This window comes from Euleptes europaea, chromosome 14 (genome assembly GCF_029931775.1).
Source record: "Euleptes europaea isolate rEulEur1 chromosome 14, rEulEur1.hap1, whole genome shotgun sequence".
In the NCBI taxonomy this organism is placed as follows: Eukaryota; Metazoa; Chordata; class Lepidosauria; order Squamata; family Sphaerodactylidae; genus Euleptes; species Euleptes europaea.
Window position 1 is genome coordinate 47608378 of NC_079325.1, and position 144179 is coordinate 47752556.

The 144179-nt window shown below is 46.6% G+C and overlaps 1 protein-coding gene and 1 non-coding gene across 2 annotated transcripts; one reads left to right on the top strand and one right to left on the bottom strand.

Annotated features, from left to right (window-relative positions):
• Positions 1-8662: 8662 nt before the first annotated feature.
• Positions 8663-103847, bottom strand: BRINP1 (BMP/retinoic acid inducible neural specific 1). Its single transcript, XM_056860488.1, has 7 exons — positions 103585-103847; positions 47595-47785; positions 34866-35035; positions 31463-31568; positions 22290-22526; positions 21951-22173; positions 8663-9886 (listed from the first exon to the last, which is right to left on the bottom strand). The coding sequence occupies exons 1-7, from the start codon at positions 103800-103802 to the stop codon at positions 8746-8748; spliced, it is 2286 nt and encodes a 761-aa protein (XP_056716466.1). The 5' UTR covers positions 103803-103847; the 3' UTR covers positions 8663-8745.
• A 29431-nt stretch (positions 103848-133278) lies between these two features.
• Positions 133279-133347, top strand: TRNAV-GAC (transfer RNA valine (anticodon GAC)). The gene has a single exon. It is a non-coding gene; the product is annotated as a tRNA-Val (tRNA).
• The last annotated feature ends 10832 nt before the right edge of the window (positions 133348-144179 follow it).

The following is a 144179-nucleotide window of genomic DNA, read 5'->3' on the forward strand; positions in this document are numbered from 1 at the left end:
TTGAATCTTACTTCTACCCTGAAAGCCAGCATGGTATCATGGCTAAGAGTGGAAGACTCTAATCTGGAGAACCGGGCTTGATTCCCCACTCCTCCACATCAGCGGCAGACTCTAATCTGATGAACCACATTGGTTTCCCCACGTGAAGCCTGCTGGGTGATCTTGGGCTAGTCACAGTTCTGTCCAAACTCTCTCAGCCCCACCTACTTCACAAGGTGTCTGTTGTGGAGAGTGGAAGGAAAGGTGATTGTTTCCCATAACCTAAATTGGAATGTCCATCAAAAAGCAGTGTCCAACAAAATTAAACCTGAGGCTGGAGCTATTGTCAATTTTTCCATACTAAAGGCGGCAAATATATCCCAGGGGCTATTCAGGTTTTCAACTTAAAAATTATTCCAATTATTATTTTTGGTGTTGCCATTTGGATAACTGCTATCAATGAATCTGTAGATCGACCATTGCTTCAGTTTTTACAAAAACTCTTGAATGCCCCTCAATGCGTTGCGGGCGTTACCCTTTGCTCCGAGTTTGGCCAAATGTCGCTCAAAGCTAGGGGATGGTTGGCCGCCTTTAAATTACAGCTTAAGCTGCACTTTAGTACTGAGGGGCTCCTAGCTTCCCTGAAGCACGACCCTTTTAAATCCTCATGGCAAAAAATCTTAGATGAAAAAACTGTCATTGTTGGGCTTCTCGCAGGATGTGTTATTAGATCTTGGGAAAACTGAAGCTTTCACCAGAATTAAAAAGCACATTAAAGATCTTGATTATAACAGCACTACTTTTCGTGCTCACAGCATTTGTTCATCTCAGTTTTTCGGAATACCACCCCCATGCAGTTTGCCCGCCTTTACTTATTATTTGACAACTCGTCTTTCTAGAGCCTTCTGTTTAGATAGACTGAATGCTAACCCCTCTATGGTTATGCAGGGCAGAATTTTGAATATACCATACCCAGACAGGACCTGTCCTTGCTCTTCTGGCTCTATTGATTCATTAGCCCATGCCCTCTTGGAATGCTGCTTTTATGAGGAACTTCGATCACGTTATACCTCTCCCCTTTTAACATATAAATCTAATGCCACTGTGTCTGATATAATGCCTTTTTACTAAGCAATAGGGACCCCAAGGCTACATTGTCAGTGGCAAGATTTATTTCAGTCCTTATATCCCTCAAACATTAGATTTACGCTGCTCAAGATCAATGGATCAAGGAGCTTCTAAGGGATAAAAGGAAAGAAAAAGTTATTGTAAACCGGTTTGAGTCTCCTTAAAAAACAAAGAGAAAATCGGGTTATAAAAACCAACTCTTGTTCTTTAATTCACAAGGTATCCTTTGACAGAGGGGCTGCCTGTACTAGCTGGGGTAGCGCACATGCACATGCACACACGCACACACTCTTTAAGAAATTCAGGATTTAGAAAACTCCATGCCAGCATTAGCGAGTCCCAGCAATTTTGTATCATTCTGAGTCAGCAAGAGACTTTTCACCGTTCTAGCCAGTTTGCTATTTTCAAATAATGGAAACAGAAGGCATTATATCCACATGGATGAGTGGGAAATAGATGTTGGTACTTCGTTAACACAGAGTTATATTTTGCCCTGGATTTTTCCTGATAGTTTGGGCACTTTCACACATGCCAAATAATGCACTTTCAATCCACTTTCAGTACACATTAACGTTTGTTTGCAAGTGGATTTTGCCAGTTCACACAGTAAAATCCAGCTTCAAAGTGCACTGAAAGTGGACTGAAAGTGCATTATTCGGCATGTGTGAACTCTCTAGCACTTTCCTTGAAATCCCCTTGCTGGAGTCACCAGAGGTTAGCTGTGACTTGATGGAACTTTACACACACACACAACATCCAAAGGTTCCCCAAATGGCATCAGGATTCTTATGGGTATATGTGGAGGTTTGCATTATATGCCCCCCACCTTAAATAAGCCACCAGTGCTAGAGACTGGATGGGAGATACACGTCTGGGTAGCAGTGTGTGTGAACAAGATCTTGAGGTACGGGTGGACCGAAAGTGAACTATAAGCAGCCAGTGTGATGCAGTGACAAAAAAAAAGCTAATGCGATCTTGGGGTGCATCAACAGAGGCATAACATCCAAATCACAAGATGTCATAGTTCCTCTGTACACTGCATTGGTCAGGCCGCACCTGGAGTATTGGGTGCAGTTCTGGAGGCCTCACTTCAAAAAAGATGTGGAGAGAATTGAGAGGGTGCAGAGGAGAGTGACGAGGATGATCAGGGATCTGGAGAGCAAGCCCTACGAGGAAAGGCTGAGGGAGTTGGGAGTGTTTAGTCTGGAGAGGAGGAGGTTGAGGGAGTCATGATGGCTCTCTATAAGCATTTGAAGGGCTGTCACTTAGAGGAGGGCAAGGAGTGGTTCCTGTTGGCAGCAGAGGATAGCACCTGCAATAATGGTTTTAAATTGCGGGAGGAAAGGTACTGGCTGGATATTAGGATTATTATTTTTTTACATTAAGAGTTGTTCGACAGTGGAATCAGCTACCTAGGGAGGAGGTGAGCTTCCCCTCCCTGGCAGTCTTTAAAAAGAGGCTGGACAAGCATCTGTGAGGGATGCTCTAGGCTGATCCTGCATTAAGGAGGGGGTTGGACTAGGTGGCCTGTATGGCCCCTTCTCACTCTATGATTCTATTTTGCCCCTCCCTCTTCTGCTGGTGGCTTCTGTACATGAGCTTTATACTTGACTTGTATTGGTTTGTCCTTAAGTAGCTCTTGGAAGAGCTTGTCATCGTTTATAGCTCTTGCCCTGGAAAACCCTTAAAATAGATTTTATCTCTGTCAAGGATCTGTGGTTCCCACAATTCCTTGTTGAGGCTATTTCAATGGTTCAGGCTTTTGGCCTGCTCAAGTTTGATATTAGACTCTGAACAGTTGGAATGCAAGCATTCCAGCTGACAATTTACAGTGGTGGGAACGGTTTCACTTGTGAAGATTCACTCCTACAGGGAGGTAGATGACACCCAGCTGCGGGCCATCTGCAGCCCTCTCCTGTCCTCCCTAAATTGAAGGCCATTTGTTGCCAGGGCAACAAATCTGTCGGACAAGGTCTTATCTCTTGCTGATGGGTGCCAGGTGGACCAAGTACTGCAGACCCAGGCCCACCTTCAACCCCCCTGATGCAATAGTGAGCCAATGTTTGACACATCATGAATTACTGGTTTATGCATATCTTTGAAATCTCATTGGATCTCATGAGCTCATTCCACTGGGATTGGAATGATAAATGTAGCCAGTTGCAAGCCATAATCTATGAACGCTTGGGGTATGCGGTCAGCATGCCGAGCTTCATCAAAACCCATTTTGATTTACCCTTTTAGGATGGAACTCTGTCGGACTGACTTTTGGAACGATTCTGGATGCTGAATCAAGATGCAATAACTTTTGTGGAACTGGTAAACCTATTTGAAACTTGCCTAATCTTTTGCCAAACTTTGGACCTAGGAATTTTAAATGTGTAGTTAGCTGTTTTAAGCCTTTTGTTGTTTTCTACTTAACCTGCCTCACCAATCTTTTTGCTTTTCTGTAACGAGCACAAATCTTTGAAATAAACATTTAACCTATATTTGGTTGTGTTCTTTGGCTTTGTGGGCTTCAAGCTCTAAATCTAAGTGCCTTATTGTTTTGTAGGTCCACCTACCACACAAAAATATTTTGCCTGTGTAATTCTTCCCCTGCCCGGCCTCCTACTCTGCAGGGTGAGTGTTACACACTAATTTGGCATCAGCAGGCAGAGGCTGCCCTTATCCTCTGCCTGGGGCTAAACTGATTGAATAAGGGCTGGTGGCAGCCTACTGGCTGAGCCCAGGGGACTCCTGTGCTCAGTGTTTGGTTAAAAATAGTTTTTGGGACCACCTTCAAGGAGGAACGCCCAGCGGAGGCTGGCGGCCCTCCTCTACAATCTCATCTCATCTTCCTTAGAAATGAAAATCCAGGAGGGTCTGTCTAAATGACGATGTTTTGAGGCCTTGGTAGGAATTAACAACTGTTTGGCCTTAACTGGGCTCCATAAAGCTGAAGAGAGAACTGGTTGGGTGTGATCCCGTGGCTACGGCCACCACTCCCTCATGGAGGGAAGAGGCACCGAGAGGCCTTGAATCTTCCCAAGGATTTTCATGTGATAGCTAATGAATGTCCTCTTCTCATTTCCATGGCAACCCCAGGTTTCACTTGCAGGCCCTGTCCAAGTGGGCATTCAGAAGCCTACTGCTTGCTCCTGCATTGAGACAGCAAGAGAACAATTGAATTAAAACTGTGTGTGGTGGTGACAGTGGTGGCAGGGAAGTTGGGAGCAGGCTTTGAGCATCTCCTGTTCCTCTCTCAATTTAGCAGTATGTTTGCTTCACCCCTTCCCCACTTTCTTCCATGGTTTAAAACTGGAGATAAACTAGAACTTTCGGATTGCAGGGGTCCCAACCTCCATGTGGGTCCTGGATAAGGTTGACAGCCTCCAGGTACTAGCTGGAGATCTGCTATTGCAACTGATCTCCAGCCGACAGAGATCAATTCACCTGGAGAAAATGGCCGCTTTGGCAACTGTATGGCATTGAAGTCCCTCCACAAACCCCACCCTCCTCAGTCTCCGCCCCCAAAAATCTCCAGGTATTTCCCAACTCATAGCTGGCAACCCAAGTCCTGGAGATATCCTGGAAGGACAACTGATCTCCAGGTGAGAGTCATCAGTTCCCCTGGAGAAAATGGCTGCCTGGGATGGTGGACTTTATGCATTATATGCCACTGAGATGCCTACCTTCCCCAAATCCCACCATCCCCAGGCTGCACCCCCAAATTTCCCAACCTGGATTTGGCAACCCCAGAACGGTGTAATGTCACTACCAGCTTTGGTAGGGAAATGATGTCCTGTGGTCAGCGTAATGGTGATTTTTTTACATTATTCTTGCACGTGCGGGGTTCCGACTTGTGGCAGGGGTTGGGGCTGCTGATGGAAGATTTTGCTGTTATGGAGCTCTCTATAAGCTGTGACTAAAGTTGTCAATCTGCCCAGACATTATTGTTCCACCCCGTGCAAAAATCTGCTAGATCTTACGGTTGTAGAAGCCCTGCTCCCGTTACCTATGCTTCAGTAACAACCAGATGGAACACATTATATATGGGGCTGCCTTGGAAAAGTCTTCAAAGATCTTCAGTGAGTCCAGTAGCTAGACTGTCCACAATGTGCACATTTATCTGATGATCTAAAGCTTTCAGTGATTTCCAGTCTGTTCCAAGGCAGAATTCAATGTAGTGGGATTTACCCTGGGGAGGATACTAAGGATCAATGGTAGAGCATCTGCCCTGGATGCAGAAGGTCACAGTATTTTTCGTTGGTAGCATGTGATATGAAAGTCCTCTGCTTGAGACCATGGACAACCACTGTCAGAGTGCACAATGGTGACCTTGAAAGGTCTGACTCCGTATAAGGCATCTGCATGTATATGGCAGACTCCTGACCAGTATAAGGCAGATTCATAACCAATCTGAGAACAGGGTATTTGAAGATCTGCCTTATCTGTTGATGAACTGCCTTACCTGTTGTTGCTGTAAGGCCTGGCACCTCAAGGCCAAAACTGACCTGGGAAGGACCCTGCCCCCTTCGCCAGCCTTTTACTGTCAGAAACCAAGGCTTGAAACCTGGCAGTACTGTTGTGGTTGCCCAGCAGCAGCCACTGAGGCATTCCTTTCTTAAAGTTTCAGGCACAATTTCTATCATTTTGGGGGGTTTCTAGCCCCCCTTTTTATTTTTTAATTTCAGATTTTTCTGCAAACTTCTGGCTTTTCTCAGGTTTGTAGAAATATGTGTCTTGTCTGTCCATTGTTTGCTTCTGGATTCAAGTATCCATAGGGTTGCCAACCTCCAGGTACTAGATGGAGATCTGCTATTACAACTCATCTCTAGCCGATAGCAATCAGTCCACCTGGATAAAAGGGCTGCTTTGGCAATTGGACTGTATGGCAATAAAGTTCCTCCCCTCCCCAAACCCCACCCTCCTCAAGTTCCACCTCAAACACCTCCTGCTGGTGGCGAAGAGGGATCTGGCAACTCTAAGTATCCTCATGTCACACCATGTTGAGAATAATATCCACATTCATGTAGACCTTTCACCAGTGTCTGCTTGGGTAGTAGAATACTGCAGCAGCCATAAAAGATGATTCCCACATGCCAAATCCTATACCCAACCTGAGACATTGATGCCAGCTAGGAATGCTGTGCTGACACTTCAGTGAGTGACAAATGACCGTCTTGCACAAGTAGCCATCTGCAACATCCTGCCAAATGTCAAGAAGAACATTACCCCACTTCTTCTCTGGATTTCTGATGAGGTGCAGATAGACAGTAACATTCTTCTCACCTCTTGGCAGGAAGGCAACACCCATTGCTTAAGTGGGTTTTGCTGGACTGATCTCCTCACCTCTCAAAGCAACCTTGAAAACCCAATTGCCTTGAGACAAGAAAGTCAGAAGAGAGAGGGACACAGGCAAAGATACCACTGAAGGCCTGCTTCTGGTCCAACTTAGAATTGTCCCTTCTACTTCTCCCCTCCACAAAGGTCTCCATTATGTTTTCTTAAAACTCTTATTGGGCTGTTTCCTACTACTCCGCTCAGCTAAATGAAGAGTCTTCTGCTGGAGGAAGATCCTCTGAACTGAAGACAAGGTTGAATCCTATCAGGTTTCCCACCGGCAAAACAAGGGGAAGGAGATCCTTTTTAGCTACTTTTTAGATCCTTTTATGCTGGAGCTGATGCGGAATAAAAGCCACCAAGGACAGGAGCTGTAGCAAGAAGGAAGAACTGGGTGAAAGCGAATGGAACAGCTGGTAGGATCCAACCCTAAGGACCACTTCTGCAGGAGAAAGGATACTTATGACAATAAAAGTTTCTACATTCACAGTGCAATCCTAAACAGAATTACTCTACTATGAGGCCGTTGATTTCAGTGGGCTTAGACTGGAGTAACACTGCTTAGGATTGCATTGTAAGCAGTGTAGTGTGATCTAATTCAGCCAACCACATATAATTTATGTCAGAGAGGAAGGTATTTTAACATTTTGCAGGTTTGTTTTTTTTAAGTCTGTTTTCTTTGGGGATCTCCCATTGAAAAGGATACAATCCCAGCAAATAAGCAGCTGATGAATAGTGATGATCAGCTTTCCCTTTGGTACTGATTTAAATGCCACTTCCAAAGGGATGCTTACTAATTCCTCCCTGAATGGAATTCTCCCCAGTATTGCTATATTTATGTTAGTTTAATATTGTTGAGTTGTGGAATTGTTCTTTTATTTGGTTGATGTTTTTATATGTGGAGTCTCTTATTTTATAGGTTGGAACTCATGTGTTCACAGGGAGTTTGTGCATGGTGTGAATAATGACATGTTTATTCCCCTCCCCATCATCTCTGTGTGGGTTTTGTGCATGCGTGCACACAGGATGTACGGCTGGAGATGTATTACCATCACAGAAGTACCATGGGCTTCAAACACATAGGTCTTTTATGCATGGCTGTTTCACTCACCGTCACCCCTCTGATGACTTTGGATGTTTGTGTTGATTATGAATGCATTTCTGACTGTCAGAGGTTGCCTCGCTCTCCCCCTGCATTTCCTCACATTTTGCCCACATTTTCAGAGACCTGTTTTATCTCCGACTTCTGATGGTCGGAAACGGCATGCAAAATCAACACAAAGACCTGAAGTCATCGGAGGGGTGACGGCGAGTGAAATAGCCATGCATACAAGACCATACAGTGCATGTATAAAAGACCTAAAAAATATATCCCCTCCAGTGCATCGTGGGCCCAGCCACAAAGATGAGGTTCACAGTGACTCATTGGCATGATGCAGAATGGAACCCTTAATGTAGCAATATGACCAAGGAACAGAACAAGGGACCTTTGTCCAACCCTTTGGCACCTGCCATATTCAGCGCAACACTTCGCACACTGTAACTGAAAATTTAAAACAGAAGCATTTTGAAAATCTTTTCCCTGCCATGGGGGAGGAGAGACCCCAGAGAGATGATGAGATCTATTTGCGGTTGGCCCCACTGAAAATATATAGTTTCTTCTGTCATTTAAACCAAACCTATTTTCATCTGGGGAAAGCTTTAAGGGGGGAAAAGGGCTCTCAGAGGGCTGCTGTCACATTCTTTCGGTGACCGAGTTCGACAAAGGGCGAGCGAATGATTCAGAATAAAGCTGCATAACACTTCACAAAAGAAATACCTTTTATCTTTGGCCATTGTCTCCCACTAGGAGACATGGCAGCTCTTTGTACATGTACACAGAACTCTTTTCTCTTTCTCACTCTCTCTGATCCTTCTTTTTTTGGCACCTGCATAGCTGAAATCGTTACAATTAAATACAGGAAATCTATTTTTTTTTTAAAAGAAACCGTTTCTGCATCCCTCGTATTTTTTGCCATCCCCTATTGGCTGTCACTGAATGCTACCAAGCGACACCCCAGAGGAATCTCTTGTTCTGACCCTGTTTTATGGGTATAGAAATAGCAAACATGCCCGACCGTTTTACACAACTGCTTGAATGGTTTTCTTTTCATTTTTCCATCAAATGAAGACATCTCCTCTCTCCCCACTGTATATTAATTACATTTTACAAATTTTCTTATTTTTTTTAAATCTCTCTTTCTTTTATCTTCTTTTTTTGTTTGTTTGTTTTTACAGCAAAAAGGTGAGTCACCAAGTACATAAAAGTCTGGGTTAGCAGAGTTTGGCTGTCATCTGATCTGACTGTTTGAGGATTTCGGTGTTGTACAGATCCAGGGCATGATTGACGCGGATGATTTCACTGTTGGTCAGTTTCAGGCGATGCTTCAGCATACAGGAGAACAGATCCAGCTGGGGCTTCCCTGGCGCTACAGGAGGCGCCAGTCGATTGATTCGGTCCCGTATATCCAATAGCAAGAGCATGACCGAGGAGGAGGAATAGAACTGCCCGCCTTGCGTGTACGACTGGTTGACCTGCTGCACCGCGCTGCGCAGCAGATCCGCATTGAATCGCAAGCTGTACCCAAACACCTGAATGTCCGAGATCTTGATGTAGAACTGACGCTTGCTGGGGTCGGAAAGGTCCACGGGCCCTTGGCCGGTGTCGTTGCGCATCAGGGAAGGCAGCCGAGTTCGGCTGCGTAGATAGATGTGGACAGTCTCAAAAAAAGTTTTCCACCGGTTTCCCAGCAGAAGGGTCCAGTTATAGCACTGACTGTTCTGCAGGCGGATTTTCTCCCAACGCGGATAGCCGTACTCGCCGAAGGGCATGTTCCAGCCCTCGGAGTGGCTCCCGCTGAAAGGGTTGACGTAGACAAAGAACATGGGATCCAAGCTGCTGTTGCGCATTTGGCAGATGCGCATGGAGATGCCAATCACCATGTGGATGAAGTCCATCCGGTTCTTGTTGCTCTTCAAGGTGAGGGACATGCGCTTGCGCCATCGGGGGTCAAAGAAGGTGTCCAAGCGGATCTCGTTGCTGATGAAAGTGGTATGGACGTACAGGCGAGAGTCCATCTTTTGGAGCAGGTACTTTAGTTCCAGGTCCTGGAAGTCCAAGTCTGTCTCAAAGCTGATGAACTGCTCGCTGCGCTCTGAGTCCACATTCTGCGGTTCGCACCGACCTCGTGAGAGACGATAGCCCTTGTTGCAGGAGCCGCAGAGGGAGATGTTGGCCAGGCTGCACATGGCGCAGCTGTTGTTGCCTCCAATGATGCACGGGATGGGCCGCTGGCACAGGCTGGTGCTTCCATGGCAGACACAGCTCCGCTGGCTCTCCAGGAAGGTGCCCCAGAACCCATTCTCATTGCAGTAGAGCAGGGACTGGACACGAGAGAGCCATTGCTGTATTGTCCTGCAAAGAAGACATGAAGGAAAATCAGGTGTGCATTCCTAAAGGCTAGAGCCCCAGGCTATCATACTAACACAGGAAGCTGCCTTATACTGAAGCAGACCCTTGGTCCATCAAAGTCAGTATTGTCTACTCAGACCAGCTGCAGCTGTCCAGGGTCTCAGGCAGAGGACTTTCACATCACTTACTTGCCTAGTCCCTTTAACTGGAGATGCTGGGGATTGAACCTGGGACCTTCTGCCTGCCAAGCAGATGCTCTACCACTGAGCCACATCCCCTCCCCTAAATGCTAAATTGTAAGGCTTTCAAGGAGCATTACCACAAGAACACAAGAACCTGGAGATCAGTTCCCCTGGAGAAAATGGCCACTTTGGCAATTGGACTCTGTGGCACTGAAGTCCCTCCCCTCCCCAAACCCCGCTCTCCTCAGGCTCCCCCCCCCCCAGAAACATTCTGCAAAGAGGGACCTGGCAACCCTACCTCTACCTGAGACCCTGGAGAGCCGCTGCCGGTCTGAGTGGACAGTTCTGACTTCGATGGCCCGAGGATCTGATTCAGTATAAGCCAGCTTCATGTGTTCATGTGACTTCATCCCCTGGAGAAAATGGCTGCTTTGGAGGATGGACTCTATGGTATCATACCCTGACGATGTCCTTCCTGTCTCCAAACCCCACTCTCCCTAGCCTCCACCTCCAAATTTCCAGGCATTTCCTAAGCCAGTGTTGGCAACCCTATGTAAATCTAGAAATATCAGTTCTGCAGAACAAGCTCAGCATCAAAACTGTATCCAAAGCAACTCATGCTGCATAGAATAATAGAATCACAGAGTTGGAAATGACCACCAAGGACATCTAGTCCAACCTCCTGCACAATACAGAAAATTCACAACTACCTCCCCCCCCACACCCCCAGTTACCCCTACTCCATGCCCAGAAGATGTCCAAGATGTCCTCCCTCTCATGATCTGCCTAAGGTCAGAGAATCCGCATTGCTGACAGATGGCCATCTAGCCTCTGCTTTAAAACCTCCAAAGAAGTTGAGCCCACCACCTCCCAAGGAAGCCTGTTCCACTGAGGAACCACTCTGTTAGAAAATTCTTCCTAATGTCTCAACGGAAACTCTTTTGATTTTATTTCAGCCCGTTGGTTCTGGTCCTACTTTCTGGGGCAGCAGAAAACAGCTCATGCAAAAGGTCTCAGTTTTTACCATGCCGATATCTTTTAAGGAAAACGGTTCTCCCAGACATTCTTGACTGCTTTCTGTTTGTGGATAAGCAGTGGCTAACAGGGTAAAAAAAAAAAGACTATAGGAATCAGATAAGCTTATGTCATCTACCTCTGTTATATTTCTTTCTGAAATATGGGATTCTGCATACACAGAAATATTGACTGGAGAAGAGCTCTCGGTTCTTCCAGAACTGCATTTCCAAAAGGCACGCATAAACAAAGTTTAAAAATACAAATAAAATTAGCCTCTTCAAAATTAACTTTGGTCAGGTTGGTACAAGACATTGAGACAGCAAGGGAAAAAAGTCTGCTGCAGTACAAGACAGCTCTGTGTGTTGAGTCAGTGGGAGAAAAGTCATGGTGAATGATAAAGGGGACTGGATGGAACCACTGGGCTCCTGTGCTCCTGACTCTGTGAAACTACCAGATAAGCACTAAATGTTGACGTATCACGTCTTAGCATGGAACTAGGATAAAAGTTCATTCCCCAGTACAATCGGGGCTCAGTCTTTCTGCTTGTCAATGCGGGCTGAGCCGCAGCTGCAATAAAACTGTTTTCTCGACTAACGGTCTTGGGTCTCTCTCCTCCACGAACCTCCGTTTTTCCGCAACAATATGCAAAGTTGCAATTCTGTGTAGCACATTTTCTGTAGTAATGAAGGGCTTTTTTGCCCCCAACTCACAGCTGACTTTGGGTGACCCCCTGCGGTTTTCTAAGCAAGAGATGTACAGAGGCAGTTTGTCTTTGCCTTAATCTGCATAGTGACCCTGGGCTTTCTTGGTGGTCACCCACCCGAATACTAACTAGCACCGACCCTGCATAGCTTCTGAGATCTGATGAGATTAGGTTAGCTTGAGCTATCCAGTTAAGGGCAGTAATGAACATTAAGGCTGTGCAAAAATATATATTTATTGTATTTTTGGTGCTCATATTTATAAAACCTGGAAATTTTCAAAAAAAAATCTGGAAAACCTGTTTTTTGGGGAAATTTTCGGTTAATAAACCGGAAACAAAAATAAACCAGAACCCAAAAAATGAATTCCACGCTGCCGCTGCCTCAATTCTCTGGATCCCAGAGAATCGAGGCAGCATGGAATTGCTTTAGCTCCATGCTGCAGGCCTTCTCTGGCCCTGGAGAAAACCCACAGCATGGATCTAAAGCAATTCCACACCGCCCTGATTCTGTGGGCTCCCGAGAATCAGGGCAGCATGGAATTCGTTCTGAGGCAGGTAAGTAAGGGAGGAAGGAGGGGAGAGGGGGGAAATGGCGGCGGGGCCAAAATGACTCGAATAATGCCTGCAAAAATTCAGCATTAGTCAGGATCTGATTATTCGGTACCCTTTATTGTCACCTTTCTCATACCAGTTTTAAAAAAACCCCGAAAAATACCAAAAAGGTATATAAATTCAGCGAGTGAATTTTCTTATCACATTCCACCTGTGATATTTTAACTGGAGATACCAGAGCTCAAACATGTACTCTACCAGTGAGATATGCCCCCCTCCCTTAAAAATGCCACTGGCTGAATATAGCAATGTATTAAATAAACACCAAGCTGTCTGTTCCAGGTTGCATGGGACTCCAGCCGCCCAACCCTCAACCTCGGGGCCAGGAGACGTGGTGGGAATGTGGTGGCAGTGAGGCCCGGCATCTCGGTGTGCCAGCAGCAGTCCCAGGGGCTCGTCCGGGTGCCTGGCCTCGCCCCTCCAGCCGCTGCCCATTCAGACAGACGACCACAGCGAGTGGCATACAGAGTTTTCACAGTCCCTTCCACAGCGGCCAGAAAGGCCTAGGAACCCCATCCACGCTTGCCACATGGCCTCATAACGGGCTCTCCAGTAAAAGAGCCCGGAAGGACAGAGGCCTCTTATGGACTAGGGAGGGGAGGGACTACAGCCAGGGGTGGGGTTAAAAGGGGCCCTCCCCATAAAGCCAGCAAACGGAGGCCCATGGGGAGGTCTCCCGGTTGCCTGAGGGGCTATCTCTGCGAGCACCCTGGCAACCTCAGCAGAGGAGAGTTCTGACTCCCCCTCCGACTGGTCTGAGGCCGAAGAGGTTCAGCCGGCCAGAGCATGGATGTGTGTGGGCGGCCACAGGGCCAGGGTTACCCTATGGTCCCACGCTGTCTTATACTGATTTGGCCCATTGGCCCATCTAGCTCTATCGTCCAGTTTACATCCATTAGGGATGCATCACAACAGGCCTTTTACCACTCAAACTCCCAGTTGGAATGGTAAAAGGCCTGTTGCGATGCGGCACGGGTGTAAACCAGAAGGGACGCAATCGCGCCGGTGCAGCCGCGCGCACATGATCCCTGCCTCAGCTTCGCCCCAGAAACCTTCCACCAGAGGAGAGGGGGGACCTGGCAACTCTAGCTGCTACCTATGTACCTAGGTTCTGTCAGGTCACAACTGACTGATGGCGACCCCAGCCAGGGGATTTCAAGGCACATGAGAAGCAGAGGTGGCTGCCTGTTGCCTTCATCTGCAGAGTCTTCCTTGGTAGTCTCCCATCCAAGTACTGACCCTGCTTAACTTCCGTGATGAGGCGGGACTGGGTTCTAATGTACCATTTCACATTGCCTGCAGCTACCTATAATTCTATATGTGGAATCTGAACCTGGGAACTGAAGCACTGAAAGCTTGAGCCCTGCCACAGAGTTAGACCATTGGTCTACCTAGCTCTGTATTACCTACTTTGATTGACCAGATGTTTTTCAGGGTATCAGAGAGGGAAAGGTCTTTCCCAACAGCTGTAACGTGAGATCCTGGAACTGGACATGCCGAGGATTGAAGCTAGGGTCTACTGCAAGCCAAGCAGGTGCTCTCCTCCTAAGCTATGCCCCTCCCCCAGTGACATAGAATGAATAGGGTTGCCAACCAACAGGTACAAGCTGAAGATCTCCTGCTATTACAACTGACCTCCAGCTGATAGAGATCAGTTCCCCTGGAGAAAATGGCCACTTTGGCAATTGGACTCTATGGCATTGAAGTCCCTCCCCTCCCCAAAGAGGGACCTGGCTACCCTAAGGTTGAAGGTAAGTGGTGTTGATAGTGCTAGATGCCCTTTAGGTACAACTCTAGTTGATTTCTGCAAATACTTCAGTCCTACTGTTTTGGACATCTGATCTAACTCTCCTTTTGCTCATGTCTGTCTTACTTCCAACACTTTTCACCAGCTGCCTTTGCATACCTGAGAAGAGGGGGGCACATCCTTTCATTACCCAGCTTTTCAATCTCTCTCTCCCACAATTTAGCAACCTGCCCTGCAGCAAACAGTGCATCACCCCCCATTCTGAAATTCCACAAACAGGATAGTGTCACAAAAACGCATTCTGCGCTGGACTCGATTTTCACTGGAGTCACCTTCTCATTTTGTCTGTTTATTTTTGTTTTAATTAACTTCATTTGCTGCGCTTGTTTTGCAAACAAAAATCGCAGGTGCAAAAAAAGAAGAAAGAGGGAGCTTTATCAATTTGGACTCGCACCTTTTGGAACCATTAAAATTGGCTGAACACAACTTTCCCTTTTGGCATTCAGCTCTATTCTGCTTCATTTCCGGAAGGGCGGCTGAGTGTCAACACGTTCCTTTCGGCTATAATTGAATACAGAACATACTATTTCTATTAGGCCTTTGTGAATGGGACCGAGAGTCTCATGCTGTTAATATAACCACTCCATCTTTTCAAAGCCGGTGGCACGTATTAAATGCTGCTGTCTCCATCCTGGCTTTCACACCGCCAAAATTGGCCCGGTATGGGGCCATCCTGGCTCTAATTTCAGGCTAGGTATATGCGGCAAGCTCTCCCGTCAGACGTGTGACAGTGATGGAGGTCGGGCAGTGGGTGGTGGCAGGATTTTGGTGGGAGAAATGACACTTCTACCCCTCAATCACTCCCCAAGGAGCGTGGTGTAATGGTGAAGAGCAGTGGACTCCAATCTGCCGAACCGGGTTTGATTCCCCACTCCTCCACATGAAGCCAGCTGGGTGACCTTGGGCTAGTCACAGTTCTCTTAGAGCTCTCTCAGGCCCACCTACCTCACAGGGTTTCTGTTGTGGGGAGGGCAAGGAAAGGTGATTGTAAGCTGGTTTGATTCTTCCTTCAGTGGCAGAGAAAGTCAGCATATAAAAACCAACTCTTCTTCTTCTGTGCCATCCATGGCCCATGCCTTCCAGCATCCTTTGCCCATAAAAGCCAGGTGAGGCCGCAAGCAGGTTGGTCCTTTGGGGGATCAATCATGGCTTGAGGAAGCTCAAGGAGGGTTGCCAGGTACCCCCTTGCCACCAGCAGGGGTGGAGGGTGGGAGGATGATTCATGTGAATGCAATAACTTTCCTTCCAGGGTAAACCTGGAAGTGAAAGGGATGCTCTAGCATATTCCTCCAACAAGTCTATGGTTTTCATAGAGGTTTTTTTTTTAATAGATATGCTGGAGTGTTTCTGACACTTCCGGGTTTACCTTGGAAAGGACATTATTGTGCCATGCACCACTGAGCGTGCATGCTAATCGCACACACACACCCCATTAGCTGGCCTGCTTCCACCCACTGGCCAGCTGAGGAGTTGCAGGCAGGCCTTTTAATTGGTGGGCAATTGCCCACCATTAACAGGCATCTGGCAACCCTAAGCTAAAGGGAAGGAACTAAGTCTTAGCTACACCACACATTCTTGGCATGCAGAAAATCCCAAGTTTAATACATGGCAGAATTCAAATAGCAGGTGTGGAGAAATGTTTTTCTCTGCTTTAAACACAGGAGAGCTGCTGCCAGTCAGGTTAGACAATATTGAACTAGGTGGATCAATGATCTGACTCAGTATAAAGCCGCATTGTGTATAATGCTGCTTGACCTGATTTGGGTATCAAATTTTGCTTTATCTGAACATGAATCATCCGCTGCCTAATCCTGCCTAGCATACTCTCTAGGTCCTGCTTCATACAATTGGCCTACCTAGCTCAGTACTGTCTACCCTAACTGGTCTTGTGGCTCAGGCTAGCCCGATCTTGTCAAATCTTGGAAGCTAAGCAGGGTCGGCCCTGGTTAGTAATTGGTTGGGAGACCACCGAGGAATGCCAGGGTCTCCATGCAGAGGAAGGCAATGGCAACCCCCCACTGTATGTTTCTTGCCTTGAAAACCCTACAGGGTCGCCATAGGTGGGCTGTGAATTGACGGCATTTTACACACACACACACACACACACACACACAACTAGTTTGACCTTCCCAGAGTCTCAGGCAGAGAAAGGCCTTTTCTAGTTCCTGCGACCTGAGACTACTAAACCTGGCCCTTTCTATACAGGAAAGTATGATGCAATACTGAATCACAGCCAGAGTGGTGTAGTGGTTAAGAGCAGTGGTTTGTAGCGGTGGACTCTGATCTGGAGAACCAGGTTTGATTCCCCACTCCTCTGCATGAGCAGCGGAGGCTAATCTGGTGGACTGGATTTGTTTCCCCACTCCTACACACGAATCCTGCTGGGTGACCTTGGGCTAGTCTCAGCTCTCTTAGAACTCTCTTAGCCCCACCTACCTCACAGGGTGTTTGTTGTGGGGAGGGAAAGGGAAGGTGATTGTAAGCCGATTTGATTCTTCCTTACATGGTAGAGAAAGTGGGCATATAAAAACCAACTCTTCTTCTTCGTGACAATTCTGTTGGTGGTCTCTCCACAAGAGCAGCACCCTGATAGAGCTAAGTGACAAACTCCACATTGTAAATTTCACCTCTACCGTGACCTCACTAGGTAGCTTCCTGCTTTCTTTAAACTACTTAATCTCTCCCAGCCAGCAATAAAGATGGATCAAAATTACTGACCAACCTTCCAAGTTTGTTGTAAGAACTACCTCATGATAGGTAGGGTTGCCAGCCTCCAGGTACTAGCTAGAGGTACTTTTAACACATACTGATTTTTAAGTCATAAACACCTATTTAGGTCATACACATCTATTTATTATGCTAGTCCTTATTACCTGATCTACGGTCTTCTTTGAATAGCCATCTATATATAATCTACATAATATATTTCATTTATAGGGTTGCCAACTGCCAGGTAGTAGCAGGAGATCTCCTGCTAATTCAACTGATGTCCAACCGATAGAGATCTATTCACCTAGAGAAAAATGGCCACTTTGGCAATTGGACTCTATGACATTGAAGTCCCTCCCCTCCCCAAACCCCACTCTCCTCAGGCTCTGCCCCAAAAACCTCCCACCGGTGACAAAGAGGGACCTGGCAACCCTATTCACTTATCTGCTACACTACAACAAGCTTTTACTAAATAACAACTTTATAATAACCTACTACCAAATAAATTCTAAATTACTGTTTTCTGCTTAAAGTAACAGATCCCTAAGGTCCGCACTTTTTTTGTACCACTTTCGATCCAGTTTCCTGTCTACATGCTGTGCATGTTACATAATTACTAGCAACACCAGGTGGTGAAGCCCATTATACACAAGATCAGTACTTGAGTTCTAATCCCTACTGGCTCACTACTGTGGTGAAAGAAAGTACTCATATATAACGGGATACACAGTAGGTGCAACCTTTGTAATTAAGTTCAGCTGTAATGTGTGGAATCAGTTACCTGCCTAAATTTATTTCCACTTCTTGGATTTTGTAGTTCTGAATTCCCTGGTCTTGTTTCTGCAGTGGAACTGATAATCCATTGTTCCGTTTTTATTTCCAAATTTTTCCAGAACTTTGCTCATGCAGGTCATGTAGCTACTCATTATCTCAGTTCATTTACATCTTTCCTCCATATCTTTTTTCATCAACATACATGTATACATTAATAAATACTGCTACAAGGCATTCACAATGTGACAGTTCTACCAAGATTCTTTTTGTGTAGGGTTTTACAATGTGTTTGTGCAGTAATAAAACACCACAGAAAAAGAATCCTGATGTGATTTGAACATATGAGATTTCGTTTCTGTACAGCGTTATCATTGTGTGTGTGCGCGCATCCATAACAAAGGAGACATGAACGGAAATCAGTGGCACATGCTCCAATTGCAGAATTAAATTTAGAAACAAATTAAGGAGAACAGAAACACAGCGCGGAGTGAAATCCTGGAACAATAAGGGAACAGAACGTTCATCCCTAGTTCAAGCTCATCAGGTGATGGGATCTTAGAAAGGAAGCATTTTCGCAAGTCTATTGAGTACAATCCAACATGGGTTTTATAGGTCAAAGGAGTCTGGACTGCTAGACTTGGCTTTACCCAGCTGGTTTCCACCCCCACAAATGTGTTGCTACAAATGCAGAATGACAAACACACGGGGGGAAAATGCTAATCTGCCTGGTGGTGTTGACTTAAACAAATCAGGCACATCACTCATTAAAAAACTCAGCTGCCATCCTGTATTTTGTCCCATTTCATACAGATTTTGATAGCGCTCGCTGGAGACTTTCTTTCTGCCTGGCTGGTTTTTGTTTTTTTTTCCAAATCGAAGTGAAATGCTAAAGACATATTTATCTAAAAGCTTTAGACGAGTACGCTTGGCTGGAGATATGCTAGGTGCCTCTTCCAAGGCTCTTATTTCTAAGCTGATGAATCAAAAAATAATATATGTATGATTTCCCCCCCACTACCTTCTCTCCCTCCCATTCCTCTTCAGAAGTCAGGTTTGTTTACAGCAACTTAATAAACGGGTAAGATAGGGAACGTTCTTCAGAAAGGGAATGCTGACGATAAAAAATAATTAACCTTGAAAATAAATACCTTGCCCTCCCTCTCACAAACCCTGTAAAATTCCAAATAGTTAGAAGGGGGAGGGGAGTGAGAATGACTGTTAGGAACAGCGTTGGCCTTAGGGTGCAACAACTTGTGAGTTAGTTGTCTGATCATTGTTTATTCTCTCATGCATCTCATTCTCTCATGCAGAATGTTTTTTTTGGGGGGGAAGATAGGGTTGCCAACCTCCAGGTACTAGCTGCAGATCTCCTGGTATTACAGCTGATCTCCAGTCAATCGAGATCAGTTCACCTGAAAATGACCACTTTGGCAATTGGATTCTATGGCATTGAAGTGCCTCCCCTCCCCAAACCCTGCACTCCTCAGGCTCTGCCCCAAAAACCTCCCATTGGTGGTGAAGAGGGACCTGGCAACCTTAGGGAGAGAGGAGTTGTTTAACTCTGAGTGATCTAGTCAGAGTAGTAGGGTTGCAAGCTCCAGGTTGGGAAATACCTGGAGATTTTGGGGGTGGAGTCTGAGAAGGACAGGCCTTGGAGAGGGGAGGGACTTCAATGCCGTAGAGTCCAATTGCCAAAGCTGCCATTTTCTCCAGGGCAACTGATTTATATTGCCTGGAGATCAGTTGTAATAGTGGGGGATCTTCAACCACCACCTGGAGGTTGGCAACCCTACACAGCAGTGTAGTGGTTAGAGCATCAGACTAGGATCCTGGAGACCCAGGTTCAAATCTCCATTCAAGCATGGAAGCTCACTGGGTTTCCTGGAGTTAGTTAAACTCTCTCAGCCAAAATTACCTTGCAGAATTGTTGTGAGGATAACACGGCAAAAGGGGGAATGATGTTGACAGCTGATTTCAGTCCCCCCCCCATACAAAAAAGCACACACAAAAAGCAGGGGTGTACAAATACCTCAATCAATAAATAATTTAAAAAACTTTCCTTCCTCATTATTTTCTCATTGAAAAGATGCCTCCTCCAAGCTATTTTTGTGCCAGCAGGAGAAATTTTACTTTTTTTTGGGGGGGGGACATAACCTGGGGATGTCATTTTTCAGTAGGAATTGGCTGTGGGGTGTCAGTAGGGTTGCCAACCTCCAGGTATGAGCTGGAGATCTGCTATTTCAACTGATCTCCAACTGATAGAGGACAGTTCAGCAGGAGAAAATGGCCACTTTGAAAATTGGACTCTATGGCATTGAAGTCCCTCCCCTCCCCAAACCCCACCCTTCTCAGGTGGGACCCAGAGATCTCCCAGAATTACAACTGAACTCCAGCCGATAGAGATCAGTTCCCCTGGAGAAAATGGCCACTTTGGCATTGAAGTCCCTCCCCTCTCCAAACCCTGCCCTCCTCAGGCTCCACCCCCAAAATCTCCAGGTATTGCCCAACCCAGAGCTGGCAACCCTACTTGACTGCCCTCATGAGAATTCTGGATTGGGGCTCTATTGAATGCTTCTGCTTTGTGGAGGAAGGGAAATATCACCCCCTCCTTCCAGGAGGCACTTCCAAAGCAGACGTTTTATGGAAAGGAACAGCCTGGCTTCCCACCACCACAAGCTTGGAATCCTGCAGTGAGCCATGGAAACACAGAGTGGGGGTTGTGTTTTAATAGATGTAGTTAGTTTCATAGTTGATGTTCAGACGTTTGCCCCATTAGAGAGACCGTAATCTGTTGTGTTAAGGATTCTGCCTTGTGTTGTTTCCTTCCCTGCCTATAAAAGCAGGCTAATATAGGGCAGATCTCAGTGGGTGATTTTTTCCCCTTCCTTTATTTACTTGAAAGTCTTGAAACTCTAGAGGAGGTACTCAAGCCTGATGCATCCCTCTCTCCTCTTCCCCTTCCCCGAGTGGTGTTTCTTTTCCAAAATGTTTTCCTCATATATTTACAGCTGATATCTTCCCCCTTATATTTACAGCCTATATTCAAAGAAAAGGGGAATAACAAAGGAAAGGTAAAATAAATAAAAGCAAAAAAAAAAAGAACAAAAATAAATACACAAAAAAATAAATGAATATTGAGCACACAAGCCCTGCAAAGCAATGGTGAGATGCAGTAAACTAAATAGTGAACACATGAACATATGTAGATGCCTTATACTGAATCAGACCCTTGGTTCATCAAAGTCAGTATTGTCTACTTAGACCGGCAGTGGCTCTCCAGGGTCTCAGGCAGAGGTCTTTCACACCACCTACTTACTTAGTCCCTTTAACTGGAGATGCCGGGGATTGAACCTGGGACCTTCTGCATGCCAAGCAGATGCTGTACCACTGAAACACAGCCTCTCACCTAATAGTGCATGTTCATTATGTCTTATAAGTCTTGGAAGCGGTCCCCCCGCCCCAGCATGCGCGGATCATCCCCTCTTCAGCTGGCCTGCTTCTGCCTGTTGGCCAGCCAAGGGCTAGCGGGCAGGCCCATTAATTGGCAGGCAATTGGCCACCATTATTGGGCATCTGGTAGCCCTACCTATAAGGGTAGGGTTGCCAGCTCTGACCTGGAGATTTTGATGGTGTCCGAGGAGGGTTTGGAAAGGGGAGGGGCTTCAATGGCATAAAATGCCATCCAAAGCAACCATTTTCTCCAGGTGAACTGATCCCCATCGCCTGGAGATCAGTTGTAATCCAATGCGACTCCAGCAACCACCTGGAGGTTGGCAATCCTATACAAAGGTAAGGGTCACTTTACCAGGGACACCAAAGGAAGAAGCTTTGTTCCCTTTCCCTCTCTACCCACAGCATGGCTGGCCATTAATGGAACCAGAGATGTATTATGAAGTCTTCATTTCTCACTCTCTTCTAGGGTTGCTAGGTCCCTCCGCCACCGGTGGGAAGTTTTTGGGGTGGAGCCTGAGAAGGGTGGGCTTTGGGGAGGGACTTCAATGTCATAGAGCCCAATGGCCAAAGCGACCATTTTCTCCAGGCGAACTGATCTCTATTGGCTGGAGATCAGTGGTAATATTAGGAGATCTCCAGCTAGTATCTGGAGGTTGGCCACCCTACTCTCTTCCTTAGAGTCCCTTAATGGCTCAGGCTACTTGACAAGGCCAAGCGGTATACAGGCTACCTATAGAAAACAAACAACCAGTGAAAAAGGGTTTACGCCTTAGTGCTTACTCTCTGACACAACAGCTAAAGGCCCAGTACCTTTCTCTAGGCAGCTGGTGGTTGGGATTGTGCCGACACCGGACGCTGAGGCCGAACAGCTTGCGGGCGGTGCGCTGGATCTTCTGGCGTTGGGCCTCCATGGAGCTCTGCAGGAGTTTGTAGCGGTTCTGGAGGTCCCAGTCATTCCCCCAGTGCTGGTGGATGCTCCCGATGGTCAGGAAATGGTTGTTAGGTAGCCTCTTCATGAAAGATTTGAATTCATCTGTGGAAACCCAGGCACCAAAGCCAAGAAGGAGAGATTTCAACTGGGTGTTCTTTGATTTTTCCACCTTTCTTTTAAAATTTAGAGACATGCAAACCCTAACCCGAGTTGTTTACCTGAGTTCTCCAGGTCTTTGTAGGCCTCTGTCCAAGACTTTGCCATGTTGGCCAATGTGTATTCCATGATCTGAATGTCGGTGATGGGACAGTTGCATTGTGGGAATTCTTCTGCACACTGGCAACCGCATTGGCTATCTCGGCATATGTATTCTCCCTCTCCATTGCACATGATGTAACTCAACGCCGACTGCACAAATTTCTCTTGTAAATACTGCGGGAAGATGACCTGGAGACCTAGCAGCAAGCCACAAAGAGGGAGAAAATAGAAATAAGTATTGCGTTCAGGTTTTTTAAGCCATTTTTTAAAAAAAGAAACTGTTTCATTAGCAACTTGAGAAGGTGACAAGAGGAATTACAATTCTGCCCTGAGATTTCTTCTTTAGGAGTCATAAACAAGGGAGCGAGGGCACAAGCAACTGAGCGCGGCACAGCGTGGATGCTGTCGAGCCGAAAATCTCATCACATCTGCCAGTTCATATAAGGTTATGCCATGAGGCACTATGGTACGAAGCCCCAAAAGGCACACATTAGAATGTCAAATGGGAACAGATAGAAAGAGCAAGCTTCTGGCTCAGATGCTCTCCATTCTCATTCACAGAATCTCTGCCAATTCGGGACATACAAAGGTGTCCTTCAACCTTCCACAAGGGAAGAAGAGCCAAGGCTGACCATCTAAGCCAGTGGACATTTCCACATCTAGTGTCGGCAAATTCTATACGTTAATACAGGTAGATATCTCTTATCCAGACATCCCATATCTGGACTGATCCGTAGGGTTGCCAACCTCCAGGTACGAGCTAGCGATTTCCTGCTATTACAACTGATCTCCAGCTGATAGAGAGCAGTTCACCTGGAGAAAATGGCCGCTTTGGCAATTGGACTCTATGGCATTGAAGTCCCTCCCTCTTTGCATGAATCCTCTTTGCATGAATCCTGAAAATCTCTTTGCATGAATCCTGAAGATTGGTGAAGATTGGGTCAGGGGGTCCAATTTTATGAGGTCCTGAATGGGTTGCCCCCCTCCTCCATAGAGAAGTATGATAAAGTTTACAATGCTTCTCTATGAAGGAGGTGGTTGACCCCTTTAAGGCCTCATAAAATTGGACCCCCTGCCCCAAACTTTACCAAACTTTGGGGTTCATGCAAGGAGAGTCCCTTGCAGCTACACTGTGAATTTGGCAACTCTACCTCAAAAAATGCCATGGGAGAATGTTAAAAGTACTTACTTTTCATAGTCTGTAATGGCTACCCAAGAATAATGGGAAAACTCAGTTTCCCATGAATGCTTGCAATGGGCCCACACTTTACCATGCTTCTCTATGGAGGAGGGGGAGACCCCTTCGGGAACCCATAAAATCGGACCCCCTGACCCAATCTTCACCAAACGGGATTCATGAGAAGAGAGCCCCTTGAAGCTACCCTGAAAATGTGTGAACTCTACCTCCAAAAATGCTTCCCCTAGAGTTCATTTTAAAAATTCCCATAGGGAAAAGCCTGGGGAAAGCTGAAGCCAAAAAAAGCCAAATATCTATTCGGCTGATACTGCGATCACATATTTGGCTTCGGGCAGATTCCCAGGTTTTGGTATTTGGTAAAACCAAAACCTCATATTGCCGAAATGGCTAATTTTGGGGTTATGTTTGGTTCGGGTTTATCTCTATGCACAACCCTAACTTGGATGGGAGGCAGGTAAGGGCAAGCCATTCTGTTCATCTTTTGCCTTGAAAACCCTATGGGGTCACCATACGTTTGTTCCAACTTGACGACCCTTTCCACCACCAAGTCATCCACATCATGTGGTGGCAAATTCTGTGAGTCGATTCTACACTGTGTGATAAAGTCCTTTCTCTTGCCTACCTGGAATCAGCCGCCAACCCATTTCATCGGATGACTACCCGTTCTTGAGCAAAGGGAGAAACATCTCTGCTTTATCCCTGCTGCACCTCATTATACAGCCCTCTACATTTTATCAACCTTTACATTTTAATGAACATATTACTTCTGCGCTGGCCAGTACCGCTCTTTTGCATCTTTCTGCTCACTGTACTCAGAGATTGCATCTTGGTGTGCATTCTTTGGGAAACTGACTGGAACTGAAGTTAACAGGGTATGCCTACCAAAATAGATACACAGATGAAGCTGGAGGGTGAGAGATTCAAAACAGATAAAAGGATTTCTTCACAAAACATATATTTAAATTGTGGAACTCCCTGCTCCAGTATCTGGCGATGGCTGCCAACTCAGAAGGCTTTGAGGGGAATGGACATGTTCATGGAGGAAAGAGGGCTATTCATGGCTACTAGTCAAAATGAGTACTAGTCATGATGCATACCTATTCTCTCCAGGATCAGAGGAGCATGCCTATTATATTAGATGTTGTGAAACACAGGCGGAATAATACTGCTGAACTCCTCCTGTTTGTGGGCTTCCTAGAAGCACCTGGTTGGCTGCTGTGTGAACAGACTGCTGGACTTGATGGGCCTTGGTCTGATCCAGCATGACTTTTCTTATGTTCTTACGAGGATCTTTAATAGGAGGTGTGCCAGACACTGAATCTGTGTCATTCTATGGGCTTTGCACATGATGCGGTTTTCTATACTCATGCACAACATCACTTGCGAGAGATGTGTCTCTTCCACTGCTTTCACCTGTAGTGGATCATTGCAGGTTCTCCAAAGCATGCCCTACACGCTGTGCCTTTATCGTGGGCTAAGTAGTATGAACAAAAGGTGATTTTTTTTTCATAGTCAATGGGAGAAGCCTATATCTGCCTCTTCTGCTATGTCAAAGCATGGCATCTGTGGCTTGCGCGAGCAGCACAGCATACACATGGAGAGCTCGCATCATTCTATAATCGCCTGTGTTATACCCAAGTCCATGGCTTTCGATCAGACAGCCTCAGGCCCCCTAGGAGTCACAGCTGTTCCTCCCCTACCTGATAAGTTCTGCTTGTCAGACTCAGTCAGTTTCCGATGCGCACAAGGACAGCAAGTGAGCATGGATCAAGGGGGGGGGGGAGAGAAGCAACCTCTTCCCAAACACTCCCAGCCCGGTTGTCTTTCCCTTGTCATCACGGCCTGGGATTTCAGGCCGACAGATAAAGGAGTTTAAAGCTCAAATGGAACCGTCGAGCGGCGGCAGAATGAAGGCAGGCAGGTCAGTCGCCCATCTGCTTGCGCTGCGGAGATGCTGGATTGCGGTTCTCAAAGTGCCGACAGCTCAGCAGAGTGGAAGAGAATGGGAGGAAACAACGCACAGAGGAATGCAGTGTGCCGAGCAGAGAGGAGCGTCGTGGTCTCCCCCCATCACCAGTGCAGCTCCTCTAAGGACTAGGTCTGAACTTCGGGGTGGGGGTGGGGAGGTTGCATTGAAGGTTTAGAGGGAGGGTGGAGGCTTCCTTGGGCACCCGGTTACTACATAGGCTAACATACGGTCAGAGATGCAGGGCAGCCATGGGGACTGGAAGAAATGGTCGGCATATTGGCGACGGGAATAAAGCAGGTCGCTCTCTTTCAGGGGGCTGTGTGTCCAGATTAGGACGCCCTGCCCGACAGCTGCGAATCACCCAGTTTTGTCTGACCTAGTTCTCAAGCGAGCAGGGAGCAGCAGCAGCTGTCAGACATGATAAGCACAACTTTGCAGCTGACAGGGGGGGAAATGTTTGGAACGCAGACAGGAAGAAAGAAGGGCGGTGGCTGCAGTTTCAGGGTCATGCTTGTGTGTGTGTGTGTGTTTGGTAAAAGAGAAGTGTCTAAGCCTCCCAGACTACGGAATCATTGGGGAGTTCAAAGTTAGCCACGTGGAGGGGTTCACAACTATGAGCCAGGCTTAGGGTTGCCAGGTCTCTTTTCCCCACCGGCAGGATTATTTTGGGGGCGGAGCCTGAGGAGGGTGGGGTTTGGGGAGGGGATGGACTTTGATGCCATAGAGTCCAATTGCCAAAGCGGCCATTTTCTCCAGGTGAACTGATCTGTATCGGCTGGAGAACAGTCGTAATAGCAGGAGATCTCCAGCTACTTCCTGGAGGTTGACAACCCTAGCTAGGCTGGGATAGTGGCGAGAATGCTGGGCTTGGAGTTGGGATTTGAAGGCACATTAAATGAAGTGAGGGAACTCTAAATATGCTGTCCTGAGTGAAGAAGAAGAAGAGTTGATTTTTATACCCTGTTTTTTCTCTACCTTTAAGGGGTCTCAAAGCGGCTGTACCTGCTGTAGTTCTAATCCAAGGAAAGATATTTTTAAAGTATTCTCAGCATCTGACTGCATTTGGCTGGTCAATCGACCAGCGTGCCAATCCTACTTTATTGTATTTAGGCAGAGTGGAGGACTCATACAAGAAGGACTGCCTTCTCCTATATGAAGAAGAAGAGTTGGGTTTTATAAGCCGGCTTTCTCTATCTTTTAAGAAGAATCAAACCAGCTTACAATCTCCTTCCCTTCCTCTCCCCACAACAGACACCCTGTGAGGTAGGTAGGTAGGGTTGCCAGGTCCCGCTTCGCAACCGGCGGGAGGTTTTTGGGGTGGAGCCTGAAAAGGGCGGGGTTTTGGGATGGGAGGGACTTCAATACCATAGAGTCCAATGGCCAAAGCTGCAGTTTCCTATGGGTGAGCAACCAAAAATAAACACCTCTGCACTATTCCCAAGGGTTAGAAACTTAGTGCAGGAAAGACTAAAGATAGCATGGCTTAACAGTGAAGTATATTGCACACAAAGTGTACAACCAAGCATGTAACAAACTATCTAAGGTAAGAATGTACAAGGCAAGTTAAAAGGTAATACAGCAGCAATCAATCCAAGGTTGACGTCTTCAAATGAAGAATGAGTAGAAAGGGATAAGATCGTTTCAAGTCTTCCTCAGTCCCGTTAATTTCCACGTTAATATGCCAACTTGACTTAAATTACAGCTTTTACAGCTCTCGGGACAATTCTCCCGTCGGGATGAAACAAGCAACCACATGCAACGTTTCCATTTCATAATTTCCTGGATTAGGATGGCAAATTTCCAATATACATGGTCGCACAGACAATTTCAACAAGTTACTAGGTTCCCCGAACGCGGTTTCCTATGGGTGAACTGATCTCTATGGGCTGGAGATCAGTTATAAAAGCAGGAGATCTGCAGCTACTACCAGGTGGTTGGCAACCCTATAGGTGGGGCTGAGAGAGTTCTTAGAGAACTGTGACTAGCCCAAGGTCTCCCGGCTGACTTCATGTGTAGGTAGGGTTGCCAGGTCCCTCTTCGCCCTTGGCGGGAGGTTTTTGGGGTGGAGCCTGAGGAGGGCGGGGTTTGGGGAGGGGAGGGACCTCAATGCCATAGAGTCCAATTGACAAAGTGGCCATTTTCTCCAGATGAACTGATCTCTATTGGCTGGAGATCAGTTGTAACAGCAGGAGATCTCCAGCTAGTACCCTATATATAGGAGTGGGGAAACCCACCTGGTTCGCCCGATTAGACTCCACCGCTCATATGGAGGAGTGAAGAATCAAACCCGGTTCTCCAGATTAGAGTCCACCACTCTCTTAACCACCCCTGAGTTCCCTGTAGGAAACGCCAGTTTAAAATGCAATTGATAAAAGGCCCACAGGTAGGGGAAGAGCACAGCCTTCTTTTAATCCAACTAAGTGACCTTTAAAGCAATGTCTCAGCATTCTCTTTCTCTCTCCCCAATCTAGAAGGCGGCTCTCGGCATAATTAGCAAAGATCTTTGCCTTTCCTCTCCAGCTGCTTTGCAAGGCCTCATTAAGAGTTATTCACAGGGCTGCAGGTAATGGATCGTGACTTCATCTCCTCTGATCTGATTAGCAGCCGCGCGCAAGCCGCTGCCGAGCGTTTGCTACTGGCTGTGGCTCGAAGGCCCGTTTGGGGAAAAAAGAGCAGCTTCTTTGTGACATCAGATGCGCCAGAGCCAGACACCTCGGTCCTCGTTGTCCTCAGCTGGGAAAGGGTGGCGATGCTATGAGCCTGCGCAGAAGTGAACGGGGCTTCGGTGCCACCATTCCCATAACCAGAAGGAGAAACAACAGGAATGAACACTGTGCTGCCAGTAGGGTTGCCAACCTCCAGGTGCTAGCTGGAGATCTCCTGCTATTCCAACTGATCTCCAGCCAACAGAACTGATCTCCATCAGTTCACCTGGAGAAAATGGCTGCTTTAGCAATTGGACTCTATGGCACTGGAGTCCCTCCCCAAACTCCGCCCTCCTCAGGCTCCACCCCAAAAACCTCCCGCTGGTGGTGAAGAGGGACCTGGCAACCCTAGCTGCAAGGTCTACAACAGGGGTCCCCAAACATTTTGAGCCCATGGGCACCTTTGGAATTCTGACACAGCATGGTGGGACCTAGGGTTTCCAGCTTGGAGATTTTGGGGGTGGAGCCTGGGGAGGGCGGGGTTTGGAGAGGGGAGGGAGTTAGAGTCCATAGAGTCCAATTGCCAAAGCAGTCATTTTCTGAAGGGGAACTGACTTCTATGTCCTGGAGATCAGTTGTAATAGCGGGAGATCTCCAGCCTCCACTGGAGGCTGGCAATCCCAGTGCAGCCACTAAATTGACCCCACAAAATGGCCGCTGCAGGAAAGAGAGGCAGCCACAAAACGGCTGCCGCGACTTACCTTCAGTCACACAATGAAGATCCTTGTGCTGTGGTAGCAACTAAAAACCTGCACAACAAATCAAATCTCAGCCAGAAGCTTTGCTGGACAAAAGCCCCACCTGACCCCAACCACTTCCTAAGAACCCTTGACAGCAGGGTTGCCAGCTCCGGGTTGGGAAATACCTGGAGATTTTTGGGGTGGATCCTGAGGAGGGCGGGGGCTGGGGAGGGCGGGGACTTCAATGCCATAGATAGGGTTGCCAGATTCCACCGGCAGGAGGTTTATGGGGCAGAGCCTGAGGAGGGTGGGGTTTGGGGAGGGGAGGGACTTCAATGTCATAGAGTCCAATTGCCATTTTCTCCAGGTGACCTGATCTCTATCAGCTGGATATCAGTTGCAATAGCAGGAGATCTCCAGCTAGTACCTGGAGGTTGGCATCCCTAGCTAAAGAGTCCGCCTTCCAAAGCCGCCATTTTGTCCAGGTGAACTGATCTCTATTGGCTGGAGATCAGTTAGAGTAGCGGGAGATCTCCAGCTACTACCTGGAGGTTGGCAACCGTACTTGACAGGCACCAGAAAAGGTGTTGAAGGGTGCCATGATGCCACATTGGACACCCCGGTCTACATTTGCTTCTTGTTTGTTTCTGAATGAAATTCAACTGGTGGGATTAAGCAGATTTGAACAACTTCTCCCCCCCCCCCGCCTCCGTATGTGACCAAGGAGCTCAAGTGCATTGATAAAACACTGCCAGAAAATAATCTTGATGGCGCTGCCTGTAGGGAGATCCAGTGTGCTGCAGTGGTTAGTGATCTGTGAGATCCTGGTTCAAATCGCCACATTGCCATAAAGCATGCAGTGACCTTGATCCAGTCTCTCTATCTGTCTCTGTCTCTCAGAGTCTAACTTCACAGGACTGTTGTGAGGATAAAAGGGGAAAAGAAGTATTTATGCTTCTCTGAGCTCCCTGGAGGAAGGATGGGATAAAATGTACTAGATAGATAGTATATTTCCCCAGTTCCGTTCCTTTATGGTACCAGAAATATAGTTCTATTCCTCCATAATTCTGGTTGAACTGGAAAAAAAATGTCTAACATTAATTTCAGCATTGGAGCACGTGTGCATTGAGAAAATATGGCAAAACACATTTTATCGATGCAAACAAGCTCAACAATAATGTAAAGGAGGAAAAGATGCAAATAAACTGAAGGAACAAGAAGCTGGGGCCGTGGCTCAGGGGAGGGGCCGTTGCTCAGTGGTAGAGCATCTGCTTGGTATGCAGAAGGTCCCTGGTTCAATCCCCGGCATCTCCAGTTGTGGGACTAGGCAAGTAGGTGATGTGAAAGACCTCTGCCTGAGACCCTGGAGAGCCGCTTCCGGTCTGAGTAGACAATACTGACTTTGATGGACCAAGGGTCTGATTCAGTACAAGGTAGCTTCATGTGTTCAAGAGTGTATTCTCCAGTTCAGTAATTAATGTTAGAAACTGTTGAGGGTAAATGCATGTGCACATTGGTAAAAGACCATAACAAAAGAATCTTGTTAAGATAACATGTGTGTTCTCAACAGAACTTTTTATAGTGTTCTAGGCAACATGCATGCATGTTGTTAAAGCAGAGGCGAAGAACTTTTCACGCATACAAAAATACAATCGAGTAAAAGTCCCTCCCAAAACACTGGGATCTGAGCTTTCATTTCAGCTTCAACATAAAGCGTCTGATATCTTGATCACTGGAGATCCACTATTGCTTTTGATTTTGGAAAAGATTGACAGTTATAACTTCCATGCTTTTACTTTTTTGCATTCTTAAGGACTAGAAACATGTTGTTCTTAAAGTAGAAGCTCACTTTCTCTAGAGTGATAATCTTGTCCACCCAGATCCACCTCTGACCTTTCCCTCTTCGTCACCGGTGGGTTTTTTTGGGGTGGAGCCTGAGGAGGGCGGGGTTTGGGGAGGGGAGGGACTTCAATGCCATAGAGTCCAATTGCCAAAGTGGCCATTTTCTCCAGGGGAACATCTCTATCAGTTGGAGATCAGTTGTAATAGCAGGAGATCTCTTGTTAGTACCAGGAGGTTGTTAACCATAATGGTTTTGGGCAAAGCCTAGAGCATCGCCATGATGTTATGACATCACTTCCACTTCTTCATTGGAAGTGATGTCACATGTTGGCACAACGCCAGTGCAACTATCCCCACCCCCCACCCCCACCCCCAAATATGTCCCGGCAGGTTGCCTGGAGAAGCTCGAAGAGCAGCAGAAGCCTTCATTTTCTTCCCTTCTGAAATAGGCGAAGAGTTGGATTTTATATGCCGACGTTCTCTACCACTTAAGAGAGACTCAAACCAGCTAACAATCACCTCCCCTTCCCCTCCCCACAACAGACACCCCATGAGGTAGTTGGGGCTGAGAAAGCTGTGACTAGCCCAAGGTCACCCAGCTGGCTTCATGTATAGGAGTGGGGAAACAAATCCAGTTCACCAGATTAGCCTCCGCCGCTCATGTGGAGGAGTGGGGAATCAAACCCGGTTCTCCAGATCATAGTCCACCGCTCCAAATAAAACCATTCTCTCTCCTTACCTTGCAAGTGGAGTTTGCTCTCAGTGCTTTGCAGAAGGACGGAACTCACAGAGTCCAGATTGTCGTAACTGTTACAGCCCAACGGGCCTGTCCGAGTTTCTGTCACCTAGGGTGGGTGGGAGACCAAAGTGAAGCAAATTCATTTCATGTGGTCAGCCATTTTTTGGCAGTAAAGGCCTACATCGTCTTGCACCAAAAGGATTGCTTGATACCATACGAACCTGCCTGGCCACTTAGATAATGTTTGGAAGACCTGTTCCCTGTGGCCTCACATGAAGTAAGGAGGCTAGCATCTAGAGACAGAGCCTTTTCTGCAGTGGCACCATGATGGTAGAAGAATGCCCTCTCTATAGATATGTGCCTGGAGCTTTTAGCAGTTTACGACATTCTTGTTCAACCCAAGCTTTTGGATGATTCATTTTTACATCTATTCCCCCACACACTTAGGTGGCGATACTGGGGTGCTTAATTTAGGGAGAAGGCCAAATTTTCACAAACTTTATGGGTCAATTCCAATACCCCCCACCCATTTTAATTTTATTTCTCTCTTGTTAGAAATTAACTTGGGAGCCCTTCATTCCTGCACCCCTTTCTCTTCCTCATGCGGACCTTTTCTGAACGCAGGTTTTAACTTTGTGTTTGCATCAATCCTGCATCAGATAAAACATTAAAGATAATTTTAAAAAAATTGTGGACAGTAATAAATTGGGTTGCCAGGTCCTTCTTCTCCTCCGACGGGAGGCTGTAGCGTGAAAGCGTGCATGTGCTTTAGAGCCGGAAGTGCCGCCTCGGAAGGGGGCTTATACCTCTACGTTTGAGTGGTAAAGCGCCCCTTTACCACTCAAACAAAGAGGTATGAGGCCTCTCGCGAGGCAGAACTTCCGGTTCGAAACCGAAAGTGACGCGCGCGGTATGCACATGCATGTGCACGTTTGCCCGCTGACCCTCAGGTGGTTGGCGGACGGAAGTGCAAATTGCCAGGGGTTTGCCCGCCACCAGCGGGCACCTGGCAACCCTAGTAATAAAAATGAAAGGAACCAAAGCCATTGACAATGACTCTATGAAATGGTGTGGGGGGGATGAAAATAGCACTATGTGCTCATCTCTCTCTGGGTCTCTGCAAATGTTCATTGTCAATTTCACAAATGCTTTTATTGTGTTGGGGTGAATAGTTTTCTCTTAAAGTGTCCTTGTTTTCAGTCCTATACATTCATGTTAGCAGCTATGGAAAGCTTTGGGTGGAAATGCGAGAGATGACTCTTTTAAATAAAGAAATGGCTAAAAAAAACAACCCTAGATCTTAATCTCGGATGAATTCCAAAAGGCATGGAAAGACAAATCACTGGCTCTAGTCACCACCAACGAAGAGCCGAAACAAAATTTCTTACAAATTCAACATTTGGCAAAGGGTCAGAATTGCAATGTGACTTCTCAAACCGCAAACTTTTCTTTTCGAATTCTGCTCTTAAAATCTGACTCAAGAGTTTTGCGTCTGGGTTTGCCCACAAGGTTTAGGGAGAAGCCATGGCTCAGTGGTAGAGCATCTGTTTGGTACTCAGAAGGTCCCAGGTTCAATCCCCAGCATCTCCAGTTGAAAGGATGAGTTAGTAAGTCACATAAAAGACCTCAACCCTGGAGAGCCACAGCCCTTCAGAACAGACAAATCTAGAGAGACCAGTAGCAACTTCATATATATGAAACATGGCTGAAACACATCTGCTTTTCTCTGGCAAACATCACCGGGTTTAGAAGGATCTATCAGGAGACTTCCGAGACTGTCAATCTTTCCAAAGAAAGGATCTCAGCCTATTGAGAACTGAATGTGACCACGGAGTCCAAACCTTTCCTTTGGGGCAGGGGGAAATTACCAGCTGTGATAACTTGATCAGTCAATGGCTGAATGAATGTTCTTTTTTTTTCTTCCCCTCCTTCTCCTTTTTCTTCCTCCCCCCTTCCCTCAGCAGACTGCCTTCAAGAAAATAAGGGTTTTTTGTCTGAGGGTCCTTTTTCAGTTTCTTTGTCCGCTTCCCCCCCCCCCCCCCCCGCGGCTTTCTTGTGTCCCTGGCCACTTCAATCTGGATGCCTTTTGTCTGCGGGACATTATAGTCTCTCGTCGCTCAGGCCCCTGAGAATCCATGAAAAGACTTCCGAGTTAAAGCCCACAGCACAAAAGGTTGGACTGGAACATGTGTGCCACTGAACAAGCACCTCTGCCAGTACAAAAGCGATCCTGTTCACCTCGCCGCAAGTGTGCAATGGCCGCTTGCCATCCCATTCTGCGGCGGCCCCAGGGTACCTGTCACTCTTTCCCATAACGTCTGCTGCGTATCCTTCTGTGACGGTCAGAGGGAAACGGGAACACCTGCTTTCAGTTCCACAATGAGCCATGAACATGTGAAGGCACCTGTCTGGCACCTGTCTGGATGAATGCTGTCTGCATTGATTGGCAGAGACTCTCCAGGATATGCAGGCAAAGACAGCTCTTCCCCAATGAGAGATATAAAATGTTTGGAAATTTTGAAGATGTGTTGGGGGACTCCCTCTACTGGGACAATAAAAGTAAGTTTAAGCTTTTTTGCAATACATATGTTTGGAGTCTGCTTACTGCGTGTGATAACCAGTTCCGATGCAAAAAGAAGAAGAGTTGGTTTGTATATGCTGACTTTCTCGACCACTTAAGGAAGAATCAAACTGACTTACAATCACCTTCCCCTCCCCACAACAGACACCCTGTGAGGTAGGTGAAGCTGAGAGAGCTGTGACTCGCCCAAGGTCACCCAGCTGGCTTCATGTGTAGCAGTGGGGAAACAAATCCAGTTCACCAGATTAGCCTCCGTCGCTCATGTGGAGGAGTGGGGAATCACACTGCTCCAAACCACTGCTCTTAACCACTACACCATGCTGGCCTGTATGCAAGTGAGTAACAACAACAACAACAACTCATCATCATCATCATTATTATTACTCATTATTATCATTATCATATTCCCTCCCAACTCCAGATAGCTGAAATCCATAGATCAAGTAACAATCCTAATTTTGTGGCAGTCATTTTGTGGCTCCGCCCACAATGAACATGAACATATTAAGCTGCCTTATACTGAATCAGACCCTTGGTCCAGCAAAGTCAGTATTGTCTACTCAGATCAGCAGTGGCTCTCCAGAGTCTCAGGCAGAGGTCTTTCACGTCACCTACTTGCCCAGTCCCTTGAACTGGAGATGCCAGGGATTGAACCTGGGATCTTCTGCATGCCAAGCAGATGCTCTACCACTGAGCCACAGGCCCTCCCCTATGCAGTTTCAGAATGTCTGCAGGCTCCAAAAGGTTCCGGACCCTTGCCTAGAGACTGCGTATCGAAGCCCCTCCCAAGCGAGCTATTTAACATGGTGGTTGAAGCCATACCTTGATTGCTCCAGTCGAGATCTGGATCTCATGGAGACGCCTCATGGTTCCATCCCGGTCCACGAAATAGGAGGAGGCAAGCTGGTGAAGGGACTCTACGCTCTGGGTGGCATTGCCTGACTTTCGGTCAAGTCGGTTTTTGTCCATGTACATGGTCAAAGCCTCCTCTCCTGGAATGCAAAGGGGTGGGGGGAAGAAACGTCACCACATTGGAATCATTGCTTACTGTTTAAGTATAGAAATCAGAAGAAGGGAGAAGAGACTGAAAGCCCCCCAAAGTACAACTCACGCTGCACGGCTGGCCTCTTTAATCCTATCAATACAATAAAAAAGAGACAAAAAATAACATAAACTGTAGTTGGGCTTCATGTGGAGGAGTGCAGAATCAAACCCAGTTCTCCAGATTAGAGTCCACTGCTCTTAACCACTACACCATGGACCAGATCCGTGCCTCTAACCTACTTATTTATGTATTTACTTCAGTTATAGGGCGAAAACGCATGGTCGCTTTAGCCTCCTTTATTCCCTGTTTCAGCCAGGAATCAGCCAGGATCAAACACATGCGTTTTGCCGAACGTGCGTTCGATCCTGGCTGGATCCTGGCTGAAACAGGGAATAAAGGAGGCTAAAGCGACCATGCATTTTTGCCCTTGGTGTTTATACCCTGCTATTCTCTACCTTAAGGAGTCTCAAAGTGGCTTACAATCGCAATCACTCTCCCCACAAGAGGCACCTCGTGAGGTAGGTGGGGCTGAGAGAGTCCTGAAAGAACTGTGACTGGCCCAAGGTCACCCAGAAGGCTTCATGCGGAGAAGTGGGGAATCAAACCCAGTTCTCCAGATTTGAGTCCACCTCTCTTAACCATTACACCACACTGTGTTGTGCTATGCGTTTTCGCCCATAGTCTTCCTTTCTCCCCAATGGAGACCCAAAGTGGCTTACACAATCTCCTCTCCTCTATTGTATCCTCATCAAAACCAATAGATAGGTTAGGCTGAGTGTCTGTGGATGGCACAAGGTCATCTAGGAGGCTTCATTGGCAGAGTGGGGACTCAAACTGAGTCTTCCAGATCTAGGGATAGCAAGTCCAGGTTGGGACATTCTTGGAGATTTGGGGGTACAGCCTGGGGAAATCAGGATTTGAAGAGGGAGGGACCTCAGTGGGGTGTAATCCCATAGAGCTAACCCTCCAAAGCATCCATTTCATTCAGGGGAACTGGTCTTTATCGTCTGAAGATCAGCTGTAATTCCAAGAGATCTCAGTTCTGCTATTACAACTGATCTCCAGCGATAGAGATCAGTTCACCTGGGAATAGGGTTGCCAGCTCTGGGTTGAGAAATATGTGGAGATTTTTGGAGCAGAGCCTGAGGAGGGCGGGGTTTGGGGGGAGGGACTTTAATGCCATAGAGTTCAATTGCCAAAGCAGCCATTTTCTCCAGGTGAACTGATCTCTATCAGCTGGATCTCTATCGGCGTTCACTGATGTCTAAACTTTTTCAAGCGTTCAGCAGTGATGTTTTCAAAAAGATGTGAGCAGATGTGGGTTGAGCACTATGTTTTTAAGGGGGGGGAAAGTCCTTTTTAAAATAGTGGTCATTAAAATAATTAGGACATCCAAAAAGCAGCCTGGAAGAATCTGGGGAATAGTGTGGGCTTAGCCCCAATCATTTATTTATTAATTTAGGAAATGTGCATGCTTTCTCGCAGACCTGCTCGAGACAACTCACAACTAACCAGAGGCAGGAAAAGGCAACCCTACACTTTTCCTCTGCAGTTCTGCAGTGTTTTATGTGTGTTACCCCCAAATGTTTATGTGGAGGCAGCCCAGACTCGAAGAAAAAAGAGCAGCTAATTGCCATGGAAAGAGCCCAGCAACAGCAATCAGGAAGGGTTAATAGATTTTTGCTGCATTATTAAGTCCTAATTTCTCATTTATTAAGTGGGCGCAGTGTTCAAAGTTATCTTCCCTTCAGGGTATTCCCTGCAAATTAGCTCTCAGCTCTGCCCACTCTATATTGGAGTGTGTGCATCTCAGAAATCACCCGGCACTGTTTCTGTTGTCAGGAACTCAAAGGAGAGGAAGGCAGGCTGGGCATTGGCTTTGGAGGAGAGGCCAGAGGATGGAGGGAGAGGGAGGGAGAGGCCCGTGTCTGAAACTAGCTGGCCTCCAAAAGGTTTCTTTTCTATAAGGAGTGCAGTTCTAGGGCAGTTCTTCAAGGCCAATTCTCCTTTCGATGAGAAAGCACTGGAGACTTGGAGCATCCTCGTAGAATTCATTTTATTGATAAATATGCCAGCACAGCATATCGGAAGAAAACAGGCACTCCTTTAGCAAGCAGCAAATCTGCTGATGCTGCGTCGGATTCTCGGCAAGCTGGCCGTGGAGCCTCCCAGCCTCCCCACGGCTGCCTCTTAGTTTCACTTAACTCTCAGCTCCAAACGTTTTCTCTGTTGCTGTCTCAGAATGGAACTGCAACTCGTGTGTTAGTTCTGCCATGTTTCTTAAAACAGAATGAAACTGCAGGGGCTGTCGTGTAAAGGCTGGTGGAGAGGGAGGGCTAAACTCTTCCTCTCGTACTCTTTTCCTACTGAAAATCCGCATTGGGAATACATGGACCATTTATGCAGAGGCATTTACTTCGCAGTCCCTGCTGGACTGCTTCGAGGCTTCCTTTGCATTATTCATGATTTCACCGACCTTCAGATGTGACTTCGCTCTGGCCTCATTCTTCCCCCGTTTTTCTAGGATCCTGTTTTAGAATGAATTTAAATACTGCTGCGAGGCAAGAGTGACGCAAATTCCCCCCCTATTTCCATGCATATCTCTTAACTTCGGGTTTCTCTCCCCACTTCTACTTTGGCTTCTCCCTCCCACGTGTCTGTCCCTCCCATCCAACGCCTTCCCTCAAAGCAAAGCACAAAAAAGGGAGTCAAACCTTCACGAAATGTGCAGGAAAGCATTGAAGAGAGGCTGCAAAGGTTGGAAGGCAGCTCCAGGCAGGGAGCTGTTGAAGAAAGGTGGGGAGGAATACCCAGCAAAAGCACACGCCGTCCCTTAAAGAGCTGGCCCACCCCTCCAATAAACCGCAACGAGGCTGTGTTTTCAGGGGGAAGGACTCAGAAGCTCCGTGATTCACTGAGGATGCCTAATTAATCACAAGGTACTCCTGGAATTTGGGGTGGGGTGTGGGCTCTCATGCATATGATGTTTGAGAATTTGGAGTAGAAAACTGTGCAGCAAACCAAACACAAATTTCCTCTGAATAAATGGCCATAGTTTCATGGTGGAGCCATATGCTTAGTGTAAGGGCTTTTTCTCATTTACAGATTGCAACGGCTGGGACATCAGGGAACAGTAAGGCACCCACTCAGCAGTACTACTGCTCTGATCGCAACTGGAGCCCCCCTACAGCTGTTTCAATGTTATTTATATCAAGAGCACTGACTGCAGTTCCTCCGCATTCTGTGTTGTTTATGTAAGAACGCTTTTTGTGTTTCGTATTTTTTTTTTAACAAGAACACCTTCGGTACTTTGTTTTGGTTAGATAGACGTACGTTTATGTGTATGCATATATAAAGAAAAAGCAACCTGAATTGCTCTGAGTTTGAAAGCTAAGCAGGATCAGCCATGGTTAGTAATCTTGGATGGGAGACCACCAAGGAAGTCCAGGGTTGCTGGGCAGAGGAAGGCAATGGCAAGCCACCTCTGCTCATCTCTTGCCTTGAAAACTTCATGGGGGTCACCAAAAGTAAGTTGGGACTTGACCAGATACCATCTATTTTATCCCCAAAAATGGGGAATAGAAAATGATATTGTTGATATGATATTTATAAGTTATGAAAAATCTTCTTGATTGAATAGATGCCAAAAATGGCGGAACTTAATTTTCAAAGTTTGGGAAGTCCTACCCAAAATATAAATTCGGCAGATTCAGGGTTCGCCCACACCCCCCCGCGCACCTTCACGGGGCTTCCATGAAGGCGCACGGGGGGCTCTTTAAACAGATCTGTGCCTTCTGGCCGGGAGGCACAGATCTGTCCCCCCCAGCGCCTTCACAGGGCTTCCATTAAGGCGTGCGGGGGCTCTTTAAACAGATCTGCACCCCCGGCGCACCTTCATGGAAGCCCCGTGAAGGCGCGCGGGGCCGAATTTCCCCCTGAACTCCAGATCTCGCGCCGAATTTCGCGGATCCAAAGCGGGGGAGTTCGGACTTCGGCACGTCCCAAATTAAAAAGGGCTGAATTTTGCCGAAACCAAACTTTACTGATTTTTTTTTTCAACAGCCTTAACGACAACTCATCCCTGCCAACTTGGAAGGCTTTAAGAGGGGAGTGGACATATTCATGGAGGAAAGGGGTATTCATGGCTATTAGTTAAAATAGATACTAGTCATGCTGCATACCTATTCTCTCTAGTATCAGAGGAGCATGCCTTAGGTGCTATAGAACACAGGCAGGATAATGCTGCTGTAGTCATCTTGTTTGGGGGCTTCCTAGAGGCACCTGGTTGGCCACTGTGTGAACAGACTGCTGGACTTGACGGGCCTTGGTCTGATCCAGCAGGGCCTTTCTTATGTTCTTATGTTCAAGTGAAGCAGCTATGCATAAAAGACATGTGTTACCCTTTTCTTTCCTGCCAATTGTCATTCTTTTCCATGGGTGTTTCTTTCCCCCGCAGCAGAAAAGGTCTTTCACAGACTCACAGTCTTTCCCCCTGTGAGTGTCAAGACTTGGGGGCGGTGGGGAAGCGACAGTTTTGAACAGAAAAATGGCAGACAGGGGTTAAAATGACCCTCTCGCAGCTGCTCATCTCATTTAATTACTAACAACTAAGTTTAAATTTAAGAGCCCCGTGGCACAGAGCGGTAAGCTGCAGTATTTCAGTCGAAAGCTCTGCTCACGACCTGAGTTCGATCCCGACGGAAGTAAAGGGAAGATGACTGGGGAAGGCACTGGCAAACCACCCCGTAAACAAAGTCACCCATTGGGTCAGGAATGACCCAGTGCTTGCACAGGGGACCTTTACCTTTAAGTTTAAATTTTAGCTAAAACTGATAATGTCCTCTGATTACAAGCTCCAAAGCGGCTTGCCAGTTTTGAAACACACACACACACACACACACATGCAAGGAGCCAGTCAAGCCACTGAAATCTCAGTTTTACACTCTCTCTTTTTGGAAGCCACAATCCCAGCCTGATTATTAGAAATGAGGTGCTGTTCCCCTGGATGATAACGCATTATCTCAGAGCTTGCTAGGGTTGCCAGGTCCCTCTTCGCCACCGGTGGGAGGTTTTTGGGGTGGAGCCTGAGGAGGGAGGGGTTTGGGGAGGGGAGGGACTTCAATGCCATAGAGTCCAATCGCCAAAGCGGCCATTTTCTACAGGTGAACTGATCTCTGTCGGTTGGAGATCAGCTGTAATAGCAGGAAATCTCCAGCTAGTGCCTGGAGGTTGGCAACCCTAGTTGCCAACCTCCAGGTGGGGCCTGGAGATTCCCCCAGAGTGACAAGTGATCTCCAGACTACAGCAATCAGCTCCTCTGGAGAAAGCTTTGGAGGATAAACTCTATGGCATCACATCTCCGATGAGATTCTTCCCCTCCTCAAACTCCATCCTCTTCAGACTCTGCCCCCCCCCCAAATCTCCAGGAATTTCCAGCCCAGAGTTGGCAACTCCTTGTGCTGTATTGGAGAGAGGGAAAGGGAAAATGTCCCTGTGAATCACAAAGGTGATTCCTCAGGCAAAGTCTTCTGGGTTAGCTCAGGACACAGGAGATCAGATGCTGGTGCTGAGCCCTGAAGCGTCAGATGCGAGACGGAGGAAGTCCTCAAAAGTAGCTAGGGCCTGTCCTGACAGTTGCTCCCTTGCCGTCCCGTCTGACTGATTCAGATCCTCCTGTGCATCTATATGCCATATTGTGAGAGTTGTGTGTTGTCACTTCTGGTCCAGCTTTGTCCCAGTTCAGCTGAGTGAGACCAATAGCACCGTCCCTTAGGCCATGCGTCACAGGTTCTTGACAAGCGTTTATTTGCAAGAGTGCTGGAGACCAGTAACAGGAAAGCAGCAAATGGTGCTCCATGAAAGCTCTGTTTCATTTTTTGGTCCAATGAGATTTCTTCTAGAGCGGACTTCCTAGGAGAGCCTGCTTATTTATTTATTTGCCATCAAGTTGCAGCCAATTTATGGTGACTGCACAGGGTTTTGAAGGCAAGAGATCTTCAGAGGTCGTTTGCCATTGCCTGCCTCTGTGTAGCAACCTTCTTGGTGGTCCCCCATCCAAGTATTAACAAGGGCCAGCCCTGATTAGCTTCTGAGATCTGGGCTATCCAGGTCAGGGTGCAGTGCTTATTTGGCATACAGAGTCGTAATCCAATTTGAGCCTCCATGAAAGGAGGGGAAGGCAGGACAGGGCTATTTAAATGAACAGGCAGACAGATACATAAATTAGTGATGTAGAAGGTTCCTGAAGGAGATTTCCTTGGCCTGAAAGGTGGAGAGTAGGGCTACCAACCTCCAGGTAGTAACTGGAGATCTCCTGCTACAACTGATCTCCAGCCGACAGAGAGCAGTTCACCTGGAGAAAATGGCCGCTCTGGCAATTGGACTCTATGGCATTGAAGCCCCTCCCCTCTCCAAACTCCGCCCTCCTCAGGCTCCACCCCAAAAACCTCCCACCGGTGGCGAAGAGGGACCTGGCAACCCTAGTGGAGAGTTAAGCAAAACTTTTATGAACACCTCTTGGATAGTTTTTAGGGTTGCCAACCTCCAGGTAGTGGCTGGAAATCCTCTTATATTACGACTGATCTCCGGGGGACAAATATCAGTCTGCCTGGAGAAAATGGCCACTTTGGAGGAGGACTCTATGGCATTGTAGCCCAGTGAAGTCCCTTCCCTCCTCTAACCCTGCCTTCCTCAGGTTCCACCCACAAAATCTCCAGGTATTTCCCAACCCAGAGTTGGCAACCCTAATAGTTTGGCCATGGGAAAGCCCTGTGGCTGGTGGTGCTACCCCCTTCCTTAGTTGAAGAACAGCATTCTGCTGGTGAGTCAATGGTCCATCCTTGAGACTTTGCTGGGAAGTATAGTTACTGACAAGTGTCTCAGGAGGATTTTCGGCACAGTTGCTTTGTACACAAAGGATCACATGTTCAGCCCCTGATGACCTGTTCTTTAAGGGTACAGGTAGCAGGTTTTCTGGAAGACCTTTGTCTGCTGATCCCCTAGAGAACCACTGTCAGCCAAGACACATCAACGTAAGCTCCAGGGACCAGTAATCTGACTGTGGAAGGCAGCTTCACATGTTCTTTCTCTGATGTCATATGTTCTCTCGCTGATTTGCAATTAATCCAGTCTTCTCCCTGATGTTCTAGTTTTCCATGTGCAGGGTTTTTTGTTTTTTACATTTGAGCTCCCAACCTAAAGTGGCATTGCTCAGACACAGGTTGACCCTTCCAATGTGATTGAGGCCCATAGTATGAGATAAACAGGAGACAGCAATCATAGGAACCTGCTTTATATTGAATCATACCACTGGCCTCTCATAATCAAGGCTGTCTACTCAGACTGGCAGCAGCACATCACCTGCTACTTGAACCCTTTAACTGGAGATGCCAAGAACTGAACTTGGGACCTTCTGCATGCAAAGCAGATGTTCTACCACTGAGCCACAGAACCATAAATTAAGTCAGGATTGGTCATCTTTGACAGGTGGTAGTATCTCTGGAAGTTCTTAGCATCTTTCCCAACACCTGCTACCAGAATACCTTCTGAAGGTTGAATCTGGGACCTTCAGCATGTAAAACATGCACACTACCACTGATTTGTGCTCCTTTGTGTAGCAGATGAAGTTGCCTTATATAGACCCGGATCATTAATTCATTTAGGGTTGAATCCAACCAGCTTTTCTGCTGATGCCCTTTGACTACCCCCCCCCCCAACCCCTATGCTGGGGATCATGTGACCTGCATAGATAAAAGTCATGTGGGACAGCAACTGTAGTATGGAGGAACATTAGGTGAGATTGACCCCACCCCCCAAAAAAAACCCTGGCTGACTCCAACTGCTAACCTAGTACTTATTCTAACTAGCAGCAACTTTTTGGCATGGGGTGTTTGGAATCTGGAAGAGTCAGCATGCAAAGCATGTGCCATGCTGCTGAGCCCCAGATCCTCTCCTAGAAACTAAGGCTGTATGTGTGTGATCTAAAGTTGTATGTTTATGTATTGCCTCATACTGAGCCAGAACATTGGTCTATGGGGTCCAATATTGACCCAGCAGCTCTTCTAGGTCCCAGGTAGGGTTGCCAACCTCCAGGTGGTGGCTGGAGATCTCTCGCTATTACAGATGACCCCCCCAGGCAATAGAAATCAGTTCCCCTGGAGAAAATGGCCTCTTTGGCAATTGGACTCTATGGCATTGGAGGCCCTCCCCTCTCCAAACCCCACCCTCCTCAGACGTCTCCTGCAAAATCGCCAGGTATTTCCCAACTCAGAACTGGCAACCCTAGTCTCAAGCAGAGAAAGAAGAAGAAGAGTTGGTTTTTATATGCTACCGTTAAGGAGTCTCAAAGTGGCTTACAATCACCTTCTCTTCCTCTCCTTACAACAGCCACTCTTAACCACTACACCACGCTGGCCCTCTTCTTCCCCTATACTTCCTACCTGAGAATTTATTTATTTATTTTATTTGTTCTATTTATAACCCACCCTCCATGGCCAAGACCAGGTTCAGGGCGGGGAACATCAAACATATCAATATTAACAATAAAAGTAATAATTCTAAAATCAAACAATAAAATCCAATTAAAAGCCCTTAAAAACTTCAGTTGGCGCTTAATGTGGCCCATAGTGTTTGGAATAAGCAGTAGGTTGCCCCCCTCCCAAAAAAATGTGAGTAACATAGAACAAAGGGGGGATAGGGAGGCCAGCAGAGGATGACACCCGCAGCTGTCCTCAACTGTAGGCCTGGAGGAAAAGCTCTGTCTTGCAGGCCCTGCGGAACTCTTTAAGGTCCCGCAGGGCCCTGATGTCACCAGACAGAGCATTCCACCAGGCGGTGCCATGACCAAAAAGTCCCTGGCTCTCATTGAGGACAGCCACACACTCTTAGGGCCAGGGACCACCAGTAAGTTGTTATCTGATGATTGTAAAGATCTTCGAGGGTATACCAGGAGAGGCGGTTCGCAGAAGATACAAAGGTCCCAGGCTGTGTAAGGCTTTCAAAGGTCCCAGGCCGTGTAAGGCTTTGAAACGTCCAATGCAATGCCAGGAAGTGAATCTGGGATGTTTTTCATGCACAATGCATGATTTGCCAGTGAGCGACAAAACTTTCCTAAAACATGCATGCACAAGGCGTTCAAGACTTTTGAGGTCAGAGCAGCATCAAGGAAGCCATTCCAGATGAGCCTTCTGGGGATTTGATTTCCGAGCCCTTTGGTTGAAGTCCTTTGAATGAAGTCCTTTTTGCATTATTATAATGAGAGAGGAAAGCTGCGGGCTGCCATGGGATGATGGGTGGTGCATCTTGGGTGGAGGGGAGCTTGTAGTCTCCAAATGGGAAAATACTTCTGCTCATGAACAATGCATGATCCCAAGAGGGTCTCTTTACATCATCTTCACCTTTATTGCCGTCAAGACGAATCTTTCATCCCTCTCGCGCAGCTCCCCAGTGGCTTTCCCGCCCCTTGCGCTTGGCACTGGGGGCTGATGGAACGCTTAGCGCCGTGTCCATCGCCCGCTCCCGTTACACGCCTGTGCATATTTTAAAGCAGCACGTTGTAAAAACAAGAGCAGGAACAAGCCACTGTGAATAATTCACCGTCATGCTCGGGCAAAATTAAAAATATATTTCACTGTCAAAGGTCTGCGTTATTTGGAATTTCTGGGGAGGCTGGAAAGAAAGCAATCTGGTGGGGATCAGGAAGCAAATGTTTGTTTCTCTGGCTGCCTCCAACAGAATGCGAAATCAAGATGTCGGCTGTAAAGGGTTATTTTGGTTCAAGCTTGCCTGGCAACTACATCCCCCTGCACTGGAAATGCCCTATGCATGAGGGACTTTCAAGGGGGCAACCTTTTGGCAAGAAGTGGGCACTCTGTCCATGCTCAGATTTATGCTAAACCCCAGACAGCAGGGAAATGAAGAAAAAAGTAGTCAGCGAATAGACAAAGCCACCAAGTTAGAAGAAGAAGAGTTGTTTTTTATACGATGACTTTCTCTACCACTTAAGGCAGACTCAAGCTGGCTTACAATCCCCTCCCCTCTCCACAACAGACACCCTGTGAGGTAGGTGAGGCTGAGAGAGCTCTCTCAGCCTCACCTACCTCAGAGCTGTGACTAGCCCAAGGTCACCCAGTTAGCTTTGTGTGTAGGAGTGGGGAAACAAATCCAGTTCACCAGATTGGCATCCGCCGCTCATGTGGAGGAGTGGAGAATCAAACCCAGTTCTTCAGATCAGAGTCCACCTCTCCAAACCATCGCTTTTAACCACTACACTACGCTGGCTCTCTGAGCCACGCTGAGACTACTGATCCATCTAGCTCAGTATTGTCTACTTGGATTGGCAGCACCATTACTGGGTTGCAAGCTACCTAAGATCTTTTAGGGATTGATTCTAGGACCTCCTGTGTGCAAAGCATGTGCTTTACCAATGAGTTATGGGTCTTCTCCAGCAACATAGGCGACCATTTCATTTAGTACTGTCTACTTGGACTAGTGGCAGCTCCCATGAGTCTGAGGCAGATAAAGTTCTTTCCCAACACCTGTATCCTGACATACTTCAGTAGAGATGATGGGGAATGAATCTGGAACTTCCTGCATACAAAGAGGTCTTCTACTATTGTCTCTCTCCAGATAACATATATGTGACCTTATAAAGCTGATTTATATCAAGTCAGATGACTGGTCCATCATCACCCTCAGTCATGACCACTCTGATGGCAGTTGTCTTTTGTCTTGGAACAATATTGGGAATAAAATTTCCTGGCATCCAAAAGAATCCACCAAAATCGTTGCACATCCAACCTCTGTAACAAGAACCATGAGGCCATGCCATGCTACATTACAGATTTCAATTAGTGTTTCTCATGGGTCTCGTCTAAAGGAGCCTGAACACCATAAGTTTGTACAGGAGCAATTGTTCCCTAGGAATTCGCCAAAGTTATTGCATCTTACATATCCCAGAGTTCTTTGGAAGAAGCCATGATAATTAAACCACTTTCAAACTGGATGGATACGTTGCATAGATAGGAAAAACTCTAAGAACATTTGTCCCCCCACGTTGTGGGCCAGGAACCCATTATTCTCCCTAGAGGCCTTCAGCCAAATATGGGGTTATTTATATCAAACTAGGAAGTTAGCCCTACCCTGGATGGCCCAGGGGAGTCCAATCTCAGAAACTAAGCAGGGTCGGCCCTGATTAGAACTTGAATGGGAGACGACCTATGTTCGTCTCTTGCACTGAAACCACTATAGGTAGGCTTACCGGGTTTCGCAGATCAACCGGCGGGAGCTTTTCTTTGGTGTGTGATGTGCGCATGCGCCTGGCGTGATGCGCCCTAGCACCTGGCATGACAAGCCCACACGCCTGGCATGACACGTGCATACGTGCGGTGCAATGTGCCTACGTCACTTCTGGTTTTCCCCGGAAGCAATGTGGATGCTCTATCATTCTCTGCCGGAACTCTATGGTTTCCATAGAGGGGGTGCCATGTAAAACTGAAAGGGACGTGGACGCAACGAGCGGGCGCTCATGCACACGTTGCCCGCCGGTCCTCAGGTGGTCGGTGGGCAGTCCGGTGGATTGGCGGGATTTTACCTGCCACCGCCGGGCACTTGGCAACCCTAACTATAGGGTTATCATAAGTCAGCTGCAACTTGATGGCACTTTCCAACTTGATGGCACTTTCCCTCCCCTTCTCAAACCCTGCCCTCCTCAGGCTCTGCCTCAAAAACCTCCCGCCATGGCGAAGAGGGACCTGGCAACCCTACCTACAAGCAGACCAAAGCCTCCACTTGTTCTTTTCCTGAAGAACTCATATTCACAGGTTCGCTGCATCTGAGCCTGGAGTTTCCCTTTGGTCTCCAGGGTATATAAGAAGTTCCATCCAAACCCTTCTTTCATCTTTCATCTTCCATCTCCTTCAACTTCTGCTTCTTTTACCCAACTCTCTGAAGCCCTTATTAATCAACCTCTTCTACTTCAATTCCATAAGCCTCTGTACCCCTCTTCCCAATCAGGTACACCACCCTTAGCTTTCCTTCTTCTTTCCCTCCCCTTATTGCCAGCAGCACACACTCCCCAATTTCTTTAGGATCTGTGTAAGAATGTTTATAATCAAACTGGCATTTTACTTCTCTCAGATAACCTACTTGCTAACATTCTAATGCTGTCAGTGCCTTTCAGATCAGGTTGAATATGTGTAACTACTCCATCACTATCAGTTGCATGGGGCGCACAGTTAAGGGTGTGTACAAGCATCCACACACAACAAAGCATTTTAGCCTATGATATACATGCCACCCCCCCTCCCAAGTGCAGAACGTCTGAGAGCTGGAACGGGACAAAGCTCTTTTCATCCTACTTTTCTCGGAATATTTGTGAACATTCTATAACATCAGTCCAATGTTACAAGGGGGTGCCATTCGCCTCTAATATACTGCCAACTCAAGTCCAGTGTGCTCTGCCCCAAATCCTTGTGGGGGGAAAAAGAAGAAAATCCGCTGCCACCTACCTCCCAAAGTGGCAGAGATGAGTATGTGTGTGCCGTACTTTTTGATGATGGTATCAATGAACTGCTGCGTCGTGGGCCTCCTGCCCAGCAGGCGTATGCTCCTCTGGAACTCAGGCATCAGGGGGACAGGGTTGCGGAGCAGATCCCTCCGCTCGATGGCCGTGTTCCTCACCTTCCAACGGGCAAACTCCCTGAGTGACGACACAGGAACACAACACAGGTGAAGTTCTGAGTCCAGACAGGAGAGGCAGACCACAGGAGAAGGGTTAATGGAGAGCAATGGGGATATATTGTGAACACCCCCTATAAAAATACACAGGTGAATTTCCAGGGCAAGACCTGAAAGGTTGGAAAGGTCGGGAGGAGAGGGAAAGAAGGAAAGGAAAACAGAAGGAAAGACAGAATTTTGTTACGCATTGATCCATACTATGCAAATCAGCTCTGACCTCAGTATGAAAGGAACCTGGTATCATCAGCATAATTGGACACTACTGAAGAGGTAATATGACAAACCACATCAAAGGTCCATCAGCAACTTCCTTACCAACAATGACCAGCCACATGTTACAAGGAAATGCTCATGCAGGTCATGATAGACTAGTTATGGAAGGAAGGCATGGTTGCATTGCATGTTCAGCCATAACACAACACCTGGCTCCAACCAAGACATGGAACAAACATAATTGAACACAGCTTCAGAATTAGAATTAGAGGGTGGTGGATATGCAAGAAAGTCAAGAAATTTTGGATACAAATCCATCAAGAAACACAGAAAGTTTTAAAAATTAGATTTCCATTGAACCCAGAGACTATGTTATTAGGAACTGAACCTCAAAAATTTGGATAGAAATGCTGGAAAACTATTTGCTTATATGATAACGGCGGCCAGATTAGTACGAGCATCATTGTGGAAACAGGAAGATATACCAGATGTGGAGGGGTGGCAACAGAAAATGGACGAATTTGTGGTGATGGCCATATTGATCAGTTGGATGAAAGAGAAGACAACTGATGATTTTCAATGAAAATGGGAAGGTTATTTAGACTATGTACAACAAAAAGGATAGATTGTTAAAAGTACAATTAAGATTATACAAAATCTAATAATTTAAATAGATGGAATTTATTATATAAATCATGAAGATAATGTAGAAGACTTTTGAGATGTAAGATGAAACATATGCCCCGAAGGAGTATAAACTGTATGAATGTAAGTGTGGTTATATGTTTGTTTGTTTGTTTGTATATACTGAAAATTCTAATAAAACATTTTTTTTAAATGAACTAGAATTAGAGGGAATGTCAACTTCCTATCCGCAGGGCCTCTAAGATGGGGATGTTCCACCGGGCCTATGTTTGAGGGCAGGGATGGTTTCACAGCAGCTGGCCTCCTTTCCTTGCTTTTCCCTCTTTCTACCCCTATTTTCCTTTTCCCTCCCTCTTCCTGCTGGACCCTATTGGATAGGATTGCAAACCTCCAGGTACTTGCTGGAGATCTCCTGTTATTACAACTGATCTCCAGCCCATAGAGGTCAGTTCACCAGGAGAAAATAGCTGCTTTGGCAATTGGATTCTATGGCATTGAAGTCCCTCCCATCCCCAAACCCCACCCTTTTCAGGCCCTGCCCCAAAAATCTCCAGGTATTTCCCAACCTGGAGCTGACAACCCTAGTACTGAATCAGATTGATAGATTCTATCCCTCTTTTTTTATATGCCAGTATTACCCCCAGGACAAATTTCACCCTATTAAAGAACAATTCCTCCTATTTTTAACTTGGCGTAATGAAGGAGTCATCATTAGGGTGTCATTTTAGCTAATTTGAATTGTTAAAGGTTTTTATAGTAATATATATGTATGTTTTTATGGTTGTTTCTTAATTTGTTGATTATTGCATATTGTGTCTGTTGTTAAGCGCCCTGAACCTGCCTTGTGCTAGGCAAAGGCAGTGTACAAATTTAATAAAAAAATTAAATAAATAAGCATGCAAACGCAAAGACAAACAAACAAAAGACATGGATCGTTTTAGGGAGAGGGGTTTCATTATACCAACAACCCTGTATTTGTATTACTGTTCTGGGAAATCACTATACCGACCCTAACCAGCCATTTCCATGTATATTTTTGGCTCGGAAATTTCATTACGCACACCCCTAATGGACAACAAGGTGGATTTGGGTAAACACTGACCAATGGAGGCACTGCAATTATTTCTTCATTTCACGCTATCACCATGAACAGGAAAAAAAAGAAAAAAGAAACAACCAGCAAGTCGCTTGGAGAAGAGAAGAGGTTTTGCTCGGAAGATCAGCAAAATCATCCCATCCCTGCAGAAATCATTGGACCGTGTCCCGGGGGGGGGGGGGGGTAGTGGTCAAGAAAACCTGGGTCTTCTAAAGTCAACTCTGTTTTTCACCATAAGGGCTGAACTAGCTTGATGACAGATGACCTAGGTGAACACATGAACACATGAAGCTATCTTATACTGAATCAGACCCTTGGTCCATCAAAGTCAGTATTGTCTACTCAGACTGGCAGCAGCTCTCCAGGGTCTCAGGTAGAGGTTGTTCACATCACCTACTTTTTAACTGGAGATGCTGGGGATTGAACCTGGGACTGCAATCAGGCAGTAGGTGATACAAAAGACCTCTGCTTGAGACCCTGGAGAACCACTGCTTGTCAGAGCAGAATTTGATGGACCAATGATTTGATACAGTATAAGGCAACTGAGAGCCAGCATGGTCTAGTGATTAAGAGTGGTGGTTTGGAGCGGAGGACTCTGATCTGGAGAACCATGTTTGATTCCCCACTCCTCCACATGAGCGGTGGAGGCTAATCTGGTGAACTGGATTCGTCTCCCCGCTCCTACACATGAAGCCAGCTGGGTGACCTTGGGCTGGTCACAACTCTTAGAGCTCTCTCAGTCCCACCTACCTCACAGGGTATCTGTTGTGGGGAGGGGAGGGGAAGGTAAGGTGATTGTAAGCCGGTTTGATTCTTCTTTAAGTGGTAGAGAAAGTCGGCATATAAAAATCAGCTCTTCTTCTTCTTCTTCTTCTTCTTCTTCCATGTTCATGCCACTGAGCCACAACCTGGAAGACCGTTAAAAGAAACTTCACAGGTGCCATCTGGCTCACGGGCTGCAGTTCAGAGCAACAGTTAATTGACATTTATCCCTGGCAAGGGTATTGGGAGCCACCTGGGACCCTCTCCAGAACTCTCCAGAATCCAGGCTGCTCTCCTGTCATAGCAACAGGGCCTATATGTGTTGCTGGAAGGCATTACCTGCCTTATTTGCACACCACAAAGGCAGGCGTGAATGATAGAAATGGCGGATGCCGCAAGGGAATGTCTGGATGCTTGTTAGCACAGTGTACCCTCCAGGGGAGAAACGGTTGGGGAAAAAAATGCTGAGGAGGAAAGAAAAGGTTGAAAGCACGGGGCAAAGATTTCGCCTTCCGGGGAACAGGCGTCTCCAAGGGCATTGGCGACTCTAACCGGAGAGAAGAGTCTAGGGAGGAAAAGCCGTCGGAGCAAATTAAATCCTCCACCTCCCGACCTCCACGGTGGCCAGAGGGCAGGAGGGGAAGGAAATGAGTTCAGCGCACAACCTTGGGGGCCGTTGTTGGATCCCGAGGCAGAGGAATTATACACAGCAACAGAAGAAGGAGGCAGAAAACAAAACAAAAAAACATACAGAACGATGCTTCCAACCAGCATGGAAATGCCATAAAAACTAAGAGGCAGCCTGGCATTTGTTTCCCGATAGGTTCTTGCGCATGACCCAAACCCTGTTCTTTTGCTATCAGCCCCAGGTAGGAGGTAGAAACAGAGTGGGATTGCAACCATGGTTTGAGCTTGCCCTTGCTCCTTCTTCCTGATTATTCACTTTTTTTCCCCAGCATCACCCAAGAGGTACCATCTGCTCAGTGCCACCCACAGCCTGATCTGTCAGCCGGTGGCTTTTTCCACACATGCTCACGTCAACATTTTTCTATTCCGAGCGTCGCCTTCTTCGCTGCTGGGTCAGCCTCCTACTTCCACGATTTACTGACTTTAACACTTCCATTGCCGGGGGCGGAGGCTGCGCCCGCGAAACTCACCAAACACTTGAAGGAAAATAAATTCTAAACATGAGAAAGACTTAAAGGGATGCCTCACACAACACGTCCCGTGCCCTGGAGTCACTGCTGCATAGGGCCGTATGCACATTCAGCATTTAACATGTTGGTTAATGCACACTCGTGAGGGTCCAGCGGGGATTGAACTCATAGGGAGTCATGTTCCAGAATCCCTAGGGACCTAGTTTTCAGTTGGATGGGGCCAGAATTGAGTATCACTGTCTAGCAAGAGTCAAGTTCAAGAAGAAGAACATAACAATCAGGATCAAAAATGGGTAACAGTCTAAGGCAAGAAGGAAGTTCAGAAGAAGAGTAAATCAGGGCAAGCAAGAGCTCAAGTTCCAAAGACCACGGTATGGGGATGGTGTGGGGAAAACATGTTGTTTCCAAATTCCCCCTTGATTTGAATTCTCCTTGGAAAACATGGTTGTGATATCAGTTGTCTGGGTTATGGAACTGAATTTGCACATTTTCAATCGGTGCATGACAGTTTGGAAGGGGGAGAGGGAATATGCAGTAGATACACATCATTCAGAAATGTAGACTAGGGTTGCCAACCTCCAAGTGGCACCTGGAGATCTCCTGCTATTACAGTTGACCTCCACCATGCCCCACCCCAGAAATCTCCACAAACACTCCCCTGAAGACAATAGAGATAAGGGAAATTCCTAGAGTGTCATGGACACGGTGACCAGAAGTGATGGCATATCTGCAACATAATTTTCCCGTCCCCATTTTCTCCTGCTATGAGAGCCAGTGAGAGCCAGCCAGTGAGGGAGGGTAAACCTATGAAATGGTGACAGTTGATCAACCCAACTGAGTTGCTTAGGTAGGGCTTATATTGTGATCAATGTGGCACTTTGAGAAACACAGCTCATTCTGCAAGGCCAGTGGTGGAAGAACAGCTCTAGGGGTACAGGAGACCTGGTATCAGAGGTCATCTGTTGGAAGCTCCAGTTTGAGTCCCTCTTGTCTAGGAATGCCAGCCTCCAGGTGGGACCTGGCAATCCCTCAGAATTATAGCTCATCTTCAGACTTCAGAGATCAATTCCCCTGCAGAAAATTGATGCTTTGGAGGGTGGACTCTATGGCATTGTACCCCACTGAGGTCCCGGTCCTCCCCAGGCTCTATCACCAAACCTCCAGGGGTTTCTCAACCTAGATCTGCCAACCCTACCCCCCATCCTCTGATGGTGGCTAGGGGGAACCTGGCAACCCAACTCTTGTCTATCTTGTGTGGTGACTCAATGTCCCACTTTTGTTCTTTTCTTCATGCATGGGCAAAGGCACTAGAATGACTCTATGAAATAGAAATAAATAATATAAATATTAAATAGATAATCGAAATATTAAATAGCTAAGTGGCAATTGATTAGTGTGATGCTAAAGCAACGACGTTCAAAAAAGCCCTCAGGTGGTACAATAGGGAGAAGAGGCTGGGAAAATGGTGTAAGTGGGGGTGGGACCCTTGTGGGTTATGACAATGTGCACCATTCCTTTCAGATGGTGCATAACACTCTTGGATCATGTGCTTTCACAAAAAAAAGTGCACTAAAAGAGGTTAGGGAAAGAGCCTACTAAGAACAGGGGAAACCTAGAAACAGGACAATAAGAGCACACCGTTCTGTGGAAACTCACACCTTCCAGTTGGAAGTCAAGATGAACACAACCCTCTGTGCAGAAGCAGCCCTGGCCCATAGTCTCCTAGTCTGAAGGAGAGGAGGTTGAGGGGGGACATGATTGCTCTCTTTAAGTATTTGAAGGGCTTCACTTAGAGGAGGGCAGGGAGCTGTTCCTGTTGGCAGCAGAGAATAGGACTCCCAATAATGGGTTTAAATTGCAGCCAGAAAGGTACCAGCTGGATATTAGGAGGAAAATATTACAGTAAGATTCGTTCAACAGTGGAATCATCTACCTAGGGAGGTGGTAGGGTTGCCAACCTCCAGGTACTAGCTGGAGATCTCCTGATATTACAACTAATAATAGCTGATCTCCAGCTGATAGAGATCAGTTCACTGGGAGAAAATTGCCACTTTGGCAATTGGAGTCTACGGCATTGAAGTCCCTCCTGTCCCCAAACTCCACCCTTCTCAGGCTCCACCCCAAAAACCTCACACCGGTGGCAAAGAGGGGCCTGGCAACCCTAGGAGGTGGTGAGCTCCCCCTCACTGGCAGTCTTGAAGCAGAGGCTGGACAAACACTTGTAGGGGATGCTCTAGGCTGATCCTGCATTAAGCAGTGGGTTGGACTAGATGGCTTACATGGCCCCTTCCAACTCTATGAGTCTATGATTCTATTCTATATGCTCTCACTTGTTTTTTTCCCCCTGTGCCTCTTTAAGAAGGAAAAAAAAAAGTGGTCTTATCTCTGATGCCAAAACACAGCATGAGTTGTGATAAAGGAAGGAGAGTAAAGGCCAAAGAAAAACCTGAGACAAGTTTTGCTAATGCTGATATAAAGTAATAATGGCTTCTAAGAAGAGATGGATTTGGCCTGACCTTGAGCCAGCTCTTAGTAAGTGGATTGTTCCAGGAGTGAATTAAACAAAACAAAAAATCATCAAACAAGCATGACATTGACTCTCGTGTTGTCTGCTCAGACCAGCCTGGCCTCCTTTTATGAGTCAGACATAATTATTTGGTGCAGAGATGATTTTATTGCACAAGTAAAGTTAGGAAGGAATCACCTGTCAGGAAGATGGCCCCAAGCCAGGGCCAGCTCACAAACCAGGAGTTCTTTTTCAGCTGCTGTTTGGAAAATAGGCATGCAGGTAGGGTTGCCAACCTCCAGGTACTCACAAAAAACAAAACCAAGGGTGCTGTAAGACAAGTAGTAAGGAAAGAAACAGCACACAAGCTCAATCTATAACAACAATTTAGTAATAGTTCATACACTTCTAGGACAGTAAGAAACAATGTAATGATATTCTCTACAACTGATACATCTTATGTAAGCAATACATCTTATGTGGCTGAATAATGCCTACAGACGAAAGGAGACCGCGATATGAAGATCCCAAAGTAAAGTTGGTATTACTTCTGTGAAGGACGCCCTGGCAAATGCGATAATGTCAATGAAGATCCAATAGGAGCGTCCTGTGTCACAATGACCGCCCGGAGGCTGCTGGAATTCTTCGCCTCATTATCGCATTTGCCAGGGCGTCCTTCACAGAAGTAATACTTACCAACTTTACTTTGGGATCTTCATATTGCGGTCTCCTTTCGTCTGTAGGCATTATTCAGTCACATAAGATGTATTGCTTAGATAAGATGTATCAGTTGTAGAGAATATCATTACATTGTTTCTTACTGTCCTAGAAGTGTATGAACTATTACTAAACTGTTGTTATAGATTGAGCTTGTGTGCTGTTTCTTTCCTTATTCCTTCTTTCCTTACAACCTCCAGGTACTAGCTGGAGATCTCTTGATATTACAACTGATCTCCAGCCGATGGAGATCAGTTCCCCTGGAGAAAATGGCCGCTTTGGCAGTTGGACTCTATGGCATTGAAGTCCCTCCCCTCCCCAAACCCCACCCTCCTCAGGTTCCACCCCAAAAATCTCCAGGTATTTCCAAACCCGGAGCTGGCAACCCTACATGCAGGGCTTGGAGTCAAGGTAACCATGTGGGGGCTACCAAGTAGGCCTTGTGGGATTTGTATTGTGATAGAACTTATACTTTCACGATATTTCCTTATATTACTCTAGTGCAATGGTTCCCAACCTTTTTTTGACCAGGGACCACTAGGACTTTTTTGTTTGGTGCAGGGACCCCAAGGTTCAAAATAAAAATTCTGAGAATTTGAAAATAAACTTTAATCATAACTGTTAGTTAAACATTAAACTTAGAATAATATTTGAATATATATTTTATAATAGAGAACTTTTAATTGAAAATATTAATTTATTATGATTTATAACTTTGTTTTGCGGACCATAATTTAGTTCTCGCGGACCCCTGAGGGTCCATGGACCCCCGGTTGGGAACCAGTGCTCTAGTGTGTTAATTTGAAGACCTTCCCTAAGGTCACATGTTCAAGTAGGCAGTTCAGTTACTTGAGAGTAGGGTTCCCAGACCCTTGCCAAGGGTGAGGGATCCCCTGCTTTGGGCCCCTTCCGCTGGCACTGTCCAGCTGTCCAGTGGGGGTCTTACCAGGCTTAAAATGAGGCCTAGGCCTCAACGTCGCTGGCGTGATTACATCACTTCCAGAAGTAATGTCATCACTCAGGCAACGACAGGGGAGACACTTTGGTATTTGCCCGAAACTCTATGGTAAAAACAGCTTCTACCATAGAGTTTTTGCCAAAATGACTGAGCTTCTCCCTCATTGTTGGCAACATGATCCCACTTCCAGAAGTGACATCATTATGCGCAAGACCAATACGGAGCAGGGTGTGTGTCAAAAAGTGGGGGAGGGCACATTTAGGCACATGTGTGTGAGTTATGGGGCATCAAGTTACTTCTGAGTTATGGTGACCCTATGAATGAATGACCTTCAAAACTTCCTATCGTGTTATAAAAATTTATATATATATATATATATATATATATATATATATATATATATATATATATATATAACTTCCTATCGTTAGGGTTGCCAACCTCCAGGTACTAACTGGAGATCTCCTACTATTACAACAGATCTCCAGCCAATAGAGATCAGTTCACCTGGAGAAAATGGCCACTCTGGCAATTGGACTCTATGACATTGAAGTCCCTCCCCTCCCCTCCCCAAACCCTGTCCTCCTCAGACTCTGCCCCGAAAACCTCCTGCCGGTGGCAAAGAGGGACCTGGAAACCCTACCTATCGTTCACAGCATTGCTCAGGTCTTGCAAACTAAAGGCCGAGGCTTCTATGCGTGGGTCTTACTTGACCTTCTGAGCCATCATGGGAAACGTTGCTCAGTTTCCGATATGAACAAACTCTATGAGCTAGACAAATTTGTATTCCAGGCCAGTTGACTCAAAACTTTAGAGGCGAGTGTTCAGAAGCCCATTTGTCATTTCGAACCAGAGAAAAACTTCTCAGGGAAGTAATACTCTCTTGATTCATGAGATAGCTGAGCATTTGTATTCCCAACCAGGAAATTGCATCTTTTGTAGGTGTCCGGGAGACTCCTGACTCCAGCTGTGTGCTAGAGGGCAGGTCACCACAGATGAACAGGGGTGACACATAACGGCTTGGGGGAAGTCGGGTTTTGGTTCTGGCTTAGGGTTCCCAATTGCCAGCTGGTTGGCAGGCGAATGCAGGGGGAAGGGAGGGGGGACCATCATTGTCATCTATGTGATGGCATCAGGTCTGATTTGTCTGGGGTGCTGGAGAAAGAAGCAGCTCCCGACAACCACCTCAACACAGGGAGCACCGGCAGCACAGTGCGATGCTAGGGTTGCAAGGTCCCTCTTTGCAACTGGCGGGAGATTTTTGGGGTTGAGCCTGAGGAGAGCAGGGTTTGGGAAGGGACTTCAGTGCCAAAGAGTTCAATTGCCAAAGTGGCCATTTTCTCCAGGGGAACTGATCTCTCTCGGTTCTAGATCAGTTGTAATAGCAGGAGATCTCCAGCTAGTACCTGGAGGTTAGGAAAACAGCACTGGAGATAAAGTGTACAAAGGTAACAAAGTTCTTATATTGTGCTTAATAAACAATAACATACAAAAGTGGAATACATAAACACTAACACATCACAAATATATACAATATATACAATACATGTTTGATGCAGACTCTGTGCAACAGAATAATGCAATCTTCTTGGTATATATTTGTAGCTAATATCAATTTAAATGGTACAAAAGGTACACATACAAACAATCCCAATAGTTCACTTATCGGGAGTAGATGGGGGACGGCCGTTTCAAGCTCTTTTCTTCAGCCCCAAATTCATTCAAAGTGATGTTTCCAAGTAATTTGTATCTAGTACACCATCAAATTAGTTCACTGGTTCCCCGAAGGATACTCCAAAGTGTAGCAGCAAGCTATGCTTGTTCTACGTTCGATGCAAAGCAGCTGCGTTGGGAGCCACATGGAGGGCTGGGGCAGGCCCTCCTGCCTGAGCGGCAAACAGTGATTCCTCCCAGGCATCTTCATTTGGTGGCAGGTAAGCGACCAGCTTACCTGCCAACTCCCTTCCTGGAAGGAGAAGCCTAAGCTGGGCCAGCTCCTCAGGCCTCCTGGCCGGCCACTGCCATGAGTTGCCTTGTTTTCCCTCCTCCTACAGCCTTCCCCGCTCGTCCCACAGCCTCGCCGCTGATCAGCTGCTTTTCCCAATCAGCTGTTTGGCGGCAAGGTAGCAGGACGGGGCGCCAGCCGGCCTGACGCGAATGGGCGTAGTGGCTTGCCAGCCTATTTGTTGCCGGTGCTCCCTGTGTTGGGGTGGTTGTCTGGGGCTGCTTCTTTCTCCGGTGCCCCGGTTGGGGCTGCCCCGGACAAACCGGACGTGACATCATCATGTAGATGGCACTGATCATTGCCCCCAACCCTGTCTCCCAAAACCTCCCGCCAGTTGCAAGGAGGGACTTGGTGACCCTACTCTAGCTGCCGATTGACCAGCTCCCTGTCTCTTGCAGGGAAGACTGGGAGAGCGGGGGAGCCATCATAGCTAGGGCTGCCAACCTCCAGGGACTAGCTGGAGATCTCCTGCTATTACAACTGATGTCCAGCCGATAGAGATTAGTTTACCTGGAGAAAATGGTCGCTTTGGCAATTGGACTGTATGTCATTCAAGTCCCTTTCCCTCCCCAAACCCAGCCCTCCTCAGGCTCCGCCCCCAAAACCTCCTGCCAGTGGTGAAGAGAGACCTGGAAACCCTAATTATAGCCTGTCCAATTGGCTTAAAAAGGAACAGGAAGGAGCCAGCCAGGAAGGAACCCAGCTACCAAGTGAGTGGGCTAGCAGGGGATAGAGGAGCACAAAACTGGGAAACCCCTCCCTCTTATTTCTCAGGGTATTGGTGGCAATAATAGGAAACATCCAAGGGTGGGCCAATGGAGGGGTGAGTCCTTGACTACCTGCATCACAGCTGGGTTGCCAACCCCGGACTGGGAAATTCCTGGAGATTTGTAGGTGGAGCCTGGGGAGGGTGGGCTTTGTGGAGGAGAGGGACCTCTACTGGGTACAATGCCATAAAGTCCATTGTCCAAAGCAGCCGCTTCCTCCAGGGGAACTGGCCTCTGTAGTCTTGAGCTCAGTTACAATTCCCGGAGATTTTCAGGTCCCACGTGGAGATTGACAACCCTAGTCGCAGTAGGCACATGTAAAGAATGCCATTAACATTCTAAGCTGGAGACAAACTTCTCGCATACAGACATGCAGTACAAGCAGGGCAAATTCATATTGCAGTCCAGGTAATTACAAATTTGGGTGACGTTGCTCATAGGGATGCCAGCCTCCAGGAGGAACCTGGGGATCCCCTGGAATTACCGCTCATCTCCAGACTCATTCAGCTCATCTCCAGAGAACCAGTGTGGTATAGAGGTGAAGAGTAGTGGTTAGGAGCGGTGGACTCTAATCTGGAGAACCGGGTTGGTTTCTCCCCTCCTACACATGAAGGTGACCCTGGGCTGGTCACAGCTCTCTTAGAGCTCTCTCAGCCCCACCTACCTCACAGGGTGTCTGTTGTGGGGAGGGGAAGGTGGTTTGATTCTTCCTTAAGTGGTGGAGAAAGCTGGCATATAAAAACCAACTCTTCTTCTTCTTCTTCCTCCTCCTCCTCCACCAATATCAGTTTTCCTGGAGAAAACAGATGCTTTGGAGGGTGGACTCTGGGCACTGCACCCCAATGAGGTTCCTGTCCTCCTCAGGCTCCATCCCCAAATCCCCAAGAGTTTCCCAGCCTGGATCTGGCAGTCCTACCCCCCCTTCCCCCTCCAGTGGCCGGGGGGGACCTGGCAACCTTAATCGCTAGCCCTTTCAGGCTTCCATCACTGGCTTTAAAAAAATCAAAAAGCACGAGCTTCTAACTCAAAACACGTCTTTGGGCAACTTGACAAGTGGCAGCAGAGGCAGAAACAACAACAAAACGGAGCAACCGTGTCTTCTGATCTTTCGAAAAGCCTCAAAAATTGCTTAACATGCTGTTCCTTGGGCTAGTCCTCCTTTTCTTGTCATAAACAAACAGGGCAGAAGGTGTCAATCCAAACTGAAGAGAAAGTGTCAGTCTGTGAGGAAACAGATTTCCTCAGAGGCCTGGAATTGTGCTGCCAGCATTTTTTTTTTTTTTAATTACCAGCATCCCGAGAAGGCGAAAAACAGGGTCATCCACCCTACTGTGCCTGGACACATTCAACAATGAAATATATTATGAGTATAGTGGTACCCAGCTAAATGCTATCATGTGGGTCTAAGTGAGTGAGATGCATGCTGATACAGTTGAGAAACATGCGCTAATACTGGCAATAGGTTTTAGAGATACCCTCACGGGATTACGCCCTGATCTGGATAGCCCAGGCTGGCTTGATTTTGTCAAATCTCAGAAGCTTAGCAAGGTTGAACCTGGCAAGTATTTGGATGGGTAGGGTTGCCAATCTCTAGGAGATAGATAGAGATCACCTGCTATTACAAGTGATCTCCAGGCGACAGAGATCAGTTTGCCTAGAGAAGATGGCCGCTTTGGCAGTTGAAGTCCTTTCCCTCCCCACACCCCACCCTCCTTAGGCTTCACCCCCAAAATCTACAGGTATTTTCCAACCTTGAGCTGGCAACCCTATGGACAGGAGATCTCCAAAGTGATCACTAGCTCTCCAAAGACTTATTCGAGATCCTTGAACAGGAGATACCATGGGCTGGACCTGGGATCTATGGTATACTAAGTAAGTGCTCTGTCACTGAGCTCTGCCACAGCATCCTGCCCAGTATTGCCTGCTCAGACTGGCACAGCTCTCTAGGATGTAAGGCAGGGAGAGATCCCTCCCTACCCAGCAACTTTAAGGGCCGATACCAAGGATTGAACCTAGGACCTTCTGCATGCAAAGCATGTGCTTGGCCACTGACCAGCCCCTAATAAGGGCAAGCACCAGTTGAGAAGACACGAAAGAAACACAATCCTGAGTTGGCTGGGGTGGGGGACAGCTTTCTCAATCATCCTTTGTCTGATTCATTAAAGGTTTCTGTTGATGGCCTGTTTATAGGCTAAATACCCATAAGATAATTAATACGGAACATCTGGGATACACAGAGCTGCCTCAGGAGCTCAGAGCACCATCTTACTTTGTTGGAAGCCACACATTTTCCCTTCAGTATGCTAGTATGGAAGGCCAGTGTGGTGTAGTGATTAAGAGCAGTGGACTCTAATCTGGAGAATCGTGTTTGAATCCCTACTCCTCCACATGAGCGGCAGACTCTAATTTGGCAAACCAGGTTGGTTTCCCCACTCCTACACATGAAGCCAGCTAGGTGACCTTGGGCTAGTCACAGTTCTCTGAACTCTCTCAGCCCCATCTACCTCACAAGGTGTTTGTTGTGGGGAGAAGAAGGGAAGGAGATTGTAAACCAGTTTGATTCTCCTTAAAAGGGTAGAGAAAGTGGGCATATAAAAACCAACACTTCTTCTTCTAGTTGATCAGTGATATGCTTGAGCTTTATTCTAAAGAACCATCATTTTCCATGGAAAGGCTAAAGAGCCATCACTTTCCATGGGAGGGATAAAGAGCCATCACTTTCCATGGGTGAGCCATCACTTCCCCAAAATTTTCATTTCAATACAGTAAGCTTCCCATTGTCTCTCCTCCTATATTATCTCATTCTTTCTTTTCCTTGCTCCCATGTTTTTCTCTTGCATCTCTCTGCCTTCTTTGTAGCCTGAGAGCTGTCCACTGCTGTGGACTGGTGTGGTCGAGAGGGTGAGCATGCTGGGATTGTTTCCCTATTGATTGGCTCTTGCCTTCAAAAACACCAACAAAAATTGTAAAGCAAAGAGGCTTTCAGATTACTTACGGCAAAACACTATACAATTCCAACCAATCAATGCTTTTGCAGGCTTGGCCAGGGGAAAAATAAAGACACATCACTATATTTTAGGTTATACTCAATATAATTCTCCAAGCACCATATTTGGGAAAGTATCTTCGACATCATCCCTTAATCTGCAGATAAGATTTGTCTTTGACTCTGCAATATGATACATGCATTACCTATGGGATATCTTTGTTTACTTTGGCAGCCTGTACAGTAGGAGATAATTTCATACAATCGATTGCTATTCCTTGCCACAGAGGCCATTTAATATAATTACTCCCCTGATTTTCACTTAAATCTAGTTTAATCTAAATATGGTCTAGAATTGGCCATTTGACCGGTCAAAAAGATTTGTGCAATTAACTGGTCAAACACTGGTCAAGTATTTTTAAAGCTCTGACTTCAAGAAAAGAGGCGACTTTAATCATCAGTGGTTTTTGGTACTTATGCTAATTGCGAAACAAATTAGTTGACTGTTGCTGAGAAACAACAGTGCAAAAATGGCAAGGAATTATTATAAATTTAAGGCAAGGCTTCTACAAAATGAGAACAACGCATTGAAGAGTTATTTGGTTTTTACCCTAAAAGAATGGTCTATAATTTTCAAAGTGTGTGTGTGTGTGTGTGTGTGTGTGTGTGTGTGTGTGTATATATATATATATATATATATATATATATATATGAAATTGACCTAGAAATAAAGTACTTGCAACTATTTTTTAAAATCACTTTTGTGTGTGTATCTATTTAGCTGTGAATTTCTTATTCAACTGTATTAAAAGAAATTTAAGAAGATATGTAACAAAATATGAAGAAAAATATCAAGACAGTATTATATAATTTTAACCAAAGAAAATCAAGAATAAGAAGGGATATGATATAACCTATACAAACACCTCCAAAAGTCAAAATTAGCCTAATTAAGCTGATTGTTCATATTACCATAATAATAGCCATTTTCAGTTTTCAAAATCACAGAATTCCATGTTTTCACAATGTCTTCAATATCTTGGCTTCATGGAATCATCATCAAATTATATGAAGTCAAGGAACCAGTCAACATTTGCTCAAGTGACTGGCAAGCCAACCCTAACATTAGGGTTGCCAGGTCCCTCTTCACCATAGGTGGGTGGGGGGGGTTTGGGCAGAGCCTGAGGAGAATGGGGTTTGGGGAGGGGAGGGACTTCGATGCCATACAGTCCAATTGCCAAAGCGGCCATTTTCTCCAGGTGAACTGATCTCTATCGGCTGGAGATCAGTTGAATAGCGGGAGATCTCCAGCCACCACCTGGAGGTTGGCAACCCTACCTAACATGGCCCCATCACTGACTTCTGCCTAGTATACCTGCTTTCACCTTCATCTGTGTTATTAGATATAGTGCATTTTGGGGTGGTTGTGAACAAATTAACATGACAGACTGAATCTTGTAATAATAAAACAGATGGTTATATATGATTTATGGGATACCAATGAGTTCTCAGCCCTGACCTAGATGGCCCAGGCTATCCTGATCTTGTCAGATCTCAGAAGCTAAGCAGGTTCGGCCCTGGTTAGTATTTGGATGGGAGACCACCAAGGAATACCAGGGTTGCTGTGCAGAGGAAGGCACTGGCAAACCACCTCTGTTAGTCTCTTGCCATGAAAACCCCAAAAAGGGTTGCCGTAAGTCGGCTGCGACTTGACGGCACTTTACACACACAATGAGTTCTCATAGATGGAATGGCTTATTTAGTGTGTATTTTGCTGTGGAGGATGAGGAGAGGTCATCAGCCTGTATTAAAAAATAAAAAATAGGAAATCTTAACAAGGTCTCTTCATTGGCTTAACCCTGCGAACCCGTAATGAAGAATGCAGTTTATTACAAACCAGAGCTGGCAGCCTTTAAATGAGCTATATCTTAGAACTGACTTTTCTGGCAAGCACAATTTCAGTAATCTACCATCCTCCATAGCTTGTAGTTTAAGGCCGTAATTTAGAATATAGTACCTTGTCCTTGAGAAGATTAAGAAACCCCTTACCTCAGCCTCTCTGAGGCCACTCACGTTACCACCTCTCTCTGTGGCTCTTGCAGTTTTCAATTGCCTCATGCTAGGGCTGCCAGGTCCCTCTTCGCCACTGGTGGGAGATTTTTGGGACGGAGCCTGAGGAGGGTGGGGTTTGGGGAGGGACTTCAATGCCATAAACTCCAATTGCCAAAGTGGCCATTTTCTCCAGGTGAACTGATCTCTATCGGCTGGAGATCAGTTGTAATAGCAGGAGATCTCCAGCTAGTACCTGGAGGTTGGCAACCCTACCTCATGCTGATATTGAGCTGCATTGTGATAGGCTGAAGCAGCCACCTGAACAAGGATTGCCAGCTCCGGGTTGGGAAATACCTGGATATTTTGGGGGTGGAGCCTCAGGAGGACGGGGTTTAGAGATGGAAGGGACTTCAATGCCATAGAGCCCAATTGCCAAAGCGGCCGTTTTCTCCAGGGGAACTGTTCTCTGTCACCCCAGTTGTAATAGCGGGAGATCTCCAGCTGCCACCTGGGGATTGGCAACCCTAGTTGTAGTATAAGGCAGTTCCCTATGTCCCAGAGTAATCTACTGTAAATACACATGTTGCAGTCAATAATACAGACCAAGCCTCTTTTTTAGTTTCAAGGCCACGGCTGCCAATTTTGCCCCCTATATAAGTGACACACTTCTTCCGATCTGATGGCAGGAAGGCAATCAAATCATCAAAATTAACTGGATCTCCAGGCAGGCCCTTTCTATCTTCTGCTCTAGGTTCAGAATAAATGGAGCAGTGGAATGCATAATGACACAGAGACTCAATTTCCTGTGCTCCACAAAGACACAACCAGGCCCACATGCGCTTGACACAATTTAAAATGTTCTTGCTGAGTTTCGAGTCAGATGATCTTTTTTCAAGGATCGCCTACATAAATTAAAATCCTTCTGCTCTCAATCTTGGAATATGTCAGACTTAGAAGAGTCACACAAATATGCACTACCTTTTGAGAACTTCTCTCTGTATCCACCTCTAATAATGCTGAGATCTAATTCACAGGCAGAGACGTTGAATGTCCTCTCTCCTTTTAAAGAGTAACATGCTTTGTCTGCTGCTCTTAAAAGAAGTCTAGCCTTTTCCCCCCAAATCAACTGACTTTTGATGATCTTCCATCGTTCTGAATAACAGTTCAGCTCAAAGGTGAAGCTCTGATGGAAAACTCCCTTCTCTTTCTGTGCCACAAGAAGCAAAGGGGTATGCTAAACCTCTCTGCAGGAATATACTAGTTTTTTTCCCCCATTAGTAAAAGGCAAAGAACCAATATAGGCATACATATTAGTTGCTGGGTCATCAAAGGTAAGTAGGATTGTAAAGGCTGGCTTCATTCTTAGGGTACCAACCTCCAGGTGGCACCTGGAGCTCTCCCACTAGCACAATTGATTTCCAAACAATCAATTATACCCTGTTGAGGTCCACCAAACCCCGCCTTCCTCAGGCTCCACCCCCAAAATCTCCCGGTATTTCCCAACCCAAAGCTGGCAACCCTATTCATTCTGCCTGCACAAATTCTAAAATATTCAGGGATAGTGCTCTGTAGCTCTGACACTCAGAAGTGATGTAGGGGTTGCCAAGTATGGGTTGGAAACTTCCTGTAGATGTGGAGATGAAGCCTCTGGAGGGAAGAATTTGGGCAGGGGAAGGACCTCACTGGTTTATAACGCCACACAGTCCCTCCAAAGCAGCCATTTTCTCCAGGAGAAATGATCTCTGTCATCTGGAAATCAGTTGTGATTCCAGGAGATCTCCAGGCCCCACCTTGAGTTTGGCAACCCTAAGTGATGTACTGGGCCTTCCCTACTGTGGCTACCTGTCTATGGAATACTCTGCTCATATATCTCCATCTGGTACCAAATTTGGTATTCAATTCAATACAATTCAATGAATTTACAGTCAAAGACCAGCAAAATCTGATATTATTACTACAACTATCAGATACTATTACTACAATAAAATGATAACTCCCTGATCTAAAATGATAAATCTCACCCTGATCTAAATACATGGCTACTAAATGATACTCCAACATGACAGACATTATATATATATATACTGGATATTAACTAAATACATTTAAATACACATATATCTCTATACAGGGAGTAATAAAAACATAAATTTAACAATTAATAATACTTAGGCTACCTTATTCTGCCTTATTAGACATGTCGATGCACAACATTTTGCCACCTTAAGAGTAGTTTCATTAAAGGAGTTGGCAAGAAAAAGGGCAATGTAAAAAGAATTTGGTCTGCCTGGATAGTTGTGCAGTATTAGACTAATATACCTGGTTCAGATCTCCTGGTAAAAACAAGTCTAACAGGACATGTTCAATAGTTTCTACCTTGCCCGAGTGGCAGGGGCAGAGGCGCAGTTCATAAGGAGTACATGTATATATCCCTTCAATAATCTGGTAATTAGCACCAGTCTTTAAAAAAAAAGTTTTCTCAGGGATTTACAAGTTGTTGCTTGTAATGCAGATTGTTTTTGATATTTTTGTTTCCAGTTTTTAAAGACTTTTTGGTTTCCAGTTTTAGTTTTTTTCTGATACTTACTTGAATTTTAATTTTGAGTTTAGTTTACAAACTGGCCACTTTATAGCTTGTTAGGCTCTTCCAAGCTGTATTACGGTGCTATTATTATTTTTCATATTATTGGGCAGGTTTTGTTTCCTCAAATGTGTTCTAGAGAGAGAGATCGACACATACATGAAATATATAAGATATTTCTAGTGATCAGCAGGGAAACGTTCTGGGATGTTCTGCTAAAAAATATTTCAAAAAAGTCAACAGAGACATGGGAAGCCAGGGAGTGACTCTTTCCAAACTGGTACTAGGCTGTGCCAGAACTGCTGGGGGGTTAGGGGAACAAAATTCTGAGGGACCCTTGGGAACCATACAAGGTGTCCCTGATGTGAAGCTATAGATGCAGTGGCCCTTTTATCAAGAAAAAGAGAAGAGAGATCTCATGATCTGCCTAAGGTCATAGAATCAGTATTACTGTCAGATGGCCATCTAGCCTCTGCTTAAAAACCTCCCAAAAAGAGCCCACCACCTCCCAAGGAAGCCTGTTCCACTGAGGAACCACTTTACCAGAAAGTTTTTTTCCCCTATATGTTTAGCCAAAAAACACTTGATTTAATTTCAACCCACTGGTTCTGGTCCGACCTTCTGAGGGAACAGACAACACCTCCGCTCCATCCTCTATATGACAGCTCTTAGAATACTTGAAGATGGTTATCATATCACCTCTCAGTCCTCTCCTCTCCAGGCTAAACATACCTAGCTCCTTCAACCTTTCCTCATGGGACTTGGTCTCCAGACCCCTCACCAGCTTCATTGCCCTCCTCTGGACATATTCCCACATGTCAACATCCTTCTTAAACTTCAGTGCCATATCTTGAAGAATTCTCTTGGTATGCTTCTCTCTTTCGCTCCCACCTTCTTCCCTCCTGTCCTGTCCTCAGTAACAAGGGAAAGCTGCCAAGCCATCTGGATCAATCCAACCTTTGGGTTTGGCAGTGTGAGAAGACCAAATGTCGTGATGAGACACTTGTGCCCATGTCCGTCTCCACCACTTCCACCTCCTCAATTTGTCATTCAAGCAACAAATTCCACTCTGACATATGGTGAGCATACAGAGATTGGCTGATGGGTGACTTGGCTGGTATATGACTCTGAGAGTGGGTTTCAGTGGCCAGAACTTCCTGATTCAGGTTTATACTGACATAACCTTTCCAGGAAGCCTTCCGAATACATAGCCATAAACATGGGAAAAGACTAGACTGACACACAGCTTGAATTTCTGGTAAAATGGGACAGCTGCCACTGGCCTCAAGACTCTACAAGGGTAGAGTGGTGTCACTGTATCCCTTGGCATCTCTTTGAGGAACACCATATACAGGTTTGGGTCTGAAGGCATAGCTTGAATGTGTTCAAGGCCTTTTTCTACTGTGGAAACAGTCCCTGCACTGTAGAGTGCATTCCTCTGGTGTTAGACAAGGGGAGGGGCTGTGGCTCAGTGGTAGACCATCTGCTTTGCATGCAGAAAGTCCCAAGTTCAATCCCCGGCATTTCCAGTTAAAGGGACTAGGCGAGTAGGTGATGAGAAAGAGCTATGCCTGGGACCCTGGAGACCCGCTGCCAGTCTGAGTAGACAGTACTGACTTTGATGGACCAAGAGTCTGATTCAGTAGAAGCCAGCTTCATGTTTTAAGGGCAGGGGCTGTGGCTCAGTGGTAGAGCCTCTGTTCCCAGTGGTATAGCTTCTGTTCCCTTGGAGGATAGGGTATGCCCCTGTGCTTTAAAGGAAATTGAAACAACGGACCATGTTCTACTGCACTGTCCGCTATACCAAGAGGCTTGTTCTAAGTTTACCCCCCCCCCCCCGGCTTAGTTGGCATCCCAGCCATTCAGGTCTGGAATATACTAAAATGTTGCTTATAGATGGAAATCCACAGGTTACAGCAGGAACGGCAAAGTTTTGTGCAGAGGCCTATAGAATCCGTCAGATGCTGCTGAAAACATCAGTATGCCAATAATTTTAATGGGTAGTATATATCGTTTGCAACAATTGTGCAAATAACTTTTTTACAATTTGTATAAACCTGTGGGTAGAGTGTAATACTAAGGGTTTCAGTGGTAAATTGTGAAGAGCTGTGCTGGTCTATGACTGTTTCAATAAAGATTGATTGCTTGGCATGCAGAAGGTCCCAGGCTCGATCCCCAGCATCTCCAGTTCAAGGGACTAGGCAAGTAGGTGATGTGAAAGACCTCTGCCTGAGACCCTAGAGAGCTGCTGCCAGTCTGAGTAGACAATACTGACTTTGATGGACCAAGGGTCTGATTCAGTATGAGGCAGCTTCATGGGTTCATGGGTTCACTCATGCAAGATCAGTGTTGCTCAAATAGCTGAAACGTGCCTGATGCTAGAGGAACATGGTCCACAGGACTGGAGCACCTCCATGACAGAAAAGAGAGGTGCAAGTGGAAAGATGGCTTAGATTCAAGCCCTATTTCCCATAGTAAGGTGGAAAATCAGTCCAGTTTCAGTCCAGAAATGCCAATAAGGACTGTAATGGAGTTAAAACATGGAGAAAATTTTAACTTGGTCCACCATATCACTTTCTGGACCTTTGACCTAAAGGATGGTTCTGAAAACTCTAACACTTGGGGGGGGGGGAATTGCTTCTTTTATGGGATACTTGAAAGTGTTCTAAATCTTTTGCACATTCACATTCTCACATTGTTTTCCCAGGGCTGTTTCTTTTCCTCCCTTATCCATATACCATCGCTCAGCACATTCAACAGAAAAAAAAACCCATTTACAAAAGGGGTGATTTGCATTCATCCTGTAGGTATTGGAAGGGGGAAATCTGTCTGGCTTCTCTCAAACATTGCAGCCAGGCTCAGTTTGCTTTCTGGGCTCCCAAAAACATATTAATTAAGTGTTCTAAGCTGAACTGTAACAGTTGATGCATGTTCCCACTGCCACATGGGACTTGTAGTTTCATCCAGTAAACCTAGTCCCCGTTTTTGCCACAAGACAGCACCACTAAAAATCATGAGCATTTATTCCTCACAAATTCCTTTCCACCTTATTCTGATTCAAAGGAATATAAAACCCATGATGCAGTGTGACTCCAGCATGGATAACTGCATCTGGAATCTAGGCTAAAACAGAATTGGGTAATTAATGAATGACGGAGCCAGTCTTGATTTTGTACATTCTTGATGGACTTCCCATGAAAATCCATTGCTTGGTACCAACAAAAATTGCAACCGTGGGTTCTGCACGTCCCTGTTAAGGATGAAATGTGGCAGTGGTGCAGTAATCTGCGCACCTGATCTGAGGCTTCCTGGGTCTTCGCAGCGAGGCTGCAGGACTCTGATGCTCGTTCTGTATCAGCCTCCTGTCTCAAGTTGCTTGTTCAACGGCATCATGCTCCTCCTGCCTCAGCATTTCTTTCCGAGAGCAGGTGGTTCCTGTATTTAAGGCCTCAGACTTGCTGAGAACCGAGGCCGCTCGCTCGTCAGCTCTGCCAAATCCCTCTGACTAATAGCCTTCTGATACTGTTGGGGGTTTCATCCCTGGCTGTGTCTCAAGCTTATTAGACAATCATTTTCATCTTCTGTCGACAGCACCGGTGACCATGGTTGGAAAGAGAGGCGTGGGAGGAAATCTGGCTATTTAAACTAGAGAAAAGAGGGAGCCGAATGTATGATTCCCATGTTGTTGTGGTGGTTTTTTAAACAACTAATACAATTCTTGTGCAGTTTATTGCAGTACAAGATGTAAAAAAAAAAAAATGCTCATAAATAGTTCCTTTTTGTGTACTGCCTCCAGAGCCAAAGCTTGAATGCACACCGGCTGGCACCCTGAAGGAAAAGGAGTGCCAGAGGTATTCCGGTATGGAAGGGCTTCTCAATGCATTTAACCCACAGTTTCCGCTTCTATAAAACGCTCACAAATGCCGTTCCAATTTGGTTTGCTTCTAAGTGGGTCCTCCAACCTCCATAGAGCTAGAGAAACAGAAATCTATGGATTATACTGCATTTATGAAAAACCTGCAACTGAGTGAGTAGGTGAGGTAGAGTTGCCAACCTCCAGGTACTAGCTGGAGATCTCCTGCTTTTACAACTGACCTCCAGCCGTTAGAGATCAGTTCACCTGGAGAATAAGACCACTTTGGCAACTGGACTCTATGGCACTGAAGTCCCTTCCCTCCCCAAACCCTGCCCTCTTCAGGCTCCATCCCCTAAACCTCTTGCCGGTAGTGAAGAGGGACCTGGCAACCCGAAGGTGAAGTCGAGGATGGGCAAAATGTGGCACTTCTGGGTTCTACATAAGGTTGCCAACCTCCAGGTGGTAGCTGGAGTTCTCCTGTTACAACTGATCTCCAGGCGACAGAGATCAGTCCATCTGGAGAAAATGGCCACTATGCAAGGTGGACTCTATGGTACTATACCCCCACTGAAGTCCCCCCCTCCCCAAACGTCCTCTGGCTCTACCCCCAAAATCTCCATGTATTTCTCAACCCAGACCTAGCAATGCTAGTTCTGCAAACATGGCTGTGGAGGGGCATTTTAATTACTAGCCGTCACATGAAATCTAGAGATGAAAAAGGAGCTTCCCATTAGCGTAGGCAAGCCTGCCCCCACCAGGTAACTCCCACTTTGATAACATGTATGGGCCTAGGGTTGCCAGCTCTAGTATGCGAAATTCCTGACAATTTGGGGGTGGAGCCAGAGGAGGACAGAGTTTGAGGGGGAGGGGGACCTAATAATGCCATAGAGAGCACCCTCCAAAGTAGCCATTTTCCCAGGAGAACGAGGGGTTGCCAACCTCCAGATATGAGCAGGAGATCTCCTGCTACTGCAACTGATCTCCAGCCGATATAGATCAGTTCACCTGGAGAAAATGGCCACTTTGGCAATTGGTTTCTATGGCTTTGAAGTGCCTTACCTCCCCAAACCCCACCCTCCTCAGGCTCTGCCCCAAAAACATCCTGCCGGTGGCAAAGAGGGACCTGGCAACCCTAAGGAGACCTGATACCTATAGTCTGGAGATCAGTTGTAATTCTGGAAAAGCTACATGTGCCACCTGGAGGTTGGGAACCACCGTTTCTGATCGGTGGGGCCATGGCTGAATTGCAGGGTACACATAGAAGATCTGAAGTGTAATCCCTGGCAGTGCCAGATAAAGATATTCAAGCAGTAGGTGCCACAACAAAGAAGGCCTGTATTTCATGGCCACCCACCTTGCTTCAGAAGGTGAGGACAGGTGGACTAGTTTTGATGGACAGTCTCAGATATGGTAGCAACCCAGGATCTTTTCCAGGGCATGTAGCTACTAGAGTGAACAACTTCCTTCTCTAGGATTTCTCTCTTATCAGGCTGGGCAATAAATGAAAATGGAACAGATTTCTACCATTCCATTCCTCTGCCATTCCAGATTTCCTGTCTGTGCTATTTCCTCCTGGATTCTGGTTTAAATAGAGCATTTTCTAAAATTAAACGGCAGCATGCACAGTATGCTAAAGCCTTCACTTCCTCCGGCTCACTTGTGCATTTTCCCATGTGCACACACACATGACAGATGCATATGTATTCATTGATAAAACACTGCAAAAATATATTCTGGATAAAGTATTCTGTCATAAATGGGGAAGGGTACTTTTTAACTGATGTGTGCATGTACTCATATGCATGGGTAAAATACACAGGGGAAAACTCTTGATCACAACCATGTATACAATTGTGTCAAGATTGTTTTTTTGCAGTGTTTTATCAGTGCTAATATTTGCATTGGTAGTACAAAAGCAGGGAAAAGAGGCACATCAGCCTCAGGGGCAACAAGCTGTGCCAAACAGCCCATGTGCGGTGCTCTGTACACAATCCATAAATAAAAAAAAAATGGTAGAAATACCGATTCCTAATGCAGTGATTCCACTTCAGAAACAAGAACAGATAATTCATATTTCGGGGGGGGGGGACTTGGAAGGGATGGGGACGAGGAGATTTTCAGAAGCTCCTCAAGTAATAAAACAAGAAGATGATGTGTTTTCTCAACATCAGGAATAGGGCAGACACTTTTTGTTTTCCTGCTCCCGCTTCATCTGTAGCGATCTATATTAAATATTTATCTGAAAAAACAAGCTCTGTATTGCAGGCACATTTTCCATTATGGGGCCTTTATCAACAGATATTCTCAGAAGATATTTTCCCTTGAGCTAGCTGTGCCCCCCCCCCCAGTGTATTAGAGCTAGAATTTCCGACAGAATGACATCTTCTCCCCCTTTCTCTCCCCATGACCTTTTTCTCTCCATAACAAGCTGCTGATATGCTGGAATTTACGGGGTTATAAACATTTTTTATTGAGTGGGGAAGGAGCTGGGTAATTTGGCACCGTCTTTTTCTAATAAAAAAAAACTGCAGGGGGAGGAGATGATGTTTGACACCAATAAAGCGCTGGAAGGAGCCGCCACATACATCCTAAGATGCCGGCTTGGAATGACAATGGAGGGCAGCTCTTGCATGCTTTCTCAACGCCAAGGAGTCTTGCACCCCAGTCAAATAAACATTATTTTGGATTAGGAAGAGCCAGGTACAAATTCCTGCTTAAAACGAGAGCTCTCCAGATAGCCTTTGGGAGAAACGGCACCCATCTCCCCTACCTTGAGACTAGGGTTGCCAACCTCCAGATACTAGCTGGAGATCTCCTGTTATTACAACTGATCTCCAGGTGATAGAGATCAGATCACCTGGAGAAAATGGCCGCTTTGGCGATTGGACTCTATGGCATCTTTTGGAAGATGCATACTTTGTTGTTGTTGTTGTTGTTTGTTTTTTACAGGATCTGGAATTCCATGCATATGTTAAGGTACCAGCTGGATATATGTGGGGGGGGGGATTACTGTAAGAGTTGTGGAATCAGCTACCTAGGGAGGTGGAGAGCTCCCCCTCGCTGGAAGTCTTTAAGCAGAGGCTGGACAAGCACTTGTCAGGGATGCTCTAGGCTGATCCTGCACTGAGCAGGGGGTTGGACTAGATGGCCTGCATGGCCCCTTCCAACTCTATGATTCTAAGTTTCAACTGAATTATGGGGACGCCCATGGGGTTTTCAAGGCAAGAGACATGCAGAGGCAATTTGCCACTGCCTGCCTCTGTGTAGCGATCCTGGACTTTGTTAGTGGTCTCCCATGTAAGTACTAACCAGGGTTGATCTTGCTTAGCTTTTGAGACCTGATGAAATTGGGCTAGGCTGGGCTAACTGCCATATTTAGTGATACTCCAGAAAATATCCAGGGCTTTTCTAGAGGAGGGCAGGGAGCTGTTCCTGTTGGCAGCGGAGGATGGGACTCGCAAAAATTGGTTTAAATTGTGGGCAGAAAGGTACCAACTGGATATTAGGGGGGGGGGATTTTATAGTCAAAGTTGTTCAACAATGGAATCGGCTACCTTGGGAGGTGGTGAGCTCTCCCTCACTGGCAGTCTTTAAGCAGAAGCTGGACAAGCTCTTGTCAGGGATGCTCTAGGCTGATCCTGCATTGAGCGGGGGGTTGGATTAGAAAGCCTGTATGGCCCCTTCCAACTTTATGATTCTATGATTGTTTTTAAAGATAGCAAAATTAACTCTTAATGACTAATCTATGTGCATAACATTTTCCCTCTTCCATTGAAAAATGCAGAAACTTTTCTTTGCTAAAAAAGATGACAGTCCCGGCCAGCCAGAGAGTTCTCCTACGTCTTTTTTAAAATACATTTTTTCATTGTATTGCAAAAGCAAACTGATTGATTGCGGCTTGGAAGTGGCTCCAACATTCCTTCCTAGCTGAAAAATCTACAGCTCTTTAAAATCAAATAAAAGATGACACACAAAGAGAAGGATATCCACTCGGGAACCCAGGGGAGCTGGGAACGGTGGAATGACTGACATCCGCTAGCAAATCCTTTATTCCGCTGTACCTCTCCGTGTCTTGGGAAAAGATTGAAGACATGCAAAATCACACAGCCTAAGAACTGTAAGGCATGGGAAGATGGAGGAGAAAACACACATACCCTCCTTCAGGCTAGATATCTTCATCAAGCCCACACTGACAGAGTTTCTATTTCACATATCCCAGGATCATCCTCTGCTACTCCAGTTAAAAGGTCAGATAGCAGGTGATGTGAAAGACCTCGACCTGAGAGCTTGGAGAACAGCTGCCAGCCTGAGTAGACACGACTGACCTGGATAGAGCAAGGGTCTGACTCAGTAGGAGGCAGCGACACGTTTTCAAATAAAAACCGGGGCAATAAGAATGAGTTTCTTTTGGGAGGGGCTGTTCACACATTCAGCCATGAGTCATCAAGTGATAAGTCTCTCAGGCAATCCAACATGGAGGGATAAATGAGCACCCTGCTCCCTCGTTGGTGTTTTATGCATGGTTGCTTTAACCTCTTTTATTTCCCGTTTCAGCCAGGATAAAATTTTTCAGTATGCATGATATCTCATTCCTTGGAAGCTCAACGCTGTTCCGACGCAAAACAAACCTGGCTTTTCCCATTCCTCTTCTGGCCCAAATGAAACCGTTCATCCTGGCTCATTCTGGAGTCACAGAGTGTGCATGCATACTCCGTTCTCGGGTTGAGCTTCCCCACGCCATCACACCCCACCCCTTTCCAACCCCCTCTTCAAAGCAGCATGCAGGGGAAAACAGAAGATTGGCTTCTCTCACAGCCAATCACAAAGCAGTGTGTAAAGAGGCGGGGATTCAAGCACTTCTTGCTTCCTGCTACCTTGGAGCTCTTTCTGAGCAAAAGAAAGCCTTTTTTTTAAAATGAGGCTTCGATTCCCCCCCTTCAATAAGATTACTCTGTTGTTGTTGTTGTTTTTTGTTCTTAAAATGCTTTTTTATGCGGCAGTTGGGTTTGGGGGGGAAGGAAATCCTCTCACAGGGAGCACTGCGAGGTAAGCCAATTACAAAGCAGCATTTAAAGGGTTGGGACTTGATTTGATCGTGGGAGACTGCTTTTCTGTTTTCATGGTCCAGGTCCAAGCAGGGAGATCAAGCCCATGCATAAAATACCCTAGTCTCTATCCACCAAGGGCAAGACCTACTTCCAGCATGGTGTAGTGGTTAAAAGCGGTGGTTTGGAGTGGTGAACTCTGATCTGGAGAATCGGCTTTGATTCCTCCCTCCTCCACATGAATGGCAGGTTCTAATCTGCTGAACCGGTTGGTTTTCCCCACTCCTCCACATGAAGCCAGCTGGGTGGCCTTGGGTTAGTCACAGCTCTCTTAGAGCTCTCTCAGCCCCACCTACCTCACAGGGCGTCTGTTGTGGGGAGGGGAAGGGAAGGTGATTGTAAGCCGGTTTGATTCTTCTTTAAATGGTACAGAAAGTCGGCATATAAAAATCAATTCTTCTCCTTCTCCAGATGCCTCCCTCAATCTCTGAGGTTCAGGGTTCATTTTACCTTCAGTGCCCCTGTAGGTATGCTCTGAGACTGCATTCAGGCATCGTGGCAAACCATGGTTTAGAAACTCATATCACAGTGCACAGCAATATGTATTGATTCAATTGAGCACCAGCATCCTACAGTGACAACAGTGTCAAGGTGTACAACCCCAGTTCAAATCATTATTTGGGCACATAGCTCACTGGGGGACTTTAGGTCAGTCATTCTTTCTCGGCCTAACAAACCTCACAGGGCTTCAGTGGCACCCCCTCTTTTTTTGGCTATCAAGTCACAGATGACTTACGGCAACCCCATAGGGTTTCCAAGGCAAGAGATGTTGTGAGGTGGTCTGCCATTGCCTACCTCCATGGGAGGGGCTGTGGCTCAGTGGTAGAGCATCTGTTTGGCATGCAGAAGGTCCCAGGTTCAATCCCCAGCATCTCCAGTTAAAAAGTAGGTGATGTGAACAGCCTCTACCTGAGACCCAGGAGAGCTGCTGCTGGTCTGAGTAGACAATACTGACTTTGATGGACCAAGGGTCTTCAGTGTACTGCCTTCAGTATAAAGCAGCTTCATGTGTGCATGTGTTCACACCCCTAGTATTCCTTGGAGGTCCCCCACCCAAATGCTAGCCAGCTTGGGTTAGGATATACCTGGAGATTTGGGGGGCAGAGCCTGAGGAGGGCGGGGTTTTGGGAGGGGAGGGACTTCAATGCCATAGAGTCCAATTGCCAAAGCGGCCATTTTTTCCAGGGGAACTGATGTATGTCAGCAGGAGATCAGTTGTGATAGCAGGAGATCTCCAGCTAGTACCTTGAGTCGGCAACCCTAATCACAGTTGAGAGTGTGTGACTGGCCCAAGGTCACCCAGCAAACCTCAGTGGCACAAGTGAGGATTTGAATCTAGGTTTCCCAGGTCCTAGTCCGACCCCTTAACCACCTCACCACATTGATACCTTGGAGACTCCAAAAGCCATGAACACAATCCATCTAATAGCTTAATTGGGACCAACCCAATGACACCTAACAGTGTGTGAACTTTTCAGTTCCCCAGTATGCTTCATCAGATGTCATAAATTAAAAAGAGAGGAAAAAGCAGATTTTAAGCAGATTTCTCAGGCCGTGGGGTTAAGAAGACCTCCGCATGACGGCATCTGGTAGATTTGCTGACAGGCATAGAAGAATCAGAGACAAACAGCATTTATTCTGGCAGAATCTTTCATGAGTCAGAGCTGACTTCATTAGATGAGATAAAGTTCATTAGCTCTGACTCATGAAAGCTTCTGATGTGATAAATGCTGCTCATTTATTAACATACTAACATTGCTACCCATCCACTAGGGTTGCCAACAGGCCTGGAGAAAAATAGTCTTAACGTGTTCAAATGTGTAGCTAAAGCTTTTCATAGCATGCGGGGGAATGGGTTGCCAACTGCCTGGAGAGAAAAATGTCCTGCCTCATCAACAGAGGCATAATAGGATGTTATTTACCAGGCAATGTTATTTCTCTCCATGCTGTGAAATGTTTCAGCTGTCCCTTTCCACACATTCAAGGGTAGCTCCATGTTGAGCCAGCACGGTGCAGTGGTTAAGAGTGGCAAACTCACATATGGAGGACCAGGTTGGTTTCCCCACTCCTACAGATGAGCAGCAGACTCTAATCTGGAGAACCGGGTTGGTTTCCCTACTCCTCCACATGAGCAGCAGACTCTAATCTGGAGAACCAGGTTGGTTTCCCCACTCCTCCACATGAGCGGCAGACTCCAATCTGGAGAACCGGGTTGGTTTCCCCACTCCTACACATGAGCGCCGGACGCTAATCTGGTGGACCAGGTTGGTTTCCCCACTCCTTCAGATGAAGCCAGCTGGGTGACCTTGGGTGAGTCACAGTTCCCTCTAAACTCTCTCAGCCCCACCTATCTCACAAGGTGTCTGTTGTGGGGAGGGGAAGGGAAGGTGATTGTAAGCTGCTTTGAGACTCCTTAAAGGTAGAGAAAAGCGGAGTATAAAAACCAACTCTTAAGAACATGCGAACATTAAAGAAAGGCCATGCTGGATCAGCACAAGGTCCATCAAGTCCAGCAGTCTGTTCACACAGTGGCCAACCAGGTGCCTCCAGGAAGCCCCCAAACAAGACGACTGCAGCAGAATCCTGCCTGTGTTCTAAAGCACCTAATATAATAGGCATGCTCCTCTGATCCAGGAGATAACAGGTATGCCTCATGACGAGTATCCATTTTTACTAGTAGCCATGAATAGCCCTCTCCTCCATGAACACGTCCACTCCCCTCTTAAAGGCTTCCAAGTTGGCAGCCATCACCACATCTTGGAGCAGGGAGTTCCACAATTTAACTATGCATTGTGTGAAGAAAAACTTCCTTTAATCTGTTTGGAATCTCTCACCCTCCAGCTTCAGCAGATGACCCTGCATTCTGGTATTATGAAAGATAGAGAAAAACGTCTCCCTGTCCACTCTCTCCAAGCCATGCATAATTTCATAGACCTCTATCATGTCTCCTTTTAACAGCCTTCTTTCCTAGCTAAACAGACCTAAGCCGTTCTTCTGCTTCTTAATTTAGGAATCAGGTTCTGGACAGATTGATTAGGACCTGGTTGCCAGCTGATTGGTTAGGACCTTGGAACCAGCTAATTGGTTGGGACCTTGTTGCTGGTTGATGCTTTTGCTGCTTCTGCTGGACTTTGCCTTTGATTTGTAGAGAGGCTGGTTATTCGGAGTCTCTCTCTCATGCCATCTGTACCAAGATGACGCAGCTAGCATTTGAGAGTGATGGAAGAAGAACATCTGTGCTAGCAGCCAGTCTGATTCCCTGGGACTGCTTTTGGATTTCATGTCCTCCAATGCTGGCGATTGGCCCAAGGAACACAATTCTGGTCAAGACATTAAATGTCTGACTTGATGTCAACCACTAAGCTCTCTTTCTTACATAGTCTACAAATTAGGGTTGCCAGTCTCCAGGTGGTAGCTGGAGATTTCCTGCTATTACAATTGATCTCCAGGCGATAGAGATCAGTTCGCCTGGACAAAATGGCCGTTTTGGCAATTGGACTCTATGGCATTATATTACATTGAAGTCCCTCCCTACTCCAAACCCCACCCTCCTCAGGCTCCACTCCCAAAATCTCTAGGTATTTCCCAACCTGGAGCAGGCAGCACTACTACAAATGAGGGTTAGCCCTGTTTCTGCTGCCTCCTCCCCCCCCCTTTTTCTGCCCAAACTGATAACTTTCCCTTCCCTCATAGAAGGCAGATTGCAGATATTCTGACAGATTTAGAAACATGGAAACATAGAGTTGGAAGGGACCTCAAGGGTCATCTAGTCCAATTTCCCTGCACAACAAAGGAAATTCACAACTACCTCCCAGCCCCCCCCCCACACTCCCCCAGTGATCCCTGCTCTGTGCTCAGTGGAAGGAAAAATGCCTTCAGGATCCCTGGCCAATCTGGGCATGTACGAAAAGGCCATGAAATCCAAACACTGAGTCATCCCTTCCTGCCCTTCCTCTCATGATTGAACCCACAAGGCTACAAAAAAACTATAACTCCCATCAGCCCCAGCAAGAAGCCATGGTAGGACAGCAGAGTAATAGACAGGAATAGGCTTGCCGTTTGCCCACTCTCAGCCCCCATTCCCTATCCTTGAGAAATTGAGGAGCAGGGGAGAAATGGCCAGAAAATGGCCTCTATAGTGACACTCTAGGAATTCCCCCATGTTTCTATGGTCTTTACCATCAAGATCAAGGGAAAGTCTTAGACAGCCAGCCAGAAGTGTCATCACTTCCTCCCCAAATTCCACACTCCCCAAGCATCACCCTTAAAATCTGCTGGCAACCCCAGACATGAAAGATAAGACCGGACTCTATTTAAAGAGCCATCTCCTGACCAGGTTACCCTATACCCGTGTTGGCGAACCTATGGCACGCGTGCCAAGTCCGGCACATCGAGCCCACTCTGTGGGCATGTGTGGGGGCGGCGGGGGCTTTGAAGGGAGCGTGGAGCCGTTCAAAGCCCCCCCCTTCCCTGGACTCCCCGCCGCCCGGCTTTGAAGGGCTCCGCACTCCCTTCAGGCAGCACGGATGGAGCCCTTCAAAGCCGCCCCCCCTTCCCTGGACTCCCCATGGGGGTCCCCCTGGCCGAGCTGGGATAAATAAGTGGGTTTTGGGTTGCAGTTTGGGCACTCGGTCTCTAAAAGGTTCGCCATCACTGCCCTATACCACCACTTCTGGGGGGGGGAAGCATGGTGACTCAAGGAACGGGAGAAATAACAGGGAGGGAGGTGGATAACAATGTGTGTATCTTCACACATGTGAGCATCTCCCAAGCATCTGTCAAAGGCTTGCAAAGCCTACCGAATATTTCTAGTGATCTACAAGGATGAGGGTTGCCAGGTCCCTCTTCGCCATCGGTGGGAGGTTTTTGGAGCGGAGGGAGGTTTGGGAGGCGGAGCGTGAGAAGGGGAGGGTTTGGGGAGGGGAGGGACTTCAATGCCATAGAGTCCAATTGCCAAAGCGGCCGTTTTCTCCAGGGGAACTGATCTGTATTGGCTGGAGATCAGTTGTAATAGCAGGAGATCTCCAGCTAGTACCTGGAGGCTGGCAACCCTAACAAGGATGCTCACCCAGAAAAGGCGATCAGTTCCATCCCAAGCGCACGGATGTTTCACTCATCCCTAACTATGTTGTGATCCCTTGACTCCCACTGCCTTCTCCCTCCTTCTCACTTTCTGATCCAGATGGGATTTATCTAAGCAGCACAAATGACTCCCCTGGGAAGTCTGCCTTGTTGCGGTTTTCTATCAATACTTTATGGCAAATGACTGTTTCAGCGCAGAGCTCTGAGAAGTGAGACGTATGCGCAAGAGTCTCTCAGCACCAAAGAAGTTGACGCATGGCTTCAAAGGCCAAGCATGCTCATGAATAACCTCGACAGGAGCACCGAATGCTGTTCTCTCCTCTTCTCCTTGAACAGCGCTTTAAGAAAGCGCTTGGGAGGGGAGGGCCGGCAAAGGAAAGCACTTTGGAGCCCTACTTATTGGAATGGGAGATCTCACTGATTTGAATCACAAGATGCCATGGTTCCGCTGGGCACTGCATTGGTCAGGCTGCACCTGGAGTACTGTGTGCAGTTCTGGAGGCCTCACTTCAAAAAGGATGTGGACAGAATCAATGGGTGCAGAGGAGGGACGAGGATGATCGGGGGCCTGGAGACCAAGCCCAACGAGGAAAGGCTGAGGGAGTTAGGAATATTTAATCTAGAGAAGAGGAGGTTGATGGGGGACATGATTGCTCTTTTTAAATACTTGAAGGGTTTCACTTAGAGGAAGGCAGGGAGCTGTCCTTGTTGGCAGCAGAGGACAGGACTCACAATAATGGGTTCAAATTGCAGTTGGAAAGGTACCGGCTGGATATTAGGATTTTTTTTTAATACGGTAAAAGTTGTTTGACAGCTACCTTGGGAGGTGGTGAGCTCCCCCTCACTGGCAATCTTTAAGCAGAGGCTGGACAAACACTTGTCAGGGATGCTCTAGGCTGATCCTCCATTAAGCAGGGGGTTGGACTAGATGGCCTGCATGGACCCTTCCAACTCTATGATTCTATGATCTTTGAGCATTCATTTGGAATTAAGTGACATTGGCTGGATTATACCCAGTTGCCCACAAAATCTGTTAAGATCTTTAGGAAGCCTTCATATACTGAGTCAGTCTTCCCTACTACCATCTGCTCAGACCTGCAGCAGCTTTGTGGCATCTCAAACAAAGCTCTTTGCCAATGCTGGTACATGAGATCATACAAAAAGAAAGAGGAGAGATGATGGTGGGGGTTGAAATTGTGAGTTTATATATGCAAAGACAGCCAGGGTGGCGTAATGGTGAAGAGCGGTGGGCTCTAATCCGGAGAACCGGGTTTGATTCCCCATCCTCATAGGGTTGCCAGCTCCAGGTTGGGAAATACCTGGAGATTTGGGTAGGGAGCCTGAAGAGAGCAGGGTTTGGACAGGGGAAGGACATCAATGCCATAGAGTCCAATGGCCAAAGCGGCCATTTTCTCCAGGTGAACTGACCAGTTGTAATAGCAGGAGATCTTCTGCTATTACCTGGAAATTGGCAACCCTACTGGGGGCTTGAAATAGAGGAGTGCTGGACCACGTGTGCCATTGTGCCTTCACGAACACCTTGGAAGAAAGATGGGATAAAAATGGGACCGACAGCCACAGTTCCCCCATCAGCAAATCAGAAGTGTATTGTCTCTTAATACGGGCCTTCTTTCCTTAGTTATTATGGGTTATAGTTACATTCTGGCATATTTTCAAGGTCTGACCCATGCCAATCTATTGAGGTAAAGCTAGCTTTTCTAACAGGGACTAGTGGGTGGTTCTCCGCCTTCCAAAATAGTGAGCGGAAGAAAGGAATGACAGAGGCTCCCAAAATAGAAAGCACTTTAATAGTCTGACCCAGGACTTTGTGTGCTTGTGCGAAAGTTCATTCCCAGCATCAAACACAACGACTTCTATTCTTTATATAACTACCTCGACGGGAACCAGAGAGATGCCCGTTTGAAAAAGGAGACTGAGAATTAAAATTGAGTAATGTCTTCTGCTCGGCTCGTTAGAAGATGAACACGGGCTCCCAAGAGCCTCCCCGCTTCCAAGAGTGAGCTGGCGGATTTATGACATGGAGATTTTTTAATGTTTCCCACAGTGCGAGACTGGTCCAGCGTCAAGCATCGTAGGGGCCCACCTGGGACATTCTGCAGGAGCCTAACAGAAAGGGCGATGCTTAGAAAAAATCATGGCGGGGAGGGGAAGGAAATGCGAGATTTTTGTCCTTTCCAGAGCGAGCTTCCTCTGGCTGGGACAGCCATGGAAGGAAGAAGCACACTTAATAATGCCAATGCAAGGATGGAAAAGAAGAAGAAGAAGAAGAAGAAGAAGAAGAAGAAGAAGAAGAAGAAGAAGAAGAAGAAGAAGAAGAAGAAGAAGAAGAAGAAGAAGAAGAAGAAGAAAGAGAAGCAATTCTGCTTATTAATGATAACACTAATACTTTGCATTGAAATTGTACTTCCAGTGTTCAAAGTACTTGCATGTTATTTCCTCTAATCCCTGTGACATTCCTATAAGGGTATGTGTTTTTGGCCATCAAGTCACAGCTGACTTATGGCAACCCCATAGGCCATAGGGCAGGGGTGTCAAACACCTTCCTCAGGAGGTGGTAAGGTCTCCTTCCCTGGAGGTTTTTAAGCAGAGGCTAAATGGATATCTGTTAGCAATGCTGATTCTAGGACCTTAGGCAGATCATGAGAGGGAGGACATCTTGGCCATCTTCTGTGTATGGAGTAGGGTGTCACTGGTGGTATGGTGGGGGGGGGAGGTAGTTGGGAATTTCTACATTGTGCAGAAGGTTGGACTAGATGACCCTGGTAGTCCCTTCCAACTCTATGATTCTATAAGGGACCAGATGTGGATGGCCCGCGAGCCAGCCAGGGCAGCCACCCGATGTGGGCTGGCAAGCCTGCTGTGAGCCCCCCCCCCCACTGCTCCCAAGGTATCAATTAACAAAGACTGTTAAATAAAAGATAATACTGTAAGGTTGTTTATGCATGGGTACTTTCACACATGTTCGCCCCCAGTCTGTCCCGGTTGTTCCTTGGAGTTATGAATGAGTTTTCCGTCCATTAGAGATGACCTCGCTGCCAGCCCTCACAAACCCCAGACCTTCCCATTCCTCTGTTAACCCGATTCTTCCCTCTCCCGAGCTCATCCTGCTTGAAATCCCCATGCACAAGGCAAAGCACAGGACACACAAGCTTGGTTTCTATCACAGAAAGCATGCAATCAAATACCAAGGCAATGTATAAAGAGGTGGGGATTCAAATGCATCCTGCTTCCTCAGAGTTCTTTCTGAGAAGAAGAAAGGCTTTTTTAAAACAAGGTTTGGATCCCCCCCCCCTCCTTTCAGATTGCTCCCTTTTTGGTTTTTACATGGCCTGGCCTGAACAAATGACATTTATGTCATATCCAGCCCTCGTCACAAATCAGTTCAACTCCCCTGCTGTAGGGTTTTCTAGGCAAGAGACGCTCGGAGGTGGTTTGCCATTGCCTGCCTCCGCATCATGACCTTGGTATTACTTGGAGGTCTCCCATCCAAATATTAACCAGCTTCTGAGATCTGATGAGATCAGGCTAGCCTGGGCCGTCCAGGTCAGGGCCTGTTTTATTATCCCCCATAGGCTGAAAGAGAGTGGCTTGTGTAAGTTCACAGCAGAAGTAAAATCTGAACCACTGCTAGGAATGGTGCTGAATCCTGCCATTGCCTGTACAAATATGCTCGGCTCATAATGCTCAGCTGTATTACAAATGGAGCACCATTTCCTCCCCCCCCCCGCCAAAAAAAATGTTCTTCTCTGGCTCAGAACGCTAGATAAGATTCTGCACATGCACATCCAATCAGTAGCATTGTGAGAGCATGAACAAAAGTTCATGGATAAAACTATTGTTGACAGCTGTGAAATTACACACATACACAGTTTACAAAGCAGTGCCCTAACACACAAACTATCAGAATCGCACATGTGCTACCATGCCTATGTACAATGCCTATGTACAATCCCCTGAGGGCAATGTGGTAATGAGCATGTGGGCAACCCCAATGGTTCTCATGCTCCAACATGAGGAGTGGTTATTATGATTCAAAATATTTATATCCCACCATTTATATAACTGAATTGGAAGTAACTTGCAAATATAAACAGTATAATAACTGTATAAACTGTATAATAATGGTATGAAAAGCCAAGACAAACCAAGAAAACAGCCAAGACAGCAACACTAACCAGACAAAACAGCAGCAACAAAAGAGGATAAGTTCACAAATATTTTAACAGCACTACTAAAAATCTCTACATCTACTAGTACCAGGATGGAGTAGTTGAAAAAGAACTGCATGAGGTTGTACAGGGCATGTGTCTAAAAGAATACACATTTGCTGCAAGGCAAGCCTTTGTGAGGAGGGAGTTCGAAGGCATAGGTACCACCACCGAAAGGGCCCTGCAGCTGGTGCATACACACCTGAATTTGGAACTTGGGGTAACATACAGCAGGCCCTCTGAAGATGACCTCAGCTTGTAGGCTGGAGCCTTCATCCTTCTGGGAAAGAACTCTTGGAAAACAAATGAGCATTTCCAAATGTGCTCTGGGAAACCTCACAAACCTCCGGCCAATTCAGAATCGATCCAAGGAGATTGCTCATCACTAGCTCCTCTTCACTGTTGGCATGATGTTGTTGTCTGCACAGGAGCTGGCAACCTTTAAAACAGCCCACTGCTTCCTTCGTTCTCTTACAAAGATAGACATCTTGCTCTGCCAAGACACTTTTAAGCGGCCTTCAGGAATTCAGGCTCCTGGTTAGGGTTGCCAGCCTCCAGGTGGCACCTGGAGATCTCCCGCTATTACATCTGATCTCATAGGGTTGCCAGGTCTCTCTTCGCCACTGGCAGGAGGTTTTGGGGGAGGAGCCTGAGGAGGGCCGGGTCTGGAGAGGGGAGGGTCTTCAATGCCATAGAGTCCAATTGCCAAAGTGGCCATTTTCTCTATCGGCTGGAGATCAGTTGTAATAGCAGGAGATCTCCAGCTAGTACCAGGAAGTTGGCCACCCTACCTGGAGATAATGGCTGCTTTGGAGGGTGGGTTTTATGTCATTATATCCTGATGAGGTCAATTCTCAAACTCTGCCTTCCCCAGGCTCCACCTCCAACATCTCCAGGTATTTCTCAACCCAGAGCTGGCAACCTGACTCCTGACACATCTCCATAATACTCCAGTCCAGTGGCTAGAGCAGGGGTGTCGAACTCAATTGTTACAAGGGCCAGATATGACATAAATGTCACTTGGTCGGGCCGGGCCATGCCTCACCAGCCCAGATCAAGAGTGGAGGCAGAGCTGCCTGTGGGCCTTATGTTTGACACCCCTCTGCAAGATTTCTGGTAAGATTACCAGGTTGGCAACCCTACCTGTGAGGTAGGTTAAACTCAGAGAGTCATTTGCCCAAGAGGCTATCTATTCAGCTACAAAGCTTCAAGGGGATTCGATCTAGATTTCTGGTAAGAAATCTAGATCAAATCCCCTTGAAGCTTTGTAGCTGAATAGATAGCTTCTTGGGCAAATCACTCTCTTGAGTTTAACCTACCTCACAGGTAGGGGTGCCAGCCTCCAGGTAATCACTGGAGATTTCCAGCTATTACAACTGATCTCCAGCTGACAGAGATCAGATCACCTGAAGAAAATGGCCGCTTTGGCCATTGGAGTCTATGGCATTGGAGTCCTTCCCCTCCCCAAGCCCCACCCTCCTCAGGCTCTGTCCCCCAAAACCTCCCACTAGTGGCGAAGAGGGACCTGGCAACCCTACTCACAGGGTTGTACTACTAACCGTGCAATCCTCATTCTTCTAAGTCCACTGAAGGCACTCTGCTTAGGACTGCAAGTAAAACACAGCTCTGTGATCCTTGGGAACAAAAATAAGCACCAATAAATATTTTGAAGCCAATGTTCGGTGCAGCTTTCCTCGGCTTGGAGGTGCAATGATAGAATGCTGTTTCTATTGAATTTCTGTCCAGCACAGAGCATCTATTAAAATCACATTTATAAAAGAAAAGTGAAAAAAATAACATTCAACCTAAAGAGCCATTTTTCTCAGCATCGTAAATAATACACTTAAAGTTACTAGTGTAGCAAAATATCTTTTTGGCTTCGAAGCTCCATATAACATGGTGACCTGGTTATACTGGATGTACATGATCCCTACGTATGGATTGCCACTAGGGTTGCCTGCTCTGGGTTGGGAAATACCTTGCGATTTTGGGGGTGGAGTCTGAGGAGGGCGAGGTTTGGGTAGGGGAAAGACCTCAATACCATAGACTCCACCTTCCAAAGCAGCCATTTTCTCCAGTTGAACTTCTTCTGCCTTCCGGGGAGCAGTTATAATGGCGGGAGATCTCCAGCCACCACCTCGGTGTTGAGAGTCCTAACTGCCATTTCCCCTTCTACACATATTCATGTATGCACCATTAAGTTGCAACTAGGGTTGCCAGCCTCCAGGTGGTGGCTGGAGATCTCCCGCTATTATAACTGATCTCCAGGTGACAGAGATCAGTTCCCCTGGAGAAAACGGCTGCTTTGGCAATTGGACTCCATGGCATTGGAGTCCCTCCCTTCTCCAACACTGCCCTACTCAGGTTCCACCCCCCAAAATATCTATGTATTTCCCAACATGGATCTGGCAACCCTAGTTGCAACTGATGCATGGCAACCCCAGCAAGGGGCTTTCAAGACAAGTGAAAAGCAGAGGTGGTTGGCTTCCTCTGCAGAGTCTTCCTTGGTTGTCTCCCTTCCAAGTATCAACTCTGCTTAGCTTCTCAGATCTGACAAGATTGAGCTATACCATGCCTTCCCTCTACACACAATTTCCTAATGCATAATTGCATAGCCAATCATGCTATGATCACCCGTAGCTAACAGTAAAGTGGGTGGCTCGTGCCAATCAGAAAAGCAGTAAAAATCTGGCCACCCACAGATGAGGTAGGAACGTCTGCGCATTTGGGTTCTTCCTAGGTAGCGAGCAACATGTGACTTTATCAATGAAACAAAAGCCAGGGGAAGCACGAGGAAGGTTGAGCATTAGGGTTGCCAGCTCTGGGTTGTGAAATATGTGGAGATTTTTGGAGCAGAGCCTGAGGAGGGTGGGGTTTGGGGAGGGGAGGGACTTCAATGCCATAGAGTCCAATTGCCAGAGCAGCCATTTTCTCCAGGTGAACTGATCTCTATCGGCTGAAGATCAGATGTAATAGCAGGAGATCTCCAGCGAGTACCTGGAGGTTGGTAACCCTACTGAGCATGCTCCAGGAGGCAGAACATGTTGAGGGCAGATGACAATCAGTTGTCAGTTTAAAAGTGAAAAGAGCCGGGAGGGCAGGGGGGAATTGGTCTGTTTAAGTTGCATGTACCTTCCGGGAGGAGTGGGGAGGGAGAGAGACGTTTCCAAATCAGTTATCCTGACAGCAGGGATAAAAAAATTTCAATTGTTCCCATTTTTAGAGTGGTCACCGATTCCCAACACTGCCTAGGCCAATGCCAGAAGATGTTGGGTGTGGTGTCTCGGGAGCATGGAGTTTGGAGAGGATGTGATATCACTTCCAGGGGACACCCTAGAAAGTTCCCATCATCTCTATGGTCTTTGCATCAGTGTTGGGCCATCAAGTCGCTTCTGACTAATGGCGACCCTATGAATTAAGGGGGAAATTTTGGAGCTTCGCTATGGGAGCTATTATTTTCTCTTGCTCCTCAATTTCTCAAAGGTGGGAAATAGGGGCTGGGGGTAGGGGGAATTCCCCAACCAGGCAATTGGGAAGCCCATCACCTTGTCAATGTGCTGTAGTGGTTAAGAGCAGTGGACTCTAATCTGGAGAAAGGGGTTTGATTCCCCATTCCTCCGCATGAGCGGTGGACTCTAACCTGGCAAACCGGGTTGGTTTCCCCACTCCTCCACATGAAGCCAGCTGGGTGACCATGGGCTAGTCACAGTTCTCTCCGACTCTCTCATCCCCATCTACCTCACAAGGTATCTGTTGTGGGGAGGGGAAAGGGAGGCAGTTGTAAGCTGCTTTGGTTCTCCTTAAAAAGGGTAGAGAAAACCAGCATATAAAAACCAATTCTTCTTCTTCTTCTCATCATCCATTCCCATTCTGAGACAGCCTCAATTTAGCCTCCTAGGAGAAGACCATCATCCACATGAGAGAGTGGAAGACAACCAGGCTTCTTTCCCCTGAACTGTTGTTCAGGAGAGGAAACCTCGGTGACTTACAGGAGATGTCCCTGGGCTCCATCCAACTCCTTGCAAAGAAAAGAAAAAAGAAAATATTTTGGTTGCACCAACATAGACAAACCCTCCCACTGATCAGCCCATTAAGTATATTGTGACTAACTACTCCAAGTTTGCTGCAGGCCAGATTGCTAGTGCTCTGTTCTTCTCAGCAGGGTTTGGCTTGGCTGTCATCCTAGCGCCTGCTGTGCTCTGAAATCTGGGAAGTTGCTGGAGGGTTCTGGTTGGTAGCCTACATCAGCATCAAAACCGTGGCTGTTTCTGGAGACTCCCACTCAAGTCCTGCTCTCCCCACCACTTGTCACCTTTGTTTTCATGACACCAAGACACAAAAGAACATTCATGGGCCCATTGATACATTATGCAGGGAATCCCGCATGGTTGATTCCCAAACATCAGAAGGAACGCAGAGGCACTGCCACATAACACAATGATGTGGCTTATGCTTGATCTTGGGATTTTCGCTCACTGGCAAAAACAAGGAACTAAAGAGGAAGAAGAACAATCCCTTGTTATGCATCACGAAAGAAGAAGAAGAAGAAGAAGAAGAGTTGGTTTTTAAATGCTGACTTTCTCCACCTTTTTAAGGAGAATCAAACTGGCGTATCATCTCCTTCCCTTCCTCTCCCCACAACAGACACCATGTGAGGTAGGTGGGGCTGTAAGAGTTCAGAGAGAATTGTGACTAGCCCAAGGTCACCCAGCGGGTTTCATAGGGAGGAGGGAGCCGCCAGGAGAAAGACAAAGAAGAGTTGTGTTTTATATGCAGACTTTCTCTACCACTTAAGGAAGAATCAAACCGGCTTACAATCACCTTCCCTTCCCCACAACAGACAACCTTTGAGGTAGGTGGGGCTGAGAGAGTGTGACTAGCCCAAGGTCACCCAGCTGGCTTCATGTGCAGGAGTGGGGAAACAAATCCAGTTTGCCAGGTTAGCCTCCGCTGTTCATGTGGGGAATCAAACCCAGTTCTCCAGATCAGAGTCCACCGTTCCAAAGCACCACTCTTAACCAGTACACCATGCTGGCTCTCTCTAGGCTTGGAGGAATTCACAGAGGGTATTCCGAGAGGGCTGCATTCTTTGCATGACTATGCATAAATTGATTTTAAAATTCTAGGATTCGACACTTAGACTCCCTAGTTGTCTGCTAAGTACAAGCCAGGGAGCATGCCAGGGATGCATCCATAATGCAGGCTATGCAAATCTTGGCTGGTTTTTTTTCTCCCCCCCATGCCTCGCAGTGCTGATCCGCCATCAATTTGCCAACAAGAATATCCTTTTCATCTTTCTCTCTCCCCTCCATCCTTCATCTGCCACATGAATGTTCCTGAAGTTTCTCATCACAGGGTACAAAGCACACACAAACACACACACATAAATCCCCCCTCCTTTTACCTGGATAAACAAAGATGGTGGGTTAAAGGAAATGGCACTGCTAAAGTTCTAGTTAGTAGCTTCCAAAACAAGCTGAGAAGAGTCCTGCTGGATTAGACCACCTAGCCCAGCATCTTGGGCCAACAAGATGCACCCAGAAAGCCAACAATCTCAAGCCACCCCCTTAGATTTGCCAGGTCCACCCTGGTCACCGGCGAAGGATGGGGGGATGGGTAGGTTTGCCAGATCCAGGTTGGGAAACTCCAGGAGATTTGAGGGTGGATCCTGAGAAGGACAGGAACCTCAGTGGGGTACAATGCCACCCTCCAAAGCATCCGTTTTCTCCAGGGGAATTGATCTCTGTAGTAGGGTTGCCAACCTCCAGGTAGTAGCTGGAGATCTCCTGCTATGTAAGGTTGCCAGTATCGCAAAACCCATGTTGCTGTGTGACTGTGATGAAAGAAATATGCATGGATGGGAACTGAAACTACTATTTCTACAACTTTACATCATGAAACCCACAATGCTGTGTGACTGAATGAAATAGGCCTGCACAGGAACTAAAAAGACTGATTATTCAGGAAGCCTTAACATATTTTGATAATGCAAATGCCAGCCAGAGAAATCTGTAAAGGTATGTGTGTATCTCACATAAATCTATCGTTCTGGAGCAGAAAATCAAAATTAAAGATGGTATTGCTCCTGAGGGCTTTCTTGCATCCTACCCAGTGATACAGCCTATGTAAATAGAAACCTTCCCCAATGCAGAGACCATGTTGTGAGAAGCAGCCTGAATTCAGAAGCGGAGAAAGAAGAGCTTCACAAGAGAGGACTTTCAAAGAAGGAGCGAAGTAAGTACAAGGACTGAACAAGAAGGGCTGATACGACGAGGGGGATGAGAGAATGATTAATTTCACATTCTGAATGGATGTCAGAACGAATCTGCGTCCATAAATGTTCAAGAATTACAGCAGATGGGAGAGCCATAATGAATTTTTTTTTTTTTTTAAAGAGTAGTCACTGAGGTCTCCCGACTTGCCTCCTTCGCTCTGGTACAAAACAGCTTGTGTAAGTAACTCGTGATCAAAAATAGCTTTGTGGCATCAACATTTCTGTGTTCCTCCATTTACTATTCAGCGCTGGATGCCATCTGAAGCGATGGCAGGGTGCCTAGAGCGCTCGATGGAGAAGGTGTCCCCGCGCCACTCTGAATACCTGATGAGGTCTTTCTCTGGATCGTACACACAAAATGTAAGAATGCAGACATCCCAACTTTAGGCCTCCCATTTGCCCACCTGAGGTGTGGATTTATCTGCTCCCAGCCCCCATTTCCTGACCCTGAGGAAACCAAAGAGTGTGTGTGTGTGGGGGGGGGGAATGGTCTCCAAATACCGACGCTCTAGGCATTTCCCCTAATCTCTGTGCTAAAGACCACAGAGACTAGGGGAAGCAACCTAGAGCGTCACCCAATGACGTCATATCGTCCCCAACTCTGCCCTCCCCAGGCACTGCCCCCCAAATCTCCCAGTATTTGCCAAGGCAGTGTTGGGAACTCTATCCCAATTGAAGGCAGTTTAGGGAATTAAAACGGCCCAGTTAAGATGATAGTCTCCCTTACATTTTCCCTGTGCACAATGGAGGAGTGATAGGGTTGCCAGGTTCCTCTCCGCCACCGGCGGGAGGTTTTTGGGGTGGAGCCTGAAAAGGGCATGGTTTGGAGAGGGGAGGGACTTCAGTGCCATAGAGTCCAATTGCCAAGGTGGCCATTTTCTCCAGGGAAACTGATCTGTATCGGCTGGAGATCAGTTGTAATAGTGGGAGATCTCCAGCTAGTTCCTGGAGGTTGGCAAATCCTAGGTTTGTTTATAACCTCCAGGTAATAGCTGGAAATCTCCCGCTATTACAACTGATTTTAAGCCTATAGAGATCAGTTCACCTGGAGAAAATGGCCGCTTTGGCAATTGGACTCTATGACATTGAAGCCCATCCCCAAACCCCACCTTCCTTATGCTCCGCCCCCAAACCGCCCGCCGGTGGCAAAGAGGGACCTGGCAACCCTAGTCTGGACTAATTCTAATGTTGCCAAATCTGGGCTGGGAAATTCCTGGACATTTGGGGTTGTGGCCTGGGAAGGATGAGGATTGAGGAGGGACCTCAGCAAGGTATAATGCCATAGAGTCCACCTTCCAAGGGTGCCACTTACTCTACGGGAACTGATCTCTGTTGGCTGGAGATAAGTTGTAATTCCAGGAGAACTCTAGGCCCCACCTGGAGGTTTTATTCAAAAAATTGTAAATTCAACTGTAAATTGGTAGTATTCAAAAACACAGATGTAGGCTAATAATTCACTTATGTCAATATTTTTTTATATATCTTATAAGGTTGCACTGTTACTTCATAGTGCCTTCTCAACCAAAAGAACTGAATGTACAGAACTGTATATGCAACAAGGCAAAATATTTCTTTTAAGAAACAATAAAGATCAACAGAAATCAACAATTAAGCTTCTAGTGTCTTTCTTTCATAAATTATGAACATGATGTCCATAATTGTCCTTAATTCCAGTTGGATAGCAATATTTCTTCAGCTACCCTGAAGGACATATATTTATGACGTCTGGATCCTCTCTCAGAACAGCTTTTGTTTGCAATTTCAGAACGCTGTTAATCATGAACAAATTTTCATACACAGTGACTTGTGTGATGTCGACCCGACAAGAATCCTTTCTTGTTTCCAGCCTACATCTGTGTTTTTGAATAATCCCACCTGGAGGTTGGCAACCCTAACTCCTCTTTCCTATTTTCGAAAGTTGACAGGGATGTGATTGAAGAATATAGCAGTCAAAAGTCCAGTGCAGCCACAATTGCCAGGAAGATATTTTCCCCATTACTGGGGTCAGAGTGAATCTGGCAGAATTGTGCCTGCGTTGCAAAAGTCTTCCCAAATCCTTCCGCTGGCTTTCCGCGTTCATCACGGCATGCCAAGGGCACCATTATCTCAGCAGGTTTCCAGTGCAAACCGCATGATTCTAATGCACTGTGTCCATGTTCTTTCACAACAAGACACTTGGGGGAAATTACTGCTAAACAAGGTACGATGTTACAATTAAGGATTGGAAGTTGTACGTACGGAAGGGTGCCGCCTGAGTTCAATCCCACTCGGGTCAGTATAAAAAAGAAAAAAGAAAGTGAGACTCAAGAAACAGAATCCGAGGCTGCTTTCACACAGGGGCAGGGAAAGCCACTTTTGCTGTGCAAGCAATATTGGATCTCATGGGTTTGGTTGCCAACCTCCAGGTGGTGGCTGGAGATCTCCCGCTATTACATCTGATTTCCAGGCACCACTATTACATCTGATTTCTCAGTTTCCCTGGAGAAAATGGCCACTTTGGCAATTGGACTCTATGGCATTGAAAGCCCTCCCCAAACCCCACCTACCTCAGGATCCGCCCCAAAAACCTCCCGCTGGTGGTGAAGATGGACCCGGCAACCCTAATTATAGTACTATTCAGATTATACTTCCTCCAAGGACCTCGAGACCCATCTAGTCCTGTACATAGATGGTGTTTTTTTTCTACATTGCTCTGCCCTTCTCATTTTTCAAGTTTTTCAAAAATATTTTTTATTTCTACAAATACAAAGAAAATTAGAAAGGGTGGGGGGGACTTCCTTGTGTATCAGGTTCTCAAGATACCTAGAAAACTAGGTTTTCAAAGTTCTTATAAAACAGTACCAAGCAATCCTACACTGGGCAGCCAGCAGGGTTGCCAGCCCTGGGTTGGAATTCCTGGAGATTTAGGAGTGGAACCTGGGAAAGGTGAGGGGAGAGACCTCAGCAAGGTATAACGCCATAGAGTCCACCCTCTGAAGCTGCCATTTTCTCCCAGGGAACTGATCTCTGTAGTCTGGCGATAGGGATGCCAGCCACCAGGTGGAGCCTGGGGATCTCCCAGAATTACAGCTCATCTCCAGACTACAGAGAACAGTTCCCCTGGAGGAAAAGGATGCTTTGAAGGAGGGACTCTTTGGCATTGTACCCCACTGAGGTCCCTGTCCTCCCCAGGCAGGGTTGCCAACCCCCAGGTACTAGCTGGAGATCTCCTGATATTACAGATGATCTCCATCCGATAGAGATCAGTTCCCCTGGAAAAAATGGCCACTTTGGCAATTGGACTTATTGGCACTGAAGTCCCTCCCCTCCCCAAATTTGGTCCTCCTCAGGCTCTTCCCCCAAAACCACCCATTGATGGCGAAGAGGCATCTGGCAACCCTATCCCCAGACTCCACCCCCAAATCTCCCGGAATTTCCCCTCCTGGAACTGGCAACCCTACCCTTGCCCCCTGCTGGAGGCCAGGGTGGAACTGGCAACCCTGGCTGGAGATCATTTTTAATTCCAGGGGATCTCTAGGCTTCTAGCTCACACTGCTGCTTGGTGAATCTTAGACTTAGAAATTTGGGAAATTCCTAGAGTGTCACCGCAATGCTGCGGCATCACGTCAGGGTATGCATTCAGAAGTGTGCTCCTCCCCTACCCCTAGAAGCTCCCAGAAGTTGCCGACACACATCCAGTAGCCCTAATAAGATATCCAGAATCCATTCTGTATTCATGTTACATCAAAACAAAACAAATATAGACGCTCTTGTACGGAGTCATAAACTGAACAAAAGCCATACAGAATAAGTTTCTTTGTACCCTTCGTCGTTTTTTTCTGTGAAGGGTCTCTCTGTTTTCTGGTATTTGTGCAATGCCCAGGATTGAAGAAGTCAGGAATAAACCAGAGGAGATCCTATACTGAGCCAACATTTAATCCATGCCAAAGCAGTTCATCATATCAACTTCCCCTCTTCCATTTTTAGACTTAGAGAATGAGGCCATCCTGAGATAGCCAATGAGTTTCATGAGAGATGAGGATTTGAAACATTTATTAATTTTTACTAAGGAAAATTATATGCTGCTTCTCTAGGGTCTTCCCTGAGTCAGTGGACAAACAACAATAATACCATGAGATACCATATGAAGTCATGCATTTATTAATATATAACCAAGACGTTACAAACAGCTTAAAACAATGGTTGTGCACCCTAATCAGATATCCAGACCTCAGCCCACAAGAAGACCACAGATAGGGTTGCCAACCTCCAGGTACTACCTGGAGATCTCCTGATATTACAGGCAATCTCCAGCTGATAGAACAGCTAAAAGATAAAACTCCTTAGTTAAAAGCTTGGGTAAAAAAGAAATATTTTGGCTTGGTTTCAACAGTATGCTGTTTTTCTGATACACTAACCTCTATGCCACATTGCATAGTTGAGGTGCCACAGCAGAAAAGTCCCTGTAATGTTTGAAAGTGCCTTATACTTAGGGTTTCCAACCTGCACGTGGTGGCTGGAGATCTCCTGCTATTACAACTGATCTCCAGGTGACAGAGATCAGTTCAACTGGAGAAAATGGCCGCTTTGGAAGGTGGACTGTATGGTATTATGCCTTATTGAAGTCCCTCCCCTCTCCAAACCCCGCCCTCCTCAGGCTCCACTCCTAAAATTTCCAGGTATTTCCTAACCCAAAGCTGGCAACCCTGCTTATACTGAATCAGATGACTGGGCTATCTAGCTCAGTATTGTCTACTATAGGGTCTCCAGCCAAGCACCGGCACTTGGTGGGAGCTTTGGCAGGGGCTCATGTTAATCAGTCTAACACTGCAATGTCACTTCTGGTGTGAACCTAGAAATGACATCATTGATCGCACTGGAGCTACACTCTAGGATTCCTCTAAAAATCTATGGGTTTACCATAGAATTATATTGGAATCCTAGAATGTCGCCCTAGTGCAGTGATGTTATACCAGAGCAGTAGACATGGTAAGTCTATTATCTATTGTGTTCAGTTTTGGGCACTGCAATTGAAGAAGGATGTAGACAAGCTGGACCGTGTCCAGAGGAAGGCTACAAAGACGGTGAGGGGTCTGGAGACCGTCCTATGAGGAAAGGTTGAAGGAGCTTGGTATGTTTAGCCTGAAGAGGAGAAGATTGAGAGGTGATATGATAACCATCAAGCACTTGAAGGGCTGTCATCTAGAGGATGGTGCAGAGTGGTTTCCTGTTGCCCCAAAAGGTCAGACTGTAACCAACAGGTTGGAATTAAATCAAAAGAGTTTCCGTCTAGACATTAGGAAGATTTTTCTAAGAGTTTGAGCAGTTCCTCAGTGGAACAGGCTTCCTCGGGAAGTGGTAAGCTCTCCTTCCCTGGAGGCTTTTAATCAGAGGCTAGATGGCCATCTGTCAGCAAGGCTGATTCTATGACCTTAGGCAGATCATGAGAGGGAGGGCATCTTGGCCATCTTCTGGGGATGGAGTAGGGGTCACTGGGGGCGTGAGGGGGAGAGGTAGTTGTGAATTTCCTGCATTGTGCAGGGGGTTGGACTGGATGACCCTGGTGTTCCTTTCAAACTCTATGAATCTATAATTCTACTCTAATTTGGAGTGATGTTTCCCAGGGTTTTAAAAAGAGGTTCTTCCCAGCTGTTCCTCCACTTTCAGAGGCAACTGACTGTTGAATACCTGTGGCTGGAAGGGGTGGGTGCAAGCAGTGGGAAAGGGGCTGTTGTCTCCATGCTGTACTTTTAAGCTTCCTGGACACATCTAGTGAAAACAGTATGCTATACTAGATGGGCCATTAGCCTGATCCAACAGGCCTTATCTTATGCTGAACAGTCCTTCTTTGTAAAGTCTTTACAACTGTGACCAGTTCAGCTTGTCTCTTATAACAGATGTCAATTCAGTGTGTTAATCCCACTGTAAGTACGGGAAGTGTATATATCTTAATGTGACAGAACTGTTTTCTGATATTAACAAATGTCTTCTATTTCATCACAAAAAGTCTATTTTTTTTAGTCTGTGCCCTGAAATGGCAACATTTTACTGTGAAATGAGCAATTTCAAACCATGTAAAATCTCATTTTTTAATTATGACTAAAGCAACCCTAACAGTTATTTTATCAGTCTTTTATTGGAGGAGAGAAAAGGTGTATTCCCCAGGCTGGGTTTGCAAACATTTGCTCCATGTATGGTTAAAGAGTTATGCTACACCTGTTCAAGTTACAATTTTGTGATAAATTTTGAATTACCTTCTGTCTCTGTGAACAGCCACAGTGATATCCTCATTGTGTACTTAACACACACCAATTCCAGCGGTTGCAGCTAGTTCACGCGAGAGCAAGGTAATAGTGATCCCTATAAATATTTGACAGGCACTGGATGTGCAAAGCGTCTTACACCAGCAAACAGGGTTGCCAACCTCCAGGTACTAGCTGGAGATCTGCTATTACAACTGATCTTCAGCCGATTGAGATCAGTTCACCTGGAGCTAATGGCCACTTTGGCCACTGGACTCTATGGCATTGAAGTCCTCTCCCCAAACCCCACCCTCCTCAGGCTCTGCCCAAAAAACCTCCCGCTGGTGGCGAGAGGGACCTGGCAACCCTACCAGTAAACAATGTAATTTCTTCCTTTTGACTACATAGGGGCATTTTTTTTTTAGCTTCACCTCCACAAACTTTGAATGTCTTTAAATCAGTATGTTCCTTTTAAAACATTTAACCTGTATTTGTCTTAAATTGCATATGGAAGCAGCAAAATACTCTCGTCCTGAGGGTTTAGAAGCCAAAACCACCACTTAGAATGGGGTCAAGCGGCAAAAAGGTAGCTGGCATGGTTGTCGATACTGGTGAGATGTATTTTCTGAATGAAAGAAAACCTAATTGTGGTATTTCATACCAATGGATGTTTCTGAACAAAGGAAGGTCCACTTACAGCGCATTCCTGAAATGCGGAGGCGGCCCTCACCAAAGGCCTTTGGAGGCCGGCGAATGCCCACACCGGCACAAGGGCCCACAGCGTCAGTGTCCGGGAGGTGCACACCGGCTTTTGTGGCCCCAGTGCCGGCATGCAAAGCCGGACACCGGTCTCTGGTCACTGGAGCGGCAGCGCCGGGCCCAGATGCCAACAGAGCCCGATGGCAAAAGCCGCAATGGTGTCACGGGAGGCATTCCTGGGGGGTCACGGCACCAGCCGGGGTGGCCTCCTAGGCCGTTTCGGCTCGGGAACGCCCCTTCTCCCCCCCCGGAGATATGCCATGGGTGTATCTCCCGTGCAACCGTATGAGGGTTGCACCAGGCAGAGGTTGCGCCAGGCCAGAACCCTAGGAGGCAGCGCTGCTCCGTTGCTTCCTAAGCCCGGTGCAGGCATTCTGGTCAGGAATGCACTATAACAGTAACTGTGCAATCCACAAGGGGGGGAGTGATGAGGAGGTGATGTGACCCCAGTGCCAGCGTAAATGCCGCTTGTGCCAGTGAAAGGGGCCCTTACCGGTTCCAGTCCCAGTGTAAAATGAGTGCTTGTATGCATATGGACATTTTGTAGGGTTGCCAACCTCCAGATACTAGCTAGAGATCTCCTGCTATTACAACTGATCTCCAGCCAACAGAGATCAGTTCACCTGGAGACAATGGCCGCTTTGGCAATTGGACTCTATGGCATTGAAGTCCCTCCCATCCCAAACCTCGTCCTCCTCAGGCTTAAATGATAGTCGTGAGAACATAAAGAAATCAATGGAGTAATAAAAGGAGAATTCATAGAAGAATACACATCACAATTGAATAAAAAATGGGTGTTTCTGTCTTTGCCTTTCCACACAGGCAGACTTTCTGTTCGATTGGACTATCTAAGAATCTGCCAAATAATTAGTTGAGGGGTAAGACATTGTATCTGGCGAAGAAGAAAAGTCTTTGAAAGGTTGGAATAGTTATGAATTCTATACAACCTGGAAGCAGTGGAATAGACGGGGTGCAGTGTCCCCAGAACGAGGGTGCACATTTCCTTTTGGCATCACCACATATTTCAAGATGGCCCCTTTGTTCTAAATCTGTGAGTATCTTATTCATTACTGAAGGGAGGACTGGGGGAAAACTTGAGTAGGAAATTTGTAAACTTTAAAGTCTTTTGTCTACTATGTTTGTCCAAGAAGACATAAAAGGGTCAAGCTCAATCCATTTTAAAAGATCAGGAAGAAAACCCTGATCTAATAGGAAAACATCTGATTTTCACCACAGCTTTCCATGCTAACACTGAGATGCAGCCATGACCGGCCTCTAAATATAAGCTATAGTTTGAAATGCAATTAGGCGCTTGAAAGATGGCACATAGAATTTTTGATTGCAAAGATTCAATTTTAGAGGAAAGTGTGGAAACCCTATCGGGGCTCTGTAAAGCAGAAAAGATCTAATCTTTGCCATATAGACTTCCAGAGGCACTAACCCTGGCGCTGGAGAGTGGCATAGCAGCGCCATGCACGGGAAACAACCAACAAAGACTATAGTTGCTATGCAGAGGCAGTGGTAACCCACCTCTGCTCATCTCTTGCCCAGAACACCCATGGATGAGGTCACCATGAATTGGGTTGCAACTTGACAGCTGCTGTTGCTGCTTCTGCTTCTTCTTCTTCCTCCTCTTCTTCTTCGATAAAAAAATCTTTCCCAACCTCAAACACAGCATTCAGTGAAATGCTGAGCCGGAGGACCCGCATCCACCAAACTTCTCCAGGGAAATTTAATTGGGGCAGAAGCTTATGCTGCACAGTGTCATGTTTCAAGTTTACAGCCCATCAAGTCACAGCTGGGTGGATCCCAAATGACCATCTGTTGTGAGACTTTAAGGATTGCTAACTCATCAGTGAGATTCAGGCAGATACAACAATCTTATTCTTTATAGGCAGTTCACTGTTAGCTTTCTAAAGAAAAAAACATGGGCAGTAGGAAATGGTATAAGAACATACGAAAAGCCATGCTGGATCAGACCAAGGCCCATCAAGTCCAGCAGTCTGTTCACACAGTGGCCAACCTCTAGGAAGCCCACAAACAAGAAGACTGCAGCAGCATCCTGACCGTGTTTCACAGCCCCTAATATAATAATTCACAGTGGGTAGCCGTGTTAGTCTGTCTGCAGTAGTAGAAAAGAGCAAGAGTCCAGTAGCACCTTAAAGACTAACAAAAAATATTTTCTGGCAGGGTATGAGCTTTCGTGAGCCACAGCTCACTTCTTCAGATACAGCTAGAATGTGAATCCATCTGTCTTTAAGTAGAGGAGAGTGAATTCAGACAAGCATTAGTATGTAAATGTTAACAGTATGTAAATGTGAATAGCAGGCATGAAGGGATTAGGTGTGATATGCAGAAGAGTCTGTGATGTCCAGGGGAGAGATGGGTGTGGAGAAATCAGCATTGATAATGAGCCATTACCAATGCTGATTTCTCCACACCCATCTCTCCCCTGGACATCACAGACTCTTCTGCATATCACACCTAATCCCTTCATGCCTGCTATTCACATTTACATACTGTTAACATTTACATACTAATGCTTGTCTGAATTCACTCTCCTCTACTTAAAGACAGATGGATTCACATTCTAGCTGTATCTGAAGAAATGAGCTGTGGCTCACGAAAGCTCATACCCTGCCAGAAAATATTTTTTGTTAGTCTTTAAGGTGCTACTGGACTCTTGCTCTTTCCTAATAGAATAGGCATGCTCCTCGAACACTGGAGAGAAGTAGGGTGCATCATGAAGTTTAGGTGATTCGTATTCCACCTTGGATGAAACAGACACCAGGAACTCACATGTCTTCTGAAGACAACCTTCTAATCCCAACCTTGTACCAAAATCAAGACCTACAACTCTCCCAAGATCATAAAGAAGAAAAGTTGATGACCTTTTGTACTTTTATTATCTTCCACTTAAAAGTGCTCAAAAGGGGGTTGTATGATATGCTGGAAGACTGAATCTGGCCAACACAATATCCTCTGGTCTCTATTTACCAAGGTTAGTTGATGTTTTCTAGTCTCTGTCCCTATCTTGGCATCCTCTGTTGAACGACAGAGACCTAGAACTATGATGCACGCTTAGGGCGCTTTCACACAAGCTGAATAATGCACTTCCAATCCACTTTGCAGCTTTTTTTTACTGTGTGAAATGGCAAAATCCACATGCAAATGATTGTTAAAGTGCATTGAAAGTGGACTGAAAGTACATCATTCAGGTTGTGTGAAAGCTCCCTTAGTTAGTGACTCTGCTTGCAACTAGTTTGCCATTTTGTTGTTACCTGTTGTATATTGTGTGTGTGTGTGTGTTAAGTGCCATTAAGTCGCTTCCGACTCATGGCGACCCTATGAATCAATGTCCTCCAAACATCCTATCCTTAACAGCCTTGCTCAGATCTTCCAAATTGAGGGCTGTGGCTTCCTTAATTGAGTCAATCCATCTCTTGTTGGGTCTTTCTCTTTTCCCGCTGCCCTCAACTTTTCCTAGCATGATTGTCTTTTCCAGTGGCTCTTGTTTTCTCATGATGTGATCAAAGTACGATAGCCTCAGTTTAGTCATTTTAGCTTCTAGGGTCAGTTCAGGCTTGATTTGAGTTAGAACCCACTGATTATTATTTTTTGGCAGTCCAGGGTATCTGTAACACTCTTCTCCAACGCCCCATTTCAAAGGAATCTACTTTCTTCCCATCAGATTTCTGATATTTTTTTAGCTGATGATTATTTATTTATGTATTTATTTTGCTAACCAACTTTTAAAATTTTATTTTATTCATCTTGTATTTTACCATTTTAGGAAAACCAGGTTTACCAATCTGGTATCAAAATAATCATCGTCCCAGTTTTTGCCTTTGGGAATGCCATTCTTTTTAAGTTAGCGCATGCACAAGAGAGCACTAATCTCCTTCCCAGCTGCCCAACTGCAGTTTCTCCAAATATATATTTCATGTATTATTTACTCAAATAGTTATATCCTGCTGTTCCAAAAATGATCCAAGCAGCTGGTCAAATTAGTAACAGATGACTGTTATAAATAATCGACGGTTAAAATACAGAAGACCAAAAAACCAGCCACAGTACAACCGCCAGAAACTCATCAATCCAAAACTAAGCAGATCTAAACTAAGGAGACAGCCAACAGTACATGCAAGTAAGGTCTTTGCTTGACATCCAAACACCAACAACAAGGGCACCAGGTAAGTTAACAGGAAGTCCCAGGGAGGGATGAGCGAATTGCTTTTGTTGCATTTTTTTATTGTTCCAGAATCTAACTCTGCCCTGTATTCTGCTCCCCTTTCATTCTGGTTTTATTTCTACATTTTATTTTGGAATTGGAGTGTACACAATTGGGCGCTGTTTTCAGTCCCTTCCATTCATTTGCATCTATTCCACTTTGGATGAACACACACACACATTAATAAAACAGAAGAAGAAGAAGAAGAAGAAGACTTCTCTGAGCGTACACATGCAAAGGCATCATGATTTCTTTTTGTAAGTGCTTGTTCTGATGTGCACACGTGCTCCTGAACCCAACACTATCTGAAAGAACACTGGCACAACCATACACTGAACTGGTGCAAATCACAGGCATGTTTCAACCATAAATAACTGTGCAGGTTAATAGAACATTTCCAGGCCCCATCTCCATTCAGCATGCAGTGATAAAACAGTACTAGTTAGGGGGGGGGGGGAAGAGAGAGAGAGAGAGAGAGAGAGAGAGGAGAGAGAGGAGAGAGAGAGAGAGAGAGAGAGAGAGAGAGAGAGAGAGAGAGAGAGAGAGAGAGAGAGAGAGAGAGAGAGAGAGAGGAGAGAGAGAGAGAGAGAGAGAGAGAGAGAGAGAGAGAGAGAGAGAGAGAGAGAGAGAGAGAGAGAGAGAGAGAGAGAGAGAGAGAGAGAGAGAGAGAGAGAGGAGAGAGAGAGAGAGAGAGAGAGAGAGAGAGATATATATATATATATATATATATATATATATATAAGGGTTGCCAACTACCAGGTAATAGCTGGAGATCTCCTGCTATTATAACTGATCTCCAGCCGATAGAGATCAGTTCACCTGGAGAAAATGGCCACTTTGGCCAGTCCCTCCCCCTCCTCAAACCCCGCCCTCCTCAGGCTCCGCTCCAAAAACCTCCCGCCGGTTGCAAAAAGGGACCTGGCGATAGATAGATAGATAGACAGATAGACAGATAGACAGATAGACAGATAGACAGATAGACAGATAGACAGATAGACAGATAGACAGATAGAGCAATGACCATATACATGGCTGCTTCACAGTTTGTATTTGTGGACTATGTTTTATTGATGTGCATATGTGTTTCTGTTCACTGGTAAAATACCATCCAAAAAGAATCTTGTTACAAGATTACATACAGCCACGTCAAGATTGCTCTTTTGCAATGTTTTATTAGTGCACATATGCGTATCGCATGGAAGAGAACTGAAGATTCAAAGGAGCCGAAGGAATGAGTTACAGTCCTCTGCACAAAATTTGGAAACTAAACAAAAAATGGTAAAATGGATAATTCCTTGGGAACAATCCTAAGCAAGTCCGCTCAGAACCCTACTGCAGCCTACTCAATCAGCCAACTCCAGAATCCACGGAGAAATGCGGATGCAGAAAATTACAGACTCATCCCTAGGTGTCCATGGACGGTGGACCAATTCATGGTTGCTGCAAGCCTGCCTTGATTCACAGACGTCTAGCTGAACGGTCAAGCCTGAACCACTAAATACAACCTGGATAGTAGTTTTTTTTTAAAAAGCAACCAAAAAAAACGGCGCTCAACGTACCTGTATATTTTATATCGGGTTGTAAATCCTTGACGATGTCTTTCCACAAAGGATAAGTAGCTCCGTGAGTGGTGGAAGGGCCCCCTGTCTGAAATAAGCCAATCAAATTCCTTGGAGACATGTTGGTTGGTAACAGCTGCTTCCTGGTGGGAGGGCTGTCCTGTGATATGGTCCCATATAAAGAGGAAGTAGAGGTACTCAACAACCCTCCAGTTCATGCTTTTCTGCCTGCCTTTTTCCTCTCATTCTTGCTCCATTCTGTGGAGTCCTGTGGGTGGGGAAAAGAAGAAGGAAGGGAGAGAATGGGGAAAGGGAAAGGGAACAGAGAAACAGGGGCAAGGGGAGGGTTTTGACGGTTAAAAAACCAATAGCAAGAAAAGGAATTTAAGTTCATAAAGCTTTGCTGGATCAGACCTAGGTTTGCCAGGTCCTTCTTCACCGCTGGTGTGGAGTTTTTGGGGAGGAACCTGAGTAGGGCAGGGTTTGGGGAGGGGAAGGACTTCAATTCCACAGAGTCCAATTGCAAAGCGGCCATTTTCTCCAGGTGAACTGATCTCTATTGGCTGGAGATCAGTTGCAATAGCAGATCTCCAGCTAGTACCTGGAGGTTGGCAACCCTAATCAGGCCCAAGGTCTTTCTCATCCAGTAGGAAACCAGCTGCCATTGGGAAGCCAGTGTGGTATAGTGTTGCCAACCTCCAGGTGGTAGCTGGAGAGTTCCTGAGATTGCAACTGGTCTCCAGCCCACAGAGGTCAGTTCCCCTGGAGAAAATGGCTGCTTTGCAAGGTGGACTGTATGGCATTATTCATCACTGAAGTCCCTCCCCTCTCCAATTCCCACCCTCCTCAGGCTCCACCCCCACCCCCAAATCTCCAGGTATTTCCCAACTCACAGCTGGCAATCCTAGTGTGGTGTACTGGTTAGAAGGCTGGATAATGACCTGGGAGGCCAAGGTTTGAATCTCTGTTCTGCCATGGAAGCTCACTGGGTTACCTTGGGCCAGTCACACACTGTCCCTCTAACATAGAATCATAGAATCATCGAGTTGGAAGGGACCACCAGGGCCATCAAGGCCAACCCCCTGCACAATGCAGGAAATTCACAACTAGGGCTGTCAATTCGGTTCGGCCCGAACTGAAAATCAGCCGAATTTCCCCTGATTCGGTGGTTTTTAGTTCGGGAGGAACCGAACTCAAAACTGGCGGGCAACCGGGGGGGCCGAATTCAGCGAGTTCGGGAGTTCGCGAATAAATTCGGCAAATTCGACCATCAGTAAGCAGCATAACTGTCAGTAAGCAGCATTCTCCTTCCCCGGCCAATCGGTGGGCAAGCTGGGTCTTCTTCTGGCCAATCAGTCAGGAATGAGTACTGGAGGAATCAGCTGATGTGCGGCCCGGCCAGGGAGAGAGAGAGAGCGAAATCCTCGTGTGTGGGGGGGTGCTTGTGCACATTCGCTCCTTTCTGTGGCTGCAGGGGGCGTATTTTTGGGGGTACAGACACAAAACTTTCACTGGAGCTTCAGATGAAGCTTCTTAAGGTACCCCCCAAGTTTTGTAAACATTGGGTCAGGGTGTCCCAAGATATGGGCTCCCCCCTTTTTCTTTCCATGGCTGCAGGGGGCGCATTTTTGGGGGTACAGATCCCAAACTTTGAGCGGAGTTTCAGACCAGTGTTCTTAAGATACCCCTCAAGTTTTGTAAACATTGGGTCAGGGGGTCTCGAGATATGGGCTCTCCCCCTTTTCCCTCCCCCCTTTTCCATTTATGTGGCTGCAGGGGGCGCTTTTTTGGGGATATAGCCCCCAAACTTTTAGCATAGCTTCAGTCAATTATTCTTAAGATACTACCCAAGTTTTGTAAAGATGGGTTCAGTGGGGGCAGAAATATCAAATATCGCCTCCCCCCCTTTTCTCTTTCCATGGCTGCAGGGGGTGCATTTTTGGGGGTGCAGATCCCAAACTTTGAGCGGAGTTTCAGACCAGTGTTCTTAAGATACCCCCCAAGTTTTGTGAACATTGGGTCAGGGGGTCCCGAGATATGGGCTTTCCCCTTTCCCCTTTTCCCTGTTGGGATGAATGGATCAGCCGATCCTGTGCATCTTCTCCAGAGCAAAACGTTCCGTGCCTAATTGGAATCATCTTGGATTACAAGTCCTCTTCAGCCCCTCTTGATGGAACAGAAGACAGCCACAGTAAGACCCCTTTGGGGGCTTTAATCTATATTAAGTGTCACAGAGTCCAGTTGCCAAAGCAGCTATTTTCTCCAGGTGAACTGATCTCTATCAGCTAGAGATCAGTTGTAATAGCCGGAGATCTCCCTGAAAGTTGGCAACCCTAAACACACCTGCACACACACACGCTTGAACATTTTCCAGATAGAAACAGGAATATATTTGTAAGGTTCATCTCTTGTCCTGGGGATGATACCAAACTTTGAGGCAACTCAGGTTTGATTAGAAAGTTCAAGCTTCTTTCATGCTTTACCCTCACTGGGGTGAAACTGTGACCGACCCTTTTCCAGTTCCATTAGTGAAATATGATAGAAATCTCGCTGTCCAACCCAGCGTGCATTTTGGGACTGATTGCACTTAAATGGGGTAAAATGGAGGTATACATGATGAGGAAACAGCAGGCAATCACGCCAAAGAAATGAACAGAAATGGGAAATTTACCAAAACCCAAAAAGTGAGACAAAAATAGTTAAACGCAGTGAGGGAGGCATTGGAGGGCAATTCCAATACCCTAAATTCTGTTACTGGCACAGTCTGACCTATTTGCAGGGAAAGGAAATGCAGGTACAGTTCTTTCGTTGGTAGAACGCTAATGAGGCAGGATCCTTTTGGGGCTAAGCACACGCTAAGATCCCTCAATTAATGTTCTGGTATTTCTCCCTGGTGTGGTGATTTCCTTCAGCGATGGAATGAGGCATGCCGCTGTTCCTTCGGCTGGCTGGCTGCCTTGCAAAGGGCGAAAAGCCAAAAAAAAAAAAAAAACCCCTGCTTCTTGGCCTCCTGTTAAACATGGATTGCAGCCGGTCCCCCATCAAGATGGTGTAGGGGAAGAGAGAGAGAGAACCCAAAATGGAAGCTTGGCGCCAACAGGCGAGCGTCGGGGACAAGGATTATATTTTATTGTAGTACTCTGATTTTTCAAACTCCCACCTAGGGTTGCCAGTCTCCAGGTGGGGCCTCGAGATCTCCCAGAATTAGAACTGGTCTCCAGACCACAGGGATCAGTTCCCGAAGAGAAAATGGCTGCTCTGGAGGCTGAATATGGTTTTATATTCCACTGAGGGCTCTCTCCTCCCCAAACCCTCCACTGCCCAGGCTCCACTTCCAAATCTCCAGGAATTTCCCAACCCAGAGTTGGCAACTTGACGCCTACCCCATGGAAACTGATCTGTCATGATAATATTGAAAGCACTTTAGAATCTTTGATCCAGCCTCAGCTTACATAAGAAAGGCCCTGCTGGATCAGACCAAGGTCCATCAAGTCTAGCAGTCTGTTCACACAGTGGCCAACCAGGGGCCTCTAGGAAGCTCACAAACAAGACAATGGCAGCAGCACCGTCCTGCCTGTGTTTCACAACACCTAATATATTAGGCATGCTCCTCTGATCTTGGAAAGAATAGGTATGCGACATGACTAGTAGCCATTTTGACTAGTAGCCATTAATAGCCCTCTCCTCCATGAACATGTTCACTCTCCTCTTAAAGCCTTCCAAGTTGGTAGCCATCACCACATCCTGGGGCAGGGAGTTCCACAGTTTAACTATGTGTTGTGTGAAGAAATACTTCATCTGTTTGGAATCTCTCACCCTCCATCTTCAGCAGCTGACCCTGTGTTCTGGTATCATGAGAGAGAAAAAAGCTTCTCCTTGTCCACTCTCTCCATACCATGCTTCGTTTATTATTATTTTTCTTTATACCCCACTTGTCTTCCCAATGAGGACCAAAAGCGGCTTACAACATCATCCTTCCCTCATTCCATTTTTATCCTTACAACCACCCTGTTAGGTAGGCGGAGGGAGAGTGACTGGCTGAAGGTCACCCAGGAGCTTCCATGGCAGTGGGGATCTGAGCCTGGATCTCCCACATCCTAACCCTTTAACCATTACACGATGCTGTCTCTCAATCATGTTGTTTGTGTGAGGCAAGTAGGGTGAAGAATGAGGGGGCACAGCAGATAAGCGATTCACGTCTTTCATGTAAATTGGAGGCACCTGGAGATCTCCCGCTATTACAATTGATCTCCAGACAACCAAGATCAGTTCCCCTGGAGAAAATGGCAGCTTTGGAGGGTGGACTCAATGGCATTATACCCTGCTGAGGTCCTTCTCCTTCCCAAACTCCTCCCTCCCCAGGCTCCACCCCCAAAACCTCCAGGTATTTCCCAACCCAGAGCTGGCAACCCTACCTTCATGAAAAAAACCAAGGTTGCCACTATAAGGTCTTTTATGCATGGCTGTTTCACTCGCTGTCACCCTCTGACGTCTTCGGGTCTTTGTGTTGATTAGGGTTTCCAACCTCCAGGTATGAGCTGCAGATCTCCTGCTATTGCAACTGATCACCAGCCGATAGAAATCAGTTTCCCTGCAGAAAGTGGCCGCTTTGGCAATTGGACTCTATGGCATTGAAGTCCCTCCCCCTGCCCTCCTCAGGCTCCGCCCTAAAAACCTCCCGCCGGTGACGAAGAGGGACCTGGCAACCCTAGTGTTGATAATGCATGCCGTTTCCGATCATCAGAGGTCGCCTTGCTCTCCCTCTGCCTAGGGTTTCCAACCTCCAGGTAGTAGTTGGAGCTCTCCCGCTATTACAACTGATCTCCAGCTGATAGAGATCAGTTCCCCTGGAGGAAATGGCCGCTTTGGCCATTGGACTCTATGGCATCCAAACCCCTCCCCTCCCCAAACCCCTCCCTTCTCAGGCTACACCCCAAAAACCTCCCGCCGGTGGCACAGAGGGACTTGGCAACCCTACCTCTGCCCCTTCCCCGTGTTTTGCCCACGTTTTCAAATTTGAGATAAAACAGGCCTCTGAAAGCATGGGCAAAATGCGGGGAAACGCAGGGGGGGGAGAGGCGACTTCTGACAAACAGAAATGGCATGCATAATCAACACAAAGACCCGAAGTCATCGGAGGGGTGACGGCGAGTGAAACAACCATGCATAAAAGACCAAAGTCTGACCTCAGCCATGTTGTCCTGCCTTCGATCTGCTGCTTCTTTTCTAATTTGCTCTAGTTGTTTTTTCTCCCTTCCCTTTTCCTTCTCCCCCCTCTGAAACACGTCCCCATATGTCATTTTGAATGCGCTGCCCTATAAATGGTTATGGTTCCTGAATGCTTCCTTCCAGCAAGGCTGATCGTGACCTCCCCAGAAGGTTCAAAAATTCAGGTGAGCCGCGGAAAAGGTGTCGGGCATGAGAGAAACGCAATCACTAATGACAGCTCAGGGTGAAGGGAACAACATGTCCGCGCTGATGGAAGCCGGCGTTAAGGTTTAATGAAATGAAACAACCGCCGTTTCAAAAGCCGATGGATCATGAAAATGGACACGGGGATCAATAAAGAGGCACGAAGGAATATAAGAGCCAAATTAGAGAATTAGGAGTGAAAGAAATACAGCAGAGCTGTCTGGGGGGAGGGGGGAGTGGACACACCGAATATGGGTGGTTGAAGGACCTCAAAACAAAAAACCTTGGGTCCACCAGACTTTAGAGAAGCCAAAAAGATCAAGTAAAATGGTCATGGGGTTCGGTCGGTGTGTGTGTGTGTATGTGTGTTAAGTGCCGTCAAGTCGCTTCCGACTCATGGTGACCCTATGAATCAATGTCCTCCAAAACGTCCCATCTTTGACAGTCTTGCTCAGGTCTTGCAAATTGAGGGCTATGGCTTCCTTTATTGAGTCAGTCCATCTCTTGTTGGGTCTTCCTCTTTTCCTGCTCCCCTCAACTTTTCCTAGTTTTGTCTTTTGTCTTTTCCAGTGACTTGTGTTTTCATAACGTGACCAAAGTATGATAGCCTCAGTTTAGTCATTTTAGCTTCTAGGGTCAGTTCAGGCTTGATTTGATCTATAACCCACTGATTTGTCTTTTTGGGCAGTCCACGGTATCCGTAACACTCTCCTCCAACACCCCATTTCAAAGGAATCTACTTTCTTCCTGTCAGCTTTCTTCATTGTCCAGCTTTCCCACCCATACAGGGAATACAATGGCATGAATTAACCTAATCTTGGTGGCCAGTGACACATCCTTACACTTAAGAATCATTTCTAGCTCTTTCATGGCTGTCCTCCCCAGTCTCAATCTCCTTCTGATTTCCTGGCTGCAGTCTCCCTTTTGGTTGATGATGGTGCCAAGGAATAGAAAGTCTTCAACAATTCCAATTTCAAGGTTCGGTGTACCTTTTCCTGAAAGGAAAGGTGCTGAAACAGGAGTCCCCAACATTTATGAGCCTGCTGGCACCTTTGGGATTCTGGCACAGGATAATGGGCTCAATCACAACATGGCTGCCACATAGGGTTGCCAACCTCCAGGTGGCCAAAACGAAAAACCCAGCAACTATGGCCAAATGTCAATAGTAAATATGTCTGATAATCTAAGTTAACAACTACATGCAGTCGTGTGTACTATTCAGATCCCATTAATTTATTACTATATTGGTGTATTAATGCCATATTAAAAAGTCGGCCATAGAAACAATATGTACAATCGCAACCTCTAGTACATAGAAATAGACAACGTAGATGGTTTCAACAGCAATGACGTGTACAAATTGGAAGTCAGAAATCAAAACACAAGACATATTTCGGTCCAAATATGTGACGCTGATGATGTAATATAGCACAGCGTGACAAAGTAATAACAGTGTACTAAAGTCTTAGTCCAAGCAGTAAAACGCTGGTCTCTCCAGATGCACTCTGTTGTGTCCCGGAGGAAAGTGACTTTCAGACTCCAAAAAATATATCAAGTCATCTTATATCAAGTGTGAAAAAATGGGACCTCCAAAAATCTAACCTCCAGGTGGTGGCTGGAGATCTCCTGCTGTTACAACTGCTTTCCAGCCGACAGAGATCAGTCCACTTGGAGAAAATGGCCACTTTGACAACTGGACTCTATGGCATTGAAGTCCCTCAAAGAGAACTGTGACTAGCCCAAGGTCACCCAGCTGGCTTCATATGTAGGAGTGGGAAATCAAACCCGGTTCTCCAGATTACAGTCCACCGCTCTTAATCACTACACCACTCTGGCACCTTCAAATAAATTTGAAAAAACTGGAATGTGCATCAGACTGCCATGAATCAATTCTACATTTAATTTGAAACATCCCTAGATATACTAGAATTTGGGAGCTGATGTGATAGAGTGTCAAACCAGAATCCAGACCATACGGTTTCACTCTGACATGAAGCTTGTTGAGTAACGTTAGGCTCACTTACGCATGCTGGGTCTAACCTACCTTGCAGGGATGTTGTGAGGATTAATTAGGGAGAGGTAGAATCATATATACCACCCAGAGCACTTTGGAGAAAGGGTAGCATAAAAGTGCCCTTGATAGACACATGAAGGAGGGGTGGAATACAGCATAGAGCATATTTCCGTAACAATGAAAGAATACAACCAGGAAAAGTGGCACATTCTAAATTAAAAGTCAGCACGCTCCGACTAACAACCTGGTGCCATGGGGTGTAAATGTCATGTGCATTTTCCCTGAGACACTAACATCACAATCATATTCATTTTTGATTAACATTTCTGTCCCCAGTGCATTGCCTGGGAGATGTTTTCAACATTACGGTTTTACATGTTTCACAAGCATTGTCTACGCAGAATTTTTTCCCCCTACAAACACCATTGTGATCATGTTATTTTTGGGGGTGGGGGAAGGCAATATTGTGAGGTCCATTAAATTTAAGTACTCTCACAGTTACATAATGGCGGTAAAATAGGAACACGGCAACGCTCTCGGATCTCTGGCTAGGCATTCAGCCTTAAGAAATCACGGCCCTGAGGAGCCAAAATTGCAAAAGCCAGAACATCGAAGAGAAAGGGCGGGAGCCTAAGCAGGTCTACTTAGAAGTAAGTCCCCCTTGGGACATGTTTGTAGGACTGCGACCAAACGAGAGGGTAGCGTACAGAAGCAGCAAAGCAAGCTGTGAGCGATGAATCAGGTCGAGGAGCGGCGACCCTTCGGCAAACGGGGGGACTGCGAGAAAGCCAGCCCCGCATCCAGCAATTTAGAAACAAAATGCAATTAAGCGTCGTCAGGCGTTATCAGGCAAATAAGTTGAGTAATTAAGCATGTGATTTGCAGGCTATATCATCTGGGCAAATGGATTTTGTCATGAAAGAATGGCACCAAAGACCGGGGCACGGGGCATACAAAGTTACCCCCCTCCCCGAAGGACTGCCTGAACCGCAAGATGAACTTTATGTCTCGCATTTTGATTGTTCGATGTAAAAACGTCTCAGTCGATGCCCCATAAGTGAGTTGTTGTTGTGTGTGTGTGTGCACAACAGAGACGGAAGAGATGGTGTTTTGGATCTGGCTGTTGTGGGTTTTATGAAAATGTGTTGTGATCGTTAACAAATTGGATAGAAGCTGCCTCGGGAAAGCTTCTTCCAATTCCATTCATTTCCCCCATGACATAGAACACTATCATTGCCTAGCCTGCTGGAACTCATTGGTAGAACCTGTATCCTGATTAGGGCTGCCAACCTCCAGGTATTAGCTGGAGATCTCCTGCTATTACAAGTGATCCCCAGCCAATAGAGATCAGTTCCCCTGGGGAAAATGGCCACTTTGGCAATTGGACTGTCTGGCATTGAAGCCCCTCCCCAAACCTGCCTTTTTCAGGCTCTGCCCCCCCCCCAAAAAAAACCTCCTGCCACTTGTGAAGAGGGACCTGGCAGCCCTAATCCTGATCCCCAATTCTGGGTTGGGAAAACCCTGGGGGTGGAGCCTGGGAGGGCAGGGTTTGTGGAGGAGAGGGACCTCAGCGGGGTATAAAGCCATGCTCCAAAGCAGCCATTTTCACCAGGGAAAATGCTCTCTGTAGTCTAGAGATCAGGACTAATTCAAGGAGATTTCCAGGACCCACCAAGAGGTTGGCAACCCAATTGTTCTGCAAAATTTATTGGCCCAAATTTATTCAACCGAATATTGCCAAATTTATTCGGCATTATTCCGAGCCCAACCTTCAGCTCTACACCCTGTGTTTTTCAGGTTTGGGTTTATTAACCCGAACATTTTCCATTTTCAGGAAAACCCTAGTTGGAGAGGAGGTGGGAGATGTTCAGCCTGCCGTGGAAAAATAAGAGGAGGATAAAAAGAGGTGTGTGGGCTCTGTCTTGGTGCTCCTCCTTCAGTAGCCCAACCTCTTGTCCAGCCCCCTGCAGTGCCTCACGGCCCTCTGCCTGCTGTGGGAGATGTAGGGCTCTGAACCCCTTGCTGCCATCCTCTTCACTACCAACCACCAACTTCTCGTATCTCCTCCACCTGGCAACTGTCCAAGAGCACCTCCTTCAACTCTGGCTCTGGCCCAGCTAGCAAAGGGATATGGGCGATAAACTCCCACTCACTTGGGGTTCACAGTGGGGGAAAGTGCACTGTTGGTGTGATGTCTGTGGGTTTCTCAAAAACATCTGGTGGGCACTATTGGAAGGTCCCCCGCCTCAGTTGAGACACCCCAACTTGATCCCCAATCTCCCCTTAGTTGTTTTGAAGGGTACCCCCCAAAAAAGGTGACACTCTAGGAATTTCCCTTTGTCTCTATGGAGAAGAGCATAGAGACATGGGGAAATCCCTAGAGTGTCACGATGGAGGCCATGTTCTGGCCATTTTTTTTCTCCCACCTCTCAATTTCTCGAGAGCGAGGGGTTGAGGCTGAGAGTAGGGAGGGGGTCACCACTTCCCAAGGAAGCCTGAGGAACCACTCAAACTGTTAGAAAATTCTTCCTAATGTCTAGATGGAAACTCTTTTCATTTAATTTCGACCCGATGGTTCTGGTCCCTGGGGCAACAGAAAACAACTATCCTCTATATGACAGCCCTTCAAGTACTTGAAGATGGTTATCATATCACCTACATCAATATCATATCAGATCACCTAGTACATTAATAAATTTAGAGCAGCAGGTGATCCACAATGGTGGGTCTCCAGGGTCATTAGAAAGACCCCCTCCCCTTGCTGTATAGGTGTTCTGACATTGTGTGGCATTTTACTCGGCCTTAATAAATGGAGGATTTTTTTTTTTTTTTGGCTCGTGTTCCTTTCCCTCCCCTATTGTACCAATGCGGCTCCCGGCAAATTTGGGTCCACTGGAACGTGGCGCTTGTCCAGAGCTCCCATTCTGCATTCCAAAACTCTCCTCTGCTCTTCACACCCCTGATTTCAAATGTCAGCTCCCTTCTAAACAAGATGTTCTCACACTTTCCCAGCCTCCTGTAACCTGTTCCTGCTAGAAAGAGAGAGCCGGGGAACCAGAAACGAGAAAACGCGATAATGAAACAAGCTCCCTCTCACTTTTAGCTTCACACACAATTAGCGTGCGCCCCCCCCCCCCCCGTACGTCCCATGTTTGGTTTCTAAGCCAGACGAAATGGTGTTTGCTTAGTGTGATTTTACTGGAGGGAAGAAACTAACAATTTCTGTCGGTACCGGCAGTTCTGCTGCAGATGTACAATCTGCCTCCAGGGAGAAAGAGAGAGAAACAGAGAGGCTGGGTAACATTCTGAAGGGCAAAGGAATGAATGATGAGTCAGCGAAGAAATGGCATTTCGGGAACACGAGGTGCTGAGGATTCTGGCCGGATTCTGGGGAAAAGGCTAAAACGGCTGCTTAACCTTTGCCTTTGGCTCCCCCGCGTGCATCCAAATGATTACCTCTTCTAGTCTCAATGGGCTTTAAGGTTCACCCGCCACAATCTTAGTGTCAGAAACACCACCACAAATACTAAGAAGGCATTAAATGGGAATCCGGAATATTCAGTAGGGATAGGGTTGCCAACTTCGAGGTGGTAGCTGGAGATCTCCCGCTATTAAGCTGATCTCCAGGTGATAGAAATCAGTTCCCCTGGAGAAAATGGCCACTTTGGCTATTGGACTCTATGGCATTGAAGTCCCTCCCCTCTCCAAACCTCGCCCTCCTCAGACTCCACTCCCAAAATCTCCAGGTATTGCCCAACCTGGAGCTGCCAACCCTAAGTAGGGAGAGGTAGATGTACATTTTCATGGTAGAAAATGTGCTTTGTATGCTAGAGCTGCCAGAATCAGTCCCTGCTATCACTTGTTAAAGGGTCTCACTCAGAAGCTGCTTGGAAAGGCCTGAAACCTCAAAGAGTTGCTACCAGTGTGGTGTAGTGGTTAAGAGTGGTGGACCCTAATCTAGTAGAACTGGGTTTGATTACCAGCTCCTACACACAAGTGGCAGACTCTAATCTGGTGGACCGGGTTGGTTTCCCCACTCCTACATATGAAGCCAGCTGGGTGACCTTGGGCTAGTCACAGTTCTCTCTGAACTCTCTCAGCCCCACCTACTTCACAAGGTGTCTGTTGTGGGGAAAGGAAGGGAAGGAGATTGTAAGTCAGTTTGATTCTCTTTTAAAAAGGTAGAGAAAGTCGGCATATAAAAACCAGATTGAAGGTATCAGGGTCAACTCTGCTACAATCTTCTTCTTGCAGTTCACAGCGCTGAGCAAGACAGACCAATATTCTGACTCAAATAGAAGACAGCTTCATGTTTGGCTTACTACATCACAACATAAAAACCGCTGGCACTCAAACACACATTCATTTGTGAATCCGTTATCCATAGGGTTGCCAGCTCTGGGTTGGGAAATACCTGGAAAATTTGGGGGGTGGAGCCCGAGAAAGGTAGGGTTTGGGGAGGGGAGGGTCCTCAGCAGGATATAATGCCATAGAGTCCAATTTCCAAAGCAGCCATTTTCTCCAGGTGAACTGATCTCCGTCTCCTGGAGATCAGCGGAGATCTCCAGCCACCACCTGGAGGTTGGCAACCCTAGTTATCCAATTGCCAGTGCAATCCTAGGACCACTTTGCTGGGAGGCATCTCCATTGGATGGACCTGAGTCGGATTCTGCACCGACTTTCTGAGGACTGCCTGGTTAGAGAACAAATAAACACACCAAAAATCACCACCAGAACTTCCGAACGGTCATTTGACCTTGAATTCTGTGCTGACATCAGGGGTCGATTGGCTCTTTAAGCTTGCCAGGAAACTTCCTGGTTGGCCATTGCCCTGAAGGGCTACCGGTGGCTAGGAGCAAGCAGAGCCAAGGAGCCCCTGCAGGGCTGACAGCACCACATGGGGTGAGCATCTTGGAACCGGGCCATGGCGACAATGATATGCGGCACACCGCAGGGGACACTCGGCGCCTTTTGATACAGAGCGGTTTCAACATCCAAATCCATCCCATCTGACAGATTCGGACGAAGATATTGAAAGCAGAATCTGTCTCGGCAATAGCTCTCGGTCTGTCTCATCAATCAAGTTGTCTTTGTGTTGTTGTTTCTGGTTTAATTCAGACGTCAAGGTCCTTTCCCCCCCCCCTCGTCCCTGACATGCAGAAATTGTGACCTCTGCGTGGGTCTGCACAAAACGGAAAGGGACAGGCGCTGCAGAGAAGAGACCCAGAGTGGACAGGAGATGCGATTGGTATTGATTCTTGGCCTTCATACACTAATACCCCCCCTTTCAAGAGCTTGGACAGTCTGCAGCAGTTCGGCGAGATATTGAAGGTATCAGGGTCAGCTCAGCTGCAATCGATGTTCCCCGGCTCTGCTGGAGTTTGCAAGCGAAGCTCAATGTTGGGGAGAGAGGAGGGAGCCATTCTAAATTAAAGTTTACCATGCAGAGTATGCTACAAAAGGGACTTAATGAAAGACCAAGACTAAATAATGCTGGCACCAGTTCAGTGGTGTAGCAAGAACGATTCCAGCGATACAGAGGAGATGGGGAAACCCTGAAGCACAGAGAGAAAGGGCACTTTCACACACACACACTGAATAATACACTTTCAAACCACCTTCAATGCACTTTAACAATCGTTTGCATGTGGATTTTGCTGTTTCACATAGGAGAATCCAGCTGCAAAGTGCATTGAAAGTGGATTGAAAGTGCATTATTCGGCATGTGTGAAAGTGCCAAAAGTCTCATAGTTGCTCATGTTAGCAAGGCAAAAAACATGAATAAATATTAGAAGAGCAAGCATCTCCTTCTGTTTGATCAGTTCATACAATAGACACATGAAGCTGCTTTCTATTAAGTCAGTCCGTCGGTCTGTCAAGGCCAGTATTGTATACCCAGACAGAAGAAGAGTTGGTTTTATACCCTGCTTTTCTCTACCTTTTAAGGCATCTCAAAGCGGCTTACACCTTCTCTTCCCCTCCCCACAGCAGTCAACTTGTGAGGTAGGGGAGGCTGAGAGAGCTCTAAGAGAACTGTGACTAGCCCAAGGTTACTCACCAGGCTTCATGTAGAGGAGTGCGGAATCAAACCCAGTCCTCCAGGTTAGAGTCCACCACTCTTCACCACTACACCTGGTGCCTCCTTGGGGAAAGGCCCAGGGAGACTGAAGGGAGGTCTAGGTATCTTGATTTCCACTGCTATGGATGTGAAATGAGCTAAAACCACTACACCATGCTGGCTGTCAGGCAGTGGCTTTCTAGGGTCTCTGACGAGGTCTTTCACACATACCACCTGCTACCTGACCCTTTAATTGGAGATGGCGGGGACTGAACCTGGGACCTTCTGCATGCCAAGTGGATGCTCTACCAATGAACCACCGATCCTTAATTACCCTGGGACTGGCTTCAGCACCCAAGCAGGTTCGATGCCAGGAGATGCAGGAGCAGTTCCTCAGAGCTTTTCCAACATCAAAACAGCAGCCATGTGGAAACTCAACAGAGATACAGCCTCTAGAGGAAGGGCATTTTAACCATTCTAACCACATGGCTTTGCCAATCCAAGCCAACCAACCTAGTCTCCTTATTAGCCCTAGAAGTGGAAATATGAGAAGCATCTTCTCTTAGCCTGTCTTTTTTGTAGGGTTAATAATAATGTGTGTGTTTACATGTGTACACACATATCATCAGGGCTGCTGCAGTAACTTCCTCTCACGCCATCTGAATCACGGCCCTCTGAAGTTCCTATTTCTAATTTTTTAAATGCCCAGAATTACCTACATTTTTAAATGCCCAGAATTACCTACAGTTTGACCCTTAGGTCTGTATTTTGTTTATTTCTTAACTAACATTTGTATACACTTTCCCAAACCCATTTTCAAAGCCACTTACTACTTTAAAAATGAAATACATTGTCACTGCTGATAACCAACGTGCCAATCGGTTAAACAATCTCAGCAACCGGCTATCATCAAAAATATCATCTAACAGTTCTGAAAGCAGGAGTCAACCAGAAGCCTTCCTCACAAAAACCTAACCAAACAAGAATATTTTTGCTCCTGGATTTTGTGAATCGCTGCAAACCAGGCACAAACAGCACTCTTTACAAAATTGGGGAATGGAAACAGAGAATTCCTAGTGAATCCATCCCACTTTGGAAACCAGGCAATTTAAAATGACAACATTTGGGGAGAAATTCAGCCAGATAATTTTTTTTTAAAGCATCTTTTCACTGAAAGAGACCGCTGAGTCTGCATCATGCTCCCCTCAACATTACAGCATCCCGTTCTTTCTCATCCATCTTCTGCCCAAGCGGCATCTTTTCTCGCGGAAAAGGGACAGGTATTCCAGCAGTGTCTTGGACTCAGGTATTAATGCTTTGATGTGCACTGTACAAACACACCAGATGGCAGAGTATTCCCTGCCAGCATGTCAGGGCCCGTTTGCCGTGAGCGCCCGTAACCCCTGTCTCATTGAATATGCATTTGTGTGTCTGATTTTGCTGGAGACATCTGAAGGCAGAAAGCCATCCAGACAAATGAAAGCCCCAGATAATAAGACATGTCCACGGTCTGGATTTGTGATGAGAAATTGCCAAGAACTATCAGCATGTATACTACCCATCCCACTCAACAAAGTTGGAAGCCTTCTTCCAGCTTCAGGCACCTTCTTCCGATTTAAGTGGCTCCTCCTCGGGTGGAACAGCCACTTCTGTCAGCGGATGGCTCCTTAGAACAGAAGAAAGGCCATGCTGGATCAGACCATCAAGTCCAGCAGTCTGTTCACACAGTGGCCAACCAGGTGCCTCTAGGAAGTCCACAAACAAGACAACTGCAGCAGCAGCATCCTGCGTGTGTTCCACTGCACCTAAGATAACAGGCATGCTCATCTGATCCTGGAGAGAATGGGTATGCCTCATGACTAGTATCCATTTTGACTAGTAGCCATGTATAGCCCTCTCCTCCATGAACGTGTCCACTCCCCTCTTAAAGCCTTCCAAGTTGGCAGCCATCACCACATCCTGGGACAAGGAGTTCCACAATTTAACTATGTGTTGTGTGAAGAACTGGAAGAAGGCTGGAGGAAGGCCTAGGCTGGAGGAAGTGTTGAGGATTAGATAGCGAGCTTCGTTACATGTCAGACAGACAAGGGTTAAATTGTTTGTATTGATGCTGACCAGTTCAAGAAAGTGATGTAATCTCCAATGTGTCAATTAGCTATTGGTCAGAGAGGATCAGTTGTAAACATGTTGTTGGTCAGGTACCCACAATCTGCATATTACTGCTGCTTTCCTTTGTTTAGAAGAGAAAGCAGTACACAGTTACCTTTTGGATACCGAACAGTGAGGATGGGGCAACTCTGTAATTTAGAGATGCCATGTGCATAAGTTTAGATCCTGCCAGAACTATTATGGCACGTATAGGGAACTAGAGATGTAGTAAGGATTTCTTGTTTTTAACCTCCAGTTACCCTACCCCATTTTATAGTGAGTAAAGTTTGTTTTTGCTAAGACAAAGGACTTTGTCTATTCATTGCGTGTGTGTGCTTTATTTGACTTTCACCAGCCACAATCATACGATCCAAAATCCTCTGATAAAAGAATTTTCTCATCAGGAAGACTTCGAACTTTGCGGAGCAGAGAGGTAGAGAGCAGACTTGCCTTCCATCCTTTCCTTGAAGACACAGGAGGCAAAAGGGTATATCCCTCTCTGACCTACTGTCCAAAATGGAGGATCATAAACATTCATTTAGATATCTGTCCAGTCAGGGGAACATAACCCACCACTTGACCTAGGGTTGCCAAGTCCCTCCGGGCCACCAGTGGGAGATGTTGGGAGGCGGGTACAGGGGGCGGCGATCTGTGCCCCTGCATGAAGATGGCCCTTCCAGCGCAATGCGGAAGCACCGGCATCACACCAGGAGACCCTCTATTACTTGTCCCACTCCCTAAACTCCATGGTTTCCATAGAGTTTTGCGGAGAGTGCTAGCAAGAAAGAAAGAAAGAAAGAAAGAAAGAAAGAAAGAAAGAAAGAAAGAAAGAAAGAAAGAAAGAAAGAAAGAAAGAAAGAAAGAAAGAAAGAAAGAAAGAATCATGGCCTGAAACATCTCCCCACCACCACCACCACTCTCCTTTATTAAACCTGGTGAATTGTGAACTTAGAAGTGTACACATTTTTGTGTTGTTTAAGTTGACCCTAGGGTTGCCAACCTCCAGGTGGGGCTTGGAGATCTCCCAAAATCACAGAGACTACAGAGAAGAAGGAGGAGGAGGAGGAGGAGGAGGGTTGGTTTTTATATGCTTACTTTCTCTGCCACTTAAGGGAGAATCAAACTGGCTTACAATCACCTTCCCTTCCCCTCCCCACAACAGACACCCTGTGAGGTAGGTGGGGCTGAGAGAGCTGTGACTAGCCCAAGGTCACCCAGCTGACTTCATGTGCAGGAGTGGGGAAACAAATCCAGTTCACCAGATTAGCCTCCACTGCTCATGTGGAGGAGTGGGGAATCAAACCCGGTTCTCTAGATCAGAGTCCACCGCACCAAATCACCGCTTTTAACCACTACACCACACTGAAGGAGGAGGAGGAGGAGGGGAGAAAGAAGATTTTTATACCCCAATGTCCCCCACCTTTAAGAAGTCTCAAACTGGCTTACAATCACCTTCCCTTTCTCTTCCCACAACAGACACCTTGTGAGGGTAGGGGGGCTCAGAGAGTTCAGAGAGAACCATGACTAGCACAAGGTCACCCAGGTGGCTTCATGTGCAGGAGTGGGGAAACCAACCCTAGCTGTGACCATTCCACCTTGAGTGACTCTGCTAGGTGGTTAGCCTCTTGACCGAATCTAGTCCTCTTATGGTATTGCTCTCAGCTTCACTGACACACACAAATCCCCTCACCATCTTAAGGTGTGTGTCCTGTCTTGCCTCTCCCTTATTTGATTTTTCCATCTACCGTCCCAAACTCCGGGACAGCTGCCTTCTTTTCACACTCTTCCATCTGTTTGGAACTCCATGTCAACTAATTCTTTGCTGTTGCCTGCTCACTTTTCATATGCACCCTCTCTATATATATACATCCTAGTTTGCTATTGGTAGCAGTCACTTTGTTACCTCTCTGTGTAAAGCGGGCCTCTGCCAAAACAGCTCACACATTTTGGGGGCCCATTTGCACGCGTCCCAAAATACCTTTCTCTTTCGCTGATCTTAGCAATGTTCTCTTCCTTTCCCTCGAAAATTCCAACAGATGTTTCGCTGTCTGGAGGGGCTGGCGGCACCACAGAATGGAGGAAAGCCAACCTTCCCACCTGCTTTCCCCTTCTGTGTCTCCTGGATGGTGACTGCATTGGTTGGGGGGGGACACCAGCATAAGGATATCGGGATTCTCCCAGAGAAGTCTGGGAATTAAAAAGAGCTTAGCGGTACAAGGGGGATTTGATTGGCCTACCATAAGAACATAAGGAAAGCCCTGCTGGATTAGACCAAGGCCCATCAAGTCCGGCAGACTGTTCACACAGTGGCCAACCAGGTGCCTCTAGGAAGCCCCCAAGGAGATGTGATTGCAATACTCAAACAGTCATCCTCGGGGCATGCAAAGTGAATCTTGGGTTACTTTACAGAGCTTCACTCAACCCTTAGCTAAATTGTGGAATTCCTTGCCCCAGGGGAGTGGACATGTTCATGGAGGAGAGGGCTATCCATGGCTACTAGTCAAAATGGATACTAGTCATGGTGCATACCTACTCTCTCCAGGATCAGAGGAGCAGGCCTATTATGTGAGGTGCTTTGGAACACAGGCAAGGCAGTGCTGCTGCAGTTGTCTTGTTTGTGGGCTTCCTAGAGGCACCTGTTTGGCCACTGTGTGAACAGACTTCTGGACTTGATGGACCTTGGTCTGATCCAGCATGGCCTTTCTTATGTTCTTATGACTCATACTGTCTGGAGGAGCTGTTGCGGGTGAATGGGCAGGTAAAGGTTGTCCATCTGTCCCTCCTAGACATTTTGTACCTCCTGGATTAGTAGGAAGGACAAGGCCTTACATTTCATGGGAGGCAACGTTTGGTGGCAATTCTATTATTTTGCGCAGAGCTGGTGACGTCAGGATGAGGATTTCTGGCCTCCATGTGTAATCCCAGAATTACAACTGATGTGCAGACTACAGAGGTCAGTTCCCCTGGAGGAAATGGCAGCTTTAGAAGAAGGACTCAGTGGTATTATACCCTGCTGAGCTTCCTCCCCTCTTAAAAGGCTGTCCTCCCCAGGCTCTACCCCCAAATCTCCAGGAATTTCCTTACCCAGAGTTGGCAACCCTACCCATATGACAAAAGAAAGTATACTGTGGATTTGAGGAAGTGATAGGTGATGGAGACGTGGAGTTTGTTGTTATTCATAGAATTATAGAATCATAGAGTTGGAAGAGACCACCAGGGTCATCTAGTCCAATCCCCTGCACAATGCAGGGAATTCACAACTACCTCTCCCCCCTCCAGTACCCCCAGGGACCCCTACTCCTTGCCCAGAAGATGACCAAGATGACCTCCCTCTAATGATCTGACTGCTACTAGGCTACGGGAGATCAGAGTTCAAATCCCCACTTAATGGACAACCACAGTCACCTTCTCTCAACCTAGCCAATCTCCAGGTACTAGCTGGAGATCTCCTGCAATTACAGGTGATCTCCAGTTGATAGAGATCAGTTCCCCTGGAGAAAATGGCCACTTTGGCAATTGTACTCTATGGCAATGATAATAGCCCACCACACAGGGTTGTTGTGCCAAAAGAGAGAAAGGAAAGCCATGTACTTCACCCCGAGGTCCTTGGAGCGAGGGCGGGGTACAGGTGTGCCCGATGTTTGTATTTCCCTCATTATGGTTGCTTCTCTTTCAGCATTTAAAAATAGGGATCGTGGGTTCTCATCGCAAGGATCACGGCCCAAGTCCTCCACCCCAACTGGAACTCTAGATTGCTTTTCTTTGCCTGCTGTATTAGGGTTGCCCGCTCCTGGTTGGGAAATACCTGGAGATGTTTGGGGCGGAGCCAGAGGAGGGTGGGGTTTGGAGAGGGGAGGGACTTCAATGCCATTGAGTCCAATTACCAAAGCAGCCATTTTCTTCAGGGGAACTGATCTCTGTCACCTGGAGATCAGTTGTAATAGCGGCAGATCTCCAGCTAGCACCTGGAGGCTTGCAATCCCATGCGGTATGCATCATTTATTTGGTCCCATTAGAAATCTGCAGCATGGACCTATGGATACAATCCTATCCCATATCACAATCCCCTGTTACGATAGAAAACCAAATACATTCTGCTTCTGAGGTGTCACAGTAATGGATTTACAGCCATTACTGCCTGGAACCCTGAGTCCTGGCAAAGTATGCACATATCCCCCAACCTGTTTGAGCCCTGGCTCCATGCTCCTTGCATGTACTCTGCAATAGCCAGTCATTCACAGAGTGAAAAACCAGAAGGTTACTTGACCGAGAAAATAGTATTGTCCTAAAACAGGCACTCAAGACTTAACCATATACTTCAGCAGCTGGGGTTGTGAACTGTGTAGAGCTTTAGGGCTGGAGGAAAATTCCTTCCTGACCCCAAAGGGGCAATCAGCATGACCCTGGGCATGTAAGAAAGGGCCCCAAGAGAAAGCCAAACACTGACTTATCCCTTCCTGCCCTTACCTCTGATGGCTTTTGTCCTGAAAACCCTGTGGGGTATCTTTGCCATCCCATTCCGCCACTTCTTTATGCAGGCTTAACAGGTTGTTATTGATCAACTAATAATATGTGTTTCTATCCTCCAAAAAGCTTCAGCTGCCCATTGCCACACATTAAGCTCCCATTACAAAGCCAGCATGTTCTTCTTCAGACCACTTGGCAATATGGTTGCCAGCTCTGGATTGAGAAATACCTAGAGATTTGGGGGGGGCGGAGCCTGAGGAGGATGGGGTTTGGAGAGGGGAGGGACTTCAGGAGAGTATAATGCCATAGAGCAAGGGTGTCGGACACATTTGTTATGAGTAGGGTTGCCAGGTCCCTTTTTGCCACAGCTGGGAGGTTTTTGGGGCGGAGCCTGAGGAGGGCAGGGTTTGGGGAGGGGAGAGACTTCAATGCCATAGAGTCCAATTGCCAAAGCGGCCATTTTCTCCAGGTGAACTGATCTCGATCGGCTGGAGATCAGTTGTAATAGCAGGAGATCTCCAGCTAGTACCTGGAGGTTGGGGGGGAAAAGGCACCACTGTACCAATATCAATGGATAAGGAACTTAGTACAGGAACGAAACATACAACAAGGTGCAAAAGTACAAACTTTATGTGCTACAAAGATTCCTATTAGTTATAAGGTGTCTAAACATACATAACACCAACCATAAAGACAAACGTAGTGGCTATATACAACAATAAATATGAACAAAGTCATAGATTGAAGTTGCTTTCTCATAAGAGTGTCTTTCTCTAATTATATAGCTTCCAAACGTGAGGAATCCTAAAGAGGAAAAGAGACTTGATAGTGAGGAGATGATCTTTTCGAGTTCCAAAGAACAACTCTTCATCACTCCTTCCTGTATATTATACAAAAATTGCACATTCTGTATTCACTCATGCGGTTACAAATTCTAAAAACAATACCAATAAAGATATACTCACACAAAATCTCTTGTATAATCATGTATACAAATCCCGTTCTGGGTAAAGTTTCAAGTAGCCAAGTTTGATTCACCTCCCCAACGGTATGAGTATATCTTTATTGGTATTGTTTTTAGAAGGGTTGGTGTTATGTATGTTTAGACACCTTGTAACTAATAGGAATCTTTGTAGCACATAAAGTTTGTACTTTTGTACCTTGTTGTATGTTTCGCTCCTGTACTAAGTACCTGGAGGCTGGCAGCCCTAGTTGCAAGGGCCAGATATGACTTAAATGCCACTCTGTCAGGCTGGGCCATGCCTCGCCAGCCCAGATTGGGACTGGGGTGTGTGTGTGGCTGCCTTGCCTGGCTCGTGGGCTGGATAAGAGCTCTCAAGGGGGCAGCTCAGGCTCCCAGGCCATTTGTTTGACACTCCTGCCAAAGTGTCCACCTTCCAAATGGCCATTATATCCAGGGGAAGTGATCTCTGTCCCCTGGAGATCCGTTCTACTAGTGGGAGATTCCCAGCCATCACCTGCGTCTTTAGAAAACCTGTTGGAAGAACCCTTTGTGGTCACATGGAATGCTATAGGCTGAAGTAGCCTCATGGTGAAACGTGCTAAACTACCTAGGATACACGTTCCTATGTTATTTGTCTGCTCTGGACCCACAACCCCAGTACTATTGATCTGGGCAATAAAGCAAGACACACGCTTCGCAAGCCGGAGTCTGTTACACCGCATGGTGACTACTGATGATTCGTCTTGCATGTCCCAGAAGATTTAGCTTGTTAAAATGGTCATTGATCGTTTACAAACTTTTTTGTCACCGACTATCCGGAAAGGGTATTATTGTGTCGTATGGTTGGTGCTACTTGGTTTGCTGTATTTTGTATGTATCGTGTATTTGGGAATCTAGAGTCTGTTTCTGTCTGTCCTGTATGTTGGTAATATATTGAATAATATTGAGCTACGTGCTGTTATTTGTTCTGAGTCACCACCTGGAAGTTGGCAAGCCTACTTGGCAACCCTCCAGCTATCCTAGTTCAGACATGTAGGTCGGAAATGTTACATACAATACCTATGCTGACCTTCAGCTTTTAAAAAATAAACATTCGGAAAGTAGCATTTCTTAGTAGGGCAGAGCTCTAAAAAGCAATAGCTAGAGGGTATGAAGTTACCCTACCTCGCTGTCTGTGTCAGCACTCTTATCGTCTGCTGAGCTGGTGTTTGTTACTCAAGTTTTTCAGCTAATTCTTGTAGCTTAAAAAAAAACCATAGTTGCAACTTTTTTTTTTTAATGCAAGAGAAGAAACAGTCTGTGTTCCAAAACTGTCATCATCTGCCTGACTGAGCGGTAACGTGGCCATATTGGTTTCCGAAAGCATTTAAAAAGAGGGGACGACGACATCGTAATTAAGTTACAATAATACGGCATTCAGCTGTTCGACAAACACGAATTGAATAAGCAGCAAACAATCCAGGGAGAAGTCTGCAACTTGACCTGGAGGGGGAATCAAAAGGAAACGGCAGGATTCTTTGAGGACGAGATGGAAGGGAGCCAAGGGCAGGACAATCTGGCAGAGGCCAAAAAAAAAAAAAAAAAAAGAGCTTTTGAAAAAGAAACCCCAAGGAAATGGGTGTCTCAGGCAACGGCAAAATTCCCATCTGTGGGTGGTCATAAAAGCACCAGGAAAGTGAAGCCCATAACGTCTCCCTGACTCCATCGCAGTTCATTCCGCTTGGCTTGCTGTAGTTAAGGCAAAGATGGGCGGTGATGTCTTGGACCACCTAGCACAAGAAAATCCCCTTCTGGGAACTTCTGGGTCTTGTTTCCTAACAAAAGAAAGTTCTCCCCCTCCCTTTGGATGACTGTGTACAACAGAGTCTGGCACATGGGGCTCCGACAGATAGCTCATGAGGCCAGGTAGCTTAGGGTTGCCAACCTCCAGGTACTAGCTGGAGATCTCCTGCTAGTACAACTGATCTCTAGCCAATAGAGATCAGTTCACCTGGAGAAAATGGCCGCTTGGGCAATTAGACTCTATGGCATTGAAGTCCCTCTCCTCCCCAAACCCCACCCTCCTCAGGCCCTGTCCCAAATACCTCCCGCCGGTGGCGAAGAGGGGCCTGGCTACCCTTGCAGGACATCTCCAGCTAGTACCTGGAGGTTGGCAACCCTAATTGTATGCCACTTTTGAGACTTCTTAAAGTTAGAGAAAAGCGGGGCATAAAAAGCAACTCTTCTTTTCTTTCAATTTCCTCTGTTGCTGATCCTGCTGTCATTCACTGACCCACAGAGCCTCCAAACTCCCTGCCAGGGTCACCACCTTCTGAATGGGCCCTGTAGCTACTACTACTTCAGTGTCAGCTGATCTGCAGCACCGAGAAGACGGCATCTGGCTCTTTATCAGGAAAACATTTGCCTGCTGTTTTGTGTACACCAGGCCTAGTCAAAAGCACGGGAGGAGGCCAAGTTATTGCAGAGCTTGAGAAGGTGCAGAAAAGAGCGACCAAAATGATCAGGGGGCGAGAGCAACTGCCCTATGGGGAGCGGTTAAAATGTTTAGGGCTGTTTAGCTTGGAAAGAAGGCAGATAAGGGGAGACATGACAGAGGTCCATGCAATTATGCATGGTATGGAGAGAGTGAACAGGGAGAAGCTTTTCCTCCCTCTCTCAAAATACCAGAACGCGGGGTCATCTGCTGAAGCTGGAGGGTAAGAGATTCAAAAAAGATAAAAAGAAGTATTTCTTCACACATTGTTAAATTGTGGAACTCCCTGCCCCAGGATGTGGTGATGGCTGCCAACTTGGAAGGCTTTAAGAATGGAGTGGACATGTTCATAGAGGAGATGGGTATTCATGGCTACTAGTCAAAATGGATGCTAGCCATGATGCATACCTATTCTCTCAAGTATAAGAGGAGCAGGCCTATTATATTAGGTGCTGTGGAACACAGGCAGGATGGTGCTGCTGCAGCCAGCTTGCTTGTGGGCTTCCTAGAGGCACCTGGTTGGCTGCTGGACCTGCTGCACCTTGGTCAGATCCAGCATGGCTTTTCTTATGTTCTTATGTTCAAGTTGCTTTCTTCTGACCCACTCTCTTTGTCTTTTTGCTGTCCTGCCTCCAGAGGCCTCTCCTTCCTCAGCCTGTCCCCTTTCCCCTGTCCTAGAAGGAGTGTGAGTCTTTAGCTTGGGGTGCACTGACCTCTCACTTCCCTCAAAGGAGACTGCCTATGAACATTCCGTGCCACTTGTTGCATTCTCCCAGTACTCTATGAGCTTTCCAAGACATTTAAGAATTGCAGCCAATCAGAGTTGGAGGCTTCACAGCCATCAGCTTTCACCCCAGCATCTCTATTACAGTACAGAAAGTTGGATCCAATGCAGTGATCCATGGGCACAAAAGCATGGACTTCCGCCCACGTAGTGTGACTTTCACAGATCCCTTTTCCCACGGCAGCTGCAAATGCCCAGCCCCCCCTCTACCTGGGAGTCCATTTTCCTCCAGGAGCTGGATTTCAGGGAGCATTTTGGGCTGTCATAGAGGGCAGATTCACTAAGGTCTCCAGCTGGTACAAAATGCAGCAAGGGTCATCAGGGAAACCCCGCTGAGGGCCAGGGCTCCTCTGCCAACTGCACTGCCTCCAGGTAGAGCATCGGATCAGGTTCAAGGTCCTGTTTTTGACCTTTACAGCCCATTCCTGTGAATTGGGCCGAAACTCTTTACAAGGTGTTACCATGTCCCTCTTCATCACTAGCGGGAGATTTTGGGGGGTGGAGCCTGAGGATGGCGGGGTTTGGGGAGGGGAGGGACTTCAATGCCATCGAGTCCAAGTGCCAAAGCGGCCATTTTTGCCAGCTGAAGTGATCTCTATCAGCAGGATATCAGTTGTAATAGCAAGAGATCTCCAGCTAGTACCTGGAGGTTGATAACTCTAGACATGACAGATCAGAGGAATAAGGAATTCCATGTCAAATGTCTTTGTGTGTAATGCATTCTGGGTTGGATCCAGGGCAGCATTTCCATGGATGCAAAGACTTGCACCCGTGGATCATCACTTTTATTTATTTCACTTTATTTATTTCATTTCTATCCCGCCCTCTCCGACCAAAGCCAGGCTCAGGGCAGCTCACAACACTATATATAACATAATGCAATCAAACGTACAATATAGTTATCTAAGACCATTAAAATAATTAAAATCACTACACATTTGAACAGTTCAATATAACTATTGGTGCATCATTACAGCCCAGGTAGGGTTGCCAACCTTCAGGTGATGGCTGTAGATCTCCCGCTATTACAACTGATCTCCAGCCGATAAGAGATCAGTTCACCAAGAGAAAATGGACACTTTGGCCATTGGGGTCTATGGCATTGAAGTCCCTCCCCTCCCCAAATCCCGCCCTCCTCAGGCTCTGCCCCAAAAACCTCCCGCCGGTGGCAAAGAGGGACCTGGTAACCCTAGTCATGTCTAGCATAATATCAAATAAATCACACAAATATCTCTGAGTACTGGGTAGAACTCGATGGCTGCAAATGGAATCCTAGTCCTAGGATCTGCTTTGAAATTAAATACCAGCTGTTAAATCCCCTCCTCACTTTATAGGCCACACAAATCCCTCCCAATCTTCTCGGCTTCTTTGTCCCTGAAATGTTATTGCTCCTTTGGCAATTTGTGCCCCCCTCTCTTATTGATGTTCTCCATCTCACGGACTTATGAAACTACTGATCAAGGCATATTTCTGCCTTGATCCCCAGATTTACCGCTCCTCATCCGTAAGCAACAGCTGATTGCTTTCCTTCCTCGCTAAAGGGGCCGGTTGCAGAAAAAGACAAGGGGAGGATTTCAGTCTGTGCTGCGGATCATGTTGCAGTGCTGCAGGGCTAGCGAAAGGAGCACATGCCCCAATTTCTTCTGCTGCTCCTCTAACACAAAGGTAACCTGAACAAACGAAGCTGCCTTCTATCACCGGTCCTTGTAGTCATAGAATCATAGAATCATAGAGTTGGAAGGGACCACCAGGGTCATCTAGTCCAACCCCCTGCACAATGCAGGAAGTTAAAAACTACCTCCCCCCCCCCCACATCCCCAGTGACTCCAACCCTCCCCCGGCCATGCAGGATCCCACAATCAAAGCACTCCCAACAGATGGCCATCCAGCCTCTGCTTAAAGCCCTCCAAAGATGGGGACTCCACCACCCTCGAGGCAGTGCATTCCACCATCGAACCGCCCTCACCGTCAGGAAGTTCTTCCTAATGTTTAGGTGGAATCGATTTCTATTAGTTTAATCCATTACTCCGTGTCCTAGTCTCTGTAGCAACAGAGAACAAGCTAGTTCCCTCATCAACATGACATCCCTTCACATATTTAAACATGGCTATCATGTCTGCCCTCAACCTTCTCTTTTCCAAACTAAACAAACCCAACTCCCTTAGTCTCTCCTCATAAGGCATGGATTCCAGATTTTTGACCATTCTGGTCACCCTCCTCTGGACACGCTCCAACTTGTCAGCATCCTTCTTAAATTGTGGAGCCCAAAAGTGGACACAGTATTCCAAGTGAGGTCTGACCAATGCAGAATACAGAGGTAGTATTACTTCCCTTGATCTAGACACAATACTCCTATTGATGAAGCCCAGAATTGCATTGGCCTTCTTAGCCGCCATATCACACTGTTGACTCATGTTCAGTTTGTGGTCCACTAAGACTCCCAGATCTCTTTCACATGTACTGTTTTCAAGGCAACTCTCTCCCATCCTGTACCTGTGCCTTATGTTGTTTCTGCCTAGGTGAAGTACTTTACACTTCTCCCTATTGAAATCCATTTTATTACTTATGGCCCAGCTCTCTAGTCTATCAAGGTCATTCTGAACTCTGACCCTATCCTCCAGGGTATTAACTACCCCTCCTAACTTGGTGTCATCTGCAAATTTGATTAGCATGCTCTCTATTCCATCATCCAAGTCATTTTTAAAAATATTAAATAGTACCGGTCCCAGGACAGACCCCTGTGGTACCCCACTGGTCACTCCTCTCCAGGATGAAGTTGTGCCAATAATGAGCACCCTTTGGGTTCAGTTGGTTAAGCAATTACCAATCCACCTAACGGTAGCAGTGTCCAATGTGCTCCGCTTTGACCGGCAGCATTTATCCAGGATCTTGGTCGAGAAAGGTCTCTCTTGGCATCTACTAGCTGAGATCCTATGACTGGATATACCAGGGACTGAACTTGGAGCATACGACAGGTCACACATGCTCTCTCCCGCTCACAGCCACAGCCCACCCCTTCTCTGCTGCCAGCATTTCACAAATGGAAATATACAGACCATTACTATTATCATACATGAGGAAACTGTCCAAGACTTCCTCTAACCATCATGACACACACTGCTCATTGAGATCTGCTTTCTCCCTGTACTCTGCTAAAGGCTGCCCTCCATTGAATGAAAATCAGAAAGACCATTTGTTCTTTGGGTTAAAGCAGAGGTGTGACACTCAATTGTTACGATGGCTGGACATGAGATAAATGTCACTTGGTCGGGCCATGCTATGCCTCGGCAGCCCAGATTGAGAGTTGAGGGGGTGGGGTGGCTGCCTCAGTTGGCTCGCAGGCCAGATAAGAGCTCTCAAGGGGTCGGATCCAGCCCGCAGGACTTATGTTTGACACCCCTGGGTTAAGGGAATGAGAAAGCCCATCACTGTTCCACAATCTGTCGGAAAATGGCCTTGGCCTCCATGCCTTGTTGATTTCTGTGGTGTAAAACAGGGTACTGGACTAGATGGACCCATGGTCTGACCAAGTAGAGTTCTTCTTAGGGTCTTATGAGGTACCCCAGACAGAGGCAGTAAGCCAGAGGTCCCCAAACGTTTTGAGCCTGTGGGCATCTTTGTAATTCTAGCACAACTCAATGGGCGCCGCCACAAAATGACTGCCACAAAATGGCTGCTGCAGGAGGCGGATCCAGCCACAAAATGGCTGCCACAGTTTACCATCAGTCATACAGTGAAGATATAGTGAAGTGCCAGCATGGTGTAGTGGTTAAGTGCCGTGGACTGTAATCTGGAAAACAGGGTTTGATTCCCCGCTCCTCCACATGAGTGGTGGACTCTAATCTGGTGAACTGGGTTGGTTTCCCCACTCCTACACATAAAGCCTGCTGGGTGACCTTGGGCTAGTCACAGCTCTCTCTGAACTCTCTCAGACCCACCTACCTCAGAAGGTGTCTGTTGTGGGGAGAGGAAGGGAAGGCAATTGTTGTTTGAGACTCCTTAAAGGTAGAGAAAATCGGGGTATAAAAACCAACTCTTCTTCTTGTGCGGGAGTGGCAGTTGCTGCCAAAGCAACATTTTTATAAATGTGCCCAGCCAATCAAGTTGCCAGTGGCCAATCAGAACTCCTGCTGGGCAAAAGCCCCACTTGGCCCCACAGCCTTTCCCAAAATACTTGGTAGGCACAAGGAAAATGTTGGCAGGTGCCATGGTGTCCACGTTGGGTACCCCTGCAGTAAGCTGTAACAGCTAAATGGAACCCCCATGTTCAGAGGCAATATACCTCCAGCTATTCATTGCAGGAGACCTGATGCTTCCATGCCTGCTTATGAACTTCATGGAGCCATTGTGGGATTCAAACAGGCTGCTGTTCAGGGGATGGGCTGTGGCTCAGTTTCTAGAGGATCTGCTTGGCCTGCAGAAGGTCCCAGGTTCAATCCCTGGCATCTCCAGTTAAAGGAACCAGGAAAGTAGGTGATGTGACAGACCTTTACCTGAGACCCAGGAGAGCTGCTGACAGTCTGAGAAGACAACACTGACTTCGATCGACCAAGGGTCTGATTCAGTATAAGGCAGCTTCGTGTGTTCATGATGCTGGATTAGATGGGATTTTGTTCTGATCTAGCATAAGAACACTTTATGTTCTTATGAATGCACAAGTCTGCAAATAACACATGGTAAATAATCCATGTCATTCTTAACCTGAGATCTGCTTTCTTTCCATCTGTGAGTCAGACCATGTATGGTGCAAGTCATGAGAATGGTGCATACATCCATGCACCTATAACCCTGCATACTTCTTTTGCATGGCAACATGTGCGTGCAATCCTGGGACCTTCATTTGCACTCTTATATCATGTAAACCATTACTGGGATCCTAATTATCAGAACAAAATTTTAATACTATTCTCTTCTTTGTACCCAAAGTCCACATTCTGGGGGCAAAGCAATCTGGAAGTTTAAAAATAACGCATAATGCAATCTGACAGCAGAAACTGGTTTCCCCAGAGAGCCTATTCGGAAGCATTCCTCCATGACCAACAATATGTTGAAAATTTGTTTTCAAAAACTGACACATAAGGTACATCTGCACAGTGGGATTGAGGAGCTCTATGTTTATTCAGCTCTGCTCTGCTCCAAAAAATGAAACCACACCTGCGTAAAGCTGAAAAAGTCCACGTCTGAAGGAGTGACATTATGCAAAACCCATCTCTGTGGATTCTCTATTCTGAATCCCAATTCTGCTTGTACCATTTCATGGCTGATGCTAGTTTTTAAGGCTTTTTTGGACATAGCGTGTCTTTTGGCCCCTCCACTGTAGCTCTGTTCTCCTCTACCTAATTGTGACCTCTGCCACAAACCACTAAGTGGTTGGGCTGTGGCTCAGTGGTAGAGCATCTGCTTGACATGCAGAAGGTCCCAGGTTCAATCCCTGGCATCTCCAGTTAAAGGGACTATGCGGGTAGGTGATGTGAAAGACCCCTGCCTGAGACCCTGGAGAGCCGCTGCTAGTCTGACTAGTCAATACTGACTTCGATGGACGAAGGGTCTGATTCAGTATAAGGTTTGAGGCAGCGCAGCCATGCTGCCTCCAAAGGAGCCCCACCCCACTGAAGCTGAAACCTTGCCCTTATTTGCAAGCCCCATGGAACCACTCCAAAAGGTGGTGTAAGGGCAAGTAAGGGCAAGGGGGGCATTCCCGGGCCTAAAGGGCTTAGGAGGCTGCCTAAATGTGGCTCCTCCCCTGGACCAGAAACAGCCCCAGGAGGACTCCAGTGCAAGGCTGTGCTGGCGTCCATGGGTAGCGCTTCCATGGCAGTGCCAGGAGGATGGCTTGTGCCCCCCCACCAGCATCCATGCCACCCTGGGTGGCGTAAGTGGCATGGGCACAGAGGGGCCCTTTGTGACCTCCTAAAGACTTCCATCCTTTTGTCTCAGGAATGGGCTGTAACTCTTTTGTTTCACTCTATCAGCACCAGTGGAGCAAGAAGCCAGACAGAGTTGCTGAAAGATTACAGGGGCTTCTGGTATGGATGCCAGGCCACGCATGGCAACCAGTGGGAGCTTGGGGGGTGGGGACATGGAAGGGGCACATGGCATTGTGTTCTCTATGAGGCCACTTTCAGGAAAACTGGAAATTAATGTCGGATAGCTCTAGGAACCACCAGAAACTCTATATTTTTACCAGAGTTTCAAGTGATTCCTAGAGCTAACCAACATCACTTCTGCTTTTCTTTTGAAAGTGAAGTCACAGCTTCTTTATCTTTCTCCCAGCAAGCAATGAGGGTGCCTGGTGGGAGACTTCCCACCGTAGTGGGAACCATGGCAACCCTAGTCTCTGGGCTGATCATAAGAGGTACCTGGAGAAGGCAGCAGAGTGTGATTCTCCTACGCTTTGCTTCTTTGCCTGCTTCCAGGATGTGTTTTTTTTCCAATTGGAAAATGGGGATCCACCCAACATCTCCAGTCAGGAATAGGCCTACTGCCCAGCTGTGTGCTTCAGCAGGAGTCCGAAGTCTTGACACCAACCCTACACCATATATTTGGGTAGAAAATTCAGATTTGCAAATGCATTTACATTGTGGATGAGTGGATTATCCCAGTTCTGTCCCTATTTAATTACTCTGGGATTTCATCCCGTGCTGCATTTTATTCCTCCAGTTGAACTAGGAGAATCTCTCTGGCAAATTCAAGAACTAGAGCAGTAGCAGGGCTCTGCATCTTCCAGCTCCTTCAGTTTTTTTGTATATTGGTGTTACTGATTGATGACCCCACCCCCCACCCCAAAAAAAGCAGTATTGGTGTTATTGTAAAGCAGCAGCAAGATGCTTCCTGTGTAGTGTGTCACTGGTACAGTCTTGCATGAGCCAGCGTGGTATAGTGGTTAAGAGCGGTAGTTTGGAGCATCCTCTCCCCACCTGCAAACTGGGGAGAATAAAACTGACCATCCATACAGAGCTGTCCAAGAGTTACAACATAATCACTTTGCCCAAGAATTACAACATAAAGTTTTTTGACCACCAAAAGAAGATCTCAGAGCGGCAGACTCAAATCTGGAGAAGCAGGTTCGATTCCCCACTCCTCCACATGAAGCCTGCTGGGTGACCTCAGGCCAGTCGCAGTTCTCTCCGAACTCTCTCAGCCCATGCAGAGGCAGGCAAAGACCAACCACCTCAGAACATCCCTTGCCTTGAAAACCCTACGGCAGGGGTGGGGAACCTTTTTTTCCTCCAAGGGCCGTTTGGATATTTATAACATCATTCACGGGCCATACACAATTATCAACATAAAAATTAGCCGACCTATACGTTTCTCCATAGCCCGGGTGGGAAAGGGTTAAAACAGTTTCTTGGGCGGTCCTAACAGCTCCATAGTTAATGGCTCTTCTGAAAGGGTGGAAAAGGTTCCTTTTCTCTGCAAAACGAACACACACATCTGCCTTGAATAGAGGCTATTCCTGTCCACGGGAGGGTGCGGATCACCAGTCTTAAATCCTTCTGAGCTAGAAATCTTCCAGGACCCACGAAGGACCAGAACAAATGATTTCACGGGCCTTAAACACCCCCCGGGCCTGACGTTCCCCACCCCTGCCCTACGGGATCACCACAAGTTAGCAGTGACTTGGCTGCACTTTCCACCACCATTAAAAACCCTACGGGGGCACTTTCCAGAACCGCTGAAAACCCTACGGGGTCACCACAAGACTTGATGGCACTTTGCACAATTAACAGCACAATCCTAAACAGTTTCACCCTTCTGGGTCAACTGAAGTCCGTGAGCTTAGAAAGGTGTTGCTCTGCTTAGGGCGGCACTATAAAGCTGCTCAGAATCTCGCATGCCAAAAATCATGCTCGGAGCTGGCCTTTCAGAAGCCATGACCAAGCTGAGATCTATCCATTGGGACCGATCCGGTTACCAATGCTTATGAACCTCAGGACTGACGCTTTACGGGGCTTTTACAAATGACTAAACAAACCAGCAAAAAAAAAAAAACCCACCCCCTAATGTCAAAGGAACAAAACACAGGAATGCACAAAGACAAACGTGAAGGTGATGGGATGCCATGCGCTCATTTGCCAGGAAACCAATCAAGCCAAGTGAGATGAAACCAATCAAGGGAAGTGGGGGAAGAACAATCAAGGGGATGTCTCAAGGGGGTTGAACAGGAAAGCTGGAGGTTGATCGCAGAGCTTGGAGAATGTGATGATTATTATTTGTGAGATGCTGTTTCACCTTACTGAGGATTCTTCTTTTTTTCAAAAGTTGACAACATGCATCATGGGAAATGTTTTGCCTGGCTCTCTAGATAGCAACAAGTATTTCATGACAGCTAGTAGAACACAAGAAAGACTCTGCCTCCTCGCAAGGGGCCTTTACCTCTTAGCTTCAGTGGTAAAGCGGCCCTTTACCACTCAAACTAAGAGGTATAAGGCCCCTCGCAAGGCAGAACTTCCAGTTCTAAACTGGAAGTGACGTGCGTGGTATGCACGTGTGCATGCACGTTTGCCCCCCAACCCTGAGGTGGTCGGCGGGCAGAGGGGTAAATTGCCAGGGGTTTGCCCGCCACCAGCGGGCACCTGGCAACCCTACCCAGCAGGCTTCATGTGGAGGAGTGGGGAATCAAATTTGGTTCTCCAGATTAGAGTCCATTGCTCTTAACCACTACACCACACGGGTGTAGAGCCCGATTTAGCCTGGTAATTCACTGTGGCTGCATCCATTCTGGGGCTGCTATAGCAAGACATTCACAACCTGGTTGTCTTTTTCACACTGCAAAGCTGACGTGCAAAAGATTTGTGGAGCACCACACAAGAGCAACATTGAGCCTTGTGTGACTGCAGCCAAAACACACCCAGATCCATTCGATCACCCTCTCTGTCTCCCTCAACCAAATTTACTTCACTGGGTTGTTGTGGATGGATGGGAATTATGCACACTGCTCTGAGCTCCTTGGAGGAAAGGCGGGATCCGAATTAGGAAGGTGAAATCCTAACTGAAACAGGAAATACACATAAAGCCAGTTAGGTGACCTTGGGCTTGTTACACTCTCTCAGCCCCACCTACCTCACAGGGTGTCTGTTGTGGGGAGGGGAAGGGGAAGTGATTGTAAGCCGGTTTGATTCTTCCTTAAGTGGTAGAGAAAGTCGGCATATAAAAACCAACTCTTCTTCTCCATTTGATCCTCACAACAACCCTGTAAACTAGGTTAGGTTGAAAGAGAGAACACACAACAAGCCCAAGGAAGGGTAACCAACCTCCAGGTGGAGATAGGAGGAGGAGGAGAAGCAGAAGAAGCAGAAGCAGCATTGGTTTTTATACCCCAATTTCTCTACCTTTAAGGAGTCTCAAACCAGCTTACAATTGCCTTCCCTTTATCTCCCCTCAACAGGCACCTTGTGAGGTAGGTGAGGCTGAAAGAGTTCTGAGAAAACAGTGACTAGTCCAAGGTCACCCAACCCGGTCCTCCAGATTAGAGTCCACCGCTCTTAACCACTACACCACGCTGGATCTCTACAGGGATCAATTCCACTGGAGGAAGTGACAGCTTTGGAGGGTGGGGCTCTATGGCATCGTGTCCTTGCAGAACTCCCTCCCATCCCCAAAGTCCACCCTCCCTCTTGTGATAGGACTTACATTTTCAAGATATTCCCTTATATTAGTCTAGTGTGTTAGTTTGGAAACCTTCCCTAAGGTCACATGTTCAAGTAGGCAGTTCAGTTAGTCAAGAGTGCTTGCCTGAACCTGCTGGAGTTGCTCCTTAGATTAAAGCTGTTGGAACTACCCCTTGTTATTTCGGTCTCTATTTTGGAACCCAGAAACTTTACATGGTGTCAGAAGGCACCGTCCTAAAATCTCCAAGGATTTCCCAAACTGATAGAGTTGCCAGCTCTGGGTGGGAAATACCTGGTGATTTTTGGGGCAGAGCCTGAGGAGGGCGGAGTTTGGAGAGGGGAGGGACTTCAGTGCCATAGAGTCCAAAGGCCAATGCAGCCATTTTCTCCAGGGGAACTGGTCTCTGTCGCTTGGAGATCAGTTGTAATTGTGGGAGATCTCCAGCTAGTACCTGGAGGTTGTGCAACCCAAATAAACACCTCTGCACAAATACCATAGGTAAGGAAGATAGTGCAGGAATATCTGGCAAGAATAGCTAACAACACTGACAATGCTAGTGAAAAAACAAGGTGTATTAGTGCATAGGGAATTAGTACAAGGACTAGTAAAATATTTACAAATATATACATAGGGAATTACCTAGCTAGAATTAGCTTGTGGTATCCCACTGGGAACAGTTTATGTAGTAGAAACGTCTGTGCAACTATGTACTTAATATAAGGAATCCTATATTGGAATTGAATTTATTTATTGAAGTTTACATAGTTGCATCTTTATCCTATATGGAAGAAAATACCGCATTGGATATATTACTGTGCATGCATTGAAGAATTACATCGAATGGAACTGAAGAAGAAAAAAGAAACGATCGTCTTCCTATTCAACTTTATTCAAGACAAGCCTTTGCTACATTGCCATTGCAGTAACCTTTGGAGTTTTTGTACCTGTGTGGACTATTGAAACTATTTTTGTATATATTTAATATTTTACTAGTCCTTGTACTAATTCCCTATGCACTAATACACCTTGGTTTTTCACTAGCATTGTCAGTGTTGTTAGCTATTCTTGCCAGATATTCCTGCAGTACCTGGAGGTTGACAACCCTTCAAACTGGAGTCAGCAACCCTAGCCTCATCCACCCCAGTGAGTTTCCGGACCAAACGATTCAAGTCTCTTTGGACTTCCTAATCTAAACACTACACCACAGGTACTGTTGTTTACAGAAATTCAGTTCTCACCCATTTGGACAAAAATCTAGAAGAAATATTCAGTGTGCAATAAGAACTTATGGCACTTCCTTACATCATGCCAGACTATTGGCCCACCTAGGGCTTACTGTTCACTCTAATGGGTAGGAACTCACAGGTAGAGAAAGGTCTTCCCTAACACCTGGGATTGTCAACCTCCAGATACTAGCTGGAGATCTGCTATTACAACTGATCTCCAGCAAATGGCCGCTTTGGCACTTGGACTCTATGGCACTGAAGTCCCTCCCCTCCCCAAACCTCACCCCCTAAAACCTCCCGCTGGAGGCGAAGAGGGACCTGGTGACCCTACTTACACCTGCTTCCTGAGACCCTTCAAGAACTAAAGACACCTTGGGGTTCGAACCCCTGATCTTCGGCAGACATGTATTGTGCCATTGACCCACAGCCCATCCTCATGCCAATGTGACCCGTCAGACCATCTAGCTCTGTACTGTATACTTAGTGATGCTTCTGAATCTCGGGCAGAGAAAAAATATTTCCCAGGGCCTGCTTCTTGAGATTTTTTAACCAGAAATGGCAGAGAATGGAGAAAAGTCACTTTAGCATACTAAAAAAGAACATGAGCACTGGATCCAAATTTTAGCCTCTCCTCTTCTCCCCCTGCATCTCCACGGTCTAGTTTTTGGCATGGATTTCCTCTTGGCTCATCAGCTCCAGCAGCTATTTAACAGCTGCTCCAGTCTCTCTGCATTCTCTCGTTGCCCCATTGCAAGTGGTTCTGGTGACCTTCAAGAGACTGGAGAGAGGGAGATGGATTCAATGATCTTTGGAAAGGTTTTTTGTGGGATCTTTGGAAGTGGTCTTTGGAAAGGTTTTTTGTGGGAATAGAACATCCTGGCTTGCTGTGTTAAGGCCAGGGGATGGGCCAGCTGCCTTCTCGGTAAACCTTTTATGGGCTCAACATAAACACTCAATGAGACTGTCTCCTCTATCCATCAGTAGGATGGGCCATCAGTGACAAACCGGGGGGGGGGTGTTTGTTTTTTGCCTTCAAGTCGCAACTGACATAAGAACATAAGAAAGGCCCTGCTGGATCAGACCAAGGCCCATCAAGTCCAGCAGTCTGTTCACACAGTGACCAACCAGGGGCCTCTAGAAAGCCACAAACAAGACGACTGCAGCAGCACCATCCTGCCTGTGTTCCACCGCACCCAAAACAATAGGCCTGCTCCTCTGATCCTGGAGAGAATAGGTATGCAGCATGACTAGTATGCATTCTAACTAATAGCCATGAATACCCCTCTCCTCCATGAATATGTCCACTCCCCTCTTAAAGCCCTCCAAGCTGGCAGCCATCACCACATCCTGGGGCAGGGAGTTCCACAATTTAACTATGTGTTGTGTGAAAAAATACTTCCTTTTATCTGTTTTGAATCTCTCACCTCCAGCTTTAGCAAATGACCCTGTGTTCTAGTATTATGGGAGAGAGAGAAAAACTTCACCCTGTCCACTCTCTCCAAACCATGCATAATTTTATAGACCTCTATCATGTCTCCCCTCAGCCGCCTTCTTTCCAAGCTAAACAGCCCTAAGCGTCTTGACCGCTCCCCATAGGACAGTTGCTCTGGTCCCCTAATCATTTTGTTTGCTCTTTTCGGCACCTTCTCAAGCTCTGTGATATCCTTTTTTAGGTGTGATGACCAGAACTGTACACAGTATTCCAAGTGTGGTCTCACCACAGATTTCTATAAGGGCAGTATGATATCAGCAGTTTTATTCTCTATTCCTCGTCTAATTATGGCCAGCGTGGAATTTGCCTTTTTTACAGCAGCCACACACTGGGTTGACATCTTCATTGAGCTATCCACTACCACCCCAAGATGGTAGTTGACTTATGGCAACCCTGTAGGGTTTTCAAGGCAACAGACTTTCAGAGGTGGTTTGCCATTGTCTGCCTCCAGAGTGGTGTAGTAGTTAGGAGCAGTGGACTCTAATCTGCAGCACCAGGTTGGTTCCCCCACTCCTACACATGAAGCCAACTGGGTGACCTTGAGCTAGTCACAGTTCTCTTCATGCTCCCTCAGCCCTGCCTACCTCACAAGGTGTCTGTTGTGGGGAGAGGAAGGGAAGGAGATTGTAAGCTGCTTTGATTCTCCTTAAAAGGTAGAGATAATTGGCATATAAAACCCTTCTTCTTCTTCTCCCCGTCATGACCCTGGTATTCCTCAGAGGTCTCCCATCCAAATAATAGCCAGGGCCAACCCTGCTTAACTTCTGTGATCTGACGAGATCAGGCTAACCTGGGGCTATCCAGGTCAGGACAGGCCATCAGAGAGAAACGGTTTGTATCTGGATATTTGGAATCTGCCCAAAGGTTGTCTTTGCTTGCCATCCTTCTCTTTGTAGAGAAGAATGTGGAATGACCTTTCATAAAACATCAGTATAACCTCCCCCTTGAACACACAATGAAACAGCTTTTGACTGAGTCAGACCAAGTTCAGTCTTGTTTGCTCTGACTGGCAGCAGTTCTCCAGGGTCTCAAGTTGAGATCTTCCACATCACTTACTATCTAAACCTTTTAATTGGAGATGCCGGGCATTGAGGGGCCGTGGCTCAGTGGTAGAACATCTGCTTGGCATGCAGAAGGTCCCAGGTTCAACCCCCAGTATCTCCACTTAAAGGGACTAGGCAAGTAAGTGATGTGAAAGACCTCTGCCTGAGACCCTGGAGAGCCACTGCTGGTCTGAGTAGACAATACTGACTTTGATGGACCAAGGGTCTGATTCAGTATAAGGCAGCTTCATGTGTTCATGTGAACCTGGGGCCTTCTGCATGCAAAACAGATGCTCTAGCCTTGAACCAGGGCCCTCTCCCCTTCATCATCAGGATTCCTCTTTGCTTGGTAGATTTGGGGTTACTAAGCAAGGTGCAACTCGGCAGCACTGTGCTTTTCAATGGAGCCCCCTCCTCACTGTCTAGCAGGAACATTCCCTGTTTTCTTAGTTACCTTGTTTTGGGGCTGGAGCTCAGTGGTAGAGTGTCTGTGTGGCAGGCAGGAGGTCCCAACCTCAACCCCTAGCATCTCCAGTTAAAGAGATCAGGTGGTAGGTGATATAAAATACCTCTGCCTGAGACCCCAGGACAACCGCTGCCAGTCTGAAAATCCAGTACTGGTCTTGAGGGACCAAATGGCCTGATTCAGTATAAGGCAGCCTCATGAGCTTCATGTGTCCGTGCATACCTGTACCTGTCATATCTATGGCCATGTTTTGTTAGTGTTTGTACCATTCTGAGTGCCTTCTTAATAAGTTTAGCATAGGTCACTCACATTTTCATTTTTCAGGGATCATCTCCTTCCTTCAGGGTCTCTAGCAGTTCAACCTCAGAGCAGAAAGCAGTGTATGTATCACGCTCTAACATGCACGCATACAAATGCTCATGCATGGACACTAATGCACCACGCAGGACACCGCCTGTCAATTCCTAAACCACGAACTGCTGCCACTGAGGCATATTTTGAACCACGAGGTCATATGATTAAACAACGTTGTCGTTTCAGGTGTATCTTTTAACCAAAAGAACAAACATCATTTGGCTTTTAAACACATGGAGGACACACTATTGCAGAGTAAATGAATATCCCCTACAACAGATGGAGCAGAGAATTCAGCAATACTTAATTGGAAGAGGGATGATTTTTAATTTCTCATCCCTGCTGTTTTGATCTCCCCAATCTCCATTTTGATTTTACTTCACCCCAGTGCAAATGGAACTTGATGATGCTTCTTTTCATCCCATACTCGGTTTCCTCATCCCAAATATCCCCCACAAAGCGCACTTTCTTCCCCAATGTTATATGTGCATCAATAGACCAGCATGATATGGCTATGTATAAAGGATGTACATCGGAGTATTAATACCACATCAATTGCACACTAAAAGTGAACAGCGAATAAACACACAACACAAATGACTCTACAAACAGTGAAAAGCAGAGCACCAAATATAGTGACAGGATTTTTTATTTTATTTTTAAGAAAAATAATGGGGAATATTTACTTCACTTTATGGGGAAAGGTTTGGGAAGTGATCCTTGGTATGTTAATTAGGGTGTTAAACCATGTCTTATTTTCAGCAGTTAAACATTGAAGGGTATGCAATCCGATCCAAGATGATTGCTGCTGATTCTTCTGAAGGACCAGAACCTCTCTGGCTACGCTAACTTCAACCCAAGGATGCAATAACATTCACTAATGTTTGATGAGTCTACCTTTCTGCATTCTCCTTATGGTAACCAGATACCCAGCTTCCTGGGGGTAAAGTGTAGACGACTCGGGAAGGCAATGGCAAACCACCCCATAAACATAGTCTGCCTAGTATATGCCGTGATGTGAAATCACCCCAATGGGTCAGTAATAACGCAGTGCTTGCAAGCAGTGTTACGCCCTTTTCCCATTTTACTCAATGGGCTTAGAAGGGTGTAATGCTGCTTAGGACCACACTGTAAGAGTAGTAGTGATTATGGACTTTGGGCTGGCTCGGATTTTCTCACCCCTGAATGACAAGTTGCTATGACCTGCCAAACATCGCCTTTGCAGAATTAACAGTCCAAGGGAACTGTCCTCCTTCGCTTCCCGTCGCCCTATTTCTCCTTGTGTTTACGAGAGAAAGCTTTACTTTGCTCCAGTCCTCCAAAGGAAAACAAAGCACCACAATGTCGCTGAGCACACAACATCCAGAAAGCTCTCATTCCAAAAAGAGGCTAAATTTACAAGCAACCCCAGCAGGCCAAGCCCAACGCAACTGGGTAGCTCTTTCCATGGTCACTATGACTACCAGAACCTGCAATGGAAACCAGGGAGTGAAACAGGTACTGTACTGGAGTGGAGACGTTCAGTGCAATATCAGAGATGGCTGGGTTTGAATCTTTTTATTCAGCAACCCTTTAGGTGGGTCTTTGACTGGTTTAACCTACAGCCATGGGCAGGCTTATTGCCTTACCTGGAAAAGTGTCACCCACCCATTGCTGCAGATTAATCTTCTATTAAAGGCAGGAGAGCAGGCCAGGCAAGGTTTCTTGAACATACACATGAAGCTGCCTTATACTTAGGGTTGCCACCCTCCAAGGGGTGGCTGGCTGCAGATCTCCCGCCATTACAACTGAGCTCCAGGTGATAGACATCATTCCCCTGGAGAAAATAGCTGGTTTGGAATTAGGATCTACGGCAATTAAGTCCCTCCCCTCTCCAAATGCCACCCTCCTCAGATTCCATCCCCCAAATTTCCAGGTATTTCCCAACCCAGAGCTGGCAACCTTACTTATACTGAATCAGACCCTTAATCCATCAACATCAGGATTGTCTACTCAGATAGGCAGAAGCTCTACAAGACCTCAGGTCAAAATCCTTCCCAATACCTTTTCATTGGAGATGCCATGGGTTCCACCTGGGAACTG

What these genes read in the sequence shown, in the direction of transcription:
- BRINP1 (XM_056860488.1), bottom strand. Translation starts at nt 103,802, where the DNA reads ATGAACTGGAGGGTTGTTGAGTACCTCTACTTCCTCTTTATATGGGAC. An exon ending in TCTCGACTGGAGCAATCAAG is followed by an intron (nt 31,569 to 34,865) that starts GTATGGCTTCAA and finishes CACCCACCCTAG; the next exon opens with GTGACAGAAACTCGGACAGG. An exon ending in CAAAGACCTGGAGAACTCAG is followed by an intron (nt 22,174 to 22,289) that starts GTAAACAACTCG and finishes GGGTTTCCACAG; the next exon opens with ATGAATTCAAATCTTTCATG.